Here is a 144179-nt window from a genome sequence, read left to right as displayed (position 1 = left end):
TGGGTGCAACAAACTCGCCTTATCACTTGGGACTCGATAGCTTTAGTTGGGCAATTTGGGGTTATACAACCTGCAGTTCAGACAGCTTTGCTAGGTTACGTGCTGCTTATTTATTATTTGTATTCCAGTAGTGCCTAGCAAGCCTATCTGGAATCAGGGCCCCAATTGTGTGAGGTGGCATCCATATACCAGGTGAAAAACAGAACACAAAGCTGGGGAGAAAGCAAGGATGATCATCTCCAGGTTACAGGGGAATGGAGACACACAGATGAAGTGACTTGCCAAGGGACACACAGGAAGTCTGTGTCAGAGGTGGGACATGAACCCAGATCTCCTGAGACCCGGACCAGTGCCTGAATCACAAGACCATAGCGCAGTAGCTATAGCAGGATCCAACCTTTCCCTTGGTCTGCAGGGGTTCACCCCTGAGATTCTGGTCTGATCCCCTCTCTGAATAACAAAGCTGTCCCAGTGTGCTGTGGCTTTGCCCCCCCAGGAATGACGCTGAGACCCAAAAGTCAGGGTCACAGTGTTCAAAGTAGACGCCTGGCCATCATCAGTGTTCTAGAAAATCATCAGACAGAGCAAAACAACAGGCCTGATCTTCCCCCAGATGTGCCAAAGCTTCGTAATGGCCTAAAGTACAGTGCTTAAAAATGGCCACAAGCTTGCATATCTGATGCTAAATATTCATGGTAAACTGAGAGCCCAGTAAATGCTCCGATTGGCCCAGATGTGGAACCACACTTTAAGTGTTCAGTTCCCGACACTCCTCCCGGCCCATGGTTCTGTATTTGTGACCTGCTTTGCTGATTTTCCAGGCTGACCTTCACCTGCATTGCTTCTCCACTTCCCCAGAGGTGTCTTCAGGCAGGAAAGGAGAAAAATCCCTCTTCAGTGTTTGTGTTCTTTACTCACTTGAGAAAACCCTGAACAGGGAGGCTGGGGGGGAAGAACCCAGAGAATCTCTGGGTAGAGAGGTTTGACACAATGGAGTGTGCAGGATTCACAGGGGACGAACACGGGGCTGGGGGAGGGAAGAGTTGGAGGAGCAGGATGGATACTATGATGAAGAGCAGGCATGTGGGAAGAACCCAGGCATCTGGGAAGAGTCCTGGCAGATGGACAAGATTTTAAAAAAGAAAAAAAAAGAAAGCAAGGCACATGCCAGCCACAGAGCCCCCTCCCCCCCCCAGGGTCTGGTCCCACGTGACACGCCAGCCACAGAGCCCCCCGGGGGTCGAATCCCACCCCACATGCCAGCCCTAGAGCCCCCGGTGGGTCAGGTCTCATGACACATGCCAGCCCCAGAGTCCCGCGGGGGTCAGGTCTCATGCCACATGCCAGCTACAGAGCCCCCTGAGGCAGGTCCCTCACCAAACGCCAGTCACTGAGACCCAGATGGGTCCCTCACCACACAGTTCACATATTCTGGAGCGGAATTACCTTTAATTACATCCTGCTAACTTCTTCCTTTGGGTAACAAACTTCTCTACAAGGGACTAGAGGAAAGATCTTCTCTTTGCTTTCCTTTCCTTTCCCTCTGAGACATATTGTACCTAAGAGGCAGGAGGGGAGAAGACCCCTGCCCCCAGTTTGTGGAGCTTGATTTTTAATTTATTTCCTGTTAACTTTGCCAGTTGGCACCTGCTGTAACCCCCTCCCCTTCGCTGAGCTGGGAATTACTCCTGGGGGGATTTCTCTGACTGAGAGACCAAGCAGCCCCGTGGAAAGGAAAAGCTCCCAGAGCGGATGCGCTTGTATCATTTCAACAATCCCCCAGCAACATGCCTCAAGATTTCTGCTGTATCCCAATGATTATCAGAAGAGGTTCTGCCAACTGCCCTGGTGAACAACAATGAGCTGTTTTCCCAGACATGCGTCCTCCTTGTGCAAGGGCAAGGAAAGCATCCTGTTGTATCCTTCCCTCTGAGGAAGGGAAAAAAGTCACACCCTGGAGCTTAAGCAGTCCCAGCATTCTCAAATGAGTTCAATCCAAATGATTGGGTGCGGTAGAAGGGTCAGGTTCCCAGCTGGTGTAAATCATCATAGAGCCATTGACTTCAGAGGAACGATGTTGATTTATGCCACTTGGGGGGCTGGCTTTACGGATAGTCTATTTACCTGAGAGTAGCGGTTCTTAACGCTTTGAACACTCAGGGACAAGACAGTGGCTACGCTTACACACCGCAAACTCCTGTGATTTGACCACCAGTCTCTTGCTATTTGGGTTTTTTCTGAAAGCCCCAACTCCTGGAGTCAGGTGATTACATGAGACTCGCAGGTTTCATTAAAAAAGAAAAGGAAGTTTCTAGTCCTCGTGGTCAGGAATAAAAGCTTGAAAATATGATCCTTAAACTCAACAACCAGAAGGCAAATAGACAGGACCTGACCTTGGTTATTCTAGAAATTTCATGATTTTTAAGCCAGTCTCCTGATTTGGCAGGGTCTGGCTTAGAAGTTTTGAACTTATGGGGTTGGTGATACTGCAGCCATAGCACTGAGGCTGTTTACACTATAGCTCACATTGGCATAAATCACCCACCTAAATGATACAAGTTACATAAGCACTGGTGTGGACAGGGCTCCAATGCTGCTCTCATCAGCTCTCCGGCCAGGCTGCTCCTTGCATCTTAACTCCACCTCAAAAACATGAATACTTTTGAGAGGTCATGTGACAATCAAAGGATCCCTGAAAGAGTCACTTTCTTCAAACACTGAACAAAGATACTTAGTAGATGCAGCCGATGAAGTGGGCTTTAGCCCACGAAAGCTTATGCCCAAATAAATTTGTTAGTTTCTAAGGTGCCAAAAGTACTCCTCTTTTTTTTTTTTTTTTTTTAGTAGACCAAGGATTTATTAAAACAGGATTATCCCTGCAATGACGGCACTCTCTGCTTTTGTGCAGGGCCTGTGTGCCTAGAATCTTTCCTATCCCCTGGCTTCCTGCTACAGATTTATAAGGCACAGTTCACATATCCTCAATGTACAGAGGGGATCCCAGAGTCATCACACCCAGCCACATCCAGGTGCCAGGAACTAAATGGCAGCCATTTAACCTATTGCATTTGAAAGGAGCATTCGCATTTGAGACAATTGTCTCACCATGTAGTCTGTCCTCTACTTAAAGTGACCAGTGAAAGGGTGCAGGGGGAGGTGAAGTGTTTGCATTCTTGGCTTTTTTATGACCTATAAGAAGGCTGGGAGGGGAGGGGGATAGAGGGAGAGAGAATCAGGCATGTGTTTCAAGATTTCTATTTGCTGCTTCTTAGGCCTGGTCTACACACAAAGTTGTACCATAAAACTAAAGGTGTGATTTTATACTGGTTTAATTAAACCAGTTTTTTTGCGTGCAGACACTTATGTTGGTTGCACCCTGCCTTACAGCAGTCTTATGCATGAAAATTCACAGATGTGGAAGCTAAACCAATATAATCAATTTTAAACCAATATAAGAGACTTCACACCCAAATTTGCAGTGGTTTAACATACCATTTTAAGCTCAACTTCCATGCAGACAAGCCGTTCCAATAGGAATGTGGTCTTTGACTTCCTTTTTCTTTTCTTTTTGTTGAGAGCTGGAGGTCTCTGTGGAGGACTGGAGAACAGTGAGACGCCGGCATGGCAAGAGACTGAAAATGGAGGACTGTGAGTGAAGGAAGGTTTAGACAGACTTGTCCTGTGTAGCACCAACTGCTGCCAAGATTCAGGAGAAAACTCCCTTCAATACTCTGCCTCTGCAATCAGGGCTGAAAAAGAACACGTGCCAGCCCCCCAGAAAACAGGGAAGGCAAGGATAGATGGAAGACTGAACAGACAGAATTGATTGAATAGTGGAAACAGTTTTTCTGAGCTTTGCTGGGAAGTTATTTCCTTTGATGTTTCTTTTTGCTTGGTTTTTCTTGGTTTCTCCCAACATAGGACAAAATGAACAAGAAATGAAACCCCCGAAGATGCTGAATGGCAGATGAAAAGGCGCCCCAGCTTTGCTCAGAGAATGGAAACAAAAGAGGGCCCCTGGGCTCTGTTCAGAGGTGCTGGATGTGGGCCTTTCACATGCGTTTGAATTGTTTAGGGGTTTAGAGAAATGGTCGGGCACCCATCACTGTGCTGCTGGTCACGCGCAGTCGGACTTGGAGAAAGTGAACTCCTGGGCTCAGTCAAAGTAGAAGGAACAGAGTGAAGCCATGTATCATCAGGGCCCTGCAGAAGGAGGCCAAGTGAGTGTAACATTTATTCTTTTTCCATAATGCCAGGGCCCTCCACTGTTTGCACTCAGCGACCCAGAGAGCTATTGCGCCAGTTTCCATTTCAATAGACTCTGCTGCCATCCATCCATTCCTTCAATGACGCTGAAAACCATCTGCCACAGCGCAGGACTGGACAAGCCCTCTCCGCATTATTTACTGAGCATCCTCAGCATGCTCCCTGCATTGTACAAATTGGGGATGGCATTTCCCCCTGCCCTAAACTGATTTTCTAGCAAGGACACACAATGCATTCCAGGTACATTAATACACCCACTGAGCAGAGGAAGGTCACTCTCAAGGCAGTGCCCGCATTCTTGCATTGGCAAATCACACTGCTAGCCACGCAGCAAAGGAAAAAAAGCAGTTTGAACTTTGATCACCTGACAAGGTAATAGGGATTAGGGAGAAAGAAATAAGCAAGACGCGCCAGCGAGAGGAGAACTAGCTGACCAAACATGCAATGGTACACTGCATGATATCCTAGAATATGAGGGTTGGAAGGGCTCAGGAGGCATCTAGTCCACCTGCTGAAAGCAGGACCAATCCCCAAACTAAATCATCCCAGCCCAGGGCTTTGTCAAGCCTGACCTTAAAAATCTTAAGGAAGAAGATTCACCACCTCCCTAGGTAAACCCATTCAGTGTTCATCATCCTCCTAGTGAAACAGTTTTCCTAATGTTCAATATCCTAATATTCATGTGCTACATGTTGCAGGTTAGACAACATGATACAGTGAAAGACTCAAGAGGAAATCTGTTTAGCTTAACAAAGAGAACGTTAAGGGGGGACATGATCCCAGCTAAGTATCTACCCGGAAACCCAGTAATAATGGGCTCTTTGATCTAGCAGAGAAAGGTCTAACACCATCCAATGGCTGGAAGTTGAAGCTAGAAAAATTCAGATCAGGAATAAGGCATACCTTTTAATGGAGAGTGTCAGTAACCACTGGAACAATTTACCAAGGGTCATGGTGAATTCTCCTTCCATGGACAGTTTTTAAATCACGATTGGATGTTTTTCTAAAAGCTCTGCTCCAGGAATATTTGGGGGGAAGTTCCTGGCCTGTATTTTACAGAGGTCCAGACTAGATGATCACAATGTGTCTTTCGGGTGGAACTATGAATCTACATGCTATGGTCATTCTTAAGCTAACTGCTAAGGTCCCCTGAGCCATTGTACATGGATGTATATTTTAAGGTATGATTGAACTGCTAAGTATTTCTCAAGGCTTTAGAAATTCAATATTCAGTGACTCTAATGGTGCTGAAATGATTTCAATCAAATGCTGGCTCAGGAGATAACAAGCTAATGATTGATTCCTATCTTTCAGGTTTCAGAGAGTGCAGCCTGTTAGTCTGTATTCGTAAAAAGAAAAGGAGTACTTGGGCACCGTAGAGACTAACAAATTTATTAGAGCATAAGCTTTCGTGAACTACAGCTCACTTCTCGGATGCATTTGGTGGAAAATACGAGGGGAGATTGATATACACACACAGAGAACATGAAACAAGGGGTTTATGCTACAACACACTGTAAGGAGAGTGATCACTTAAGATAAGCCATCACCAGCAGCGGGGGGGGGGGGGGGGGGGGGGGGGGGAGGAGAAAACCTTTCATGGTGACAAGCAAGGAAGGCTATTTTCTAGCAGTTAACAAGAATATCTGAGGAACAGTGGGGGAGGGGTGGGGGGAAGAAATAAACATGGGGAAATAGAAAGGGTACTTGTGGCACCTTAGAGACCAACAAATTTATTAGAGCATAAGCTTTCGTGAGCTACAGCTCACTTCATCGGATGCATTTGGTGGAAAAAAAAAAAAAACGGGGAAATAGTTTAACTTTGTGTAATGATCATCCATTCCCAGTCTCTATTCAAGCTTAAGTTAATTGTATCCAGTTTGCAAATTAATTCCAATTCAGCAGTCTCTCGTTGGAGTCTGTTTTTGAAGCTTTTTTGTTGAAGGATAGCCACTCTTAGGTCTGTAATCGAGTGACCAGAGAGACTGAAGTGTTCTCCAACTGGTTTTTGAATGTTATAATTCTTGACGTCTGATTTGTGTCCATTCATTCTTTTACATAGAGACTGTCCAGTTTGAACAATGTACATGGCAGAGGGGCATTGCTGGCACATGATGGCATATATCACATTGGTAGATGCGCAGGTGAACGAGCCTCTGATAGTGTGGCTGATGTGATTAGGCCCTATGATGGTGTTCCCTGAATAGATATGTGGACACAGTTGGCAACGGGCTTTGTTGCAAGGATAGGTTCCTGGTTTAGTGGTTCTGTTGTGTGGTGTGTGGTTGCTGGTGAGTATTTGCTTCAGATTGGGGGGCTGTCTGTAAGCAAGGACTGGCCTGTCTCCCAAGATCTGTGAGAGTGATGGGTCGTCCTTCAGGATAGGTTGTAGATGCTTGATGATGCGTTGGAGAGGTTTTAGTTGGGAGCTGAAGGTGATGGCTAGTGGCGTTGTTATTTTCTTTGTTGGGCCTGTCCTGTAGTAGGTGACTTCTGGGTACTCTTCTGGCTCTGTCAATCTGGTTCTTCACTTCAGCAGGTGGGTATTGTAATTGTAGGAATGTATGATAGAGATCTTGTAGGTGTTTGTCTCTGTCTGATGGGTTGGAGCAAATCTTTTCAGAAACACAATAAAGGAATGAAGGAGTGTGTGGGGAAGAATCTTGCACGATACTGTCTTGAAATAGAAACGCTTTAGTTACGTATGAGGACGCAGGGTTCAGATCTCAGCCCTGCTATGAAATAGGTGTGAGCTGGGATGCATGTTGGGTATTGGTGCATGCAAATGACACACTAAGCACTCCCCTCTAGTGCAGAAATTGTAGATCCAGGGTCTGTCATAGTCAACAACTTCTGCACTATCCTTAATCCAGGTGCTGGGCATGTCAGCATGATGCAGCTCCTTGGAATGATAAAGGTGAGAGGAATGGGAGGGAAGTGGAGGCAGGAAATGAACAAGAAGGAGGCACTCACCAAACACTCCACTACAGAACCAAGAGCCAGATTTTTACAAGAGCTCAGCACCCAGAAGCTCCCATTAAAAACAGTGAGCACTTGTAAAAATCCCAGCCTTAACTGCAGGCTCTGACTGGCGGAGAGCAATTCTCTTCCGCCTGCCCCAGTCTGAACAGAAGCACATGCCCTGGTGTGAACTTGCTCTGATCAGAACAAATACTGCAAAAGCAGGAGTGCCGGGAGTGAAGACGAAAGAGGAAAAGAGTCTTACATTCTGACAGATGGATCAACTGGAGAGGCAGCAAAGTCCAATGACTAAGGCACTGCTCTGACACTCGGGAGACCTGGGCTCTATCCCTGGCTCTGTCAGTGACCTGCTGGGTGCTCTTGGGCAAGTCAAGTCCCCGTCCTGTGCCTCAGTTTCCCCTCCCACCCTTTGACTTGCCTATTTAGATTGGGAGCTTTTGGGGGCCGGGACTGCTTTTCCCTAGGTGTTCAGGCAGCACTCAGAATAATGGTGCCCTGATCTGAGTTGGGCACCAACTTAGTCTATACTGGAATATTAATAGCCGCAGTAAATCATTAGCCAGGAACAAAGTGGGACACTGGTTCTTGAAAGCCGACTGGCAGACAGTCTGCAGGTGGAAGCAATGTCTAACTGGTGCAAGCAGCTTATCAAGTTTTACAAGTGGGAAACAGTTGTGTAAGCCACGTGGACACATCCTTTAGATAAAGGTGTTGAGTGCTAGCTTCCGCTTTAGATATCATAGATAGTGAGCCAGAGATTTTAGACACCAGCAACTCTTACTGATTTCAGGTTTCAGTGTAGCAGCCGGGTTAGTCTGTATTTGCAAAAAGGAGTACTTGTGGCACCTTAGACACTAACAACTGTATTTGAGCATAAGCTTTCATGAGCTATAGCTCATGCGCAAATAAATGCGTTAGTCTCTAAGGTGCCACAAGTACTCCTTTTTGCAAATACAGACTAACAACTGTATTTGAGCATAAGCTTTCATGAGCTATAGCTCATGCGCAAATAAATGCGTTAGTCTCTAAGGTGCCACAAGTACTCCTTTTCTTTTTATTGATTTCAGTGTGAGCCATGATTTGCTCAGCACCAGCCTCCATCAAATAGCCAGACTGCATGTTATGGGAGTACAGAGAGCAGTTGCATCTTCGCAGACGGAACTGTTTCAGAATCACTGGGGTAATGTCCCCCATCAGATAGAGAGACAGATCCTTGTGAGGTTCCACCCTTCCCCTGTAAAGAATGGTTTTAAATTGTGATGTGCGTGATGGGTATTTAGCTACGGGGGGGGGGGCGGGTTAACCCTATGTGGAAAATTAAGAGCAAACATTATTGGGGTGACAGAGACCCAGATCCAAATCTTGCAGTCTGATCTCTAGCGTATCGCAAACCCAACATAACTAAGAGACCACATGGCCCTTCAGTTCAGATCTGCGTTATTTACAATTACTTACAATTCAATCAAATCACTTTTAAAGGGTCAGAGGCCTGGAGTGGAATTAGGGAGTTTGTGTGAGAGAGGGAGTATGTTCAGTTTGACTTTTGGCCTGGCAAGCAGTACTGGTCCTGGTCCAGGTCCAGTTTATCTCTGCTTGGATGGGATCTCTTAAGTCCCATTTTTGCCATATATCACTTCCTCACTTGGGCTGGAGCTGCGGGGTGGATGAGGAAGATGGTGGATGGGAAAATGCAGGGTGGGGTGAATGGATGGACAATTAGAAAGGCTACATTTTGCCCCAAGAAAACCTATGAGGACCAGTGATATTCTGTGCTGAAGAGGGAGCTATATGGGAAAACACAGAGAAATGCACAAACATGGGCTTTGCTGTGAAGCTACAAAAAGTCAACATCAGGTCATCCGCTTTCTAGGCGGAGATGCTCCTCTGGTGACTAAATTTAAGTTGGTCAACAACAAAGACCCACAGTCTCATGGTAAGGATCTCACTGAAAGTAACAGCCCAGCTAGGAAGCGGGGGGGGAAGGAGGGGGAAGAAGCCCAGTGAGAGGAGCTACCTGGCAGAGATTTCAGGGCCTTTCAGTCAGAGCTGACAGTCCTGTTTCCTGCTATTGAGATGAATTCCAAAAGCCAACGAATGCACGGACATTCACATAACAGCAGTTTGTTTTTGTTCTCAGGAAGCATTCTGCCTTTGCCAAGGTCAACCGACCTGCCAGGTTTCAGTTAAGGTCTTGGGCAAGGGCCCAAATGTGGCACAGTGCTGCTGACTCCAGTCCTCAAGTCAGCTTGGAGTTATCTCACTAACAAGCTGGTCCCAGTAGCACTTACTCACGCCGGATGTCTTTGTTCTTCTGAGGCTGAAGAAGTGAGGGAGAGGGGAGGGAAGAATATGGGGATAGGTTACCTGTATTTTCCACTGAATGCATCCGATGAAGTGAGCTATAGCTCACGAAAGCTTATGCTCAAATAAATTTGTTACTCTCTAAGGTGTCACAAGTCCTCCTTTTCTTTTTGCGGATAGAGACTAACACGACTGCTACTCTGAAACCCATCAGATAACGGTAGCCTTGGAGGAATTGAAAGGACCATTAATTGGAGACATACATTAGCAGGACACCACTACCAATGCAGTTTTATGTACACTTCCAGTGCATGTGTGTGCGCACACACACACACACACACACACACACACAACTTACTTTCAGAACAAATAACATAGCCACATGGTAAGGGAAGAATTACTTACCATTACCCATTTTTTGTCGCCTTCCTTTTCCATCAGCCTAAAAAAAGGAAAAACATCCCTAACACTAGAATTGCAGAGGTCCGACAATACAATAGAATTCTATCTTAGGCTGTGGGGACAAATCAGTCCCCAGTGTTGTGGTTTATGAGGGCAATGCATCCTTGGATGACATGATTTCTTCAGAGGAGCCATGTTAGTCTGTATCAGCAAAAACAATGGGGAGTCCTTGTGGCACCTTAGAGACTAAGGGTATGTCTACACTACAAAATTAGGTGGAATTTATAGAAGTCAATTTTTTAGAAAGTGATTTTATACAGTCGATTGTGTGTGTCACCACTAAGCGCATTAAGTCAGCAGAGTGCATCCACAGTTCCGAGGCTAGTGTTGACTTTCTGAGTGTTGCACTGTGGGTAGCTATCCCACAGTTCCCACAGTCTCCGCCGCCCATTGGAATTCTGGGTTCAGCTCCCAATGTCTGAAGGGGCAAAAACCTTGTTGCGGTGGTTTTGGGTACATGTCGTCAGTCATCTCTCCCTCCGTGAAAGCAACGGCAGACAATCATTTCACACCTTCTTTCCGTGTGGGCGCCATACTGCTTTCAGACGACGGTGGAGTAGGACTGCTAACTGTCGTCATCAAACGACTGCTTCCGCTGCTACTCTGCTCTCCTGGTGGTCTCGCAGGTCCTCTATATGACCATCATCATCCACCACTACCCTGCTCGGCTGCTCTTGTCCCGCCATACCACGGCAAGCGTTCAGCCCGCTCAGCTGTGGTGTCCTGGCAGCAGACGGGGCAGTAGGCCTGCAAGACTGGTCATCCAACCACCACTTCCCCTGCAACTCTGCTCTCCTGCAGACGCCATATCATGGCAAGCATGGAGCCCACTCAGATCACCACGGTAGTTATGAGCACTGTAAACACCTCACACATTATCATGCGGTATTTGCAGAACCAGAACCTGCAAAAGTAGGCGAGGAGGTGACGGCAGTGTGGTGAAGAAAGTGATGAGGACATGGACACAGATTTCTCTCAAAGCACAAGCCCTGGCAATTTGGCCATCCTGGTGGCAATGGGGCAGGTTCATGCCATGGAACACCAATTCTGGGCCCGGGAAACAAGTACAGACTGGTGGGACCACATAATGTTGCAGGTCTGGGATGATTCCCAGTGGCTGTGAAACTTTTGCATGCATAAGGGTAATTTCATGGAACTTTTTGACTTGCTTTCCCCTGTCCTGAAGCGCAAGAATACCAAGATGAGAGCAGCCCTCACAGTTCACAAGCGAGTGGCGATAGCCCTCTAGAAGCTTGCAATGCCAGACAGCTATCGGTCAGTCGGGAATCAATTTGGAGAGGGCAAGTCTACGGCGGGGACTGCTGTGATCCAAGTAGCCAACGCAATCACAGAGCTGTTGCTATCAAGGGTAGTGACTCTGGGAAATGTGCAGGTTATAGTGGATGGCTTTGCTGCAATGGGATTCCCTAACTGTGGTAGGGTGACAGACAGAATGCATATCCCTATCTTGGGACCAGAGCACCAAGGCAGCCAGTACATAAACCGAAAGGGGTACTTTTCAATGGTGCTGGAAGCACTGGTGGATCACAAGGGATGTTCCACCAACATCAACGTGGGATGACCAGGAAAGGTACATGACGCTTGCATCTTCAGGAACTTGGTCTGTATGAACAATTTCAGGAAGGGACTTACTTTCCAGACCAGAAAATAACCATTGGGGATGTTGAAATGCCCATAGTTATCCTTGGGGACCCAGCCTATCCTTTAATGCCATGGCTCATGAAGCCAAACACAGGCACCCTGGACAGCAGTCAGGAGCTGTTCAACTATAGGCTGAGCAAATGCCGAATGCTGGTAGAATGTGCATTTGGACATTTAAAAGCGCGCTGGCGCAGTTTACTGACTCGGTTAGACCTCAGCAAAACCAATATTCCCATCGTTATTACTGCTTGCTGTGTGCTCCACAATATCTGTGACAGTAAGGGGGAGATGTTTATGGTGGGGTGGGAAGTTGAGGCAAATTGCCTGGATGCTGATTACGTGCAGCCAGACACCAGGGCAATTAGAAGAGCACAGCAGGGCGCGCTGCGCATCAGAGAAGTTTTGAAAACCAGTTTCATGGCTGACCAGGCTACGGTGTGACAGTTCTGTTTGTTTCTCCTTGATGAAAACCCGCCCCCTTGGTTCACTCTATTTCCCTGTAAGCCAACCGTCCTCCCCTCCCCCTTTTGATCACCGCTTGCAGAGGCAATAAAGTCATTGTTGTTTCAAATTCATGCATTCTTTATTTGTCACACAAATAGGGGGATAACTGCCAAGGTAGCCCAGGAGGGAGGAGGGAAGGACAAGACCACACTGCACTTCAAAACTTATTGAATACCAGCCTTCTGTTGCTGGGCAGTCTCTGGGGTGGAGTGGTTGGGTGCCCGGAGGCTCCCCCTTCCTCCCGCATTGGGCATCTGGGTGAGGAGGCTATGGAACTTGGGGAGGACAGTTGATTACACAGCGGCTGCAGTGGCGGTCTGCTCCTGCTGTCTTTCCTGCAGCTCCACCATATGCCGGAGCATATAAGTTTGATCCTCCAGTAGCCTCAGCATTGCATCCTGCCTCTTCTCATCATGCTGCCGCCACCTCTCCTGTTGCTCCAGCCATCCGTTCTCGCGTTCATTTTGTGCTTTCCTGGACTCTGCCATTGTTTGCCTCCACGCATTCTTCTGGGCTCTTTCAGTGCAGGAGGATTGCATGAGCTCAGAGAACATTTCATCGCAAGTGCGTTTTTTTCGCCATCTTATCTGCACTAGCCTCTGGGATGGAGATACTAGTGGCAGCGTTGAAACATTTGCAGCTGTGGGAGGGGAAAAAAGGGAGAGTAAAATTGAAAAAGATACATTGGCCGGGCTGATGTTTTCGGGTTTATGTACAGCACAAACCCAACTAAACCCCCCCCCCCCAATTCTCTGGGATGATCGCTTCACCCCTCCCCACACTGTGTGGTTAACAGCAGGGATGATTTCTTTTCAGCCACAGGCAAACAGCCCAGCAGGAACGGCCACTCTGAATGTCCCTGTTAATAAAATTCCCCTATTTCAGCCAGGTGATGGTGAATGATATCACTCTCCTGAGGAGAACACAGAGAGATAAAGAACGGATGTTGCTTGAATGCCAGCAAACTCCGGGACCACATGCTGCCATGCTTTCTTATGCAATGATTCCAGACTACATGCTACTGGCTTGTCGTGGTAAAGTACCATGGAGGACACAATAAGGCTGCCCTCCACAGAAACCTTTTGCAAAGACTTTGGGAGTACCTCCAGGAAAGCTTCACTGAGATGTCACTGAGATGTCCCTGTTCACTGTTTCTGCTCCATCCCCAGACACGTTAACAGACTTTTCCAGTAGCTGTACTGGCCATGAATGCATCCCGACTCTTCAGGGCAAGTTAATCATTAAACACGCTGGCTTTTAAACCGTGTATTATATTTACAAAGGTACACTCACCAGAGGTGCCTTCTCCACCTTCAAGGTCCAGGGTGGGAGGGTACTGTCTCCAGGGTGATAAACAGTTCCTGGCTGTCGGGGAGAATGGTTTCTCTGCTTGCCTGGTGTGCACTATCATCTTCCTTATCCCCAAAATCCTCATCCCTGTTGCATAAGACTCCCTTGCAGGAGTCCACGTACAGGTGTGGGGTCGTTGTAGGGGCACCCCCTAGAATTGCATGCAGCTCATCATAGAAGTGACATGTCTGGGGCTTTGACCCGGAGCAGGCATTTGCCTCTGTGTTTTCTGGTAGGCTTGCCTGAGCACCTTAAGTTTCACACGGCAGTGCTGCGGGTCCCTGTTATAGCCTCTGTCCTTCATGCCCTTGGAGATTTTTTCAAATATTTTGGCATTTGTCTTTTGGAACGGAGTTCTGATAGCATGGATTTGTCTCCCCATACAGCGATCAGATCCAGTACCTCCCATTCGGACCCTGCTGGAGCTCTTTTGCGATTTTGGGACTCCATGGTCACTTCTGCTGACAAGATCTTACGGTCACCTGTGCTGATCAGCTTGCCACAGTGGCCAAGCAGGAAATGAAATTCAAAAGTTTGCTGGGCTTTTCCTGTCGACCTGGCCAGTGCATCCAAGTTGAGAGTGCTGTCCACAGCGGTCACAATGGAGCACTCTGGGATAGCTCCCGGAGGCCAATACTGTTGAATTGCATCCACACTACCCCAAATTCAATCCGGCAATGTCGATTTCAGCGCTAATCCCCTCGTTGGGGAGGATTATAGAAATCTATTTTAAGAGCCCATTGATCGACAAGAATGGCTTTGTTGTGTGGACGGGTGCAGGGGTAAATCGATCTAATGCTGCTAAATTCAACCTAAACTCGTAGTGTAGACTAGGGCTAACAAATTTATTTTGGCTTTCATGGGCTAAAACCCATCATTTACCCAGTACATTGTATGCATAGATTGTATATTGAGTGCATTTTACAATGCGTTCACTCCAGCATTAATGCTTTGCCTGCACAGATCACCATTGGCTTCAGTTAGCTGAAGGATAACCGTCTTGGAGTTGTTTGCTCTGATAACCACTTACAACATTACAGGAGGATCCATTAATCCACAGAGAATGCTTAGTGGTCTAACTGCAAATTGTATTTAGAAGCAATCGCTAGGACCAGCACTGACACTTTCTGCCTATACAGGAAAAACTTAAATTTAATTTGATGTAATTTGATAAAATTCTCAAAGACCTTACTCCATGGAAACAAACAAAAACTGATGGTCAGTCAAAAAAGAAAAGGAGTACTTGTGGCACCTTAGAGACTAACAAATTTATTAGAGCATAAACTTTTGTGAGCTACAGCTCAATTCATCGGATGCATTCAGTGGAAAATACAGGAGGGAGATTTATATACACAGAGAACATGAAACAATGGGTGTTACCATACACACTGTAACAAGAGTGATCAGGTAAGGTGAACTATTACCAACAGGAGAGTGGGGGGGGTGGAGGGGAACCTTTTTTAGTGATAATCAAGGTGGGCCATTTCCAGCAGTTGACAAGAACATCGGGGGGGGGGGAATAAACGTGGGGAAACAGTTTTACTTTGTGTGATGACTCATCCACTCCCAGTCTTTATTCAAGTTAATTGTATCCAGTTTGCAAATGAATTCCAATTCAGCAGTCTCTCGTTGGAGTCTGTTTTTGAAGCTTTTTTGTTGAAGGATAGCCACTCTTAGGTCTGTGATCGAGTGACCAAAGAGATTGAAGTGTTCTCCAACTGGTTTTTGAATGTTTTAATTCTTGACGTCTGTTTTGTGTCCATTTATTCTTTTAGTAGAGACAGTCCAGTATGGCCAACGTACATGGCAGAGGGGCACTGCTGGCACATGATGGCATATATCACATTGTTAGATGTGCAGGTGATCGAGCCTCTGATAGTGTGGCTGATGTGATTAGGCCCTATGATGGTCAGTCAGAGGCCCTAATTATTATTGCTTAATGACTCCCAGGTATAAATTCCTTACCTCTTTGGAACCCCAGCCCACATGAACTCACCCCACCATACATCCTCAGTAGATATAACTGAGTTCCACGCAGTTTGCTGCATGTGAATTTTTCAAATAGTGCCTGCTCAAAACTACTAAAGATCCCAGGCCACTTAGAAAGAAAAAGTAGAGATTTGTTCCCATGTCCTAGCCAAAATTTCCTCTCCCTTGATTATTACACAGGCTGCTGTGTGCTAGTTGTGTTTCTTCAGCAGTCTGATGTTTAGAGGCGCTGAGTATTCAGTTCCCATTTGAAATCCATCATTTAGGCTACAGTCTAAAATGTGTTACAATTCTTCCTAATGAAAGAATATTCTTCCAGATGTTTCCAAGTGAAATATTATTGCCATGAATAATCCTCAAGATTATTTATTATTTATCCTCTAAAGCTTCATTCCCTTTATTCAGCAGTATTATAAATTAAATTATCATAGGTATTGTCACTAAACAACAAAACCAAATGGCTAACAAATCCTATTAAGCCAGGATGGGTAAGGAATGGTGTCCCTAGCCTCTGTTTGTCAGAGGGTGGAGATGGATGGAGGAGAGAGATCACTTGATCATTACCTGTTAGGTTCACTCCCTCTGGGGCACTTGGCATTGGCCACTGTCGGCAGACAGGATACTGGGATGGATGGACGTTTGGTCTGACCCAGTATGGCCATTCTTATGTTCTTATGTTCAAATGAAACAATGTCTGTTTTTAAGATGAAAAACTTCAAGGACAATGTGGAAGTCATTTTTTTAGATTAGATACATCTTCATACAAGTCAGGCCTCCCAGTGAATAAAACAATTTACATTCCCTAGAATTGTGTAGTATACATTTATTGATAATCATAACAAAGCAGCATTTTCACTCTATAAACACAAAGCAGGCATCTCATGGTGTCAGGTTGGTTTCCTGACATTTACTTTTAGTGCCTTAGGATTTCCACGTTCCTGGGTGTAAATCAATACTCTGGAATTGTGCAAACTTGGGACACATGCAAGAAGCGCTGGTGGAATGTGGAACTTGTAGGAGGGAGTAACAAACTTTTCTGAAGCTCTAGAATGTGCCCATCAGAGCAAAATTTGGAAGGCATGAGATCCTTAAAGGAAAACAGTTTGAATCAGGATGCTACATTAGATATGATATAAATGTATAAGGAACACAAACCCTCATGCTTCAGGGCATAAAACAATCTTTAACTTCCTGGCATTAGGAAAAATCTTCATTTGGAGCACCAGGTATTGACCACTGACAGGACACTGCAGTAGATGAGCATTGGTCTGATCAGGAAGGGCAATTCCTAGGCTTTTGATCAGGGTAAAAGTGTAAAACTCCGACTGAATCCAATTCTGCTCTGGGTTGCAAGGATGGAGGTCTCACTCTCATGGTTTAATGATTATATTTAAAATGAATCTCTGCATAGATCATGTAGCTGTTTACAATTCATACCCCCTGCCCCGCTGAGGGGCACAATACAAGAGCCTGAATAGACAACTACTGTAACCCTGGGCCACCTGACAACTTACCAGGCACACTTAATTAACAAAGTGAAATAGATGGTTGCCACTCTTTTTTTCAATACAGTAGGTGGCCCACGGCAACTGGATGCCTCAACATATAACACTCCATTGGCCAGTCTCCAAGGGCTGAACCTCCACAGCAAAGATGAGTGTGGCAACGGGCTGATTATCACCCGTAGCCCAGCAAGGGCAGGAAGCAAATCAGTTGCATGGGCAGATGTTAAAGTGATGTTCAAGGGAGCAGAGACACATCAGAAGCTTGTTGTTTCTTCTTTTTTCCACCTGCTGCCACAACTTAGTAGCAGATTTGAAACAAGACACTTTGGCTAGAATCATCAGATTGTTTGTTTTTTTTAGTCTGCCCAAACACACTGTGAGTTTCCCCACCTCCACTCCACCAAATACCCTTAAAGGCCACTGTCCCTTTGAAACATACATTTATAAACAAATGGAAGGTGGTGGGCAGAGTTTCGGGTTCTATTCAGTAAGTTTCAGAGTAGCACCGTGTCAGTCTGTATTCGCAAAAAGAAAAGGAGTACTTGTGCACCTTAGAGACTAACAAATTTATTGAGCATAAGCTTCGTGAGCTACAGCTCATCTAAGGCCACAAGTACTCCTTTTCTTTTAATTCAGTAAGTATCGCTCAACGGAGCCGTCCGCCACAGGAACTGAGACAAGCGTTGCAGGAAGTGCGGCTACTCCAACGAGACGCTGCCCCACGTTCTGTGCAGCTGCAAGCCCCACTCCAGAGCCTGACAGCTGCGCCACAACGCCATCTAGAATTGCCTGAGTGAAAGCCATCGCACCGTGCCTGGGGGAGGTCCGCCGTGACTCCACACCATCCCTGGGACGGACAGCCAGTTTGCACCTGACGTGGTAGTCACCGACGAGGAACCAGAAAAAGATCATCCTCATTGACATCACGGTCTCCTTTGAGAACAGGACCCTGGCCTTCCGCGAATCCCAAGCTCGTAAGCTGGAAAAATACGCCCCCCGGCCGACACCCTGAGAACAAAGGGCTACGAGGTGCAGATGGATGCCCTGATTGTCGGAGCCCTGGGCGCTTGGGACCCCTGCAACGAACGTGTGCTGCGGACCTGCGGGATTGGTCACGGTACGCACGGCTCATGCGGCACCTCATGGTCTCGGACACAATCCGATGGTCCAGGGACATCTACATCGAACACATCACACCGGCCACCGACAGTACCAGGAGGTGCGAGCCGGTACAAACATCATCATCAACCATGGGAAAGGACTGAGAGACTTTTTTTTTCCCCCATTGAGACCATATGAACTGGAACCATAAACTCACGGAACATTAAACCCCACCAAATGAGGGTAGATCCATCCTCATCATTGTACCCGCTCATTATATTCCATACCTGAACATAGCCATTATATGGACAACATACCCCATATCTCAATGTCTGTACTTTGACCCATTAAACTTTTACCCCAGTTGGGGAGATTGCAGATTATATATTCCCTACGCCACCTGCTCCTAAACTGACCTTCGCACCCCTTGATAATCTGTACCTTATTCCCTGATAACCAGAAACTTCTATGCCTAAACTCTGTACCGTTTTCTTTTTACTTCAACATTATCTAATAAATTATTAGTACTGCCTGAAGAAGTCTGCATGTCTCTTTGCTGCTATTCAATGCAAAACCCATGTTTTCATACTCTCTGTATGTGTATATAAATCTCCCCACTGTATTTTCCACCAAATGCATCCGATGAAGTGAGCTGTAGCTCACGAAAGCTTATGCTCAAATAAATTTGTTTAGTCTCTAAGGTGCCACGGTACTCCTTTTCTTTTTGCGAATACAGACTAACACGGCTGCTACTCTGAAACCTGTAAAGACAATGTGGCACTTCCTTCTCCGTTTACTGCACCCTATGCATGACTTACCAGTATAAAGCGTGGTGGAATGTTCCCGATCAACGTTGCTTCAAAAAAGTCAGCAGGATGGGAGGTAAAGGCCCAAAATATAGGCAGCAAAGACATTCACTCCAAATTCTCACTATTCCTCTATTATTAAATCCACCATTCTGCTACCAAGAAAATAACCTTCTGACAACAAACTCATGCCAATAACAGGCTTGCACAGTACAACAGCCCGGAACTGCCCATTGATATACCAAAACCAGAGCGCAAATTCCCCCTGCTGGTGCTCACATTCAGTAATGCTGCTGCTACAGTGACTAAGGGCATGTCTACACTACGGGCGCAATAGTGGGCACAGGTACAGCAGTAGTGTCATAGTGTAAATACTTTCTATAGTGATGGAAGGGATATTTCTGTCAATACATGTCATCTACCTTCCCAAGCGGCAATAACTAGGTCAATGGAAGAATTCTTCTGTCACATAGCTCTAGCTAAACAGAGCACTAAGGTTGTCTAACTGTGGTGCTCAGGGTGTGAATTTTTCAAGCCCCAGAGCACAATAGCTATGTTGACCTAACTTTTAAGTGTAGACGTGGCTTAAGAGCTAAATAAAAGGGGGCCATGTTTGTCACACAGATGGTGCAAAACACAGCAGGGAAAGTGGTTTTCTCCAGCAGTGAAACGCAGGGAAATGTAAAAACAAACAACAGAAACTGACCAAGCAAACCAACAAAATGAATTAAGACTATCTATTCAGAGGTGAACAGCTGTTTTCAAAACAAGTGTAAATCCAGAAGCCCTCCATGCCGAATTTACACATTACAGACACACTGTTTTTATTCGCAAAAAGAAAAGGAGTACTTGTTGCACCTTAGAGACTAACAATTTATTTGAGCATAGCTTTCGTGAGCTACAGCTCATCGGATCCGATGAAGTGAGCGTGTAGGTTCACGAAAGCTTATGCTCAATAAATTTGTTAGTCTCTAAGGTGCCACAAGTACTCCTTTCTTTTGCGAATACAGACTAACATGGCTGCTACTCTGAAAACTGTAAGGAGAGTGATCACTTAGATGAGTCATCACCAGCAGGGGGAGGGGGAAGGAGGAAAACCTTTCATGGTGACAAGAAAGGTGGGCCATTTCCAGCAGTTAACAAGAACGTCTGAGGAACAGTGTGGGGTGGGAGGGAGAAATAACATGGGAATAGTTTTACTTTGTGTAATGACTCATGCATGTAGCTCACTTCATCGGACTCGATTACAGACCTGAGGATATGGACTATCCTTCACAAAAAAAACTTCAAAAACAGGACTCCCGCGCGAGTACTTGCTGAATTTGGAATTAATTGGCAAAAACTGGCTACAATTAATAGGCTTTGAATAGAGACTGGTGATTGGTGGAGAGTCATTACACAAAGTAAAATTATTTCACCATGTTTTTATCCCCCCCCACCCCACACCAACCGTTCCCTCAGACATTCTTGTTAACTGCTGGAAATGGCCCACCTGGCTTGTCACCATGAAAGGTTTTCCTCCTCCTCCTCCACCCCCGCCCCGGTAATGAGCTGATGATGGCTCATCTTAAGTGTCACTCTCCTTACACTGTGTATGATAAAACCATTGTTTCATGTTCTCTGTGTGTGTATATAAATCTCCCCACTGTATTTTTCCACCGAACGCATCCGATGAAGTGTGCTGTAGCTCACGAAAGCTTATGCTCAAATAAATTTGTTAGTCTCTAGGTGCCACAAGTACTCCTTTCCTTTTTGCGAATACAGACTAACACAGCTGCTACTCTGAAACTCTCTCTCTCGCTCGCTCTAATGATAAAATTAGGCTAAAGCTATAACTTAAAGTAGTCTCACAGCCTTTTGACCCCAGAACGCTTTCCTCTTTTGATATGTGGAACTGCTGTATTAGCTTCTTGTAAACAAGAATACAGCTGGTTTAAGTAAGCAATGAAGCACTCAAGCACGGTATTCTCCACTGCTCTGATTATGGATTTATTGTGGGCATGTTTTACCAACCAGCAGCCTTTCGAGAGCATGTGAAAGTGACTAACTTCCTTTAGGAATGAGGTGCAGAATTTATTGCATACATGTTATCCTGTTTCCTCTTTTACTGTCTGGCTACTTGTAACCCTTTATCAACAGCAATACTTACATTTATGAGACTGAAAAAGTTCTACATGCATGATTGACATTCCAATTTTTCCATAGAAAAAGGGTACTTTATCAGCCTTTAATAGGAATTGCACTGCTGAGAATGTAGTTTAAACACACATACGGTTCGTTCATTGCAAAAAGTGGATGGAAAATGGTCATATCTAATCAATTACTTATGTGGACTGAGGGTAGCACAAAAACAGTCTGATAAAGTCTGCAAATTATAGATTGACTCTCCAACATGTCTAGTGGCTCAAAGTGGGGAAAACTCCATAGAGTCCTCACTTGTAAAGACCCCTGTAAGAAAGAACTATTTCTCCCCTCCCTGGCTTGTTGATTTGGGCCCAATTCTGCAAGGTGCTCCGTGCCCTCAATTATCCTGACCCTTAGTTGGTATAATTCAGCGCAACTCCACTGACTGTCAGATTCCAAGCTAGAAGGGACCGTATTCTGACCTCCTGCGCAACACAGGCCACAGGACTGTGAGTTACTTTCTGTTTGAACTACAGCATATCTGAGACACGCAAGGTGAGTGTGGTGATATCTTTTACTGGACTAACGTCTGCTGGTGAGAGACAAGCTTTTAAACTTACACAGAATTAAGATAGAAGCTTCTCTCTTTCACCAACAGGAGTAGATCCAAATAAAAAGATATTACCTCATCCACCCTGTCTCTCCACTATCCTGGGACCAACACATCTACAACAATACTGCAAACCATATAACTTTTGAAAGACATCCAATCTTGATTTAAAAGTCGCCAGTGATGGAGAATCCACCACAACCCTGGGTAAACTGTTGCAATGTTAATTGCCTCATTGTTAAAAATTCAAAGGCGTTACACTAGATTTATGCCCCAGCAAAGGATTGGGCCTGTTAAGTTTAATAAAATACAGAGTGTTCAACCCTTCACAAAAGCTGCTCGCATCTCACAGAAGCGGGCCCATTCTTTCTAAGGTAAACCCCAGCACTGCTGTATAATAAAAAAAATGGAACTGAAAGGGAATTCTGGGTATCAGGAAATGCAAATGAACATACCTAGCACCCCATTTGTAACAAGTAGTCTTGATATTTTACATTGGAAAAAGACAGTGCTTAAGAGGAAAAAGCAAAGCTAGCTAGAATGACACTTGACCCCATCAAACCTCCATAGAGCCACCCTTGGGATGTTAATATTCTGTCTGTCGCAGCCTTCTTAGGAATCAGCAGGAATTTTCACCTGATGGCATTTGCCTCTCCCAAGTAAAGATGGGGAGATCTGCATAAGGAGTTGGATCTCCCCCTCCCAGAGTTTTTTCTCTGGCACAAAGATTTTTAAAGAAAGTTTTAAAATGATAGAGGACAGAGGTCAAAGATGACCCACAACCACTTTTGGTCCTATGCAGATATGGAATTATGTAAGAACTGCTGATTTCCTGATTACTTTACCCTTCCTGTGGACAAATTAAAATTACAAAGTAATTTGGTCTTTGTAAATTGCAATATTTCAAACCCATCAGTATTTGCCCAATTCCAAAATGAAGTCTAATGTCCAAGGGTTTGGGTTTGTTCCTCACGGGTCAGAGCCCCATTTGCAGTAAACCAGCAGTTTCACTGTGCTCAATGGACCTAATGCCAATTTGCACCAATTGAGAACTGACCCGACTGTTTAATATCACTCTAGGCTGAAATTTGCCACCCAAGGTCTAAATCCAAGTGTAAAACTTTCTTTCTGTTCAATATAAACCACCAATGACAATTCAACCATTTCTTTCCTATGAGAAAGTGATGACATTTTTGTTTCAAAGGCAGTGGGCCACTCAAACCACCACCAGGTTAATTCTAATTTGCAAATGCTCTCAATTCAGTGTTGCTTTATCATGTCTAAGGTTTTCGGCTTGCTTTCCTCACATGCAGTAATCCCAGCACAAAAGGCCTCAACTCCCCTCTCTCCCCCCGCAGCCCGATGTTTGGTTTTGAAAAGTGAACATGTAAAAAAGTGAAAAAGCACTGGCTGTCCCATCCCTCTCCCCCAATCAGCAGCCAAACTACAAAGGCAGATTGTTCAGGATTTGGAAGAGGGCTTCTTGTTTTTGTTTCCATCAGTGCTGACACCTGACGGGATATTACTGAAAAGCCAGTCCCGGTGGCTATTGCAGTGTTTCCTGATCGCTGCTACATTTAAAAGAATGAACAAAACAAAACAAATTTCTGCATCATAAATCACTGCTAGGATTAACTGCTCTAGTTCTTATTCAGTGACTGGCCCACTCACCCTCCACTTTACATTTACTGAAGAACAGCTCAAGTCTATTTTGAGAAAACTGGTTCCTGCTAAGATTTCACAAGAAGATGTAACAGATCATTGTTCAAAGTCAGAGGTAAGGAATGTCACAGAGGGTGACAAAGGGTCAAGGAAGGATACCCAGGTGCACACTTTGGAGGGTTGTGTTAAGGAAAAATTGCTTGAGACTGGCTCAGGGACTCACAAGGAGAAAACAGTTCTTCAACCCAAGTGAGAAAGCGGATTATTCATTCAATAGGTTTTAAAAACAGGATGAGTGCTCCACAAGGGGTCGGTGCCCTCAGGGAAGCTGCTGAGCAGATCCCTACTGGAAAGCACTGCCACTCGTTTGGGCAATGGTGAAATATTGTTTCAATTGCCACCGGTCGCTCCTTTGCCCATTTTATATTTCTTCAGCAAAATGGAGCAGATCCACACGCACCTTCCCAGTGGAGGAGCCGGAACACTGCCTGCTGAGTACACACCAAATAATACCTGCAAAAGATTCCCCCCACACCTCAGACACACACTTCTCAAATAAGTTTCAGAGTAGCAGCCGTGTTAGTCTGTATTCGCAAAAAGAAAAAAGAAAAAGAAAAAAGCTCACGAAAGCTTGTGCTCTAATAATTTTGTTAGTCTCTAAGGTGCCACAAGTACTCCTTTTCTTTTCTCAAATAAGGTGGATGAACAGGGATCCTAGAAATCCATTTGCCACGGAAAAACGCACAACTGACGTTTTTACAGAGAAGCTTCAGCTTTTACATTTTGTGAAAAAATAAAAACATACACTTTAGCGGAACCTTTGTTATCCAGGTTTCAGAGTAGCAGCCGTGTTAGTCTGTATTTGCAAAAAGAAAAGGAGTACTTGTGGCACCTTAGAGACTAACAAATTTATTTGAGCATAAGCTTTCATGAGCTATGATGAAGTGAGCTGTAGCTCACGAAAGCTTATGCTCAATAAATTTGTTAGTCTCTAAGGTGCCACAAGTACTCCTTTTCTTTGTTATCCAGCTGTCCATCATAACCAAACTGGAGTTGTCAGCCCCGGGTGGCAGAGCTTGGGCTTCAGCGGATCTGCCACCATTCCAATTAGATCAGATAAATGTGGTTCCACTGTATAGAATACAGACATAGATGTATCTGGTATATGCAAGAAATACAAATTGAAATTCTATTCATTTTATTTTATTTTAAGGACTGATGGCACTGGTAGGCTTCGAACTCGCTTACAAATTGTAAATATACCAATAAAACATCGTGTTCAATTGATACCTATAGATATTGTGACTTGGGAAATGAAAAAGTTTTATGTTTCATTTTCATCTCATAAAAAGGTGGATTTAAAAAAAATTTTTTAATAGGAGAATTTTGGGGTTTTTATCACGGAAGACTAGGATCCCTGTTGATCAAGCACCTAGCACAAATCTCAGTGGGCCAAATTCAGAGCTCACTTCCATGCATGTAAGTCCCATGAAGTGAACATGATTGCAATGGGTGTTAGTCAGCGCAGAACCAGACACATGGTCTTTCTTGGCTGCTGAAGTTTCCCTGTACGTAGATGTTCCATCCCCTCAGCTCATAAACCAAGGGCCAGTTTAAAAAGCAGGTCCAGAAATTGGTCTAGTGAACAACATGTAAACAGTACACTTCAACCAGCTCATTACATCAGCCCTATGGACCTTCTCCCCAGGGCAGTCCCTCAGGGGAGTAGGGGGAAGGCGCGCGCACGCACGCACGCACACACACAGAGACAGTTTAATGCTATTCAGCAATGTCACTTCAGAATAAACTATTAGGAATAGTTGGATTGCATACATCTACCCAACCAGTCCTCGTCTGCTGCTGGAGCGGTGCTGCTACCCAAATTGTGATTCCTGAGAAGGTCTCTTGTTTTAACCAGGAGGGGACACATCCCATCAGATAATCCCTGAATCACATCCAAGGCATATGCAGTGGAGTGTTGATAACCTCACTCTCCTCTGGGGCCGCTGCCAGGAGTCTTGTTACAAGATGCTACCTGTGTCCTTAAAGGATAAGCCAGGTGGTTGCTGAAGAAAGGAACTGTTCTCACTTCCTAGAGGATTGGCTGCCTGCAGAAGGGAAGTAAGAAAGGGACTGTCAGCTGAAAGTAGAACTGATTATTGGATGGTCTCTGCCTGTGGGGAACACCTGTTCAACCTGGACACCAGCACAAACAGCACAGCAAAAAATGCACAAAGGAAACTTAAATCACAAATGTTAGAACTTGAAAATGTGGGTTTAGTCTTCACAGGCATTTACACTTTATCTGAGCTTTCACCTATTTGCCAGATATTACTGTCACCATTTCTGGACAATGGGATGCTGTTTTAAGGGCTGGTGTTTCCACAGATAAAATAACCTTTTCCTCGTCTTCTTTTTGTATTACTGTACAGTATCATCCAGTTGTCCCAGCCAAGATCAGGTACAGCACATATATATAGTCAGAAAGCTCCAGTCCCAAGGAATTTACACTCAGAATAACCATGACAGACACAGCGGAAGAAAGGAAGGAAGGATTCTTCTCCTCATTTTACAGAGATGGAGCTGAGAACAGATTAGGTTAAATAGTTTACCCAGAGTGTCTGTGGCAGATCTGGGAACTGAGCACAGATCTCAAATCTCAGTTCAGTGCAAACTGCAAGCCCATGTGTCCTCTCTGTGCAAGCGTGCACAAGAGGGAAACTAGCAAAAGCCCCAAAGCTGTTGGCTTTACTCTGAGGGGGTCTAGTTTTGCTTTATGTTATATCTGCACAGTGCAATCCTAATGACTTCACTACTGATGCAGGATTCAAAATGAGGGTGGAATTTGGCCGAAGGTGTGTAGATACCCCCGTGCTACCTGTGCATACATAAGACATTAAGTCCATGTGCCCTCAGTCACCCCAAAAAAGAAACCTATCTAGTCAAAGGGTATGTCTACACTAGGAACTCAGCTAGGGATAGGAGTCCCAGCTTGTGTATCCACATGCACTAGCTCTCATTGCTAAAAACAGTCGTGTAGCCAGAATGGCACAGGCCAGCCCCCTCAAGTAGGTAGCCACAGCAGGGGTCAGGAGGGTTTGTACTTGAGGTGGCTAGCCAGTGCTGCCACTTGCTGCTGTGCGGACTACTGTGACTACACTGCTATTTTTAGTACACCAGCTCAGTGGGTAAGGAATGGTGTCCCTAGCCTCTGTCAGATGGCAGGAGAGAGATCACTTGATCATTATCTGTTAGGTTCACTCCCTCCAGGGCACTTGGCACTGGCCACTGTAGGTAGACAGGAGACTGGGCTGGATGGACCTTTGGTCTGACCCAGCATGGCCGTTCTTATGTTTTTGTGCATCTCCATGAGCTGGGAATCACACCCCTAGCTCCTAGCATAGACGGAGCCTAAACTGGAATTTGGAATGCATCTGATGAAGTGAGCTGTAGCTCACGAAAGCTTATGCTCAAATAAATTTGTTAGTCTCTAAGGTGCCACAAGTACTCCTTTTCTTTTTTGGAGCCTAAACTGGATTTCTTGAAATGTGTTGCCGTTTTCTATAAAATACTAGTTACATCGTTAACAACAAGCTAGAGACTCCAGTCTGTGGGATTACACTGGCTATATAAACTGTATCGAACAATCATCTTTCGCTCCTCATCATGACCAGTACTTGGCTCTCATAAAATCTATATGTCACCAGAAACTTGCGACAGACAGACAAACAAATCAGCCTGACCCACAGGTGTCTGTTGGGGGGAGCTATAATCCTTCTGAGCGTGCAAAAATGAACAGGCCTAGAGGTCTGAGCAGAGGGCTGGGAATCAGGAACTCCCATGCCCTCATCACAGTTGCCTACTTTCACATGGTAAATAAGCACCCCGATTTTCACAATAAGCCAAAAATCAAGCTAATCCCATTTCAAAACAAGCCAGTCCCTAAGAGCCGCAACACTCTGTGTGACTAGATCCCCCGAGCGTGCAGTCTGGGGCTGTGGTGCGCCTGCTTGCCCCCCCTTGCCCCTGCTTGCCGGGAGCTGATCAAAAAAAGGAGAAGCAACAAGCACCAAGCTACAACAAGCAAACTACAAGCCAAAAACTAGCCAACATGCAACTATCAAGCCAATTAAGTCAAAAACAAGCCTAATTTCGGTGTTTTTTTTTTTCCACACGTTTGGCATAGCTGGCCCTTATCCTTGCTGACTCACACTGTGGGTTTGGTTGCTCATTTAAGAACAGATTTTTAAAGTATTTAGGTGCTTGGGAAAATCCCAGCAGACACTGGCCTGCATCTTCAGACACTTCGGCCCTTAACCTATGTATCTCAATTTTCCCCTCTGTAAAATGGGGACAAAGATGCACACCTGCATCACAACACCCATGTGAGGTGGGGGTGTTAATTCATTAATATCTGCAAAGTGCTTTGCGAATGCAAAATGCTGTACAAATTACAAATATATTGAAAGTAATGTTTATGAAAAACACCTGTCTAAAGCCCCTAGATTGCTTTGAAATCTCAGCCATTACTAACAAGATAATACAGTAAACAGTGAAGAGTCTCCTACTAATAGCAAAGTGAGTGCTAGGGAATCTGTGACTGATGCAAAAAAATCAGGAATAAGCCTAACCTGGAGCCTCTTTCCAACACTCGGGGGAGGGAACTGCCTGTTTATGTGATCAGATGTATCCATTGTGCACATAATTTTAAGATGCACACCCAGGGCAGAAATAATAGATCTACGTCCAGGTGAAGTCTTAAAGTTCAAGTAGCCCAGGAGTCTGGGCTTGTGGATGCACATACTGAGCCTGTAGAGAAACCCAAGTGACTTAAATCTCTGATCACATTCGGTTTTAATGTAATATTGATACAAGCTGCACTGTACACTGTTTCCCTGGAAACGGGACTCCCTTCAAAGCCCCCACTAAGCACTTAGCACAAGACTAAGTGTAGAGAGGACTTTCATCAAACACATGCACCTAGGAGCATGAATTCACGCTCAGCTCCATGCTCCCTGGAGAAGCTGGACATGTGGACAGCATTTCCAGTTGTGTGTGCATGCTGCACTTTTGCCTTTTTCAGCAGCGCTTCCCTTTAAACAGGCAGCGAAACAGGAACCGGGGAAGGATTCTTGGCTATTAACACCATTATCGATCCAGTCAGGACAGTGCTCGTATTACAGGAAACAGCAAGCACTGGCGTCAAAGCTAAAGAGAGGGTGTATGCAGCAGGAATACAATGGGGTCAAGCTAACAGACCTAGCAGCATGATCTAGGGAGGGATGAACATGGGACTCCTCTCCAGAAACTAACTCAGTTCTAATCCTGGCTCTGACTGACTCACCATGTAGAATCCCAGCTCTGTCACCAATTTACTATGTAACCACAGCCAAGTCACTTCACCTCTGGGCCTCAGTTTCCACATCTGTAAAATGCGGTTAATGATACTTATGTACTTGATAGTGGGTGAGGCTTAGGGGCATTGTGAAGCTAATTAATGCTTGTAAAGCACTCCAAGATCTTCAGATAAAGTGCTACAAAAATGCAAATTCTGATGATGATTAGGACATGCTTGTAATAAGTACACAGCTAGCAGGTGCTTTCATATTTATTCATGCTGGCTCCAAAAAAAATTGCCTGCATATAGTTGAGTTTTGGAAAAAATGTCAGGCCTCGTCTTCACTACAAAAGACAGATGTGTTCCTGAGTTAAAATCGTAACAAGGACAAGGCAGTTTGTAGTTTTCACATGAGTTAGCAGGTGGAGACACAGAGAAGGATCCCCCATCTTTAACTCAACCTGTGGACTCGTATGAAAATCACAAAGTGCCTTGTCCTCACTAGGATGCTAACTCGAGTTAAGAACACACCTTTTCTCCGAGTGAAGACACAGCCCTTGGACTCTTTTACAGCTGCTGACAGGCCCTGACTGCTGTGTGAGTATTGGGGAGTCAGCTGAGGCACTTACACATTGAGGAGTCAGAAGGGCTAAGAATATTATAACAGGCTGGAAGCATCTTTCACTTCTACCTTCTTGGCCATCACACCCCTGTTCTAACTCTCCTCCTCTCTTCCAGAGCCTGGGCAAGCAAGTGACACCAGCTTAGACTTCGTTAGGCTCACCCTTGGTAGGCCAAATTCAACGATGATTCACAGATTATAAAGCCAGAAGAGATCATTTAGCTGGCCTCGCAAGTTACACATAAAGTGGGTGCGAGCCAAAGGAAGTCTAAAGGATTAGACCGAAAGTCTAATTTGGGAGCTAGAAGAAGGTTTAAGTGTCACTAACTTAGATTCACCTCTGAAATTGGGCCACCTTCTACACCAAAATCAGGAAGGATGTTAGATCTAAATGCTGACATGAGAGTCTAGAATTATGAGCAGTGTGTTCAGCAGGATAGAATTCTATGGGTATATATCCAGCAGTGGATAAACTACATAGTCATATACTGCTGGAACATTTACAGCACAAAACACCATTTACGGAGACTGCTGTAAAGCTTCCTTCTTTCCTCCCTTAACACAGACAACTTGAAGAGTGAGAGTTTTTCACTTACTCTGCCTGCTTCTTGTAGATGATCCTGAAGAGCTAGGCCGGCTTGTTTGCTGCGGTCCAGACTGTGAGAACTGTGGTGCAATGGTTGGGATCTTTCCCTTTTGAGGGCTGGGACTCTGCCCTTCGGGAGTGCGGGGGACCCTACGTTTGCCAATGAAGGCAGAGGAAAACTCGCTGCTGGAAGAGAGACAGAAAGAGTTAGAATGTTCGTGCTCATGGTTTTACATCAAGGGACAAAACAGGCTGCAGAACATGGGGGAAATCTAACAGCCCTTGGACACCTACAGTCAACCAAATCCCATTGCACAGCCTCACCAACACAGTGTTAGACACATTGGCCAAAGTCTAGGGAGGTCACAGATGGAAATGAACATTGTACCCCCTCAACTGTACCTTACAAAAGACACACCTCATTAAAGGAGCCACATTCCCTTCTAGAAAAAAGAAAAGGAGGACTTGTAGCACCTTAGAGACTAACAAATTTATTTGAGCATAAGCTTTCGTGAGCTACAGCTCACTTCATCGGATGCTGTAGCTCACAAAAGGTTAGGCTCAAATAAATTTGTTAGTCTCTAAGGTGCCACAAGTCCTCCTTTTCTTTTTGAGGATACAGACTAACATGGCTGCTACTCCGAAACATTCCCTTCTGTGGCTCTTACATTCTCCATTGTAAGAACATAAGAATGGCCATACTGGGTCAGACCAAAGGTCCATCTAGCCCAGTATCCTATCTGACAACAGTGGCCAATACCAGGTGCCACAGAGGGAGTGAACCTAACAGGTAATGATCAAGTGATCTCTCTCCTGCCATCCATCTCCACCGTCTGACAAACAGAGGCTAGGGACATCATTCCTTACCCATCCTGGCTAATAGTCATTAATGGACTTAACCTCCATGAATTTATCCAGTTCTCTTTTAAACCCTGTTATAGTCCTAGCCTTCCTAATCTCCTCAGGCAAGGAGTTCCACAGGTTGACTGTGCGCTGAGTGAAGAAGAACTTCCTTTTATTCGTTTTAAATCTGCTGCCCATTAATTTCATTTGGTGATCCCTAGTTCTTATATTATAGGAACAAGTAAATAACTTTTCCTTATTCACTTTCTCCACACCACTCATGATTTTATATACCTCTATCAAAAAGAAAAGGAGTACTTGTGGCATCTTAGAGACTAACAAATTTATTGTAGCTCACGAAAGCTTATGCTCAAATAAATTTGTTATTCTCTAAGGTGCCACAAGTACTCCTTTTCTTTTTGCAGATACAGACTAACACGACTGCTACTCTGAAACGTATACCTCTATTATATCCCCCCTTAGTCTCCTCTTTTCCAAGCTGAAAAGTCCTAGCCTCTTTAATCTCTCCTCATATGGGACCCGTTTCAAACCCCTAATCATTTTAGTTGCCTTTTTCTGAACCTTTTCTAATGCCAGTACATCTTTTTTGAGATGAAGGGACCACATCTGTATGCAGTATTCAAGATGTGGGCGTACAATGGATTTATATAAGGGCATTAAGATATTCTCTGTCTTATTTTCTATCCCCTTTTTAAGGATTCCTAACATCCTGTTTACTTTTTTGACTGCCGCTGCACACTGTGTGGACGTCTTCAGAGAACTATCCACGATGACTCCAAGATCTCTTTCCTGATTAGTTGTAGCTAAATTAGCCCCCATCATATTGTATATATAGTTGGAGTTATTTTTTCAAATGTGCATTACTTTACATTTATCCACATTAAATTTTATTTGATATTTTGTTGCCCAATCACTTAGTTTACTGAGATCTTTTTGAAGTTCTTCACAGTCTGCTTTGGTCTTAACTACCTTGAGCAGTTTAGTATTATCTACTACTTAGATCACAAACACAGAATCAATGAATCTGAGTGCTACAAAACTATTGAAGACCTGAATATATGGCTCTCGCATCAGTTTAAGACTGCACTATTATTTTTTCTTGCTATTATTTTTTCAGGTGTCGATCCTGAAAGGTGTAGAGAGATTTCTCAACTCTCGTTCAGGTTAATGGGATTTGTAAGCACTTGGCGCCTCACAGGTCTCCCTCACATACGTGGATCATGCCAAGCTAAATTCCCTTGTTGTGTAATCCATGCATTTCTTGTTTGTAGCATGAGCCTCTTTAACATCTGCCCTTACTTAAAGCCCCTACCCTATGCTCTAAATTCAGTTTTGTTTAGAGTTTAGTCAGAAGGATGCAAGGATAAAATTTCCTCTCTTAACCCTCGTTCCAGGATCAGTATTCTTGGGAGGGGAATGGGAGATACTAACTAGTGTTGGTGTCAGAGTAGCAGCCGTGTTAGTCTGTATTCGCAAAAAAGAAAAGGAGTACTTGTGGCACCTTAGAGACTAACAAATTTATTTGAGCATAAGCTTTCGTGAGCTACAGCTCACTTCATCGGATGCATGCATAGTGTTGGTGGACACTCTGGAGGCACCTGGCCAGTGACCCAAGCGTTGATCCATGTAGTATTCTTGCTTTTGGATCTATATTCAATTACTCTAGCCAGCCATACTTTTCCTAACCAGGAAAGACCAAACTGAAACAATTTCAGCATGAAAAGGACAATCACCTTTAGGAGGAAAAAAAATTAGAGTCAAGAGAAGAGACCCAAAAAAGTGCCAACCAGCAATAGGTAATTAAAGTGGTAGCCAGAGGGCCTCTTTTGCTTCATCAAAAGAAGTCATTGTGACCGGTAGGAAGAGTGATTAAGAGGATTTGAAAACATCTAATCTTCCACTCTGGATGGAATGCTGCTGGGTCGGCAATGATTAACTGCTGCTTCACCTTTTGCAGAGCTACCTTAGCAAACATTTCTTTTATTTTTTAAATTACATTAATTGTTCAGGATTTTGCTTTTGGAAACACTCGCTGTAAGAGACACAGACTTGCGAATCACTCAGTTAAAAGTCTGCTCTGAACCATCTTTGTAGCAAGATCTCTCTCAGATAGTTGTTTACTTGCCTCTCTTTTATTACCCTTCCTTATCATTTCAAAAGATCATGCAGATGATATCCAGTGTAGGGAAAAGGCATTTACAAAAAGAGGAATCTGATTGGCCAAAACAAAATTCCAAGCCATGGTACTATTACAAAAGATCACAGGGATTTAGAACCAACAAAAGCGATTTAAATGTTTCTGTCCACAAAATAGTTTCACTGTCATCTCCTGTTTGCAATTTTATTACTTGGTTTCAACTTCTTTAGTTTTTGATATTCTAGTGATGTGCTTGTTACAGTTCTCAGATGTAGATAAAATGCTAATGACTACCAAAAACAATCCTTAAACAAGCTTTGCACCATTTGAGCAGAAAGTAAGCTTTCCTATTCCTCAGTCCCACATACTTAATAACAACAGTCTAGATCTAAAATTCTGCATGTTAAAAAGCCATTGCATGGCTATTTAAGAATCTCCCTGAAGATTAGCTATAGGAGCCTAAATAGCTATACTGTAAAAAGCATACTTAGAGACGAAGCAAAACAGAGCAATCAGAATTCATGTCTTTGCAAAGGCACAAGTGCAGGAGGACAGGGAATAAACATGGTACAAAATCTGCCATGTTGAAGGCGAAATACATGGAGCATATGGCAAGTGTTGATAGTAGACCCCTAGGTGACCAATGTACCTCAGCCATGTATCAAATATCCAAAACATAATGAAAACAGAATTGGCCAAAGATCTCCTGTTGTCTAGCATAGCAACTGGCTGCTGTGTGTAAAATAATTAGAGTTTAACTAGAGAGGTGCTGGAGACAAATATGTCATGGGAAAATATTTAGCAGTGCCTCCTCTTTTGTCCTATAACTCCAGAGGTGTTAACTGGCCACTTCACCTTGAACAGTCTCTTACAATGTGTGTTAATTACTTATGCTAAACAATTTGTTCCACCTTGTATTTAGCTGGGTGCCATATGGAAGAGCTCTGTGTAAGCTAGAAAGCTTGTCTCTTTCACCAACAGAAATTGGTCCAATAAAAGATATTACCTTGCCCAACTTGTCTCCGATAGGAGGAGTTATTTATGACAACATGCTGCCATGCACAGAGAGTGTTCATCACCCTTAGCATTACATCAAAACTTAAATCTTTACTGAGAAGAAACAAAACCATTTGCTTTCCCAGTAGCAGGTGGCCTGAAGACAGAGACATAACTGGAGAAGAAAGACTGCATAATACACTTAATGATCAATCAAGTGACGTGATAGGGTTTGAATGTAGAAGATTAATTAGAGCCTTGTTTTCTCCAGAGGAACTACAGTTGAATTTTTAGATAATTTCACTAGATAATTAAAAACATGACATTAGGGAAGTATCCAAACTTTCTCTCTTTTCTGCAGGTGCTGAATGAAGTGCCTGAGATAATAAAATACTACTGCACTTGCTCTTAACCAAATATAAATACAACTTCAGCCAGTCAAAAGCCAGCTTATTTACAAGTGTTCAGTATACTATTAAATAAAGACAGACTTCATTATACATAAATTAGTTTTTGATTGGCTAAAACCACAACAGGCCTGTACTCAGCCAATCAGAATGCCGCAGATCAATAAAAGTACAATGGGAAATTGTCACTCCATCATTTACTAGCTAAAATGATAATTTGTTGCAACGGAAATAAAGTCATTGCAATATATGAACTGTCAGAGTCAGTGGGACTCATTCGTTTCTCAGGTTTCAGAGTAGCAGCCGTGTTAGTCTGTATTCGCAAAAAGAAAAGGAGTACTTGTGGCACCTTAGAGACTAACAAATTTATTTGAGCATAAGCTTCCGTGAGCTACAGCTCACTTCATCGGATGCATTTGGTGGAAAAAACAGAGGGGAGATTTTTTTTCCACCAAATGCATCCGATGAAGTGAGCTGTAGCTCACAGAAGCTTATGCTCAAATAAATTTGTTAGTCTCTAAGGTTCCACAAGTACTCCTTTTCTTTATTCGTTTCTCAGTTTGGTTTAATACCAGTGTAAATTCAGTGACTTCAATGGAGTTATTCCAGATTTACATTGCTGTGAGCGAGAGAGGGATCACGCCCAGGGTCTCTGGCATTGAAACAAAACAAATTCTGCTTCATCTCAGTACACACTTTCCATATATACTTTGCCATATGCGTAGCAGGGAGAAGATTGCTTACAGTGGGCAAAACTAAGGTGGAAGCAACAGTCCATTTGCTCTGTTGTTCACTGTCGGAACTAGTTCATTTAAGTATTTATCCAAAGGAGGAAATGAGACATTGGAACAAAAGGCACGCTTGGCTACTGTAGAAGCAGCATATTGACTTAGCACCTCTGCCGCAGAAAATCCAGTACATTGTTTGCTTTGCAAATGGCTACATTCCAATATCCGTAACTTTAGGCAGATTTTGTACATACAAATCACTGCAAAAATGGGGAAAAAAGAAAAATCGCCTCCTGGGTGAGATTTCACTTCCCTGTCTCCACTTAGAGACTCCTCTAAAACAAGAGCGGTACATCAGTGAAGAGAAGAATACCCCAGTATTACAAGTCATAAGCCACTATACGGAGCTAGAGAGTTATTTCTGGTGACTCAGTAGACCAGGTAAGCCCTATTAGCTTCAACCCAAAAGGATAAAAAGGGGCCAGGTATCCCATAGAGCCAAACGAAGGAAGCTTAGGAAGAGGTTTGCTTTTTTTTTTTTTTCCCCCTGGTTATTTATCAGTAAATGCAAATCCCAGGAAGGGGTTAAGTTTGGACATTAACAAAGAGCATACACATGTGTGTGCGTGTACACATTGTGCTGAGAATGGGGTGGGGATGCTGCCAGTTCACAACTAGCTGCACTCCAGAGTGACTGAGAAAGAGCCAGCTCTGTTTGACATAGGGGAGGAAACAAGGATCCTCTCACATACTTCTGATCTACTGTTCGTGTTTGTAATGTTTGCTCAGTTACCATGGAGATGGGCAATTCAGAAATATAAATAATGCTGCTGCTGCAGGGCAACAGAATCGGACCACTACATGTCCCAGAAGTGCTAACTTGTAGGAAACACATAATTTCTATATCGCAGCATGGGGACAGTACAATTGAGAAATTGGAAATAATAGGGAGATGTATGCAACAGAGAAACAAAAAGCTCTAGCCATGGAGCCCAATTCCCAGAAGGGCGAGTACCCGCAGCTTCAACTGAAGTCCATGGGACCTGAAGGTCCTCAGAACCTCTGAAAGTTGGGTTCAGATAGGCTTGGTATATCCTCTTCCCAACACATCCACACCTGGTCCCATTAAATTAGGCTTGAATAAAAACTGGGAGTGGATGTGTCATTACACAAAGTAAGGTTTCAGAGTAGCAGCCATGTTAGTCTGTATTCGCAAAAAGAAAAGCTGTAGCTCACGAAAGCTTATGCTCAAATAAATTTGTTAGTCTCTAAGGTGCCACAAGTACTCCTTTTCTTTTTACACAAAGTAAAACTATTTTCCCATGTTTATTTCCGCGCCCCCACCCCCACCTTTCCTCACACGTTCTTGTCAACTGCAGGAAATGGCCCACCTGGATCATCACTACAAAAGGTTTGTTTTTTTTCCTCTCCTGCTGGTAATAGCTCACCTTACCTGATCACTCTCATTACAGTGTGTATGGTAACACCCATTGTTTCATGTTCTCTGTATATAAAATCTCCCCACTGTATTTTCCACTGCATGCATCGGACGAAGTGATCTGTAGCTCACAAAAGCTTATGCTCAAATAAATTTGTTAGTCTCTAAGGTGCCACAAGTCCTCCTTTTCTTTTTGCGGATACAGACTAACACAGCTGCTTTTTTATGGCTGACTTAGAACAACGCTTCCTCAGCTCTCGTTCCCTAATGCCCCAACTCTACTTGCGCTACATTGATGACATCTTCATCATCTGGACCCATGGAAAAGAAGCTCTTGAGGAATTCCACCATGATTTCAACAATTTCCATCCCACCATCAACCTCAGCCTGGACCAGTCCACACAAGAGATCCACTTCCTGGACACTACGGTGCTAATAAGCGATGGTCACATAAACACCACCCTATATCGGAAACCTACTGACCGCTATTCCTACCTACATGCCTCTAGCTTTCATCCAGATCATACCACTCGATCCATTGTCTACAGCCAAGCGCTACGATATAACCGCATTTGCTCCAACCCCTCAGACAGAGACAAACACCTACAAGATCTCTATCATGCATTCCTACAACTACAGTACCCACCTGCTGAAGTGAAGAAACAGATTGACAGAGCCAGAAGAGTACCCAGAAGTCACCTACTACAGGACAGGCCCAACAAAGAAAACAACAGAACGCCACTAGCCATCACCTTCAGCCCCCAACTAAAACCCCTCCAACGCATCATCAAGGATCTACAACCTATCCTGAAGGACGAGCCATCGCTCTCTCAGATCTTGGGAGACAGACCAGTCCTTGCTTACAGACAGCCCCCCAATCTGAAGCAAATACTCACCAGCAACCACACACCACACAACAGAACCACTAACCCAGGAACCTATCCTTGCAACAAAGCCCGTTGCCAACTCTGTCCACATATCTATTCAGGGGATACCATCATAGGGCCTAATCACATCAGCCACACTATCAGAGGCTCCTTCACCTGCGCATCTACCAATGTGATATATGCCATCATGTGCCAGCAATGCCCCTCTGCCATGTACATTGGCCAAACTGGACAGTCTCTACGTAAAAGAATGAATGGACACAAATCAGACGTCAAGAATTATAACATTCAAAAACCAGTTGGAGAACACTTCAATCTCTCTGGTCACTCGATCACAGACCTAAGAGTGGCTATACTTCAACAAAAAAGCTTCAAAAACAGACTCCAAGGAGAGACTGCTGAATTGGAATTAATTTGCAAACTGGATACAATTAACTTAGGCTTGAATAGAGACTGGGAATGGATGAGTCATTACACAAAGTAAAACTATTTCCCCATGGTATTTCTCCCTCCCACCCCACCCCCCACTGTTCCTCTGATATTCTTGTTAACTGCTGGAATTAGCCTACCTGCTTGTCACCATGAAAGGTTTTCCTCCTCCCCCCCCCCCCCCCCCCCGCTGTTGGTGATGGCTTATCTTAAGTGATCACTCTCCTTACAGTGTGTATGATAAACCCATTGTTTCATGTTCTCTGTGTGTGTGTATATAAATCTCTCCTCTGTTTTTTCCACCAAATGCATCCGATGAAGTGAGCTGTAGCTCACGAAAGCTTATGCTCTAATAAATTTGTTAGTCTCTAAGGTGCCACAAGTACTCCTTTTCTTTCAGCTGCTACTCTGAAACCTATCCTCATCCACTCCATATTCTCTTTTGTTTCTGAGTCACTGCTTCAAATCCACCCCAAGTCAGCCATCAGCAAAAGTTGTTGCCACCCAATGGTTATTTGAGGGAATCTGAAAAAAAGAGTGGGTCTCGGGGTCCAGTTCCTAGTAGACAAGGATCCTCAACCAACAAAACAGCATCACAATTGCAGTTCCATGACAAACCCTTGTGGATAGGCCAAGCAGTAGCCATCCCTTCCAGTTAGGGATGGAGCACACCGATGGAAGAACTTGCCCTGCTGCTGTCTTCGGCTATCCCTCAATGCAAGGATGGTGTCTGCCAAGGGGGTTCACTGGTGGGTTTTTAAGTGGCTGAGGAGCCCAATTCATGCCCTGCAGATTTTGCCACAGAAGTACTCAATGGATAACTCAAGGACTTGATCCCTGTCATGCTCCCAATGGCCCTGGCTCCTGATCTATATAATAAATGGTTTTTCTGCACAGTAAGTCATCTAAGGAAGGGATCAGGACTTTTTTTTTTTTTTTTTTTTTTTTTTTTTTTGCAGGTGACAGTGTTTAGGCTTATGTGTGATGTTCACTAATGAAATCTGTTTGCTTTAGATTTCTTCTGTTCTGGCCCAGATTTTTAAAAACTGAATAGCTGCCACTGGCAGAGCTAGGAGTATTTTGTTTGGCAAGCATCATCACACCTATGTCACACCACACTACATCATACATCAATTGGCTTCACAATAGTATGGAATTAGCTGGTAACCACCTGGACTACTTCCCTGTTTCCTGACATTCAGCACTTTAAAAATCATACCTGTATGATTGCCCATTAACTTTGTCCTGGACAAAATCAGTGGATCGGGCAGACAGGACTTCAGTAACTTCTGGGACATGTTGATCCATTCTGAGACCCACTGAGAACACCTGGGATGAGTCTGTTTCAATTGCTGTTTGAAAAGAGGTAACGTTTCAAGGCAGAGGTGTCACTTTACAAATTACAAGTAAATGCTGTTAGTCTGTTTGAGTCCCCATCACATATCATGAACCAGGCCAATGGGAAGTCACTGGTGACAAAGAGCAGCCACTCAAAGACCCCACTGTCAGTATCATGTTATGACATTTGCTCATGAGATCAGATTGCCCACCCCCTGCCCAGCACTAGAGTAGAATGTATAAATCAGACTTGTGTATGAAAGGACAAGTCTGCTTCCTGAGAGGGGCACTGAGGACTAAGACATGCGAATCCAACGGGAGTGAGCAGACACTGGTGGCTAAGTTCCCTCACTTAGAAAACATGCCCCTGAAGCATTTCCATTTGGTGGTCTCATAAAAGTGGACTGCTCTCATGTGCTGAAACAAGGACACAGACTGGGACACTTTCAGACAAGCACCAGACCAGATGGAGAGAGCTTGAAGGTTGCAAGCAGGTGTCAGAAGGTCCTGGCCACCCTGTCCTTGCCATATTGCTAAATGGAAGGGTGATGGTCCAAGCTAGATCCTAATTAGATAGGAGTGGGATTCCCACGTGGCTGAAGGTCCAGGTATGGAAGAGCATGAGAGGCTGCTTTAGGTTAAGAAAGTGGGCAAAGGTTTGTTGGGGCAAGGGCAGGCACTTCCTTGTGACTCTGATTTGTGATGCTGGATTACATTGATCCAACTGTTCATCTGAAGCTTTTGTCTCACCCAGCCCTTCACTCCTGGTCAATCCCTGATCATTTTAGAACTCCACTGCATCAAACCCAATGACACCCCCAACTCTGGGCTGTTCAAAATGAAGCTGGAAAATGACCAAAACTAACATGATTAGGTTTCCAGTACACCAAGGGCAAAACTTAACTAACTAAATGCCCTACTGCAGAACAATATTATTGGGTGACAACAAAGCTTCTAGAGGGAGCACAATTTTTATCACACACATGGAAAAGTGTTACAAGGGAAGGGACAGAAGTGTTTTGTACACTAAGATTTATAGGTTGTTGTTTCATGTGATTATTCTACATTCTGAATCCCAAAGATCAGGGGAGAAATGGATGAGCAATCATTTATTTTGCAAGATCTGACACCTGAGGCAAACCACTGGGAACCCTTACGACAACAATACTGGACTAACTGCATGACTATTAAAAAGAACCACGTCTCTGCTACATAAAAAGGAATTACTTTGCCTGCAAAAGTATATTATACTTATAATATATGTATAACACGTTCCCATTTAGTGACCTCCCCTCCTACAAAAAAGAGATGCTGCACCTCATGTAGTCCTCTTGATAAGCTATATATTAAATACAGTCACATGTACACAATTTGGATAGAACCTACTAGTAGATTTTGGTTTAGATGAGACATAGTACTGAGGCTATACTTATCTGTGATGATTAAAGTGTTAATAGCACTTTTTCCAAGGATAGGGGCATTAATTCCATTATCCTTATCAAATTAAAACAATAGCATTTACATTTTGCTCTTCCCTAAATTTCCTGTTGTTTAACATGTCTCTATTAAACTGCTGTATAGCATCACTGGCAAGGAATGGCTGCTGCATTTCCACGCCAGAGGTGGCTGCATTTCAGGGGTGAGATAATATCTAAACACACCGTTTATAAGACACTTTGGGCTCCTTCGGTCTGAACTGTCCCTTAGAAATAGATGGATTATTTCTCAGAAACTGTATCCAATAGAGGGTTTTATCCTACCAGACATTTAAAATCAGAAAATAGCAGCACTTTTAATGTCTGATTTGCTTAATCTCCTTTATGAAGTCTGAATATTTAAAAGATTGGTTTTTCCTCAATATAGGAAAACTGCCAAGTCAGCAGGTTTCCTATTAGCTTATAACTTCTGATGTTCTGAGCCACTGTTTCTGCCCAGCTGATCTCTTCAGAATGTTTTTGTTCTGTTCCTATGTGCTATTGTGAAATCTGAGGCTTGAAGACCATGCCTCTTATTATGGCAGAATATACGGAGTGATCAAATGCATGCCTTGAGCTGGAACTTCATCTGCTCCTATTGTACCCCTTGCCTTGAGTTAAGCCTATTATATCAGCTCCACACATTATGCAAGCAGATTCTTGTCTGTGAAACCTTGGTTACTCTTCTCAAAATCCCTTTCATTTCCTTTTGGAAATTTAAAAAAATATGCCATTTCTTTACTGATTCAAAGCATATTTTTTTTAGCAAAGCAAAGACATCATAGTCTGTGACTTTTTAAATAAATTCTGCACTGCCAGCTGCAAGACACTTTAACTGAGATCCCAGCACATTTTGCTATTAGTCCTTAATTTACACTGTTGAATTTACCCCTGCAAATAGGCTGGTACCCCACTACCCTGGTCAGTAAGCTGCATGCCCTTTCCCTTCTCAAAGGCAGGTCCGGATGAGTTTGTGCTAGCTTTCATTCAAGTTGCAAGGAAAGAATCTCTAGCAGTGCCTTCCATGCTGTTGTTCTCTACACCAAGGCCCTTGAACTGCTGCCCAGCTGAGGGCGGCTCTGGCAACTTGCTAGGGGCCTAAGGGCCACAGATAATTTAAATAATATGGAACAAACATACAGGTGTACCCACAAGGGAGGAAATGAGGGGGATATGCTGCCCTCTCCCCTTCCAAACTTTTTTACTATCCTGTTTATGTCCCTCCCACTCTGCAGCTATAAACTTAATGGGTTCCCATCCTCAATCACATTTTATCATTTCAGAGTAGCTGTGAAGGTAACTGCAGCTGCCTTCCATTAGTGAGGAGACGACAGGTCCCAGGAACAATTCATTTAGGCCCAAGCAAAGGGCTTACCTGAGGACAATAATATTGCCTGCTGGAAACTGTAGACTCTGTGGATTGCAGTTCCATTTGATTCAAGATGGAGCATAGCTTTCTGGGACCTGTACTCTATGGAGCATGGCTTTCTGGGACCTGTACTCTGTAGACCACAGCTTTATCCAGCTCAAGATGCCACACGGCATACTGCATTTTTGGGCCCCTATCTCTTTGGGTTGCTGCTCCACTTGGATCAAGATGGAGTACTGCATGCTGGGGGCTTGTAGACTGCCCCTGCATACCAAAGAATAAGTCAGCGGCAGACTATATTTTAGAACTCCACAGCCCAACCACAAGGCATCCCCTTCTCCAAACGTCCAACCCGGTTAAGGAACAATTAACAGCAGCATTCTCAGAATATCCTTACATGCAGAGGAAATACAAAAGTCAGAAGTGCTGGACCTGCTACCGCTCCGAGTGGGAGGACGACTGTTCTGCATAGACTGGAATTTGCCATCCCTGCCATGTGAAGAAATGGCATCATTTTCTGGCCTAGAGGAGAAATGAGAATGCAGGGTGATAAATACTTACAGCCTAAAAAAGCTGCATGAGAATTACCATATAATTTCCTGGAAAGGTACAGAAGAAACAGTAAAGTGTATTTTATGTTGCAAGCTAGTGCCAGGGGCAACTTCTGTACGACACAAATCAGATGGTGTTAGATATATTTGAAATTAACATTTTTTCCTAGTGTAATAAATAGCTTGGGAAGGAACCCACAACATGCGACAGTTTGGAGAGACAAATACCAGCGGCCCCCTCACCAGAGACAGTGCCAATGAGTCTACCAGGTTCCCCACATTAAGCTTTTTCAGGAGTGTAAAATTTGTTTCTGAATATTATGGGGGTTCCACACGATGCAAGATCAAAACAAAACATAGTATTTTAACTTAACGGCTGTAGAACTAGTTCTCTTAACTTCTTGGATAGGGCTGGTTGTCAGGAGGGAAGACTTGCTGAAAGAGAGAAGAGAGAATAAGATTGCTCGGTAATTCAAGATGGGGTGAGAGGAAGCTGTGAGGGCAGCTTGGGTGGACAAAGCAGGGGGCTGGGAGGGAAGTTACCCTGAGTTGAGAGTTTCATTGAATACTCATGGCAAGATCAGGCTAAGAGACGTCTAGTTAGAAAAGGTCCTTCCCAAGGAGGTGGTTAATAATTAGACCACTAAATCAGTTTCTAAGGGAACAGACAGAGGAATATTAAACAATTTGTCCCTCCTGAGTGATCTCATAAAGTAGGAAGTCTTTAAAAAGAGCTCTCCAGTATTTCCTGACTAAAGCATCCCCTTACAGTGTAGACTGAGGGCTTGTCTACGTGGGGACAATCAGGAAAATTAATCCAAATTAACTAAACGTAAAATTAAGGACGATTGGTTAAACTGTATTAAGTCCCTATATGGACATTCTCTTTCAGAATTAAAGTGGTCTTAACTTGGTTTAGTTTAATTCACTTCCAAAGGCTACTTTAATTCTGAATGGGAGGGTCCATACAAGCGTTTAATGCAGTTTAACTAATCCACTTTTAATTCACACCTTTAGTTAATTGGAGGTAATTTTCCTAAGTGCCCCCCGCTCCCAGCTAAGCTGTAAACTGAATGAAGGCCACTCTAATTCTGAATAAGAGTGTCCATGTTTAATGACAGGTTTCAGAGTAGCAGCCGTGTTAGTCTGTATTCGCAAAAAGAAAAGGAGTACTTGTGGCAGTCTCTAAGGTGCTACAAGTACTCCTTTTCCATGTTTAATGCCATTTAATCCACTTTAAATTTATACTTTTAGTTAATTTTAATTAATTGTCCTGAGTTTTCCCATGTAGAAAAGTCTCAAGGGGTAAATCTTGTCATATTCCACAGCAGTTTGATACAATGCAGTCACTAGTTTACTTAAGTGATTTATAATCAAATAAATATACCTCAAGCCTTTCTCTTCATGTCTGGACTGCTAGGATGTGATCTGTGAGCAAAGCAATAAAACTGAAGGGCATCCTATTAGTTCTTATCCGCTAGTAATCAATTTAATTTGCTAAAATAAGTTAGCTGGGTATAAACTCCATTAGATCTTGTCCTTTTCTTCTGTAAATCCACTTTTCTGGTTATTGCCTTTCTACTCTAGTTGTTTTCTGGCACAGGGAAGTTAGCTATAGAGGGTTTCACTGTAAAATGCAAACCTCTCATGCATGCTATTAACGCCTGCTTTTCTATTTTAAACTTGGTAAAACCAGTGTGAACACTATTAAGTATCAACCATCTGACTAAAATAGTGAAATTTAAATTTCACAGTTTTTAAACCAGCAAAAACCTACAGAAATTATTTGCAGTTTTGCAACATGGGGCAAAGAAACAATCTGCAGAGGCTGCTTTGCCTCCTCATTATTCCAGTGCAGGAATAGGTCCCTCAACTATTGTAGCTGCCTGTACTCAGTGGGTTTCTGAGCAATCAGTCATTTAGTTACATTGTGAGACAGGAGCAGGCTGCAAGGCACAATTCACATTGTGTCACAGTCAGCCCATGGCGTGGATTCTATATCAGGCAGAGAAGCCTGGGAAGCCTTGATGAAAGGAAGGAAGAAAGGAAGAAAGAAAGGAATCAGTTCTGGGGTATTACTTTTGTGGAAGTGAGTAACAGACATGAGTTATTTAACCTCATCTAGGGAACAGCTGTGGCCTCGAGAGGAATGCAGTGGGATGGAGTCAGGAGACCTCAGATCTATTCCCAGCTCTGCCACTGATTTGCTGCATGGCCTTGGGGCAAGTCATTTCACTTTTACATGCTTCATCTTCCCCATCTATAAAATGGGATAGTGAGGGTCAGCCACCTTTGTGGCATTTGAGAGCTACAGTTGAAAAGCACTAAATAAGCATTACATTACAATGACTGTAGACTCCACAGAATGAATCCAGGTTTCTAGCTTCCTGCGGGTAGCAGAAATTACAGGGGAAAGGGAACCCTTGAAGGCATTTGATGGTGTTGGCCAGCAGCAAAGTGGCTTTGGTCTGATGTTCAGCAACATATTCGATAGATTCCATTATTTGGGTCTGTAGCTCTTTTGGGGAAGTGCAAGGAAACCAAGAATAAAAAGATCTGTGTGTTACTGATAGCAGCCCCACGTTATTACTTGGTCACTCCTCTCCTGCCATATGTAGATGGTTTGCTAAGATTTGGGATTTTATGGATATGGAAAAACAGACCATATGCTTTAAAATCTGTACCCCACTTATGTTGTGAAGAGGAACTAGATTCTATAACAACACCTCAACCATTTTCTTCATAAATTTACCAATAATAGTATATAGGCAAAAATAGGACCTTGTAGGCCAAATTCTTCCCCGGGACACCACATACATTTCTCATGTCAGAACTGGGGTCTGCTTGTTTTATATACTATGTTCAATTTTTACATCCTGAAATGGGGAAAGTGTTATGCACTCAACTAGAAACTGATTTTGTCAAGGTTCTTGTTAGTGTCTTTGTAGATATACAATACATGTACAATAAATGTTGTCCTCTACCATTTTCCCCTACTTTCTGCTTTCATATTTTACCTTTGTAACTGCATTTTGTGACAGTTTGTATAAAAGAAAGTATACAAAAGTCATATTATAGTCAAGTATCACATGGATACTACAAAAATAATTTGTATTAAAATGAGGCTTTAGCTCATACCAAAGTGATTTTGACTTTTGGACTTGGTGCAGTACAGATATTGCAAATAGTCTTGTTGCTTATTGAAAAGGCAATTTTCTCACTGGATACTATGCAGTAAACCATTCTCTGTATACAGAAACTCAATGTAAACTTGTCAATCTACTGATATTACTCCCCAAACTTTGTGAGTGTAAAGGCAGCTTTAAAAGAAATGGTCACAACTTGTCTGAAAATGCTACCTATTTTTACAAGTAACACCTAAGATCACTGTAAATTAAATATTTTCTCTGTAATTTTTCTGTTAGTTTACTTTGTACATTTGGCAGCTCTTTGTGTTTAATCAGTTCCACTGTTTGCCCATTCAGAGTCAGTTTCCCTCTTTGTGTGGGTCTTCCACATGTAATGGGAAAGAAAAGCATTTTAAGAAATAGAAAGATGCGCAAGTACAACAAAAAAAAACGGACTGGAGAACTTAAAGGCAGATATAGAACCTGAAACTGAAGATAACTCATTTTTTAAAAATGCCCAGATTTCAACTTGACATTTTTATTTTTAATTTTTAAATAAAATAAAATAAGTAAAAAGATATTTAACTATGTTGTTGATCTAGTGGCTTTTGAGGTACCATATTCCATCCTAATAGGAATGGTTGGTAGTCTCTCAGTTTGAAAAGTGCACACAGAAATGGATATGAGAAATCCTCAAGACAGACTACTCCTCAATCCTGTACCATGGCTACTTGGATTTGGTACAATCCAAGACTGCATGCAACTGAAAGAAGAAAAATTGGTTAAACTTGTTCCTTGTTGTGTGATAGGACAGTGTCAAATCCTCTACCTCCCCCCATAATGGAGATGAAGAGGAGAAATCCCATCTCAAGAATGAACTAGGTAAGACTTATTTTGTTTAACAACAGAAAGCTTGATAAATACCATGTCTTTAGAGTTCAGGAAGTCTCTTATTTCCAATTGCAAAACAATATCCTACCACTGACTTCAGCTACACGTAGAGCTGCAACCAGAAGTCACAGATCTCCCTTTCACAAGATCCCTTTTAGTTATCATTTTAAGTAACTAGCGCATTTATCACATTTGTAATCTTTGTCTGTCTCAATTTCTGCTTTCACTTGAGGGTAGCAATTATCCCTTGAGGAGATTACATTTTCTGGTTTATGAAGTGGAAGATCCACTGGTATGTCAACTGCTGCATGGACCTCACCCACAGAAATAAAATTTTTATTCAAGCTAATGTTAAAAAAATTATATAATACATAGGTTGAGAAAGGAGTGTCTGTACATCTGCGTATAGTGCTTAGATTATTCACAGATACAAAGTTTGTTTTTAAAGTCATACGATACATAGAGTACATAATCAGCAATAACCCATATTTAGGTGAACAGATTTAACAACACAGTTTAGATATCAGAATCTGAATATCGGGATGGAGAATATGGACACATAGGATTTACTGCAAGCTTAAGCCAAATGACTCTGTAAACTTTCATTCCATTATCCCAAGTACATGACTTTGGTCAATGGACCCTTCTTTGACTGCAGTTTTCCCTCCCTTTCTTTTTCAAACATCCATTATTTTAGATAAAAAAAACCTGTAAAGAATGACAATGGCAATGTAGTTTCCAATATGGAGGTTTTATTTTTTGTATATTCAGGTTACATTATTTTGGAGTAAAATTCAAAATTAAGAACAAAAAAATCCAACTTTCTGCCTCCTTTGCCCAGACTTACGTTGGGTATGCAGCTCTGTGATAGCTTGGGGTGACTGGTCTCTGAAGAGGCTCATCTATGCTCTGATGGACACCAGGAAACAGTTTCTTCTTCACTTTTGGTGTATGGGTCATTATCTAATACACAGAAGGAGAAAGAGGAGGAAAGAGAGGGGAAACTGAAGTCATTGGGACCGAGATATGAAGACTATGTGAGCATCAACCTAGATTTGTATCCTAATGTTACTGAACAGGATTTGCCATGCTTTATCGCTTGTCTACACTACAGCTCTTTCTGTTCCGAGCTGGCTCAGTAAGGATGCAAGTTTGCCTTTCCCAAGCCCATCTTATTTCTGCTGGATAGACGTTCCTCAACAAATAGTAAGAGATTGGGGCCGAGTAGGCAGGTACAGAGCTGAGTCTCAGCCAGCGTTATACGTAGTACACAGAAAAAGGTAGCTGTTGTAATTAAACCTCTGGGTGTTATATGTTGATTGAAATGTTGAAATTAAACACCTAGCCAAACAAATTCAGTATTTTAGAATCCCAATGATTGGTACTTACTCCCAAATACTCTGTTGTCAGCAGCTTCTCTCCTGATAGCTCTCCCAGCTGAGGTTGTAACACCTCATCTTTGTCCAGATCAGCCTCCATTGTATGATGGTCCTCCTGTTACAATAATATACCTCTATTATTTGAACTTAGACCCTTGGGCAGCTTTCAGTTCCAGTCTAAGCATTTAACTTTCATTCCGGCAGTCACTTGTGCAATACACATTTAAAACATAAATGACTCTTGCTACTAGGGCTGCACATGTGAACTAATGTGTGTGTGAATTTTTATATGTGTGTGCGCGCATGCGTGTACATACACCCTTGTCCAAGCATTTGATTCAATCGGAAATAAATACAAATAATTCCTCCCAGCAGCTGCATAACCTTAGCAAGGCTGGAGGAAAAAAATTATAGCCCTGACAGGCTGGTCGCCTTGAAATCTCAAATTCCCAAGTATTCTATGCAGGCTCAATAATAAAGAACATGGTGTTAATATTCATTACTTTCTAACGAGAATAGTTCCACTCCATCCTCCAAAGAACATGACAGATGAGCACCACACTAGAACTAAAGGAAAGGCAGTTTTGCTTTTTAAAAAGGCTGCAACAATAAAACATTGTACGGAAAAGTAAATTAATCATTCTAGAAGAGACTACTTACTTTCTGTACTAACTGCAGTTCTTCAAGGATGTGTCCCCCTATTGGTGCTCCACATTAGATGTGCATGTGCCCCAGGTGTCTTTGATCAAAGATTTTTTGGTAGCAGTGCTTATTCTGCCTGTGCGCACACACCAGACCTCCTCCTGTCCCATACTGAGGGTATATAGAGCTGTACAGGCAAAACACCCTCAGTTCCTTCTCTATTGCTAAGACCCGTGAGACGAGACTCAGAAACAGAAAGGAAGGAGAGCATGTAGTGGAACACCCCTAGGAGGACACATCTCAAAGAACTACAGTTACTGTACAAGGTAAGTTTCAGAGTAGCAGCCGTGTTAGTCTGCATTCGCAAAAAGTACAGGAGGACTTGTGGCACCTTAGAGACTAACAAATTTATCTGAGCAGACGCTTTCGTGAGCTATAGCTCACTTCATCGGATGCATTCCACTGAACGTAGCTCACGAAAGCTTATGCTCATATAAATTTGTTAGTCTCTAAGGTGCCACAAGTCCTCCTTTTCTTTTTGTACAAGGTAAGTAACCTCTCCTTCTTCTTCAAGTAGTGTCTCTATGGGTGCTCCACTTCAGATGACTCCTGAGCAGTACTCCTGGAAGGAGAACAGAGCTTCAGAGTTGTATCCAAGACTGAAGATAGGACTGCCATGCCAACAGCAGCATCTGACTTGGAAGTGTGCATCAGGGCACAGTGTTTGGAAAACATATGAACTGATGCCCAAATTGAAGCTTCGCAAATTTCTGCAACTGGTACATTTTTCTACAGTGCCATGGATGTACATTGGGGTCTTGTAAAATGGGCTATTATTCTAGAAGGGGGCTGATCATTAGCAACCTCATAACAAGAAAGAATACTTGTTTGTCTGTAGGCAGTACAGTAGCTAGAGTCTGCCAGATGGTCTTGGCAGGTTCAATTAGAACCTTATTCACTAGCAAGAGCACTTGACCAGAAGTTGTCACGTGCAGAATGTCTAAAAGCTTATGCTGCAACTCTTGAACCGCCTCCAAGGGGATCTGGAGAGTGTTAGCAATCTGCTTCGTAAGTTCTTGAAACTGTTTAAAATCATCAGCATAAGAAGGTGGGGAAGGCATTACAGCCTCATCTCGTGAAGATGAGGAAATACTGGTTTGTGGTGTCAATTCCTTGCCTCTTGCTCCTTGAAAGCAGGCTGAGGTCTCTGTATACCAAATCCCAAACCTTGTTTAGTACGGTTTAATGTTGGGCAATGACAGGGTCATGTTAATACCTTTGAGGCTTTGGGTCCATATCTTCCACCTAAATTAATACAACAGATATCCCTGCCCAGAAATCTGGGAATCTGAGGAGATGTCTTCAGCAGAGTGCAAGGGAGGAGCAGACTGAAGGCGGAAACAATGTTTATCTGTCTCATCCTGAAGGTACCGGAAGACTAGGGGATACTGAGGAAGGGGAAGGTCTCTGTGACCTAGAAGATCGCAGTACTGACAGTCCTTTGGTATCCATTCAGAAAGGAGACTGTGGCTTATCTGAGACAGACAAATCTGTAGAGATTCTAAATTCCTGCCGTACCAGGTGATTGTGTGCTGAAACTGAATGAGGTTCTGCAACAGTCAGCAGCGGTACCAAGGATGCTGTTTGCTTCAGTAATATTTGTCTAGCAGACAGAGATGGTACAGAGGATGGTGCTAGCTTTGGAGGAACTAATTAATATTCTGAGACACCTGCTTATCTACTGGCCATAGCACGGAGAGCTCTGTAAATAGTACCAGCTTCCTTGACGCAAAGTGGTTACTTACTCTCTGTGGTGCAATCTGCTTAGACTGTACTGGAGATGGGTTTGGTACCAAGGCATGCTTGGTACTGTGATTCTTGAAAGAGCCTGAAGTCTTTGACTAAGACTCTAGGTATTGGAGAAGCCTGGAGCCTCAGCAGTACCTTTTCTGGAACACGGGGTCTCTGAAACAGTCTATTTCTACAGTGACTGAGGTCGATGGGGTACTTTGGTCACTCAGTGGCTGATGTACAAGGCAGGCATCTGGGCCTGAATCGAAGGCTGGTCACAAAGAATGATCCATCATGAGAAGCCTAAGTTTAACCTCCCTATTTTTCCTAGCTCTACTCCTGAAGGCCGAGCAGATCTTGCACTTACACAGCATGTGCGTGTCTCCAAGATACGCTGGCAATGGACATTGCTGACTGGCATAGATTAATGGCAGATGAGGCAGTGCTTGAATTCCAGGGATCCCAGAACACCATGCAGACGACAATCCCTGAGGGAGAACCCCTCAGATGGGGGTGGGAGAGGAAAGGATGTCTAATGGAAACAAACTCTTAGTTAACTAGAAGAACTACAAAACTATAAACCAATTTATTAGAGCATAAGCTTTCGTGAGCTACAGCTCACTTCATCGGATGCATTTGGTGGAAAAAACAGAGGGGAGATTGATATACACACACAGAGAACATGAAACAATGGGTTTATCATACACACTGTAAGGAGAGTGATCACTTAAGATAAGCCATCACCAGCAGCAGGGGGGGGAAAGGAGGAAAACCTTTCATGGTGACAAGCAAGGAAGGTTATTTCCAGCAGTTAACAAGAATATCTGAGGAACAGTGCGGGGTTGGGTGGGGTGGGGGGGAGAAATACCATGGGGAAATAGTTTTACTTTGTCTAATGACTCATCCATTCCCAGTCTCTATTCAAGCTTAAGTTAATTGTATCCAGTTTGCAAATTAATTCCAATTCAGCAGTCTCTCGTTGGAGTCTGTTTTTGAAGCTTTTTTGTTGAAGGATAGCCACTCTTAGGTCTGTGATCGAGTGACCAGAGAGATTGAAGTGTTCTCCAACTGGTTTTAGAATGTTATAATTCTTGACGTCTGATTTGTGTCCATTCATTCTTTTACGTAGAGACTGTCCAGTTTGGCCACTGTACATGGCAGAGGGGCATTGCTGGCACATGATGGCATATATCACATTGGTAGATGCACAGGTGAACGAGCCTCTGATAGTGTGGCTGATGTGATTAGGCCCTATGATGGTGTCCCCTGAATAGATATGTGGACACAGTTGGCAACGGGCTTTGTTGCAAGGATAGGTTCCTGGGTTGGTGGTTCTGTTGTGTGGTGTGTGGTTGCTGGTGAGTATTTGCTTCAGATTGGGGGGCTGTCTGTAAGCAAGGACTGGCCTGTCTCCCAAGATCTGTGAGAGTGATGGGTCGTCCTTCAGGATAGGTTGTAGATCCTTGATGATGCGTTGGAGAGGTTTTAGTTGGGGGCTGAAGGTGATGGCCAGAGGCGTTCTGTTATTTTCTTTGTTGGGCCTGTCCTGTAGTAGGTGACTTCTGGGTACTCTTCTGGCTCTGCCAGCAATGCCCCTCTGCCATGTACATTGGTCAAACTGGACAGTCTCCATCATGTGCCAGCAATGCCCCTCTGCCATGTACATTGGTCAAACTGGACAGTCTCTACGTAAAAGAATGAATGGACACAAATCAGAAGTCAAGAATTATAACATTCAAAAACCAGTTGGAGAACACTTCAATCTCTCTGGTCACTCGTTTACAGACCTAAGAATGGCTATCCTTCAACAAAAAAGCTTCAAAAACAGACTCCAACGAGAGACTGCTGAATTGGAATTAATTTGCAAACTGGATACAATTAATTTAGGCTTGAATAGAGACTGGGAATGGATGAGTCATTACACAAAGTAAAACTATTTCCCCATGGTATTTCTCCCTCCCACCCCACCCCCCACTGTTCCTCTGATATTCTTGTTAACTGCTGGAATTAGCCTACCTGCTTGTCACCATGAAAGGTTTTCCTCCTTCCCCCCCCTGCTGTTGGTGATGGCTTATCTTAAGTGATCACTCTCCTTACAGTGTGTATGATAAACCCATTGTTTCATGTTCTCTGTGTGTGTGTATATAAATCTCTCCTCTGTTTTTTCCACCAAATGCATCCGATGAAGTGAGCTATAGCTCACGAAAGTTTATGCTCTAATAAATTTGTTAGTCTCTAATGTGCCACAAGTACTCCTTTTCTTTTTGCGAATACAGACTAACACGGCTGCTACTCTGAAAACTATAAACCCAAAAGGAGCAAACTAAAGTAGACTTAGAACCCAAATGAGCTAAAAGCTAAAGGTTAAGCTTGAAGTGGGAACACTATAAACTCCATCTCAGGCCATAGGGCAGTTGAGAATGAACTGAGGGCAGTCCATAAATCCATAGATCCATAAATCCTCAGTACAGAGCACCAGAAGGTCTAGAGCACATGTGTGGAACAAACAGACCCTGCTACCAAAAACCTCCAATCAGAGGCACATGTGCTTCTGAAGTGGAGTGCCCATAGGGACACTACTTGAAGAAGAACTAGCTACTGTTATGAAACATAAAAAGCCTGATCCAAAACCCATTAAAGTCAATGGTGACTATCTATTGACTACAGTGGGCTTTGGATCATTCCCAAAGAGCATAAAAGGAGAAAAAGGACAGGACAAGCACCTTTACACGAGCATGACATAAAGTGAGGGAGTAGGTTTCAATCAAACTGGGTAATAACTGTCGTGAGATGGCCCCAACAAGAGCACCCTCCTGGGTAGGCTATGGTACAGTAGACATGTCTGCCTCAGTTTTCCCTTTCAGGGGCCCCAGAAATAGTCCGAATGGTCTTCCTGAGTATAAATATATATTATATATTTATAATAATCCACTGGGGGATTTATTTTAGAAGTCCAATGCACATAAACCATAATAAAATAAGTCCCAATACCAAGCCCCGCAATCACAGTCCAGCCAGTACATCAAGTAGAACCCCGGCGTCCCTCATCACACCCCAGCTCTCCAGTCTTCTTCCTTCTCTGGCCCTCTGGCTTCAGCTCTCCAGCTCCAAGAGCCTTCAGCCCTCTCCAGCCTCCTTTTCCATGGTTCTCTGCCTCAGGAAGGACAACTGGCTACCCCTCCCCTGACTTCCTAGCCCTTAGTTCTTTCCAGCCTCCCAGGACCAGCTTTGACTCTTGAAAGTCATCAGGCTAGCCTCTCCACTAACTACCTGGTAATTCTTCCCTCTTTCCAGGGAAGGTCTGCAGACTTAACTCACCAGGTTGTTCTCTCACTGGGTCTCTCTCCTCTCAGATTCTCCCTGGTCCATTATAGCCTCCAGCAGATACTACCATCCCCCTTAAAAGGCCAAATGGGAACAACTGCTCTAGCACAGGGGAGCTGGACCTACTTCATTTAATGGGTCAGCCACTTTATGACACTTTGCTACAAAAATCATCCAAATATCAGATGCTTATGTAATCTCAAAACAGTTTCAGAAAGAATATGTTTTATACGTGTGCGTATGGGAGAAATTTCATGTGGCACATGCTGGCTACAGATACTGCCACCACCCTCAGTAGGCTTTGACTTAATGGAGCTATATAGATTCACAACAGCTAAGGATCTGACCCTATATTTTTCTGCTTGCACCTTTATCTATTTAGCACCTATTAAATATTTTAAACAAAACCATAATCTTTGCTCCGATATGGCTATTTTGTTTCTTACTAGCCCTGCTACCATGGGCATCAGGAGCATGTGAACATGCTTATGTTACAAGCATTAGGTTATAGACATATTGCTTATATGCCTCAAAAATATTCTATGGTTTAAAGGAAAAGCTTTGGAATAAATTATTGTTTCATGCAGGGAATTAAGAAAGCATCTGTTAAATTAATCACCTGGGATGAATTCCAGTTTGCAATCACTAAATAGGAAGTGAGTTTAGTCTTTACTCATTTTTCTTTCTTAATTATATTTCCCCAAAATAATTCCAAAAAAGACCAACACAGTCATTTTTCTCAACAAATTGGAGACATTATTCTTCCTACCCGTTTCTAAAAATGGTTGCATGGCACTGCTAGTATAGAATGGCTGCTGTATTATAAGAACTACATATCAGTGGTAGGCATGAAAAGCTCAAAAGGCTTACCTCTCTCACCAACAGAAATTGGTCCAAAAGACAGTACCTCACACACCCTGTCTCTGTAATACCCTGGGACCAACAAGGCTACAACAACACTACATACGTTAATTTTAATGAAAGATACAGTCCATGTCTAAAACCCCTAAACTGCATTGAAAATATCAACCATAGTCTATAAAGCAATTTTGCAATTATTCTGGATGAAAGCAGCAAGACAAATGTACCATCAGTGGCTTTCCTTTTATTCATCTTCTTTAGTATGCTTACAACATAACAGCTAGACACATGCCAGGAGTTAAACTGGATGATCATAACATCCTTTTTTGCTTTTTCCATTGGCCTGATAACAGTTTTACTTCTAAAAAGCTTTAAAGCTCTTCACAGATTGGCTCTCTTCATCATGTTATCTATCTTAACTAGATATCTAAGGTCCTCCAGTTGAGGCTTCTACTTCATTCTGCACACCAAGTTCTAGGCTCTATTGGAAAGTGGGCATAAGAACATAAGAACGGCCATACTGGATCAGACCAAAGGTCCATCTAGCCCAGTATCCTGCCTTCCAATAGTGGCCAATGCCAGATGGCCAATGCCAGGTGCCCCAGAGGGCATGAACAGAACAGGTAATCATTAAGTGATCCATCCCCTGTCGCCCATTCCCAGCTTCAGGCAAACAGAGGTTAGGGACATCATCTCTGTCCACCCTGGCTAATAACTACTGATGGACCTATCCTCCATGAACTTATCTAGATCTTTTTTTGAACCCTGTTGTAGTCTTGACCTTCACAACATCCTCTGGCAAGGAGTTCCACAGGTTGACTGTGTGTTGTGTGAAAAAATACTCCCTTTTAGTCTCCATTCTAATCTTCAGAATCTCACAACTGCCTGAATATTGCTTAATGTACGAGGTATGTGGATCCAAAACATATCCACATTCTAGTCCCTTGTACGGAGTACATACCTTACCCTAACATCATTCCACTACAACCACAACACCATGATGCCCTGTTTACCACCACACAACAGCTGCAGCAGACCACAGCAGTGAAGGTGTTAATGGCTTGAAGTCTAAGGCTTGGTCTACACTGGAAATTTAGGTTGGTTTAACTACGTGAGTCAGGGATGTGAAAAATCCACACAGCAGCGTACCTAAGTCCCCATGTAGACAGTGCTAGGTAAACTCTTCCATCTACATAGGTAGCATCTACACTGAAATGTATCAGCTGTGCCACTGTAGCACAATCCTGAAGATTAAGCTCTTTTCTTTTGATGTTACTTCTAGCTGAGCTGTATTTTCACACTGAAGGAAACTGATTTTATTGCCAGGTGCCGAGTGACAGGTGGATCAGAAGGTATCCTATAAATGTCTGTTGTCCAGTTATCTAATAAATCTCAAATTTACAAATTAACTTAGAATTAGAGCTAGTATATCATGTATTTATTTTTACACACTGCTTTTAAAGACTGTCCCAACCCAATTAAAACCACATTTAAAAATTAATTATTTAAAAATAAATACTTTAACATCATATCTGCTACTACAGGGCATAACAAATACACTTTTGTGCTGACATGAATATGCTTTGCTGAAATAGGTGATTTACTCTGTTCTTAAAATAATAAGGGGCATATAATCTGTCTCTTAAGCAATAAATCCTGCAGTCTTTACTTCTGTGGGGAGTCCTATTGACTTTAATGGGGGTCCTGATGGGAGGGTGCACTGCAGGAGCAGGCACTAAAGATATATTAAAGGCATAAACTTTTAAATAATGATTTGTGCCTGAATAAGGTGGGAAGTAACATGACATGGTATGCAGTTAAACTGGGTAAATTCACAGTTTGGGTGTGTTGTGAGACCACCTATTAGGTTATCTGGTAAATCTGTACTAATTAAAGAGCGCTGTTGTTTTCAGTAAATGTTCTTTCAAAACATGTACATAAAATGAACCAAATAATTGTATTGCAAGAAAGGCTCTGTGTAAAGATACTTTAAAGATGTGTAGACTTTTCGTATTTTTTTCTTGGAGAATTACAGACTTTTGGATTCCTAAAGCATGCCAATATTCTTTGCTCTCAGCTGGTAGCCAGCTATTGAGTCTGGCAAGTCATAGTTTTAACTCCCAGATGGTGACGGACTTTCAGCTTCTGTTTCCATGGGAAATGGCTGATGGAATTGTTGGAAAAAAAAGGTCTGAACATTTTGAGATCAGCCACCATGTACCTTTTTTCACCCTTGCTTTGCGTCTGGTGAGCCGCTGTCTACTTCCACAGAGAAAAGTAAAAAGTAGGCCAGCACACAAGTAAGACTCCCACTTAACGAAAGGTGCTGGAGACAGCCAAAGCCACCTGTTCTGTTCTCCCAACAGGGACCACAGAATTCAGAAGCCCAGAAGACTCTAACATCTGTTGTACTTACAGTTTGAGGGGAAATGCAAATTAGACTCTTTTGCCTACTATTTTTATTTATTTATATATTTTTTTAAAGTTTCCTTTTCTCAATAGGCAGATGATTTCAGGGAGGATGTACTGGCAAATGAATAACCAAGCTTATTACACTGGAGGCCTGCACAACTGAAAGCTTTTCCAACCATTGAAATGTCCACATTTCACAGTGTCTATAACATTTTATGATGTGTAAGACTGTGATGGAATCCACATCTATAAACACAATGGTGCAATTTACTGTAATTAGAACAGGTTTTATTGCAGTGAAAAAAAATTTTTTTTTAAACCCATCTGTTTTTTTTTCTTTTTTAATAAGAAATGTAATTCCTAAGAGCTGGACAACACCCAGCAGTTTGGTTAAAAGCTTGGAGTTCTATTTGTTTATTTTAAAGAAACACGAGCATCTTTAAGATGCTACAAGAGGCTAAAGCCTATTGTTATTATAGCTTCACAGACATGGGCTGTTAAAAAAGGCCTTTCAGAAAAGCTGCAATACCTGGAAAGCTACTTTAAAAAAAATGATCAGAGACAAGGCTTTGAAACAGATACACAGCTCCAGTTTTTCTGAAAAGCCCAGATATTCCCCCATACTGCAGTAGCAACTACCAACTCTTAGCGGAGTAGTTTAGTCTTAAGTGGTCACTACCATGAGATCTGCTAAAAGCCAACAAAAAATCTGATTATTTAAAATTAAATATAGAAATAGCAAAATATAGAAAGCTAATGGTAATTGGGGGAAATCTTTACATAAACATATTGCTATAATGGAAGGCGATAGGGATGTGCTGAGGAAAAAGGGTGGTGAGCCAAAAAGCCACTTCCCTACAATGCTTTTTTTGGTGTTTGTTTTTTTTAAATAGCCACTAAGTTGTATACATTTGCAACAAGATGGTCACTAGCATATTATAAAACAGGCAGTCTGTGTTAACAAATGCATCGATTTTGTGACAGTTTGTAAAGTTACTTCAACTGGCACTGTTGATTTGAGTGTGTACTAATAGACTTTCTGTGTATAAAACTTTTCCAAACTCTCCCTTAAGTTGGTTTGCCAGGCAGCTCTGTAAAATCAGATATAATCATGGAACTCCATCTCACCATGGAGAACAATTACACTCTGCATTCCATAAATACAAAGGTCTACATCTGTGAGGCAGTGAGTGAACAAATCATTGGTTATTTACAAAAACAATAACCTGCATGAAGTTAGCATATCATTTTGTTGCCATTTATTTTGGCATATATCTTTGATACCAATTTTGTAATCAAGGGACTGGAATAGGCCTCCATTTGTTAACAGAATAAAATTACAGTTATCCAATGGCAATGATCTAGCTAGCTAGGGCCTGGCAGTATGTCAATAAGGCCCTGGAAATAAAGATTTATAACTTACCCTTAACAATTAGCATTTACCTGAAAGTTGACTTGCCTGGAAGCAAGTTTTTAAAAAGTGGTCTTGGGAGTTTTTTTCTTTTATATAACACAAAAATATAGATCTTTATTTGTTTCAAAGATGGAACAGGACATGGAAAATTAACTCCCCTTTTACTCCTGAGAGCGGCCTCGGAAGAAGAGTGCTCAACACTTATGAAGTTCAGGCCACACCATTCTTGAAGTGGTCTTTGCATCAGTATACATCACAACACATCAAAGCCATGTCAAAGTAACCCTCAGAAACAAAAATGCCAGAGACCAAAGGAAGATTTCACCATCTTGTGCTGTCACAGCAGACATAAGGCAATCACTGTCACAGAACCTCACCTCTATCAATAGCTGCTCCCCTAATAAGGGGTTTTATAAACAAATGATGTAGGTAGCAGTGAGAGGTCATAAAGATGAGCTCCTGAAATAGGGTGACCAGATAGCAAGTGTGAAAAATCGAGGTGGAATAGGTGCCTATATAAGAAAAAGCCCCGAATATCAGGACTGTCCCTATAAAATCAGAACATCTGGTCACCCTATCCTGAAATACCCTGAATGTGCCACATCCATTGCTTTGAGGGCAGATTACTGGATATTCATGTACTTAAAGATAACTGGAAATTAAGTAGTTATAGTAATTTCATCCTATAATGAATCAGTTCTTTGCACCACTTAGGGGCTAGATAGCTGAGAGTATTAATTAACATTCTTGCAAATGTAGATTCAAATATGGGGAAGGTCAAAGGTAGAATCAGTTTTCTGGGTTCAATCTAGTTCCCAGTGGACATATGTTCATCACCATTTCATTAATCCATGGTATGGACGTTGGCTACCAGAAACCCAATCGCTTCAGAACTACCCAACCACAGAAAACAACGCTATGCAAAGGCCAGATGCTGTGAGGTGCTGAAGTCAATGGGCTCTGAGGGTGCCCAGTAGCTCACAAGATTGGGACCTTTGCAATGATTTTCTAACTTCACAATGAATCAAATATGGGTAGGGACCATCTTTTTGTTCTGTTTCTATACAGTGCCAAGCACAGTGAGGTCCTGGTCAATGACTAGGTTTCATAGGCAATATGGTAATACAAATAAATAATAATATTATTCGTTATTATTATTAAAAATAAATTATTTTTAAATATACATTCAGCTGTTGTTACCCTGTAGTAAATAGACTATAAAGGGGAGTTTGGTTTGTAGCAAATAAGTTCTTTGCAAGGAATACCCACCTGTTCATTGGTGTCTGTTTTCTCCTTTAAATTCCGTATGATTTAATTATATTGCACTCTACATTTCTTAACACAAAAAATTTGCAAAAAAGTTGGTAATTTTTTCTCATTTAAAAATAAAGAAACAGCTCTGCTAAAATGCTATAGCTATACAATTAAGCACAAGTAGAAAGCAAAAGGAGTATCTTGAAGTGAGCCCAGTATCTGCCTGACTTGAGGGATAACAAAACATCTGTCCCTGGTCCTGGTGAATACAGAACTAAGTGGCGTTCTGCACTTTGAATTTCCTACTTTTTGCTGGTTTGGGTCATATACTTAGGTGTTGTCCATAGCTATTCTCCAGGAATTTTCACAGTACAAAGTGAATTTGTAAAGAAAGGCTAACCACAATTGCTAGCTAGCAATGCCAAGAGCCATTTTAGAACACATTATATATATGTGTGTGTGTGTGTGTGTATGTGTACATATATACATACAAATACACACACACACAGTCTATTGTACTATATAGTATAAGCCTATAAAATATCTTCTAGCTGTCCCTTTAAATTGCTCATGCATGCAGCACTTTTTATGTAATAAGGGTGCTCTATGGAGGAACTCCCCTCTGGCTGTCTACAGTATTTTTCCAGGAAATCTCCTACTGTTGCACTTGCACAGATGTTGCAATGGCAGGCGTGCAAACAGCAAAGCCATTTTTACCACCACACCATTCTATTCTGCTGGTTTGTTTAGGTAATAAAATGGTTAAAAGGCCTACGTGCTGTCTACATTAGGGCTCCCCCTTTTGCTGTGTAGGAGGTTTCCTGAAAAACACTAGCATAGAAAAAGCTTAAATTAGCAGAGATTGAAATGCACAGCTGATTAGTTCTTATCTGCCCAAATAGCAGGCTACCTGCACATTCTGTCCACTATTCTGATTCAACTTTTTAAGGGGAATGATTTTCCAAATCAAGAACCACATTTGTACTTACTGGTTTGCTAATTTTACATTAACAGAGTTAATGAAAAAGATTTTAAAATTTCAAAGTAAGAAAAGAAGTTACACCTTAAACAGCTGATGATGCCTCAAAGAATAAACTGGTAAACATTCAGTTTACATACTTCTGCTGGTGTTTTTGGTCATTTGCTTCCTTTGTTTCTAATTACTAAGGACATCTGCATGAAAACAGGATTTCTGCAGATATAACAGCTCCTCTGCTCATTCCTTACTTTAAATCATAATCCTTTGTTATGTCATCATAGTTTATTGTTGTGATGATTATGATGCCATAAGAAAAGGATTAGGACTTCAAATGAGGAATAAGCAGCAAGAGTAGAGGTCCTCTTTTTATGCAAATATCCTTGGTAATGAAATTTAAAACACACCCCACAGAAGAACAAGCATACAAAATCCATCACAATCAGCACAACTGTTCCTGAATAGAATGTTAATCAGTTTCCCAGGAGATGTCAGCAGGCCTTTACACTTACTTCATCATCTTCATCCTCCTCTTCATCATCAGACTCAACACTATCATCCAATGGCTCTTCTAGAAAGAAACAAAAGAAAAAATATCAGTGTAAGTGACCAAAAGTGAATTAGTGGGTGTCCATCCCATCAGAAACTCTAGCTATTATCCTCCATCCTGAAAAATTTAGCTTGCCAATATTTATTATGCTAGTTCTTTGTACAGCAGCTCTTGAACTTTGTGCTAGTATTTTGAGAACAGCAACATTTTTAGAATCACCAAAAATCATCTCTTAGTTTCCCTGCAGAAGGCAGAAGCAAAAATACTCAGGAATAGTTACTTACTCATGATTATACCCAGCTAGTTAAATCCTCATATTTACAGTATGATGAGGGGATAGCAGGCACACAAAGCAGTAAACAAATAGTTTTTGAATGATATAATTTAAAGATGCCCCCACTAGTAAATAACAAAATGAATGTTATTTTTGGAGAGGCATATTTCACTAGAGCAAACATACACCACGGTGATGAAAACAATCTAAACTCACATGCTCTTCCTGCAGATCTTCACACTCAGAAATGTTGCCCAACAGTCACATATCCCCTTTCAAAATGCCATTTTCACAAACAGAGCAGCAAAACATTTTTCTATATCGACAACACCTTAGCCTAGCAGTTTTCAAACTGTGGGTTGGGACCTCAAAGTGGGTCATGACCCCGTTTTAATGGGATCACCAAGGCTGGCGTTAGGCTTGCTGGGGCCTGGGATGAAGCCTGAGCTTCTCTTCCCAGGGCCAAAACCAACCCCCACCACTAGGGGCCAAAGCTGAAGCCCAAGGGCTTCAGCCCTAGGTGGTGGCGCTCAGGTAACAGGCCCCCCCAGCCTGCCCAGGACAGTGAGGCTCAGGCTTTGGCTTTGCCCCCTCCACCCCGGGGTGGCAGGACTCAGGCAGGCTCAAACTTTGGTCCCTCCTCCTGGGATCGTGTAGTAATTTTCATGGTCAGGGGTCGTGGTGCAATGAAGTTGGAGAACCCCTGCCCTAGTCAAACACTAACTACATGAGAATCTATTTGTTCTTTTCCACATTGTGGCCATGTCTACACTAGAGAGCTTACAGCGGCACCGCTGTAGCCATCCAGCTGCACTGCTGTAAGATCACCCGTGTAGCCTCTCTATGTCGACGGGAGAAAGCTCTCTCATTGACATAATTAAACCACCCCCAAAGAGCAGCGCTGTACTCACTGGCATTCTGTCGGTGTAACTTATGTCGTTCAGGGGGGTGTTTTTTTCACACCCCTGAGCAACATGAGTTATACCAACGAAAGTGCTAGACATAGCCAAAGACAGGAAGATTCATTGCCACCTCTACTCCTTTCCAAAGTACAAGAAGACAACTGAACTAGAATTATTTTTAGTTAGCAGGAGGATGCCTCCTGAATTCACCCTTGTTTGCTATCTTTATTTCTTCTCTCTCCAACCACTTCCCTCCAGCCACAAAGGCCAGAACATAACTTGTCAATTCCACTTCAGGTTTGAATTGGGGTAAGGAGAGGTCACAGACACCAAGAACTTCCTGTCCTTACCGAGCTATGAAGCAAGAGAAGAGCAAGACTGAACCCTGTGCCACCGTACTGTGCTACCAGTTAAATCGCCAGCTTATTCAAGCATTGTAAGTTTGTTTCTGGGAGGACAATGCCCCAACATAACCATCCAACATCATGCTGCACATGGTCAGAAAGCTTTGGAATTTAGGTCCAAATGTTTCTTTTTGAAACACACAGGAAATTTTAAAACACATTGGACACTGAAATCCCATGTTCCCTCTTTGAGCTCCCCCAGTCCATCACCCCGTTGTCATTCTTTGTAAGTTCCCAGTGCCATATAAAAACATGAGCTTTTTTATGGCCTTCATGAAAGATTTACAGCCCAGATAATAGCTGCATCTGTTCCCCTGACCTGAATTGAGTTGCTTGATAATGAATTCAATTTGCCGGATCATCTCGGCGTTTCCTTCCTTGATGAAGCACCGCAGAATTTCTTCCATTCCCTGGATACATTGGAAAACATTGCTAGGTGAGTGTTTCATGCCACTAGCCCAGCACAGGTCATCTCACTGGCTAAAATCATTGTTTTGTTGGGAAAAGAAAATGCATAGTGAAACTGCTATGTACAATTATAAATATTCCATTCTGTCCATCAACTGCCCAGAGATTAAGGAAAACTGCTACCACACTTGAACACTGAAGCCTCCACTACACGCAATAGTCACAAATTTCCACAGGAGCAACTCCTCTGCTTTCTAAACTCAGTACATACTGGTTCATTAAAAACCTCTCTCTGTAAGGCAAAAGTGTGAAAAGATTTATGCAGGCTTCAGAGGAAAGTGGGAGGTGAGGGGGCCTGATGTTCATCCTCTCCTTAAACCCACATCATCTCCTTTTGCAACTGTGGGATCTGTTTTGTGTCTGTAATTTTTTAATGCCATTTAATGTCCAGCTCCGTATGTTGGGTAGCAGCTCACGGATTGGGCAGGGCAAGGCACCTAAATGACAATAATTGTGTCTGCAAATAAATCAGTAGTTAGAAATGCAAGTGGCTCAGCTCCCTCGTACCAACTTTCTTTGTCCTCAGAGACCCTACTCCCTGCTTCTCTCCTCTGTTACTGCACTCATACACGCCAAATGCCCTCCTTGGACTCACACAAACTAGGATAAAAAAGTGTGTTGTTAGAAGGTGTTAGCTAATACTTTCTAACTAAGGCCAGGAAAAATCCACCTCTCTGAGTGATGCAGTTACACCAACCTAACCCTGTGCAAACAGCACAACAACAGGAGAGCTTCTCTAGCTGACATAGCTACCATGCAGATGGGAAAAGCACTCTCATCAGGGTAATAGCATCTTCACTAAAGCATTACAAGAGGTGCAGCTGCACCGGTACAACTGCACCACTGTAGCACTGTACGCGAAGAGAAAACCTAACATTTGAAAAGTCTGTCTTCAACACAAGCTAAACTTGTCAAGTTAAAGCCTCGAGGCAGCCTACGGGTTAACATGATCAGCTTAGCATGTGTTAAAATCTACACCGCCTTGGCTATGTTCACTTTTTCAAACACGTTAGTTGGATCGTGGTAGCTAACATGTTCTAAATAACACCTTTAAATCCTAATTTAGGCAAAACCCTTGAAACCCAAGACCCTGTCCCTTCCTCCTTGGTTGGATATCACAATGGGTAGAAGATTAGCAAGATGCTAACCCCACCTTATATGTGAATACATGGGAGACATCCACACCCATAAATTGTGTGTATTAAGGGGGAGATTTTCAAAGGTACAAAAAGCAGTTGCGTGCCCAACTCTTACTGACTCTGAAAAATCAACCCCAAGTTGTCCTTTAAAATAGATCACCAGTACAGGCTATTCATAGATACTAAGGTCAGTAGGGACCATTCTGATCATCTAGTCCGACCTCCTGCACAACGCAGGCCACAGAATCTCACCCACCCACTCCTACGAAAAACCTCACCTATGTCTGAGCTATTGAAGTCCTCAAATCGTGGTTTAAAGACTTCAAGGAGCAGAGAATCCTCCCTCAAGTGCCCCGGGCCCCATGCTACAGAGGAAGGCGAAAAACCTCCAGGGCCTCTCCAATCTGCCCTGGAGGAAAATTCCTTCCCAACCCCAAATATGGCGATCAGCTAAACCCTGAGCATATGGGCAAGATTCACTATTCCTTAGGAACCTTGCAGATGCAGGAAAGTGGCCTCTCATCCTAATTATTACAAGTATTATTTAATGTGGTATCACCTTCCCCAGCTAATGCTGGAAGGGCTGATAATGAACAGCTATTTTTAATCCAAACATTTAAAAACAGGGTCTTCAGAGATGCCTTTTGAATAGACTTAGTAAGATAAGAATGGCAGGAAAGGAGACATGCTGCCCAGGTTTACATTTAAATTGATTTCACATAATAAAACAGACAATGTGAGCAAGTACAAATTAGACCAGATACAAGCCTCTGGCTGCTGGCTTGCGATGGTGCATTGTTATCTCCTCCAAATGATAGTGACAGCTCTGCAGGAGACCATTCATCACCTCAATTCCTTCATCATCACCGGCTACAGGGATGGCAAATTCCCTCTTTCAGAACATCCAGCAGTTCCATTTTGACTACAATTTCTCACAGACTACTTCGTAATGGATGGAGTGGCTCAGCCTAGACCACACAGCTTTGTAGTAGTCAATAGGAACCAGTGATTCAAACTCAGCCTGGGCATAAGTGGATGCAACTCCACTGACTTCAGTCACATCACAGCGGCTTGCATCAAAGTGGAATTTGGCCCAATATCTTCCCAAAATAACACGACATACTCTGTGACACAGCCCAGACAATAACGGAAAATTTAACATTACCTACAGTTACTATAATGAAATTACTTATGGGGAGGGGTTGCAGAAGTAAAATGAGAACTCCAAATAAGCATTTACAGCATGGTTTGAAGTGTGGGTGTCAGAAATATGACTGACTATGTAGATATGTTACTTCCTTACTCAATCCATTTCTTCCGATTTCTTTTCTCTGTATAATCCGATGTTCCTTACCATTGCTCTGGCTTCTTCTCGTATAGAAGGGATAGCAAGAATGCTGTACAGCGCTCCGTTCACATATGGTTGTATCTGAGAAGGAAGAAAATGTGCCAATGGTCAGTCCACTTTTTAATGATTACAACTCTTGAATTCTATCCAATTGCCAACAGGCGAAGCGTAGGTGGAAAGGAGCCACACACATGGACTCTGATGCCTGCAGCCCACTCACACAAAAGTTTCCCTGCTTAGGATAATGCCACTTGGTGATCACTAAACTTTTAGGAAGGTGATCAGAAGGCCAGCTGGTAATCAGGAGCCTTGTGTGGGGGCCAACTTTAGCTACATGTGGATTCAACGGTTTTCAGCACTCTCTGCATCCCTTAAAGAATATAAGCAAGGTGGCTCATGTAGATTTAGACCAAGAATGCAACAAATATGTGAAGGTCCTAAACACTGTTCCTGGCAAGACTTGCTGGTTCTGTTTACTGTCATGGCGGTATTAGATAGTTTTAAGGAAAAGTAAGCTAAGCTAAAGTCATATATCAAATTTCTTGAGACAAGAGGTGACCTAGATGATCCCAGAGGTCTCTTCTTCAGCCCTACCACCTGATTTTGTTACAAGGATTTTTGTAGGTAGGTCCAGATAGCGCAGGTATATTCAGGAAACTACCTACTATGATCCAAAGTTGCCTCTCATGATGAAGAAGGTTGAGTCCCGCTGTTCTACGCATCTACTTTAAAAATCCATGAGGAATCTCTTTAACACAGGACATTATAACACAGTATAGCTAGATCTCCAAGAGATTTGTGACTACTAGTTTGAGAAAGCTTCAGAAAACTCTCCCGTCATCTAAGGGCCTCATCCTACTGCCATTGACTTCAATGGCAAAACTTCTATTGACTTAAATGGTGCAGGACTGGGCCATAAGTGGACATCACCATGCACTGTACAAACCACCTTCAAATTCACATTGGTCACAAAAACAAGGCTAACAATACAGTCCAACAAAAGACTCCCAAGATGAAGCTTAATTAAAATAAAGTAGTACAGAGGTGCTGAGCCACATTACACCATGGATTTTTATAAAACATGGAAGAAACACACAAGTTGCTCGGGGAAATTGTCTCTACTTTCAGTTTCAATAAGGTAATAAAAATAAAAAGATGTTTAAAATGTAGCTCCCATTGCAGAATGGGATATAAAACTGTGGGCCCAGCCATTGGTGCTCATCTAAGGTTCCAAGACATTTTCCATGAGAGTCAGGGACTGAACCCTGATGTTCTCGCCGAAATCCCCAGTCTGATAAATGACATTCTGCCTCCCCACACTCCCTTTAAAATTCACACTGAAGGCAAATGCTGTATCCACTTTCTCCTGCCCTGAACTGCTGTGCTGTCCTGCTGTGTGCAGTTAACCAGCGATCTCAGTCCATCCCAGAGGTGGATGAAGTAATGATGTATAACAAGGGGCAGTGTATAATAGGATAATGGGATCCTTTGAGATGAAAGGTACTAGATAAAAGTAAGCTGTTATTATTAGCATTCTGCCCCAGGGTTGCATGATGTGGCAGCTGTCATGTAAGTGTTTCCCTGAAAAAGAAAAGGAACTGAGATCATGAAGGCATAAAATGGCAGCCCACACGAAGCAGCAGATGGAGAGATATTTGGAGTGGAACGCTTAGGGCCACCCAGCTATTTTTATAGTATTCTTAAAAAAAAAAAATATTGGTGGAGGTGACTTCTTTGCACCTCATGCTTTGCATATGGTCTGCATCGCAAACAGTTTTGTATCTTGCGACGTAGTAAGGCTTGGAAAGATTTGGTTTTAGATTACTTTAAAATAATCCCAGGAACCTGCAGTCTGGAATGTGAAAACCATACTGCTACCAAACATTCATTTTCAAATTACCAATCATACAGTTGAAGAGAGAGAACAAAATCTTTAGGGAAAAACCCCCACAGCATTCACTGAGCTCAGATGAGTTTACAGGACTGTGAACTTTACTGAAATTCCATGTGATTTATTGCCAGGGTACAATAACAAAGGACCAAGCAAAACACGTTTTTGTTTTTTTTTTTAAATCATCAGCTTTACCTTTCCCTTGCCCAAACAGAGGAATATTTGCTGTACAAGTACCTCATGGTTCTCATGGCCAAGGAGATCAGAGAGAACTTTGAGCACGTGGTTTGCAACTTTCACACACATTTTCTTCCCTGCAAAGGCATAATTTTTTTTTTCAAATACAGAGAAGGAAATTAAAAGAACCAAACTCTTCTTTCTTTCCTAAACATTAATAAAGTGCAATATGCAATGGACGGCTCCCCACTCCTGTAAATTCTGCTCTCAGAATAACTCTACTGAAGTCAATGGAGTTACTCTGGTTTTAGACAGCTACATCTTCTAAAATATTTACTTTCGAAGTCTGAGACACTGATCCCACAACAGTTTAACAAAGACGTTACTTTGATGATGCCAATTGACGGCTATTGTGTACTTGTCTGGGTTTAACTCCACCCCCCCCTTTTTTTTTTTAATTAAAATCTCTTAAGATTGTAAACTCCTTAGGGTCACAAATTGTATCATTATATTATCATGAGGCTCTCTGTGTCGTAAGAGGACTGTTGATCGCTATGGGTCCAATCCTGCAAGGTGAGGATGGGGCCGTATTGCATTATTGAATAGTTCAGTTCTAACTGGCTTTTATAAACAGGCATATTGTTTGCTTTGGCCAGTCAGAAATCAGGTAACTCATACTAGCCCTGTAGCAGACAGACTGTTTTTGCTTGAAACACTCCACCCTATTAGATGATGAACATGCTGGGAAGGGGTTAAATGAGTTTTGTTGACTCAGTGAGGTCAGGTGGGTGGCTCCTTACATCACCCATAAAGGAAAGTGGAAGTGGCTCTCTACAGAGACGACCCAGGTGTAGATAGAGCAGTTCTGAGGGGAACAACCCTAGGTACAGACAAGCCAGGGGAGGACTGAGCTGAACACTAATTTAATTTCTTTGGTAACAATGCCAAACTCTAGCGAGAAGGTGAGTTTTGACTCCTCACAAGGCGTGGATTTTGTTTCAGAGCAGGTTGGAAAAGATACCTGATCAAAAGCACCATTTATGGAGCTCAGAGTCTACAGTGGTGGGGGCAATTTAACACAGATAAATCTTGATAAAAAACAGACATAATGCAAAATCACTTGAAAGACCTCAGTAATATCAGTATGAAAGGTTCAGGGTCAGGGTTTTTCCCCACTCATTTCCCAACAGAAAAATTACATCTGTAACTGTAAGAGACCTGAACTCCTGAGACAAAGATTCATGAGCAAGGCGACAGAATATTCCAGCGTGTAATCTGACAGGCAGTCCGTATCCTTTAGAACATCAACCAGCCAGAAAATGAGCCCGTCATTGATCATAGCTGACTGCAAGGCACGTCTAGGATATAAAACAAATACATTTTACACTGGTTATATGTATTTCAAATAAGAGTGCAGTAAAACTACTTCTCCTATCTCCTACATGTTGGTCCTCCAACAAAGAGTGTAAAATTACACTTTTTGGCACAGGCAGAGAAACTAGAACATTAATAAAATCCAAAGACGTGAAGAGAGACACACCTGTAGGGTGCAAACTTATGGCTACACTAGGGAGCTTGCAGCTGCATCGCTGTAAGCTCTCTAGTGTAGTCGCTGTCAGCCGACGGGAGAGAGCTCTCCTGTTGACTTAATCAAGCCAACCCAACAAGCAGTGGTAGCTATGTCTGTGGGAGAAGATGCAAGGAAAGTTGTTCCCCCCCATGCCCACCTCCAATTTAGCAAATATTATCTTTGCTTAATCCTATTTACTCTTTTCCCTGGAAAGATTCTTGGTTCATTTAACTCTCTTCTCACACAGAGTTACCCTCTATACAATACCACACTGAATATTTTAAGGTTCTGTTAACTATAAGAGTGTCTGTTCCCTGGCAAGGCAAGACATTCATCAGAAATTCAAACCAGGCTGCAGAACTCATTTTACCTGGTGTCTGAGCCTGATTACTACAAGATGCTGTTTCACTGGTGGAAACTTTGCACTGAAGAGCTCATTACCTCCATTTTATCTAATACCCATGGCACTTTAAGCCTAATTCACAGGTCGACCAAAAATAATCTTCAATGAACAAAAAAGATGCATTTCTATTATTATTAAAAGGCCAGGCAATTGATCCAGATAGCCCCTTCCTCCCCCGCTCCCCAAGAAGCTTGCTGCACTCACGGATTGCCAAGTGGGTTTGTGGTATGGACTGGAGCAATATCTGGGGAACATTTGATACAAACAAAAATGTCTTCATAAGGGTTATCTGTAGCAGTCCTTGCACAAGATTAAATACTAGTGTTAATAATAATATATCATTTTAAATTTTCTGCAGCCTATTGCACCATACCATGCTTAATGCCAAAAGAATACTTAATACATTCCCCTGTATTCTTTATAACTGCATTTACAGAAATCTCTTGTTCTCTAAGAATGGCATCTGATTTTTTTTTCTGGCTGGGACTCCAAGCAGTATGGTACAGGCAACAATTTGCCTGATACCATAAAATCTAGAATGAAAGAAAATGTGTTGAGTCTCATCTACCTCCACTCAGCTAGGACCTCTCCCTCACGGTACATGCAAATGGCTTCTCCAGTCAAGCTTTAAATGAGACAAATGTAAAAAAAAACCCAAAAAACCCACAATCTTCACAGGCAAACTTTGAATCTTGATTTAAAAGAGAGACTGTAATTATGCAAGACTGATCCCTTGCTGCTCTCCTGTGAGAAGAGGGGACTTAGACGGAGTGTGACTGACTCAGGAGGGTGTGACATCAGCTACCTTCCTCCAGTCCCAGGAGAAATTCACTGCAGGAGGCACTGGCAGCACATATTCTACGGTAGAGGTGCTCTCACAAAAGCCAAAGGAGAGACAGTGTCTGAATGGATGGCTCCAGACTCAAAGATCGAGGATGAAAACTAGCTAATTCTCTGCAGAGAGAGCAAACCCTGACCCCCCCTTTGCAGATAACTGAATGAGAACGCACAGGTTTTCTTGTCCCCATATAGATTTTTGGGACTTTCAGGATAAGGGAGCTGTCCTGATATATTTCAGAGTAGCAGCCGTGTTAGTCTGTATTCGCAAAAAGAAAAGGAGTACTTGTGGCACCACAGAGACTAACAAATTCATTTGAGCATAAGCTTTCGTGAGCTACAGCTCACTTCATCAGATGCATCCGATGAAGTGAGCTGTAGCTCACGAAAGCTTATGCTCAAATAAATTTGTTAGTCTCTGAGGTGCCACAAGTTCTCCTTTTCTGCCCTGATAAAGTTTCAATGAGGCTGTGCAATTAAAAATACATATTAAAATGCACAGACATTAATGTGCATAAATTCACTTGAGTCTGACAACTGCTAAGAAATCAGACTAATTCTGCCAGCAGAGTAGGGTCCTCCTCCAGTTATCAATGGCACTTCTTTCATCAGCCACAGTAGGTTCTGATGATTGTTGTATGAAAATCAAGTACTCTTCTTTCCTCCCTGAACAGAGCCTGCCTAGTTTGCATTTCCCCTCCTGCTGTCACCACTGCCTGCTGAGCTGTCATCACCTGAGGCTGAATTTCTGCAAAGCCCCCAGAACATTCTGCCGTGTAAGGGAATCCTTGTCTTCAGCTTTCAGCCTTTCCTCCAGCACTCGCAGCAACTTTGGGTTCTGTGAAAGGTAGAGCCGACCTGATCCAAACAGTGAAGAAAGAATAGATAGTGAGATACTAGCCCACGACAGAGAGCCTCCCTCCCGTTTTGCAAAGAAAGATGGCTTGAGCCAACTTTCTCTCTCTAACAAGGCAGTAGAAACCCTCAGTAGAAACTCACAATCTGCACAAAACACATCACTTTTAAGATAGCTTCCACTCATTTGGGGCAATTGTACTAGTTTACCAAGCTAGTACTTTGGCCGTACTAGCCAGACCCCCGCTACCTCTCATTTAACCATGTACTTTCTACTATATTGCTCAGGGCAATCTCACACTTACGTTTTGGATTTCCAAAGGGGCCTAAGAAAGTTAAGTGTCCAGTTCATATTGACTTTTAATGGCAGTTGGGTACCTAGCTCTAATAGGCCCCTTTGAAAATCCCAGTCCGAGAGACTAAGGTTAGGAGCAAAGCTCCATCACAGTTCAGTGTGCAACGGACTGGAGAGCAGTGATACACAGAGGTTGATCAAGGTCGAGAAGAGGAGGGTACAATACCAGTCACAAAAATCTGCTGTATCAATACTAGTACACAGCCCAGTAGCTGGGACACTTTGCAGGACTCTGATCACGGGCCACTTTTTTTGGGTAGTTTTTTAAAATGTGCATTTTCACAACATTAATGATGCAAGATGGGAACGGTTACAGATTCGGTTCTGCAAGATGCACAATTACTGTGGTTGAAGAGCACACTTCAGTGCCCCATGAAGGGACTGAAGACATAATAATTATAACATATAGTGTGGAAATTAGAAAACATACTGTTAACGGCCTACAGAGACCATGGGAGGTGTGGCACATAGGCTGGGGAAGACTGTGCCTTCCCAAAAACAGCCCAGCGTGGCCCCACCCACACTCCTCCCCAAACCCCCTCCGGCTCCTGCTTGCCCTTCCCCCTTGGCCCCAACTCAGGCAGGCTGCTCCTCTTTTGGAAAGCCTGCTGGGGCTAGAGTGGCCAGGACTTGGGGTGGCTGGGGCCACTCAGTGCTGGGGGGCACCCGGGCACTGGGGTCGTGCCACCCAGCGCTTGGGGGAGGGGTGACTAGAGCACTGGGGCTGCCCACCAGCCTGGCACTCAGGGGGACTGCTCGCCGCCCACCCTGTGCTCAAGGGGAGAGCCGCGTTCCACTGGCCCACCTGTCCAGTGCTCGGATGCCAAGAGGATAGGGCAGGCCATGCATCACCGGCCTACCTGGCGCTGGGGCTGGGGGGGGGGGGGGGCTGGCGACCGTGGGAAGGGGGGTTTCTGGTGGGGGAGAGGGGGCGGGTCCTTGGAGGGCAGGGGGGCTGGCCATGGGCTAGCCTCCCGCAGCTGCCGGTTCACTGGCTGCCCATGACAAAGACCACACACTATAAAAGGTGAGGACTGAAATAACAAAAGCTGAAATAAACTGTCAAAGTGGTAAGTGGCAAGCGTACAGACACTGACAATTCTCAACCTTGGAAAAACAGAACAAAGGACAATGAATGCCCAAAAGCAGGATGTATTTAAATTTCCACACACAAGGATAATGAAGTACCTATAATGTGCCAAAGTACATTAAGAGGACAGCCCTTTGCAGTGCATCTCTTACCTTCTGCCAGCGAAGCAAAAGCATTGATAAGCCTCGCCACGTACTGTCGGACCACCTCACTCTTGGAATGTAGCAATATTAGCACATTTCTCTGCAAGAGAAAGCAAACATTTATCAAAATAAATGAAGTGGAAAATTCTAGCACAGGCTTATGAAATGTTTAAAGGCATTATAAATGATGCAGAGCAAATATCAGAATTGTACAAACAAAAGCATATTAACAAGTTGCTAACTTGACTTTAATCTTCCATTGTATGGGTGAAAAAGGTGTGGTAACAAAATAGAACAAGCTTTGATGTGCAGGGTAAAGTCATAATAAAGCAGCACCCTAGAAAAGGAAATTAAGTTAACTAAACTCAAAATTAATAAAGTTAGCGTCTTTGAATAAAACAAATATTCTGTAGGGGGTTTGTTCATTTCTGACTAAGCAATAATGCTACTTGGAATAGGGACATTTGCTGTTTGACAGCTATTAGCATGTTTAGGTGCAAGGGAACCATTTACAAAGTCTGAACAGCAGTGCTTGGCTCACAAAGCACAAATGCAAGTCTCTGTTAACTTTAGTCTCAGTTCTGGCATTTCCTATACATCACTACCCTTTACAGAAAGTTTCAGATATCAAAAATAGAATTTGATTGTTCTGTTTTTGGGTTTTGTTTTTTGGGTTTTTTTTTCCTAATTCTTTGATATTCTCATAAGCAAACTAGGGGAATATGGTCTAGATGACATTACAATAAGGTAGGTGCTGTACTCATTGAGTAGTTATCAGTGGTTTGCTGTTGAACTGGAAGGACATATCAAGTGTGGTCCCGTACAGGTCTGTCCTGGATCTGGTAATATTCAATATTTTCCTTAGTGACTTGGCTGAAGGAATAGAGAGTGTACTCATGAAATTTGTAGATGTTAAGCTCAGAGGGGTTTCAAGCACTTTGGAAGATATGATCAGAATTGAAAATGATCTTGATAAACTGGAGAATTGGTCTGAAATCAGCAAGATGAAATTCAATAAAGACAAGCGCAAAGTAAGAGGTTTAGAAACATGACCTATGAGGTAAGGTTGAAAGAACTGGGCATGCTTAGTCTAGAGATGAGAAGACTGAGGGGAGACACAATGTAAAAGCAAAAATATGTAAAAAGTGGTTATAAAGAGAACAGTGATCAATTATTCTCCATTTCCACCAAGGGTAGGAGAAGAAGTAATCAGCTTAGTTTGCAGAAAGGGAGATGTAGGTTAGATATTAGAAAAATCTTTCTAAATTATAAGGATAGGTAAGTACAGGAACAAATTACCCAGGAAGGTGATGGAATCCTTCTCCTCAGACGTTTTAAAGAACATTAGACAAACACCAGGGATGGTCCAGGTATACTTATCATGCCTGAGCATGGGGGTGGGGCGGACATGGACTAGATCAGTGGTTCTCAACCTTTCCAGACTACTGTACCCCTTTCAGGAGTCTGATTTGTCTTATGTACCCCAAGTTTCACCTCTTTTAAAAACCACTTGCTTACAAAATCAGACATAAAAATACAAAAGTGCTATTACTAAAAAATTGCTTACTTTCTCATTTTTACCATAGAATCATAAAATAAACCAAAAGGTACATACATATTATAGTTACATTTCAGCCTATAATATTATAGAGCAGTATAAAACAAGTCATTATCTGTATGAAATTTTAGTTTGTACTGACTTCGCTAGTGCTTTTTATGCAGCCTGTTGTAAAACTAGGCAAATATCTAGATGAGCCGACGTACCCGCTGGAAGACCTCAGCATACCCCTGGCTGAGAACCACTGGATTAGATGACCTCTTGATATCCCTTCCAACCCTACATTTCTATGATTACTAGGTTACCTGTAGAGGCAACAAATGCATCCTCATGAGGACAACAGGACTTACTTCTTGAAAATTAGACCCACGTCTAAAGAATGAAACCGCTACTCTGGATAAAATTAATTATTATTAATAAATATAAAAGTCATGACTTTGTTAATGACACAGTTGAATTATCAATCACTGAAGACCCCTTCCAATGAATATGCAGGCTACAGCATTCTGCTAAAGAAAAAGTTATAGTAAGTTTTGAATGTACTGAAATGTGCTTTTTAAAAATGTGATTGCAGGTGCTGCATAAAAGGATATATTGTATGAACATCTTAAGAACAAAATCCTAGTTTAATTCTTATTCCGGGTCACACGATAAATGAATTTAGTGTATCCTCTTACAATCCATAATTTACTCAAAAAGATTTATCAAGTGAGTCATTCTCCTGCGACAAGTCATACAAGTGAGAGCCAACTTCCTGTGTTCAGATCCAATCCTGCTCCAACTGAAGTAAGTCAATGGTATCACTGTCAACAATTTCAACTGCCTCAGGGGCAAGCCCTCAATGCATTAATGAACTCCCATGTCTCCACAAGTACTACACGCTCACATGCAGTATAAACCTAAATTAAGAGCTCTAGTAACACAACACAACACAACACAGCACAACACTAACCACAGAGACACGCATCTTGTATTTCAGCAAACTGATCCCACAGCTTTCAGAGTCGTAGCCATGTTAGTCTGTATCAGCAAAAAGAACGAACAGTACTTGTTGCACCATAGAGACTAACAAATTTATTTGGGCATAAGCTTTCGTGGGCTAAAACTCACTTCATCAGATGCATGCAGTGGAAAATACAGTAGGAAGATTTATATATACAGAGAACCTGAAAAAATGGGGGTTGCCATACCAACACTAACAAGACTAATCAATTAAGGTGGGCTATTATCAGCAGGAGAAAAAAAAACTTTTGTAGTGATAATCAGGATGGCCCATTTCAAACAGTTGACAAGAAGGTATAAGTAACACTAGGGGAAAAATTAGCAAGGGGAAATAGTTTTTAGTTTGTGTACTGACACATCCACTTCCAGTCTTTATTCAAACCTAATTTAATGGTGTCCAGTTTGCAAATTAATTCCAGTTCTGCAGTTTCTCGTTGGAGTCTGTTTTTGAAGTTTTTTGTTGAAGAATTGTGACTTTTAGGTCTGTAATTGAGTGTCCAAGGAGCTTGAAGTGTTCTCTGACTGGTTTTTGAATGTTATAAGTCTTGACGTCTGATTTGTGTCCATTTATTCTTTTGCATAGACTATCTGGTTTGGCCAATATACATGGCAGAGGGGCATTGCTGGCACATGATGGCATATATCACATTGGTAGATGCACAGGTGAACGAGCCTCTGATAGTGTGGCTGATGTGATTAGGCCCTATGATGATATTCCCTGAATAGATATGTGGACACAGTTGGCAACGGGCTTTGTTGCAAGGATAGGTTCCTGGGTTAGTGTTTTTGTTGTGTGGTTGCTGGTATTTGCTTCAGGTTGGGGGGCTGTCTGTAAGCGAGGACTGGCCTGTCTCCCAAGATCTGTGAGAGCGAGAGATCGTCCCTAACGATAGGATGTAGATCCTTGATGACGCGCTGGAGAGCCGTCACCTTCAGCCCCCAACTAAAACCTCTCCAGCGCATCATCAAGGATCTACAACCTATCCTGAGGGATGATCCCTCACTCTCAGAGATCTTGGGAGACAGGCCAGTCCTCGCTTACAGACAGCCCCCCAACCTGAAGCAGATCCCACAGAATCACTTATAGAAACTGTTTTAGGGCCTGGTCTATGAGGTGCTTAGCATCTCCTGTGAGTACCATGTGCACCTGACTCCCACTGACCTCAGTGGGAATCAAGGGCACTAAAAGCCTAGCAGAACTGGGCCCTCCTACTGCATAAATGATAAATGTCACATTTTGGCTTATGGAGACCCATTAAGAAGTCATCTCACAACACTGCAATTAGGATGACAAAGGTCAGCTCCCAAAAACGGACAAACCAGCCCTTCCCCCGACAGAGAATCTGTATTAGTGGTCAATGTATTCTGAAATGTATACCTGAACCCAACAGATCATATACAAGTCTATTTAATTATTTGTATGTTGTAATAGACAGAGTTTTCTGATCAGCACATTTAAAAATAAATAGTATCACACACAAAGTAAGAGTAAGATCTACTCTTGCTGACCTGGCTACTGTTGTGGATATCCAGTAGGTCATTGCTGATATAAGCCTGCAGGACGGTGTCTCTCTGCTCACCGGGATGAGACGTCGTCAAGCGCTATAAAAAATGGGAGGATGGGAAATTAATCATTCACATAAATTAATGCTAATGTGAGAGTGTATCTGGGAGAATTAATCCTCCTCTCACATAGAGGATGAATTCAACTTTGAGGTCTGACAGCAAGTGAAATGAGTTTAGCGCTCTCAGCTCAGTGGGCAACCAAAAAACTGTCATTCAGAATCTGACAGCATCTGCACAGGACTCACCTAGTGAGGTAGACAGGGAAGAGACCCACTACTGGGCTCAAGTCATTAGTAAGATAGGGTGTGAAACTTTACACTGCATCTAGCTGGTTTATATGATCATCTTTCTTGCCTGACATTTTGCCCATGTCAGGCTTCCTTTTCAATCCCTCCATTAGCTTCCCCTCCTCCATGGCATGAAGTTAAAAGATTCTTGTTGCCACCTTCAAAGTTTTACTAAAATATGCTTACAGTTTTCCCCGAAAAAGGAAGATTCAAGATTTTGGCAGTCTCTCTCCAATTATTGCCCTATCAAGAGATAGTTTCTTGAACAAAGACACACAACCACTTCTTTGGATTGGTCTACATTACATAGTTAAGTCAATGTAAGGCAGCTTACATCAACCTAATTATGTCAGCGTGTACACTACAATGTGGCTTCTGCGGAAGTAAGTGGCCCACTACACCGACATAACTCCACCTCCATGAGAGGGATAGTGCTTACATCGAAGGAGCTAGGGCAATACAGTGTCTGATTAGACACTAAAAGAAAAGGAGTACCCGTGGCACCTTAGAGACTAACAGATTTATTAGAGCATAAGCTTTCGTGAGCTACAGCTCACTTCATCGGATGCATTCGAATGCATCCGATGAAGTGAGCTGTAGCTCACGAAAGCTTATGATCTAATAAATTTGTTAGTCTCTAAGGTGCCACGGGTACTCCTTTTCTTTTTGCGAATACAGACTAACACGGCTGCTACTCTGAAACCTGATTAGACACTGCATTACTGACATCACCTGTTGGCTGTCAGCCCCAAGTGGAGCCCTGCCCCACTGGCGCTGACACCCTGAGCTGTCAGCAAGGTGCAAGCTCACAGCTAGGACCCCCTGCCACAGCACTGATAGCTCTGGCTTTCAGCACTGGGGAGGGGAGAGGGGGCCAGCTGTGAACCCCAGGGCTGCCCGGGGCCAGCTGTTAGTGTCCCACTTCAATCAGTGGAAGTGCTCCTGGTGAGGATACATACTACCAAAAGAAGGAGCAAGTGTGGACATGAACCACTGCTGTGATTACAGTGGTGGCTATACATCAACTTAATGTAAGTCGACTTAATTCTGTAGTGTAGACATGCCCTCTGAAACAAAAGGACACTTTACCCTCCCTCAGGCATCATTCCAATGAAGGTTCCAAAATCTTCCAGTTGGCCTTCACCACCCAGAAAGGCCACAGATGTAATTCACAAGGCACATCCTACACTTTCCTCAACACCTCCAGAGCCTCAGCAAGTGTCATGGACTGAAACTCAAGCAGAGAAGCCTCTGCATTCTCTCTCCGCCCCCCGCACACCCTATTATGGAGGAAGACAGCTCACTCCAGATGTGAGCGGTCTTGTCTGCAAATTAGATTTTAGCTCCAGCTCTACTGAATGGACCTAGCACAAGATCCTTTTTCACTTGTAGTGAGACCATTTCACTTACCCAGCGCAGAGCCTGCAGTAAGAAAGCTTTAAGACGATCACTCCCACTGATCAGATCTTTCTTCAGCTTTTCATAATCCAAAGAGGGTAACAATGGCACTTCCTGCAGTTTCCTACATGGCAGATAGGAAACCAGACATTTATTAATAATCGCAACAAACTCCTTCAACAGGAGCAGTTGAGGCTACCGAAGTGAGGCAAGTGAAGAGAGCAAATCTGGTTTCAAAAAAGCAACTTGCATGTGTCCTTCCTTTTAAAAGGAAAATAAATCTCAAAATTTTTTGACGTATTTCCTTATCTCGATTACTCACATCAGTTTAGAATACTAGAACTCAAAGGATTTTTAAAACTGGGGTTTTCACCATTTATACAGTTTACTGGGTACATTTTGCTCAGGTTGGACAGTGAAAATTAACTGTTAAATGTAATATGCATTGTCAGCGAGGGTCGCATTCTATTCTCATGCACTAACACAATACTGCTTCTTAGCACAACACTGCAAGGGAATGGTGACTTTTTTAAAAGCTGCTTTCACTAAACTGTTTTTGGTTTAAGTACTAAAATATATGTTTTCTGCTAAAATCACTCCTACTCATATTAGGTTCCCCAAACACTCACCACACTGCCCTACTCCCTTTTCAAACAAATTCTAAATTCTGACAGGTTTCAGAGTAGCAGCCGTGTCAGTCTGTATTCGCAAAAAGAAAAGGAGTACTTGTGGCACCTTAGAGACTAACAAATTTATTAAATAAATTTGTTAGTCTCTAAGGTGCCACAAATACTCCTTTTCTTTTTTCTAAATTCTGAATTTACCATAAAATGACAGAGACCCAGATCCTCAAAGGTATTTAACTTCAATGAAAGTTAGGCATCTAAAACCCTCTGAGGATCGGGGCCATTATCCCTTTAAGACAAAATCATTCAATCACAGAAAAACTTGCCATACAATTATTATTCCTTAAGGGACAAAGTTACTAAATACACTGCAAAATTGGTTCTAGGAACACACAACTAAGTTTACTCGGGGTTTCCTTTCCTCCTGGATTTGTGGGAAGCTAACTACAACAGGACTGTAGTGTCTATAGCAACTAAGGAAAAAACAGCCACTGAATCACAGTTGGTAAAATATTGTGCAGCAAGCCATATTAACAGGGCTAAAAACAGTTTGCTGAGATCAGAATGTTAATGATCCCTTTACATCAAGAATTCACAAAAGGTGCGTGGGCCACATTGCATTCACATACAACAGTTGTTGGTAACTATATACAGAGAGGCAAGTGATTCTCATTAGTAACCAGGTTTCAGAGTAGCAGCCGTGTTAGTCTGTATTCGCAAAAAGAAAAGGAGTACTTGTGGCACCTTAGAGACTAATAAATTTATTAGAACATAAGCTTTCGTGCATCCGATGAAGTGAGCTGTAGCTCACGAAAGCTTATGCTCTAATAAATTTGTTAGTCTCTAAGGTGCCACAAGTCCTCCTTTTCATTAGTAACCAGTTAGGCAGTGCACTTCGGGGTACTGGCTGTCTCCTCCCACATATCTCTTTACAGATAACCAAGAAATGCTCAGCAAGAAACACTTACCCAGGGGCTAAAGATGCTCTTAACATTGTTGATGCCTGGAAAAAAAGAAACACAATATGTTAATCCAAATTTTACATAGGCAGTGCTTATTAATCCGATTCACAATATTCTCGCTCATCAGGGTTGTGAGGTTTGGCATCTACCACTACCACCACCATGGCGTACTTAAACATAACTAAAGCTGGAGGTAAGTGACTGCTTTTACTTCAATGGGAGTTAGATCAGATGCTAGCTCCCCAGTAAAAAGGCCTTTAATTATGCTCCGGATTGACACTTCTCTTATAAGGTGGGTAGAAAGCTGGCTAGATTGTCGGGCTCAACGGGTAGTGATCAATGGCTCCATGTCTAGTTGGCAGCCGGTGTCAAGTGGAGTGCCCCAGGGGTCGGTCCTGGGGCCCGTTTTGTTCAATATCTTCATAAATGATCTGGAGGATGGTGTGGATTGCACTCTCAGCAAATTTGCGGATGATACTAAACTGGGAGGAGTGGTAGATACGCTGGAGGGGAGGGATAGGATACAGAAGGACCTAGACAAATTGGAAGATTGGGCCAAAAGAAATCTAATGAGGTTCAATAAGGATAAGTGCAGGGTCCTGCACTTAGGATGGAAGAATCCAATGCACCGCTACAGACTAGGGACCGAATGGCTCGGCAGCAGTTCTGCGGAAAAGGACCTAGGGGTGACAGTGGACGAGAAGCTGGATATGAGTCAGCAGTGTGCCCTTGTTGCCAAGAAGGCCAATGGCATTTTGGGATGTATAAGTAGGGGCATAGCGAGCAGATCGAGGGACGTGATCGTTCCCCTCTATTCGACACTGGTGAGGCCTCATCTGGAGTACTGTGTCCAGTTTTGGGCCCCACACTACAAGAAGGATGTGGATAAATTGGAAAGAGTACAGCGAAGGGCAACAAAAATGATTTGGGGTCTAGAGCACATGACTTACGAGGAGAGGCTGAGGGAGCTGGGATTGTTTAGTCTGCAGAAGAGAAGAATGAGGGGGGATTTGATAGCTGCTTTCAACTACCTGAAAGGGGGTTTCAAAGAGGATGGCTCTAGACTGTTCTCAATGGTAGCAGATGACAGAACGAGGAGTAATGGTCTCAAGTTGCAATGGGGGAGGTTTAGATTGGATATTAGGAAAAACTTTTTCACTAAGAGGGTGGTGAAACACTGGAATGCGTTACCTAGGGAGGTGGTAGAATCTCCTTCCTTAGAGGTTTTTAAGGTCAGGCTTGACAAAGCCCTGGCTAGGATGATTTAACTGGGACTTGGTCCTGCTTTGAGCAGGGGGTTGGACTAGATGACCTTCTGGGGTCCCTTCCAACCCTGATATTCTATGATTCTATGATTCTTTGCAGACATACCCCAAAAATTACCTGATGAAGATCCAGGCTTTTCAAAAAGAAAACAAGAAGTGGTAACAGGGAGCAAGAAAAACGGGCTTGCAGCCAGTGAGCTATCCTAAGCAGTGAGGACTGGTACTTCATAAGAATCAGCTGGGGTCAGAGAGCCCCTGTTGGAGATGAAGAGCCACTTGGAAGGTCTTCATTGACTCTAATACTTTAAAAATAGCCTTTACGGTTGAAGGGCCTTTTTTCTATATATAGTTTCCAATTCAGATACAAAATAGCTCAGTGGTTTGCGCATTGGCCTGCTAAACCCAGGGTTGTGAGTTCAATCCTTGAGGGGACCATTTAGGGATCTGGGGCAAAAATTGGGGATTGGTCCTGCTGCGAGCAGGGGGTTGGACTAGATGACCTCCTGAGGTCCCTTCCAACCCTGATATTATTATATATATATATGAAAATAACAAATAGAAATTGTATCTAAGGAGCTCTGTCCTATGCTTGCTGTTGTACAACACAGAGGAAGGCATAGTCCCTGCTTCAAGCAATGTCCACAAACATGACTGTCAGCAGAGCACCCCATAGCAGCAAAGCTTGTTTCTGGTCCTGCCTCAACTTAATTCCTTTTAAATCTCGTTGTCTCCCCTCTCAGCAGCCCTTTTTCAGTGATCAGAGACGAGCACCAATCAGTAGACCGACTGGTTAATGTCAGCATTGCATGTAGAATTATTTATCTATTTTAATAAATGGTCTTTGCTAAAGATGACTGTGGGTGGTCCTGGGAAGAAACAGTTCTGGCATAAGAGGGTTCCTTGGTATGTATTCCACTGACGTCACCAGTGTGCAATATTCACAGAATATTCAGTGTCTTCCTTTTATGATGATTACTCCAGCTCACTTTCTAAAAATCTCTCATTACCACTTATGCTTTTAAAATTGGTCTTCTTTTATAACAAGCTCTTTCAAGAGAGACCATATAATCAATGTCTATTGTCCGATTTAAAACTGGGAAATTTAGAAGACAAAAGGCAGGAATCACCACAGAGAATATTGAATGACTATCTCACGTACACTTAGGTTTCACAATGGTCAGAGGTATCCCTTACTAATACAAGGAACATTTCTCTCACAAATGGAATGGGCTTATATTTGCACTGACAATCATTTTATATTATGTTTACATCAATGAAGACTATACACAAGAGCCAATTAATGGTTCTTAGGCCTTAAAATTAACCTGTCTTGACAGCAGCTCTCCCGTGGTGCAGGAATTACTTTTCACAGTGGATCAGGTCTTTCAAATGTGTCATATTATATATAAACATTCATTCCATTTGCCTTTCAGTTATTTTTATTCATTTTCCTTGATGCTTTTGTAAATATTAAAGGTAAGTTTTGTTTAAACAAAGCTTTGCCCTGACCTAAAGCCATTGTCTCCTACCTGAGCTGGCAATGAAATCACAAATCATTTCTAGCACTTTAGGGCTTGTCTACACTTGAAATGCTGCAGCTGCACTGCTCTAGCACTTCAGTGAAGATGCTACCTCTGATGATGGGAGGAATTCTTCTGTCAGTGTAGATAATCCACCTCCCCAAGAGGCATTAGAGAATTCTCCCGTCAACCTAGCACTGTCTACACCCAGGGTTAGGTCGGTCTGGATTTTTCACACCCCTGAGCAACATAGTTATACTGACCTAATTTCCTAGTGTAGATCAGGCCGTAGTCAGCTCCATGACAATAAACTAGCACAACAGTGACTGCACTGCATGTTCAAGCAAAAGGAAAAGCAACATGGGTGAGCTAGAACGGGGAGGGGGATGGGCAAATGACACCGTTGGTAAAGGAAATACATCAGATCACTAGCACGGTATGTGATAGTCTGTACCCTTATGTTCATCCTTTTTACAAGACTAGGATAAATGTTGTACAAAGTATGCCTTGTGAGGTATCATTTGAAAACTCACAATCTGCTGAACATTACTGTCCCGCTAAAATGTGTATGGCAACTTTGTATGTAAAGTTACAAAATTCTACTGTATAAGGCACGTTCTAAGTCTAGGGAAACAGCTTCAGTCCAGTTCCCCAGAAACAAAAGAGTAGCCAACACCTCTGACAGGTGTCAGCATAATTAAATGGACTATCATCTGGTTAAGTGGCCATTCTTTGGCAGGAAAAAGAGTGAGAGTGAAAAATTTACATGTTGGCAAAGAAGTAGCTGGAAGTTCCCGTCTCCCCAGATTTTCTGTCTCCTGAACCCCACCTGGAGATGATTCGCAAAGAAGAGGAAAAGGATAAAAATGAGGAACAGAAGCCTCAAATCTCTCCTCCCTCCCTCTGCCCATGACATCCACATCTGAAGGACAAGGAAAGGAACAATGGACTAGGGGAGGAGTCCTGACTGAAAGGCATCCAGCCAGTAAGATTGCGAAAGAACATGTGGTGAGAGAGACCCTTTTGCTTTATGTTCACTTAGCTTGTTAAGTTAGGTATTAGTTGGCATTTTCCCTTTTAATTTCTTTGTAACCAATTCTGACTTTTATGCCTCATTATTTGTAATTACTTAAAATCTTTCCTTCTGTAGTTATTAAACTTGTTCTATTGTTTTATCTAAATCAGTGCATGTTTGAATTGAAGTGTCTGGAAAACTTCATTTGAGATAACAGGAGTTGTGAATATCATTTTCTATTAATAAAATGACGAACTTTCCGTGAACTTGTATTGTCCAGAAGGAAAGAGCTTGGCAGTACAAGACGCACATGTCTGGGGAAAAGTCTGGGACTGGGAATTTTCTGGCACCACTCTACAATGTAATTAATGGGTGGCTGGCTAAGCACTCATACAGTATAGCTGGGAGTAATTTACATGTTAGAGGCTGTATCAGAGCAGGCAAGGAATGGTTGCTGTCATAGCCTAGCAGTGTAAAAGGCATGCCAGGTTGGAGAATTGAGGGGACACATCTGTTCAGAAGTTCCAACTGTACTCTGGGTAAATCACAGTGTAGAAAACATCTCTATTTCTCCTTGTTGGCCCTTCCAGAAAGGCCTCCTTTCCAGCATTTCTGTTGATATGCTGTGAACGCACAAACTTGACTCACCATGTGTCCCCTGTAACCAAAACAGAGGACCTGCACTAGAGGAAGTTACACATTTTCATCCGCACTATTTATAATGGGATACAGAACTGAGACACCCTGGGAGATTTTAGAAGATTTTTGATTTTTTAATTTTGAGCTACAGAAACTATGGGTTGGGAAAATTCTTGCATGGGGGGAATTCTTAAGGTTAGTCTGATAAAGTGAGACAACTGACAAAGACAGTTCATCGAAAGACCTAACAACTTGGGGTTTTTCCTGAGGCAGTTTGATGGGACCTGGCAAAGTGCTTGCTCTGGACTGGCTCCTGGCCAGCCTAGAGACTCTGCCTCATTCCCAAAGTGGTGCCATGACAGTTGAGGATACTCCCTATCTATATCTGAATGTCAAGGGCAGGACACTCTTGGTGGAGGGCTCTAGATGCTAGAATTCACTTCTCTGACAATGCCAGGCTTTGTTGATCTCTAGGGCCTTCCCTGTAAGGCCACTTTCTTTTTCTTAGGCGTTTGCCTGTGGTATAATTGTAGACAAAGTATACAGTTTATTAAGGGCCAAATTCTGCCATCCTTAACCACGCTGACTATTACCTTACTCCAGGAGTAGTCCCTTGAAATCAGTGGAACTACTCATGGAAGAAGCTATTGCTCAGGGTAAGCAAGCATGGCAGAATCTGCTCTTTAGGGACAGGATTTGGTTTACAATACTAGTTAATGTACTGATGCACATTTTTCCCTTGTACCTGCTCTCAGGGTCAAGTGTGATGGGCTCATTTTATTCATGCAAAAATAAATGCCCACTTCTACATAACTGCTCTGGGGTTAATGCTATATATTCACTTTTACCACTTTCATAGTGATTTTTGCTTTTGAATCTGGCTGCACATAGTTTAAAAGCATCAATGGCAAATAATGGAATCATTCAAGATACCATGAAGAATTTAACCTTGTCACAGACAGTGGATTCCTTGTGTCCAGATATATAATTACTTAGACAAAAGCCAATTTGCAACATTTCAGTGTTGCCTAGTGAAAAGAGCACTAGGGACTCAGGAGACCTGGGTGCTCATCCTGGCTCTGCCACTGGACTGCTGGGTGATCTTGGGCAAGTCACTTCACCTCTCTGTGCTTCTGTTTCCCCATCTGTAAAATGGGGATAATGATACTGGACTTCCTTTGTAAATTGCTTTGAGATCTACTGATGAAAAGTGCTAGGTAAAGGATGGGTACTGCAATAAAATTAAATGAATGCTCTTGGCTGTTAAATAATGCACAAGCTGGAAACAGACAGTATTTGACTCTGCCTGAGAACAACACCGAAATTAGGTTAACATGAGTTAAAATAAATTATAATTTTGCAACAAATATGTTTTATTTTTGGAACTTGTTGGGTCCTATATTTTTAAATAACTTTGAGAACAAGAATAGCAGTAAAACATTGCTAGTAAGCTATTTGATTTCTACAAAAAGCCATTTGAAAACTAGCCAATGCTGTTACTAGGACACTTATGGTTTACAGAGCTATACATTCAGTTTCCATGATGCTTTCAGTTGGCCTTGGACAAGCAACATCGCCCTGGTCTACTCTGGGGAGGGGATCGATCTAAGTTACGCAACTTCAGCTACGTGAATAATGTAGCTGAAGTCGACTTACTTAGATCGACTAACCGCAGTGAAGACCCCACAGTGAGTCGACCGCTGCCGCTCCCCTAGTTGACTCCACCTGGGCCTCTAGCAGCAGTGGATTACAGGAGTTGACAGGAGAGCGCTCGGGGGTTGATTTATCGCATCTAGACTAGATGCGATAATTCAACCCCTGCTGGATCGATCGCTGCCCACCGATCCAGTGAGTAGTGTAGTCATACCCTGATTGAGGCATACTGTATGCCTTTCCATACTGTATGCTGACGGACAGCTGTACATCACCGTGTTCTCAGGCCACAGCTGATTAGGTCTGAAAAGCTCTTAACTGAAATCTTAATACTGTTCTATGTTTTACATTCAATTTTGGAACAACATATTCTGGTATAAGGCTACCACAGTTCGTTTTTTTTTTTGTTTTTTTTGGTTTTTTTTTTTTTTTAAAGTTGTGGCCATCTCTATGAATAAAGACAGACTTTACTGAGAACTCTGCAGTCTTCTTCAATAGGGCTTTATAACCAAAGAAAGAACTGCAGAGCAATCAATCATTTTAGTTATAATATTCCAATTTTAACTCCTGTGTTATTACTCAGAACCCCATAAAAATGCTGTTCCCTTAGCTACAAGGTACTTTGTCCCATGGTAAGCTGGGAGTGGCGGGCACACACACACACCCCTTGCAAAGTTCCTATAAACTAAGCCTGCCAAATCAAATATCCTGTAAATTTCACAATGTTTTTGTTTGTTTGCTTACTTCGATTAATTCTGTTTGGTATTGATCGGAGATGTTCCAGTCTCAGGATATCTGCCTAGTTAGATATGTTTACATAAACTATAAAAACTGGTTTTAGCTCTCTCCCTTTGATATCAGGGTCAAATAGTCCTGAGCTCATCTGGGTCCTATAAAGTCGCCTGTGGGTGTATCTAATTCAGGCATTCACCTACTCGTGATTAAGTTATGTACTTTGAATACGCTCTGGACAGTGGCACAATCCCATTTCCTCCACTGTCACTCCTGAATATAGTAGCCCTGAGAGCAGTACATCTGGGAGAGATCAGCAACATTAGGCACATTGACTGACTGACACAATGAAGCTTCCTTTTCAGGAGGAATGTCACAGAACAAGGGCTCAAGGACTCACAGATAATAAGGCATGTTAGCAATTCCTGTGGGTAAGACTGACGACTGAGATATCTTTCACATCAACCCATCTCTAGCCATAATAAACCCCTTATGGTTCATGAACAGCACATTCTACATACAATAGCATAGCACAACATCCACTATCACAGCGGGAAAAAGAAGAGATCTGAAAGAAACTGATCCCATTAAAAATTTAGTAACAAATAAAATACTCACTGTAATCACGGTTTCCACAAAGCACTTTAAATATGGACTTTCACACTGGGAAAGCATTTAACATTCGATGCCCCTTTCCTTATACATATAAAGTGACATGAGAATTTAGTATAAACCTGGAAAAGGTAACTGGATCTACTTATAGTATGTATGGATCCCAGTGTGGACTGCTTTGCATGAATGCACTCAATGGAACTATAAGGGGTACTGGAGCCTAATTTGCCACTAAGATTTTTGATCCCTTACAGTCTATTGAATCCTCTTTCTTGATTCTTATACTCAAGTTGTAATACTGAACTATTGACAATCACAGTTATTTCTATAGCAACAGAGCAAACTCGGATATCATAAGCACAGGGATTTTAAATGTATCATGGGTCTAGCAGAAGGGGAAACTGGATTCTGGAGGAGCACTGGACTTATTTAAAAACAGATATCAGAAATAATTGTAGGAGAAACAGCAAAAACATCATGCCAAGTATTCTATAAATACGTTGCCCTTCCATTCAAGGATCTCAGAGTATCTTATAATAAACTAAGTCTCATAAAACCCCTGTGATGCTGGTAAGTAAATCCCCACTTTGCAGCTAGGGACACTGAGGTGCAGAGAGGGGAAAACAAAAACTGCCTGACTCACAGTCCCTATAACTTAAATTCTAGATCAGTGGTTTTCAACCTTTTTTCATTTGCGGACACCTAAAAAATTTCAAATGGAGATACAGACTCCTTTGGAAATCTTGGACAGTCTGCAGACTTCTAGGGTCTGCGGACCATAGGTTGAAAACCACTGTTCTAGACAATGTTTCCCCTTAGGCTTTCAAGTTTACCCAGTGTAACATTGCTCTTTAGTTACAATTAGCTAACATTAAAAGGACTCACCAGGCCATTTTAACAGCCATCTACTCACCCTGACACCATGCACCTGATCTTTCTTTGCATGAGACAGGCTCTGATATATTTTAACCTTATGAATAATAGTATTTTCAGGCTGCCAGTTAAATGATTAAGAGGAACATACAGTATATAAATGTATCTGTGATATCATAAGGGTTCATTCTGTACAAAATCCCACACAAAATATGTCTTGCAGCCAGCCAATTTTTCAAACCTACACAGTGAATGGAGAGACCAGATATCTTTAAATAAGGAAATAAAAAACCAATAGCCCAAGCACAGCTCAATCTGGCAGGGTCATAGGCCTATGACTAATGTAGCTGCGTTAGGTCTTGCCAAAGCTGATCCAGTTGCCATATTCAAGTAATTCTGTCACAATGCAAAGCAGCTACAGATGGCAGCCCTTCATTTCAGAAAGAAGCGAAGCATGAATGTGACCAGGGTTGAATAGAAAAAAAAAATATGTTTAAAGGGAAATCAATGTTTATAAAAGAAAACAGGCACGTCATGTGAGAGCCAAATGCAAATACTGTAGCTCTGCATCCATCCAACTGGCTCATCTATATTATTTTATGTAGTAAGCATACAGCTGAAAGTCAGATTCTAATCTCATTTACTAGAGTGAAAAGCCAGTGTAAAACTTGCAGGTTCTCTAAGTTTACAGAGGTGTAAAGGAGGTCAGAAATAAAAACGTAGGTGCCTGGTAAAGATGTAAATTACAAGATCAAAGTTCAGGCTAATTCAGAGGTGGGCAAACTACAGCCCGCGGGCCACATCCAGCCCTCAGGACCATCCTGCCCGGCCTTTGAGCTCCCAGCTGGGGAGGCTAGCCCCTGGCCCCTCCCCTGCTGTCCCCCTTCCCCTATAGCCTCAGCACGCCACGCCACCAGCGCGGGAGGGAGCTGCACTGCAGGGGCAGGGGAGAGCAGGAAGGGAGGCTCACTTGCAGCCTCAGGGGAGCAGGCAGGTGGTGCGGGTGACGGGAGTGCGGCGAATGCAGGCAGAGGACTCAGGAGGAGCACTGGGTGGCAGCGCAGCCAGCCGGAGAGAAGTGGCACTTTGAAGGGGAAACCGTCTCTCTGGCTGCACCTTCTCCTCCTGAGTCCTCCGTCCATGCTCGCAGGGCTGCATTCTGAAAGGGGCTTTAGAGGTGGGATCCCAGGGGGGCAGTTAGGGGCAGGGGATCCCAGGAGGGGGTGGTCAGGGGACAAGGAGTAGCGGGGGTTGGATGGGTCAGAGGTTCTGAGAGGGGGCAGTCAGGGGGTGAGAAGTGGGAGGGGGCGGATAGGGTTAGGATTTGGGGAGGCATAGCCTTCCCTACCCGGCCCTCCATACAGTTTTGGAACCCCAATGTGGCCCTCAGGCCAAAGTTTGCCCATCTCTGGGCTAATTTGTACAGCTCACTAGCACCCCGAAATATAAACAATATACCTACAGTTTGGATGCTGAACTTGTTCATTATTCACAATATGCTGGTGCCAACTAAAAAGTCAGATTCAACCTGTAATGGGCCAGATTCTGAGCCTGGGTAAATCACATAGCTCCACTGAAGTAACTGGAACTAGGCCAATTTACATGATCTGAAGATCTGGCCCATGGTCAGTTCCTATAATACTACAGATATTTTCATGTATTTGGTCTTATGCAAATTTCTCTTTTCTCATACAAAATACATCCTCTAAAATAGATCGCTTATAAATGAATCAAAGTGCAGTGCAGATTATCATGGTGCATTAGTGTGATCCCACTAAAAGGCAGCCTCAGGTACCAGCATATTAGAATGTATACAACACATGAGTAAAGAATTGAAATATTGTGTGGTAACAGTGAGAGAGAAAAAAAGAACCAGCCCTATGACCTTAAAAAATGCCGTCTAGCTGGAGGACAATAATGCTTTGTAGATGGATTTGAAAATAAGTTGATTCTTTTTTAATTTGCATCTTTCCATCTATTTTAAACTAAGATCATCAGCATAAAAAGCAATATGTGTTTCTCCAAGGGTCCTTTCACTCCTGTTAATTCCTCACCTGAAATCAATCCTTGTTAAAATCTCACTGCAGATCTCACTGGCTGCTGCAGAAGTGAGTGGAATGTCAAACATCAAGTGAAGATCATGATAAACAACCATTCAAAGGATCAGCAGAAATTAGTTGCTTAATGGAGATAATCTTTTAGTACAGGTGGGCCTGGCTTCTACTCAGTGGGTGAAGATCAAAGGAGGTAAACCAACGTTACACTTTGCCCCGTGCATTCAGGGATACTTTGGGGCAGTTTCCTAAAACAATAAGTTATCTACTAAAGGTGGGTTCTACAGGTTTCACTGTATTTTCAGAGGAGGAATACGTAAAAAAAGCAAATGGAGGAGAAAAAAAATCATGTTTTATGCAAACATTCTTAGTAAAGACAGGAGTAGTGCAGGGGGAAAATACACACAATTTTCTAAACAGAACATTGCTTGACATTTTAAAAGGAGGTGTCAGTAGCTCTTTATGGTTTGATTTTGTACTAGATTGTTTAGCAGACTAATATCCTTTCTCTACAAAGAATGCACTGTCTCTGGGCAATATCAGATGCTTACGGTGAATGTTGTCAGAATACGAATGCCCATCTGGGGTGCAGAAGGCACAATCAGCACTCCCTGAACTATTTTGTTTTTGTTTTTTTAAACAAAAATGATGTGGTATTTGATCATGTTTAGAGTACCAGATCTCAACTGGTGATAAAAAAAAAAAAAATACAAGTAGCTCTTCTGGGGAAAAGAATGTGAATCTCTGAATGCATCCGATAAAATGAGCTGTAGCTCACGAAAGCTTATGCTCAAATAAATTTGTTAGTCTCTAAGGTGCCACAAGTAGTCCTTTTCTTTTTTGCAAATCTCTGCCATGTTATCTTAATTAGTTTATTGACTTACTTAACAGGGTGTTGCGGGGATTCACTAACGTTTGCACTGAACTTTGAAGATGCAATGTGTTATTCAAGTGCTAAGTATTAAGGCTCACAGATCAAACAAACTTCTCCTACACTTTAATACAGCTCTTACCGGAAGGTAGCTTCTTTATAATGTAGCAGCTCTTGAGTTGAGGTGCTTTGTGTCAAATGCCTTACACAGAATGAGTTCCATTGGAATGTATATCTTGCTCTCCATGCAAGGATTCCCCAAACCCTTATACAGGTTTAAAAAAAATAACTGTAGTGTCCGTAACAGTCAGTGACTCGGTATGAATGAAAATAGAGCAAGTGAAATTATCAAACACAGAGCAAGAAGAGAAATACAAAATGTGACAGGCTGCAGCAGGCAATGTGAAAGATATAAAGAAGATATAGAAACTTACATATCTGTCATCACAAGGGCTCAGAGAGTAATATCCCTTTATGGACAAACAGGCACACATTAAAATAAAGAAGATTAAAAAAATAAGTTAACAGAAATAACTCACAGAGAAAACAAGTAAAAAACCCCCAAACAAATCAAATTAGTTGAAGACTACAGACTGTTGAGTTTGAAGAGCATAATGCAAATTCCTCCTCCTTCTCTAAATCTGCAATAAAATTATTAGTACCTATGGCTGTGGAACTGAGAACAGGGGTAGGCCTCTCGCTACCATTTGCATTGTTAGGCTTGCTACAGACACACCTGGTCTACACACACTTTTTGTGCAGGTATAATTAGTTTGATTATGGATGTGATTTTTTTAACCAATATATTTTTGTACCAATGAAACCCCTAATGTGGATGCAGTCACACTGGTATAAAAGTGCCTTCTGCCAATATTTCTTCCTGTACAGGAATAGCTATACGGGTATTAACACCTTCACACTGGTATAACTGCATTCGTACTAGGGGGATTGTATTGCTGTAGCTATACTTAGAGCAAGAGATACCAGTGAGCCTACTCGTGACTGGATGACACCACAATGCTTTCACTTGCACTGCTTGGGACTTCTCACAAGTGCAGAGTGACAACTGTGAGAAATAATACAGGGGGTGGGAGGGGCGGGATTAGTCTATAAGCAATTTCCTACTAAAGGCAGCTTCAGAGTTGAACTGAGGTGAGTTCCCAGAGGTAAAAGTCAGAGCATAGATATACACAAACTGGAATCAAACTAACTAAAGGTATGTCTACACTTACAGAGTTTTTGTGCTGTAAGTTTTACCGGTGATAGGGAACCGGTGAAAGAAAAGCGCTGGTTTGTGTACTCACTTAATTCCTCAGGCATCAGAGAGTGTTTACACTAGCAGCACTTCCATCGCTGATGGAAGCAGCGCTGTAGGGCAGCTATCCCACAAGTTTTTTTAAAACCCCCTGCTGTCTGGCTGCTTTCCCCACCACATCTACAAGCAAAGGGAAAGGGAGTTTCAAACTTCCAGGGGCTTACAGGGGGAGGGGCGGATGTCCATTTACCTGGCGTCAGAGCAGCGGAGATGCTTGCCAGAATGATCACTTTTGGAACTGTGGGATATCTTCCAGAGGTCAAAAGGTGTTTACACAGGTAGATTTCAGAGTAGCAGCCATGTTAGTCAGTATTCGCAAAAAGAAAAGGAGTACTTGTGGCACCTTAGAGACTAACAAATTTATTAGAGCATAAGCTTTCGTGAGCTACAGCTCACTTCATCGGATGCATCCGATGAAGTGAGCTGTAGCTCACGAAAGCTTATGCTCTAATAAATTTGTTAGTCTCTAAGGTGCCACAAGTACTCCTTTTCTTTTTACACAGGTAGAACGTGTCTTCACTTTCGCAACAGCGCAAAAAGAACAGTGGAAAGAAGTCTGCACCTCTCGTGAAGGTGGTTTTCTTTTTGCAGTGAAACTTCTGAGTTTCACTGTAAAAAGTCATTAACAAGTGTAGACGCTCCCATGGTTTTAGCACAAAAAAGGGACATTTTGCGCTTTAAATGGCAAGTATAGACATAGCCTAAATTAGTTGCAATTCCAACCTTCAGGGCATGTCTACATTTACTGGTAGATCGGCACTGCTGCAATCGATGCAGCGAATGTCCATTTAGCAGGTCTGGTGAAGACACGCTTAATTGATGGGAGAACACTCTCCCATCCATTTGTGTACTCCACCTCCCTGAGAAGCATAAGGGAGGTCTCCTGTCGACACAGCACAGTGTAGCCACCACGGTAAGTGGATCTAACTACGTCAACTTCAGTTACGTTATTCACATAACTTAAGTTGCATAAGTGAGATCAATTTACTGAGGTAGTGTAGACCAGCCCTAAGCTATTTCAGTACAAATCTGCTTGTGCTCATTTCAAATTAAGAGTGTCCTTTTTCAATTTAAACTTAAGTTGTTTTTAAATTTAAATAGGACATTCTGAATCCAAAATAAGAGTGTTCACAGACAGACTGGCACCAATATAACTAATGATACAAAATGCAACCACTTGGTTTATTTTGGTTTTAGTTTGTGTGTAGAGGAGCCCTCGGTATTTAGTTACTCCTGCCTTAGGGTAACCAGATGTCCCGATTTTATAGAGACAGTCTGGATATTCAGGGCTTTGTCTTTTATAGGACCTAGTACTTCTCAGCCCCTGTCCCCACTTTTCACACTTGCTGTCTTGTCACCCTAACCGCCTTTGCAGACAAATAAGTACATAGGAAAATGCTACAATCTGCAAGTCCCTCATTTAAGTAGCATCCATACTGTACTATTCCTTCAATTTAAGTAAGGAGACAGGAATTTTGCTACTCTCCATCAGGATTGGGATTTGGGAAATAGAATTTGTTGCGTTTGCCTGTGAAACCAATACTAGACCATTTGAGGGAGGAGAGAGGGGAATAAAATGTAGGAGTCCATGTTTCCTCTTCCCTCCATAATTAAGAGATTTTATTCAAACATGAAACATCTCCCCTATCCTCAGCGCAGAGGGTAGTTACACAGGAAATGCACACCATACTCTGCATCATCAGCTGGAAAGCATAACCTGTCCTTGTTTAGAATATAGAGCAGTTTTGTTTCTGCATTATCCAAGATCACATATGAGCATTTTTTTCTGCACAGGAGTGGAGAAGACAGGAAAAGGTCTATTTTGTCCTGGGACAAGTCTAAAGAAGGCTATTAGTTGACATAATAGGTGTTTTTATTTTTAAATTAGCAGCCCTGTTAGTCTGTATTCGCAAAAAGTAAAGGAATACTTGTGGCACCTTAGAGACAAACAAATTTATTTGAGCATAAGCTTTCGTGAGCTACAGCTCACTTCATGAGATGCATCCGATAAAGTGTAGCTCACGAAAGCTTATGCTCAAATAAATTTGTTTGTCTCGAAGGTGCCACAAGTATTCCTTTTCTTTTTGTTTTTAAAATGACAGAAGTACACCCGCAGAAAATTTAATGAGTACATTCTGGAAAGCTAAAAACAAGAATTCTTCTATTGTACCGCCTGGGTTTGCTCCAGTAACCTGCTGTAGAGAGCATTTTACAAACAAGAAAAGAACACTCGCTAAAAAGTAGTTAATGGCACATTTACATGAGCAAGGAAGGTGTGCTTATTAAGGAAAGGAAACAGTGGAAAACCACAAGAAAAGGGAACATACTATGCTAGGTTACACAGTAAAGAAAACAAACAAAACCCAAAATCCCAGAGGGTCAAGACAATAAAATGACCTATACGCAGTTATTTAATAAGCACATTAAGCAAAAGCTGACGTCTGACAAGAGTGTCAACATAAAAAACCCCAAAGGTTTTTCCTCACAGACCTTTATGAGCTATGATAAAGGATATCTACCATTTGCCAAATGGACAAGTATAACATAAGTGGAATTATGGTTTAGTCCCCAAAAAGGTAAACAGAACACAAGGGAACAGCAAATAGCCAATGGCAGAGAAAGAATGTAATAAGCTTTTAGTAAATAAAAGATGAAGGACTTTACAATTTAATATAGATTCAACATGTGCTGTCAACTATTTGGATTCTTAGTCATAATGCAATCCCATTAAAAGGGCAATAACTGAGACACACCCAGGACTCTAGATACAACAGGCTCCATCAAGGAAGTAATTTCTCTTCACCTTTATACTTAGAAGTTTCACTGACTGAGTATTTTGTATTTCATTGTTAATATTTTGTATTTTAGGTGCCTCATTGGCTTCTATGGGTTTGTGTTTCAGCATTAACATATTTTAAAATATGACCTGAAAAAGAAAAAAACAACAATAAGGGCTAAATGCTCCAAACTGCCATGATAAAGTCCCTGTCTAGAATAAGATAAAAGGAGGTTTTAAAAAAAGTTTTCAGTTTTGTCTAGACAAGGATAAAAGGAATATTGTAAGCATGCATTAGCTAACAAGTGCTAAAGGAGCTGGAGGTGACAGACATATCTGTTTCAGAGTAGCAGCCGTGTTAGTCTGTATTCGCAAAAAGAAAAGGAGTACTTGTGGCACCTTAAAGACTAACAAATTTATTTGAGCATAAGCTTTCGTGAGCTACAGCTCACTTCATCGTATGCATTTGGTGGAAAAAACAGAGGGGAGATCTGTGTAGCTCGAATTGAATTGGCACGTTACAAAGAGCAAGAACCTTACAAACAGTGGCACAGGCTAGTCAGCTGAGTACTTACCTAGAATCTTGGCCAGGGTTGTACTCAGGGCAGCTAGTCTGTACTGCCATGTCATAGCTACACTACTACTTTTAGTGCACCAACTTGACCAAAACTAGCACCAATGCATCTATCTAAAATGGAAATTACACTCCAGCTACAGTGTAGACATATCTTAAGGTCTTTTGAAAGTTGAGGCTTCTCCCTCAGCCTCGTCTTCACATGGAAAAAAATTGGATTAAAAAAAATTTTTTTACAATGTATTTACTAGCATGTGGCAAATAACGTGATTAAATCCTCAAGACAAAGCTATTACAATTCTAACTCAGGGTAGCTGGTCAATATAAATGCTAGGCTTCTCCTAGTTTTGTTGCATGAATTGCCTTGATTTTTAAGGGTATTTTTATTTTCAAATAACTGGAAGAATATTTTTCATCAGACTAACCTAGGATTGAAACAGAAGATAACCAGTGGTCTAAAATACAGTCAAGTGGGCTAAAATTTAGAGGCCAATCCTGCAGAGACTTAAGTATGAGAGTAATTTACTCATGCATAATCTTATTTGAGACTACTCATGCTTGAATCTTTGCAGGACTGGGTCCTTAGTGTGCAAATTAAAATACAGTCTGCATTTATAATTAAACATTTTAGTTAGAGACCTTAGTTTTCTTCTGCCAAATAACTGTTGAGGGGACTATGGTCTGAAAAGCTTTAAAAACAAATGTATTTAAACTTGTAAAATTATTCCTTCAACTGAGAAAATGTTTTAAAGTGTTCATGAGGCTGACACCTTGAACGTCAAGTTTCAATCCAAAACAAATATTTACATCTGAATTATAAAGGATTAATATGCATTTATTATGCAAAGGCTATCAATCTCACAAACAGGAAGCATACTCCATACTGCAATATTGAAAGTAGTACAGGGGCAACGAGTTTTATGCAGCTGAAGACCATGAGCTTGATCCTGCAAGATGCTAAGCACACTGGCTCCAACCTAGCAAAACCCTTCAGCATATACCTAACTTTAAGCACGTCAATAGTCCTAATAAAGTTAAAGGGGCTATTCATGTGCTTAAAGTTAAGCATGTGCTTAGGAGCTGTGCTGGACTAGGTCAGAGTGTTCACCACTTTGAAGGATCAAGCCCCACATTGCCAAGTAGCCAGAAGCCTGTTAGCCATACCTAGCTTGCATTAAACAGATATGACTTCAGAGATGGCGACCAGGGGTACATCTACATTGCAATAAAAAAAAAAACAACAAAAAAACCGACACTGATTCTCAGAGCCTGGGTCATTTTACTTAGGCTCACGGGGCTCAGGCTAAAAACTGCAGAGTAGACGTTCAAGCATGGGCTGGAACCCCCACGCCCTTGCAAAGCTTCAGACCCCAGGCTCCATCCCAAGCCCAAATGTCTACACCGCAAGTTTTAGCCCCACAGCCCAAGTAAGTTGAACTGAGCCAACCATGGCTGTGCTTAGGGTCTTTATTGCAGTGTAGATATACCCTACCAGTCCTAGTCCATTATTCACGGTGTACTTTAGTATCGATGAAAGACAGTTGTTACCCAGGGAACACCTAACGCCCCCGTTTGATCCACGCTCTATATTAAAAAGATGAGAGCCTTATTATGGAACTCTCTGGGCAGCATTTGGCAGACAGGTCACAGCACAACCAGCCCTGGGGCGGGACTATATATTTTGAAGTCAAATACATTATTTTTAAACTTACCCACCAGCTTACTGAACTTCAGAAAGTTAGGAATTTGATCATCTCTTTAAATGCTTCAGATCCATTATTGCTTTTTCAGAACTGCCAGTGCTGCTGCTTTGACTTCCCATTCTCAGATCCAGACCCCTTCATCCACAGCATTGCCCTGGCCTAAGTCTTATGTTTGTCGAGACATCCATGCCTGAATCCTGGAAGTCAGTCCAGTGGGAACATCTAGCTTTTAGGTTTACTCTTCTGCTTTGAACTCCTTTCAGTGATGGAAGGATAGGCTTCTAACCACACTAGGATACATTAAGATGTGTATTCTTGTGTGATAACAGTACACTCAACAAGCTGACGCACTCTGCCTTTGATTAAAATTATATGACCAACCAGAGATCTCAGAATTTTGTATTCCACCACAACACTTTCCCAACCCATAAAATGACTCATTTAAAAATATCATTTTGCCTCTATATAACTCCATGGTATGCCCACCATACTTGAATACTTGTGCAGATGTGGTCACCCCATCTCAAAAAAGATACAGTGAAATTGGAAAAGGTTCAGAAAAGGGCAACAAAAATGATGAGGGGGATGGAACAGCTTCCCTATAAGGAGAGATTAATAAGACTGGGACTTTTCAGCTTGGAAAAGAGATGGCTAAGGGGAGATATGATTGAGGTCTATACAATCATGACTGTTGTAGAGAAAGTAGATAAGGAAGTGTTGTTTACTACTTCTCAGAACACAAGAACTAGGGGTCACCAAATGAAATTAATAGGCAACAAACAAAAGGAAGTATTTCTTTACACAACGCACAGTCAACCTGTGGAACTCTTTGCCAGAGGACGTTGTGAAGGCCAAGACCATAAAAGGGTTAAAAAAAGAACGAGATAAATTCATGGAGGATAGGTCTATCAATGGCTATTAGCCAGGATGGGCAGGGATGGTATCCCTAGCCTCTGTTTGCCAGAAGCTGGGAATGAGCGACAGGGAATGGATCACTTGATGATTACTTGTTCTGTTCATTTCCTCTGGGACACCTGGCACTGGCCACTGTTGGAAGACAGGATACTGGGCTAGATGGACCCTTGGTCTGACCCAGTAGGGCCATTCTTACATTCTTATGTCCAAACTGAGAACAACACTCAATGAGCAGGGAACAAAATAGAACAAACAAAGGAAATCCTTTTTTAAGAATGTACTCCAAGGTATACAGCCTTATTTCTTTTGTACAACAGAGAACTGTTGTCTACAGCATTAAGACTCAATTCTGCTCTGACACTTGAGTTCATTCAGGCATGCTGTGTGGAGTAACTTATTTGACAAAAACACAAGGCACTGCAGTGTATTTGAGGGCAGGACTGAGCCCTTTGTGACAAAGGAGAGGTCAGAGAGAGCTTTATAAGTGGGGAGACAGTTACTGATGCTTTGTCTACATTTTCAGTTAGTGCATCCCAGTGGGGATGTAAATTCTAGTCAGCATCAGCGTATCATGCATTAACTGGCCCATGTGGACCTTGCTGGTGTGAACTATCTGTTCCCTAGTGCCTGTTAACAGAGTACCCAGAACTACATTTACACACACTAGCATGCCACGCCACCAGCAGGGACCACACTGGGTGCGTCAGCACATGGCACACTGATGTGGACTACAACTGACACCCCAGAGGTGTGCACTAACACACCATGTAGAAAAGACCCTAGAGTAGCTGGAGAGACCATATTTTGGTCTCTTTGACTGGTTTAAAGTAAACAGTGAAGTGACCTTCCAACACATACCCAGCACAGATGTTACAGGTTCAGATTCCGATGGCTGATTCTGACCTATGTCACTTGGGACACAGTGCCTCCAGCTTTACTCCAAAGCTTATGTGAAAAGCTGAAACCACTTAAGGACAGATAAAACATGTAGTTGCATAATAACCAGTTATTTGGAAATTTTGAAAGAAAGAGTGATAGGCTACTATAGTAGCCTTTGTTTCATGTTCTCTGTGTATATAAAATCTCCCCACTATATTTTCCACTGTATGCATCCGATGAAGTGAGCTGTAGCTCACGAAAACTTATGCTCTAATAAATTTGTTAGTCTCTAAGGTGCCGCAAGTACTCCTTTTCTTTTCACAGCAGCCTTGTGAGTAATCTGCACTGCCATGCTGGAGACCTGGATTTGATTTCTAGTCCTAGTCTCTTCTGCTTTCTGGGTCAGCAAAGATTGGGAGTGCTGCAGCATATCATAGAGATGGACAAGGAAGAAGTCCCTGATTTTGTGAAATGCCAAGTTATTTCAGCTTTATCTAAGGAAGTAGGCTGGGCAGGTTTTCATTTTTTGACATTACTATTCTTGTTTGAGTTTCTAACTATTCAGAAGGACGAAAGGACTGAGTCAGAGGAGCTGCTTGCTATGTGGTTAAGATCTTCCTGGCAGACTCTAGTTAACCCTGTCCCCAAACCTTGGCTGACAATATGATTAGATCCCACCCACACTACAAATTTTAATCCTCTTGTAATCAGGCCACGTGACAAATGTGTTGTAACTGGCTCTCTTATAGCTGTGGTCATAGTCACAGTTCAGGAACTAGAGAGTGAGGAGCAGAGCAGGAGGAAAGTAGTGGGATCCACCAGAGATACAGTGTTTTCACTGTGGAGAACACACGGAATAAAAAAATATTGTAACAAACAAAAACAACATCTGTACAGTAGCATTCCAAGTGTCCATACTGTCCTCGGGCATCATGGTGTCAAAACCAGGGTTTAAATCATCTAAAGAATGGACAGAGAAAGGAATCATTTGCCTTTCAGGTTGGGTCTATGCTAGTCTTGTATGGCAAGTTATCCACTGTTGCACTGCTGTTCGTGGATCTGTGCCAATAGCAGTAACAAGGGAGCACAAGTGTAGAAAAGACACCTGCATTTTATAACTGTCATCTAACCCAGCTCAGAGTATGTCCACAATGACAGGATAGTAAATATTTGCCTGTTCACGTTAGCACTCCTCACTGTTGATACCACTAAATGAGCTGCACCAGTGAAACTATGACAGTGGAAGATTTTTTTTTGAAAAAGGCTAGTGGAGGCACAACGTTTTATATTGTAAGTCAGAGAAAGCAATCCTGACCACTGTGGTACACTGAAGCAAGGGCATCTAATTGAGCATGGTGATCTGTGAGGTGTACTCCATTCTCCTACATAAAAACGGGTATGGAACATGTAAACAATCCTCTCCTCTTTGTACAACCAACTAATCTATATATTGTCATTATAAAGATCAGCTGGAATGGCAAATGAAACAGATCAGCAAAAATTCTTGCTTCTTTTTGTTGTTCCTTTTACATATCACAAACTATCACTATACCGTGAGGAAGGCTTGGTGCGGTCATGGGCAAAAAAATGGGAAAAGTCATCATTTTAGTTTATGAAAGAAAGTCATGGCACACAATATTTTAATTAATATTAAAGTTGTCACAAGGAACGAGAAAATTCAAGTACATAAAACAAATGTACAGTTAAAGTTTAAAGCCATTCAATAATATTTACACGATAATTAAATACCTCACACTTCAGTGTCTTAGATATTTAGAGAGCCAACATTTCAATGGGAGGTACATGCCTAACCTTCTTCGGTGCTTTTATAAATTCCACTAGGCGCCTATCTGCATCTTTAGGTGCCTAAATACCTCTGCAAATCTAGCCCCGACTCATCATAGAGAGGGACAGAATGGGAAAACAGCACTGTAGCTCCAGTGCAGCCATCTGACAGAGTATGACTGAGAGAATGAGTTGGGAAAGAACCATCAGGCCTTCCAGCGAGTCCATCGACAGGAGCTAAGGTATTTACCGATACGACCTGGATGCAGGCCTACAATGGAACTAAATGAGACAAAGTATGTCTGTAGATGCTTAACAGCAATGTGGTTCATCATGTATTATAAGATAAAGATGCCTCAGAAGCCTATATATGAGGCTGCAATTCCATCTCATGGAAATGGCAATATAACCATGGTCATCAGAAGCCCAAGATATAATCATAACCTTATGTAAGCTTGGTGTACATTACTCCTTACATTTTACACATAGGGTCATGATCTTATGACCCTGGTGCAATATACGTAGGCTTGACAGAATCTGATTTTTTTAAAGAATTCAATGGATAATTTTGATATATATTTTTAAGCAATTTTTTAAATCATTTTAATTAAATAATTGTCTGACCCACCCCATAAATTTAATGACAATAGACACTGAGATTTAAAAAGTTAAAGCTTTATAACCAGAACACAAACTGTCAACATCACATGTCAAAATACACAAAGTAAATATCCATAAATTGAACTCTACTAAGTTCTCAAGCAGCATTTTTCTTATTTTGTCCATCTGCATATTTCTGTCATTGATGGAAATATTTTTCATTGGTGTGTATGTATGGCAAAATCGATATTTACCAGTGAACATCTAATCCTTCCAAGCCTAAATATACAGCTTAATGAGTATTCTATTTTAAAATGGCTACAGAGATAAGAGCAAATTGATTGTACTTACAGTTCCAGGCCTTGTGAAGTCAATACTATGTGCTATACTTTGTCTCATCTGATTGCTAAACAAACGAACACAGACACTTTGAAGATATTCTGGTGTGATCTAAAATAAAGAAAGAAACCAAGCACATGGAATTACATAACATTTCCATTTGACTTCAGCCAGGTACTTGTACAAGAAGTCAATGTTTCCCAACCTATCAGTGGGTCACAGGAAAGTTCTAGATGGGTCTTGCGCCCGGTGTGGAGGTGAGACTCTGCATGCGGAGGAGAGGGTGGGAAGGGGGAACAAACCCACCCCATAATCACCCTGCAACAGTGGCTTTTCTCCCCTGGTGCTGAGCCTGATTCTGGGTTTTGTGACCTGGCACATGGAGTTGCAGCCCACCCAGGTTTGTCCCAGCCGCCATTCAAGAAGGGGGATGGACAGGACAAACTTGAATGGTGCTGCGACCCTTTGCGCCAAATTGCAGCACCACTCACTCAACTTTGGACTCGCTGCCCCTCCATGACGGCAAACCTGAATGGCACTGTGACTCTGTGACCAGGTCACAATGCCCAGAGCAGAGAGCTGAGCCCAGCTACATGGGATTGGAGCTGTCTCTGCAAGGTTAGGTTCACTCTCCACTCTTCAACCCTACCCTGGGGCTTCCTCTCTGCACTAGGCTGGGATTAGGGCTGCAGTACCAAGGTGGCCAGTGTGGATGGCTGATGCAGGAGGCAGCAAAGGATACTGGCCTATGAATTTGGGGCCTCCTGACTATTTGGATCCTGGTGCGGGGAAGGGGGTGTCACTAAAAAAAAAAAAAAAAAAAAAAAAGACAAAATGGAGTTGGTGGGTCACCTTAGTAAAATGTTTTGGGAAACCACTGCAGTAAGTAGTTTTACAAGGAAATGCCGAAAATGAAAATTCATCACATTAAAGTCTATATACAAGTTTTCTTTTGTTAAAAGGGAAGTTAAACCAAGAATAAATACTAAAATGGCAATATTGCTGAGAATTATGAGGTAACACCTCACCATAACCCTGCCTAAACAAATGGTAGAGCTCAAAGCCTCCACAGACAGCTATCCAGGAGAGAGAGTAAGCGCATGTCACGTAGGTATACACTTTAATGCTTCATTTCATACAATTCTAATGTTGTTTACAGTGAGCTTTAGGGTTTTGTGAAAATAAAATCACAGCAGCTCTGCCTCCCAGGGAAATGGCCATATGCTTCCTGGATATCGGAGGATTTGAGGGTTGGGATGTTCACACTTCATTCCCCCTTGCTGAGTATAGGGGCTCCTGGATGGGGATCTACCTGCCTCAAAGCAGCTGAAAGCTCTTCAGTAGCTGAGAAGCCTATTCTTTCCTATCCAGGGAACCCCAATTCGTGATATCTCTTGGACCCCCCCCCGCCCCCCCAACAGCAGCAGTAGCAAGGTTCCTGAAGCCCTCAAAGTGTAAAACATTCTTTTAAATAGTCCAGTTTGGGGCCACAACTTTTTTTTTTTTCTTTACAAAGTGATGGGCAGGGATACACCAATACTTTCAATCAGAACTAATATACTTCCAACATGATTCTATTCAAAGTTCAAAACCACCTTAAAAAGAAAAGGAGTACTTGTGGCACCTTAAAGACTAACAAATTTATTTGATCATAAGCCTTCGTGAGCCACAAATCACTTCATCGGATGCATTTAGTGGAAAATACAGTGGGGAGATTTATATACATAGAGAACATGAAACAATGGGTGTTACCATACACACTGTAACCAGAGCGATCACTTAAGGTGAAAAGAAAAGGAGTACTTGTTGCACCTTAGAGACTAACAAATTTATTTGAGCATAAGCTTTCGTGAGCTACAGCTCACTTCATCGGATGCATCCGATGAAGTGAGCTGTAGCTCACGAAAGCTTATGCTCAAATAAATTTGTTAGTCTCTAAGGTGCAACAAGTACTCCTTTTCTTTTTGCAAATACAGACTAACACGGCTGATACTCTGAAACCTGTCACTTAAGGTGAGCTATTACTAGCAGGAGAGCAGGGGGGAAAAAACCTTTTGTAGTGATAATCAAGGTGGGCCATTTCCAGCAGTTGACAAGAACGTGTGAGGAACAGTGGGGGGAGTGTGGGGGAATAAACATGGGGAAATAGTTTTACTTTGCGTAATGACTTATCCATTCCCAGTCTCTATTCAAGCCAAAGTTAATTGTATCCAGTTTGCAAATTAATTCCAATTCAGCAGTCTCTCGTTGGAGTCTGTTTTTGAAGTTTTTTTTGTTGAAGAATTGCCACTTTCAGGTCTGTAATCGAGTGACCAAAGAGACTGAAGTGTTCTCCGACTGGTTTTTGAATGTTATAATTCTTGATGTCCGATTTGTGTCCATTTATTCTTTTACGTAGAGACTGTCCAGTTTGACCAATGTACATGGCAGAGGGGCACTGCTGGCACATGATGGCATACATCACATTGGTAGATGTGCAGGTGAACGAGCCTCTGATAGTGTGGATGATGCGATTAGGCCCTATGATGTGTCCCAAAACCACCTTGAAGTCAGAGCCAGGGTAGAAACATTGATCTACAACTCAGGAGCACCACCAGCTGGACACATTTGGGAAGGATCAGATGATGCACTTTACTGAGCTTTGAGTGCAAAGGAAAACAAAAGTCAAAATAATAGCTCCTTAGCCTGGCGTTCCTGACCCAGCTCTATGTAAAAACACAGGGAATATCACTTTGGACAGCACTGCACCAAGTTAGGGAATGGGAGCAATGAATGACTAGACGTTTACTCCCAACTATTTTCAAAGCTAGTGTGAGCAGGCACCTTTCCCATCCTGTTCTAAAGCAAAGTCCACACGCTGTGGCAGATTATAAATTCCTTTCATGGTGCTGCTTTCACTGTGCTTCATCAGGAGAAAACATCCCTAAACTCAGAGTCACCACAGCACCGGATTAACTCTCTTGTGGGCCCGGGCTATTAGATTTTGTGGGGCTCCTGTATACAAGTCTTTTTCCTAATTTAAAACAAAATGATCACAATAATGACACTAAGGCTCTTAACGCTATACTAAACTTGTCTTTTGATTAACAAAGCCAGTTTGTGGTTATATTTCAATCTTAAAACATGTAGAATATAGTTAAATTAATTCAAAATAGCCTATTTCTTACCTTAGAACAGCTGTTATATGAGTTTCTTTCTGGGAGGGAGTTTGGGTACAGAAGGAGGCTCCAGGCTGGGGCAGAGTGTTGGGGTGAAGGAGAGGGTGAGGAGTGTGGGCTCTGGGAGGGAGTTTGGGTGCAGGAGGGGATTCTGACCTGGGGCAGGGGTTTAGGGTGCCAGAGGGGGTGCAATGTGCAGGCTCCATCCAGGAGGCACTTACGACAGGCTCCGTGAGCCCCTGGGGGGAAGCATGTCTCCAAGCGCTGCCTGCACCACAAGCGCCACCCCAGCAGCTCCCATTGGCTAGTTCCTGGCCAATGGGAGCTGCAGGGATGGTACTGGGGGGCAGGGGCAGCGCATGGAGCCACCTCCCTACCAGGGCCGCAAAGACGTGCCAGCAGCCGGCCGCTTCCGGGAGTGGTGTGGGGCCGTGGCTGGCAGGCAGCCTGCCTGAGCCCTGCTGCGCCACTGGACTTTTAGGGGCCTGGAGATCGCGATCGACTGGCAGAAGCTCCAGGATCAACCAGTTGATTGCGATCAATGGGTTGGTGACCTCTGAATTGTACATAATTATGGATTTATTTTCGCAGAGGCCACCCTTAGCCTGAGACCCTGGGCTGCAGCCCCTAAAACCCCTGCATTAATCCAGCCCTGGTCACCAGCCACAAGATGTTCACCCTAGTGTAGGGGGATCCTTCAGTGGCACAGAGCAAGTGTAGTGACTCCAACCTCCGCTCTCCTACAGCCAGCAATCCATGGTTACCTTAACAGCCCTTGGAAGCTACTGGTAGCCAGCATAATTAAGAAAAACCTTCAGGCTGTTCCAAGTTATACTGGAAGACTAGACCAGCACAGAGTCAGGCCTTGTCTATACTACATAATTAAGTCGACCTAAGTTTGGTGGCTGTATGTCTACCTCAGTCATTACTACAGTGGTTCATGTCCACATAATGCCCCTTCTGTTGGTGGTGTGCATCCTTTCCAGAAGCACTTCTACCAACTTAACTTTGTAGGGTACTGTGGGGCTCTGACAGCCATGAGCCCCACACATGGCTGACAGGCAACAGGCAATGTAAGTAAAGTAGTGTCTAAACAGACACTGCCTCACTCTAATTACATTGACCTAAGTGCTACGCCTCTCACGGAGGTGGAGTTATTAGGTTGGGGTAGTGGGCGAGTTACATCAGTGGGAGCAACACTGTAGCGCAGACGCTTACAGAGTTAGGTCGAGGTAAGCTGCTTTAGATTGACCTAACTTTGTAGTATAGATCAGGCCTTAGGCCAGGCTTAAAGACAGAGACAGACTTTCAAGGACATCTTTGCAATGCCTCCACCCAAAGTTGGGCTGTAGATTCCTGAGTTCCAGATAGTGATCTGAGCCTCTTCGCACAAAGACAACTCCCCTTCTTTGTGGGAATTTTTCTTTACTAACTAAGTTAACATAACACAAAGTTCAGCTTGGGGGATGGAGGGCAAACACCCTTTACCAGCCAGATCCTGGGTTAGCCGGGAGACTGGTATAAACTAGAAACGCTCAGGGGGTGTCTCTAATTTAAAGCAGCCTCCCAAGGGTTGTCATGTGCTGTACCATAGTCCATAATCTCCATACCACTGTGCGCTATGGAGATTTCCCCCTTCCTACCCTTATACCAGAGCCCACGAGGGGAGCTGCATAGAAACAATTATGCTTGCAGTATACTGGTCCCGAGCTGGGGTAATTCTAGTCCAGCCCTTTGTGGCGCCTTTATCCTACCAAAGCAGCATGCAGGGACGAAGGGAGAATCTCTCCCCAAGATTTCCGTTTGTCTATTAAATGCATGCTGTACTTACAGAACCACTGAGCTACCGTTAATCTTAACTTGCACTTCAGGCAGATTCTACTTCCATTTCCTAAAGCAGAACCAAAAAAATGATTCTACTTCCATTTCCTAAAGCAGAACGTACACACTTGGGGCTCATCTTACCATCTTGCCATTGACTGTGGCCTCGAGGGAATCCACCAGCTCAGCAGTGACCCCGATGAGATTGTGATAGTCTACCTGGATTTTATTAAACCGTTTAAGGTAGGTCATGCTCCTGCGCTCAGCCTCCACTAGCTGCTGATGAAGCTGCTGCAACATTTCTATGAAGAGGTTAAAAAATAAAACAACTTATTCTTCTGATCAAAAAAGGCAGAAACACAGTTTTATTGTTTTGCAGGACAACAACTTTGCCTGCTGCCATAGAATTTTTTTAGTCCCAAGATGGAGTTAGAACAAATTCACTTGTAGCTGTGGGCAATTCCCTCTTGTTCTATCCATTCAATGAAACTACAATCACAATTACTTCTACAGTTACAAGTTCTGTCTTCACAAATAAGGCATTGTAATGCCCTGGAAGCATCAGGCCAGAGGATGCTGCTTAAAATAGAGGCGAAGAGAGAGGGAACCCGTTTCTATGTAAAACCTCCAAATAGTCAGAAAGGAAAGGAAATTCAGAACAAAATGCATGACAAAGTACAGCACAAACTTGATTCACTGAACTCTGGTTATCAAAAAATCACAGGACTAGAAGGAATATCGAGAGTTTCATCTAGTCCAATCCCCTGCACTCAGGGCAGTACTCCTTCCTAGGCAGTCATTTCCCATTTTGTATGTGTGCAACTGATTACTCCATTTTGGAAGAAACACTTTGCATTTTTCCTTATTGAATTTCATCCTATTTAATTCAGACCATTTCTCCAGTTTGTCCAGTTCATTTCGGATTTTAATCCTATGCTCCACAGCACTTGCAACACCTCCCAGCTTGGTTTCGTCTGCAAATTTATAAGTGTACTCTCTATGCCATTATCGAAATTGTTGATGAAGATATTGACCCAGAACTGATCCCTACAAGACCCCACTCATTATGCCCTTCCAGCAGACTGTGAACCACTGATAACTACTCTCTGGGAACGGTTTTCCAACCAGTTTTGCACCTACCTTATAGTAGCTCTATCTAGGTTGCATTTCCCTAGTTTGTTTTGAGGTCATGCGAGAGTGTCAAAAGCTTTACTAAAGTCAAGATATAATATGTCTACCACTTCACCCCATCTGCAAGGCTTGTTACCCTGCCAAAGAAAGCTATCAGGTTGGTTTGACATGATTTGTTCTTAAATCTATGTTTACTTATCACCTTATCTTCTAGATGTTTGCAAACTGATTGCTTAATTATTTGCTCCATTATCTTTGTGGGTACAGAAGTTAAGCTGACTGGTCTGTAATTCCCCAGGTAGTCCTTATTTCCCTTTTTATAGATGGGCACTATATTTGCCCTTTTCCAGTTGTCTGGAATCTCTGTTTGGATTGTTTTATAATTTGCATCTGCGTGCTGCGCTCTCCAATCCCATGGCACAGTGAAGAGGCTTCCAGCTGGCTTCAACTACCATGGTCCCATTGCATCCAGCCAGCATCTGGTCCATGCAGCCAGGGTTCAAGAATTCAGAGCAGAGGCAGACTCAAAATACAGTTTAATCCCAAAGGATGTGACCCTTTGTTAGCTTGAGAAGCACTGGTCTAAGCTTGAAGTATCTGATATGGGGACCAGCAATTTTTTTTCCCAATGTGCGCACAAACTTGCAGCTGATGGCTCGCGGACCGGTACCGGTCTGCGGACCACCACTTTGAGTAGCATTGGCTTAGACTACAATGTGTAATTCAAGTTACTTGAAACAACAAGAGGTAAAACATTTTCTAACAGAAGGGTTATTCTGAAGTTGGAGCTGTCACTTCAAAGACAAAACCAGCAAGATGTGAAGGAGGACCCTTAATTGCTAACTCATGGAGAGCCATGGTGCTTTGGCAGTAACATGAATTAACTAAGCATTTCCTGTAGTAAAATTTGTGATGACTATTTTTGTAAATACAGATGTGCAATGCTTCTTCTCTGTCCTAAATCACTATGCATTTTAGACTTAAAGAAAAAATTAATTGTACAAACTATAATTTTAAAAGCCCTCTCAAGATATCTAGCCATCCTTCTACATTACAACATTCATGGAATTTTACCAATTCCCCAAGAATTCCCTGCATCTTCTGCCTTAGAATCCCCTGGGGGGGGCAATTTCACCATGTACTTTGGCAGATAATTCTTCTGTCTAATGGACTTGGCAATTAGCAGAATTTGCAATTACAGTAGAACCTCAGAGTTATGAACACCTTGGGAATGGAGGTTGTTTGTAACTCTGATATGTTTGTAACTCTGAACAAAATGTTATGGTTGTTCTTTCAAAAGTTTACAACTAGACATTGACATAGTAAAGTTTCATAGCGGTATTATGCAGAAGAAAAATGATGCTTTTAACCATCTTAATTAAAATGAAACAAGCACAGAAAAAATTTCCTTACGTTGTCAAATCTTTTTTTAAACTTTCCCTTTCTTTTTTTTAGTAGTTTACATTTAACACAGTACTGTACTGTATTTGCTTTTTTTTTTTTTTTTTGGTCTCTGCTGATGCTTGATTGCATACTTCCAGTTCCAAATGAGCTGTGTGGTAGACCAGTCAGTTCGTAACTCTGGTGTTCATAATTCTGAGGTTCAACTGTATATTGTACCCATATTGACCACAGAAAATAATTCCACTTTTTCTTTTATTTACACTCCTTCTATAACAAAAGGGATAATAAGGTACATTAATGGGTTATATTTCTGTTACATTTTGTTCTTTCACATCCCATTGCTTTTGGGGTAAACAGAACACCAATACAAACTAAACAACAATGTTATTTTAAATTTTAGTTTTCAAGCCTAATCCCTAGATCCCTGCTCTCAAAGAACAGCAGCAATCTGTATCACATTACTGACTACCAATAATGGCATAAACATACAAACAGAAGATGGGAATTTGAAATTGCATGGCATAGTGGACAGGGACACGAGCCAACAAAAGCTATAAAATCTGCTGGCGGGCCACGAGACAGTTTGCTTACATTGACCATTAGCAGGCACGACCGCCCGCAGCTCCCAGTGGCTGCGGTTCACCGTTGCCCACCAATGGGAGCTGCGGGAAACGGCGGACAGCACGTTCCTGCAGCCCGTGCCACTTCCCGCAGCTCCCATTGGCTGGGAACAGCGAACCATGGCCACTGGAAGCTGCGGGTGGCGGTGCCTGTGGACAATCAATGTAAACACTGTCTTGCGGCCCACCAGTGGATTATCCTGACAGACCACAGGTTGCCCACCACTGCTATAAAGGGAAGCAGAGGAACTCTATAATTATTGCTGATGTTTTTATTAGCTAGAATGTATGTTTTAAAGTAGCTAGACATTCAGCCATCTTTGCTCCTATAGTATGAAGATGGCATCTGACTTATCTGTAAAACAAGACTGAATACTTACTGTGGAACTAGCTGGTGAAAAATTTCCAAGGATCAACTTTACTACAGCACATTTAAGAGAACTAGGACTTCTTTTATCAGATGTCAAAGTTTTATGGAGTGGCAGGAATGCATTCAATCCCTCCCCCAGTATGAAACAATGCAGCTTTAAATGAACGCTTGGGAAAAAGCACACACAAGTGCTTAAAACACAAGACCAGGAGTCAGAAGAACTAGATCCTATTCCCTACTTGATAAGAGACTTGTTCTGTGATCTTGAGTAAATAACTTTGCCGCCTTTTGCCTCAGTTTCCCACTTTGTAAAATGGGATAATACCACCCTCCCTCACAGGGGTGTTGTGAACGTGAACTGTTGTTTCTAAAGTGCTTTGAGATCCTCATTCGGAGGGTGGTACATACCTACACTACATATCCCAAGCACAAATTCTTAGGAAGTTCAGAACACTACAGTTACTGTGACACCTGATCTAAGTACCTTCGAAGCCATCCTTTGTAGCCCCAGACCAGTTAAATTTTGAGGTGTTATGGGCCAGTTGTGAACAAAACTATCAGATCATTGTATAGTAAATTATTTTCTGACAAAACTATTTCACCAAACATAAACTACATTAAACTGTCCAGAAGGACAATACTAAAACTGAACTACTCCATAAAACTTTCACTATCAATGAAAAAAAATACAAGTCACTATGTAATCTTTTTTAAAAAGTCATTCAAAAACTTTTTGATATACACAGATAATGATGAAAAAGAAGTGGAGCATGCACCGAAGCTGCATTCTCTTACTTCTAAGCTGTGTTTTCTGTAATTTGTGAATAAAAGGACAATTATAGTATGCTCACAGTTCTCTTTCCCCTCTCCCCAAAGAATTGCCTCTTTCTGAAAGTCACTTATAATGAATCCTGCAGATGCAGAAGGCTGCAATTTGTGACTGCATCTTTGCATCCAACTGCAAGTCAAGCCATTTCAGGGATTTTTTTCTAGAGTAGATAGCCAGAAACTCAGTGGGAACCAACAACAGCTGATCTTTGAGCAAATCATAGATCAAATATATATCTGGCAAAATAAAGAATCATAGAATTGGAAGGGACCTCAAGAGGTCATCTAGTTCAATCCCCTGCACTCATGGCAAGACTAATTATCTAGACCATTCCTGACAGGTGTTTGTCTAACCTGTTCTTTAAAATCTCCAATGATGGAGATTCCACATCTCCCTAGGCAATTTATTCCAGTGCTTAACCACCCTGACAGTTAGGAAGTTTTTCCTAATATCCAACCTAAATCTCCCTTGCTGCAATTTAAGCCCATTGCTTCTTGTCCTATCCTCAAAGGTTAAGAAAAACAATTTTTCTTCCTCCTCCTTGTAACAACCTTTTACATACTTGAAAACTTATGTCCCTGCTCAGTCCTCTCTTTTCCAGACTAAACAAACCCAACTTTTTCAATCTTCCCTCAGAGGTCATGTTTTCTAGACCTTTAATCATTTTTGTCGCTCTTCTACGGACTCTCTCCAATTAGTCCACTCCTTCCTGAAATGTGCTGCCCAGAACTGGACCCAATACTCCAGCTGAGGCCTAATCAGAGGGGAGTAGAGCAGAAGAATTACTTCTCGTGTCTGGGTTACAACACTCCTGCTAACACATCCCAGAATGATGTTCGCTTTTTTTTTTTTTTTTTTTTTTTTTTTTTTTTTACACACAACAGCATTACACTGTTGACTCATATTTAGCTTGTGGTCTACTATGACCCCCAGATCCCTTTCTGCAGTACTCCTTCCTAGGCAGTCATTGCCCATTTTGTATGTGTGCAGCTGATTGTTCCTTCTTAAGTGGAGTACTTTGCGTTTGTCCTTATTGAATTTCATCCTATTTACTTCAGACCACTTCTTCAGTTTGTCCAGGTCATTTTGGATTTTAATCCTATCCTCCAAAGCACTTGCAACCCCTCCTAGCTCAGTATCATCTGCAAACTTTATAAGTATACGCTGTATGTCATTATCAAAATAATTGATGAAGATATTGACCCAGAACTGATCCCTGCAAGACCCCACACGTTATGCCCTTCCAGCATGATTGTGAACCACTGATGATTACTCTCTGGGAACGGTTTTCCAACCAGTTTTGCACCCACCTTATAGTAGCTCCGTCTAGGTTGCATTTCCCTAGTTTATTTATGATAAGGTCATGCGGGACAATAGCAAAAGCTTTACTAAAGTCAAAATATACCACTCAACTGCTTCCCCCATCCACAATGCTTGTTACCCAGTCAAAGAAAGCTATCAGGTTGGTTTGACATGATTTGTTTTTGACAAATCCGTGCTGACTGTTACTTATCACCTTATTATCTTCTAGATGTTTTCAAACTGATTGCTTAATTATTTGCTCCATTATCTTTCCAGGTACAGAAGTTAAGTTGACTGGTCTGTAATCCCCTGGGTTGTCCTTATTTCCCTTTTTATAGATGGGCACTATATTTGCCCTTTTCCAGTCTTCTGGAATCTCTCCCGTCTTCCATGACTTCTCAAAGATAATTGCTAATGGCTCAGATATCTCCTCAGTCAGCTCGAGTATTCTAGGATGCATTTCATCAGGCCCTGGTGACTTGAAGACATCTAATTTGTCCAAGTAATTTTAACTTGTTCTTTCCTTATTTTAGCCTCTTCTGATCCGACATCATTTTCACTGGTATTCATTACATTAGACATCCAATCACCACCAACCTTCTGGGTGAAAACCGAAACAAGGAAGTCATTAAACACTTCTACCATTTCCACATTTTCTGTTATTATTCACCCCACTCCCCACATTGAGTAATGGGCCTAACCTGTCCTTAGTCTTCCTCATGCTTCAGATGTATTTGTAGAATATTGTCTTGTTAGACTTTAGGTCTCTAGCTGGTTTGATCTCGTTCTGTGCCTTGACCTTTCTAATTTTGTCCCTACATACTTGTGTTATTTGTTCATATTCATCCTTTGTAATTTGACCTAATTTCCACTTCTTGTAGGACTCTTTTTTTGATTTTTAGATAATTGAAGATCTCCTGGTTAAGCCAGGGTGGCCTCTTGCCATACTTCCTGTCTTTTCTATGCAGTAGGATGGTTTACTCTTGTGCCCTTAATAATGTCTCTCTGAAAAACTGCCAACTGTCTTCTATTGTTTTTTCCCTTAGACTTGCTTCCCATGGGGTGATACCTGCCAACTCCTTGAGTTTGCTAAAATCTGCCTTCTTGAAATCCATTGTCTTTATTTTGCCGTTTTCCCTCCTACCATTCCTTAGAACCATGAACTCTATTATTTCAGAATCACTTTCACCCAAACTGCCTTCCACTTTCAAATTCTCAACCAGTTCCTCCCTATTTGTCAAAATCAAATCTAGAACAGCCTCTCCCCTGATAGCTGTCTCCACCTTCTGAAATAAAAAATTTTCTCCAATACATTCCAAGAACTTATTGGATAATCCGTGCCCTGCTGTGTTATTTTCCCAGCAGATGTCTGGGTAGTTAAAAACTTTGAAATGGACAAAATTACAGCTCCTGACAACAAGGTAAGCAAACTTACTGAAGGAATCTAATTACACAATTGCCTAAACTATAAAATATTCATAGAATCACAAAAATTTAGGGCTGGAAGGGCCCTCGAGAAGCCATCAAGTCCAGCCCCCACACGTTGAGGCAGGACAAAAAAAAACCTAGACCATCCTGGACAGGTGTGTTTGTCCACCCTATTCTTAACCTCCAATGATGAAGATTCCTATTTAAGACCATTTCCACTGGACGTATCCAAAGATGGATGTTCACATAGAGAAAACTTTGCAACATATTACTCATGAAACATATATCCACTCATTGTTCATTTGCTTTTCGTAAGTTTGATGGGGAACATTTACAGTGATGAGAATAATTCTTGGAACTATGGTCAGCAGGAAAAACTACACACCCAAATGCCTGTACATCCTACTGAACGTATTTAAGCATCTCAATATTTAAGAATTCTTTCCACACATGCAGACCACACGATGCTACAGAAATTTTATTTTATACACTTTGCACTGTGCTGCTTTGTACTACCCGTAGATCTCATTTTTTAGGAATTAACCATTGTCATTTGCTGAAAGGTTTACTAGCTTTCAAACTAGGAACCTGGATATCTTGGTAGCCTTCCAAGTTCAGTTGTTTTTGTTTTTCATTTGTCAAACTAAATCTCCATTTCAGAAAGCCCCACATAGCCTTCACATCACAGAATAAAACACAATACATCACAAGAAAAATCTATGCTATGAGATTATAAAAATGGATTCATGGGTGAACCTTGCCACTGTTTTTGTCATCAGGAAATACAAAAGAAAGCTGCTGGTCAACCTCCAAAGTTGCTATTTCCTCGATTCTCCTTTAAGTACCCAGGATACAAGCAAAGCCTGGGGGCCATAGATGCTGACTTTTCGTTTTCCCTGGGGGTGCTCCACCCCTCCTCTGTCCTGAGGCCCCACCCCCATGCCACCCCTTCCCCAAAGGCCCCGACTGTTCCTGCCCCTACTCTGCTCCACCTTTTTCTGTTCCCACTCCATCCCCTCCCCAAGGCCCCCACCCATTCGCTGCTCTATGCCCCACTTAAGCCGCTGATCAGCTCTTTGGAGGCATCGTTGAACAGCTGTTTGGCGGCACCCCCGATTAGCTGATCGGGGTGCCGCCAAACAGCTGTGTCTGGTGGGTGCTGAGCACCCACTGTTTTTTTCGGTGGTGCTTCAGCCCTGGAGCACCTATAGAGTCAGTGCCTATTCCTGGGGCTTTGCTTGTACAGCACCAGCATTTTGTAGTTCTTCAGATCTGCCTAATCAAAAAAAAAACCTACAGGGGAAGTTGTAAGGTAAGCACACCACCCAGACAGCTTTTAAAATCATACAGGTAAAAAAAGTCTTGTGGCAATCAGGTGAGGAGCCAGAGCATCTAGCAGGTTAATCAGGAAAGGTAAACACTCTAAACTCTCCTGCACATCCTCCAGAGCATTTACACCATCTCGTCTAACCTCAAAGGCTTCAGCATGTCAGAGACTAATGACCGGCAACGATTTACAAAAGGCTGTGTTCAGAACTCTTTGCCATGCTACATTTCATTCACGTGTTCCTTATTAATTTTGTTTTCATTTCTACTTCATTGATAAAGCAAACACTCACTCACGTCTCCAACAGTGAGCCTGTACTATGGATCTCACTGTGAGTCTTCTGCAGGAGATTTTGGAAGCACATCACAAAGCTCACACCTCAGACCCAATTCCCTTTAGATGAGGCAGGCCTCAAAACAATCTTTTTTAAAGTCTAAACAGACCTAAATTTTGAGGAATAAAACAGAGCTACGTATTAAGGCCTGAAACTGCCATCAGAGCTACACAGGCACACCCATGCAGACTCATGGCCGAAGTCAGGAGAACAAATTAATATTTCAGAAAGGAGTAATTTCCTCAGTACTCTCACTTTTGGAAAAAGTACAAGCTAGAAAGATGCCTCTATTACTTAATAAAATCAAATGCAACATAGAACACAAAATAATGAAGCAAATGACAGAAACGTACAACATTAGAAGACAAACCTCATTTGTTTTAATAAACCAAAATTAGCAGAGTACAAAAAATAAATCCTCAGAATAAAATAAACCAACATAATATAAGAGAACATAGGGAAAATGTTCAGATGCAACTAAGTGATTTAGAAGCCTAAGTTCCATTTTCTGAAGTGACTTAAGCAGTCAAGTACTTAGGTCCCACTGACATTCAGGGAAACCTAGGCTCCACTCCCTTAGGGTACGTCTGCACTGCACCTGGGAGTGAGCCTCCCAACCCGGGTCCACAGACTTGTGCTAGCAGAGCTTACACTAATGCACTAAAAGTAGCTGTGTAGAGGCTGATTTTGTGAGGCACTGTATCTCAAAATAGCACCCCAAAACCCCCATATTCACTGCTATTACGATATGTTTTGTACAAAGTATGCCTTGTGAGGTATCATTTGGAAAGTTATAATCGGTTGAGCATCATTGTTCTGTCAAAATGTTATGTATCATTAGGGGATTTTGCTACATGTTTGTTACTGAAACATGTTAAAAGTCTGGGAAACACCCAGAGACTAGCTCTTCAGTAGCACTCTAGGAGTGACCAACACCCAGCCAGGTGTCAGAGTACCATCACCAGCCATTCACCAGCAGGGGAGTTGAAAACATGAGATTTACAATTCACACACAAGACAGCTGCTGGAACACGTACACCATAGAGCTGCCTAAACCTCAGGATACAGCAAGGATCTTTCCAGAACCTGGAGGAGAGTATAAATAAGGGACAACAACATCACCGTGTCACCTCTTCTCCCTCACGTACACTGAATGCAATAAGATCTTTTGGAAGATAAAAACATTTGAAGTGGGGGGAGTGGTTTCCAGTTAGCACAGACTGCTGTAAGTTTTTGCATAAGAGAAACTATCCACTTCAAATTTGACTTAGCTTGATAAAGTTTAGGAATTAGATTGGGATTTTATCTTTTATTTAGGGCTGTCAAGCAATTAAAAAAATTAATCGGGATTAATCGCACAGTTAAACAATAATAGAATACCATTTATTTTAATATTTTTGGATGTTTTCTACATTTTAAAATATATTGATTTCAATTACAACACAGAATACAAAGTGTACAGTGCTCACTTTATTTTTGATTACAAACACTTGCACTGTAAAAAAAGAAACTAATTCACCACATTGAAGTACTGTAGTGCAATCTCTATCATGGAAGTTGAACTTACAAATGTAGAATTATGTAAAAAAGAATAACTGCACTTAACAATAAAACTATGTAAAACTGTAGAGCCTACAAGTCCACTCAGTCCTACTTCTTGCTCAGCCAGTCACTCAGACAAACAAGCATTCAGTGTTGGGAGAGGACAGGGGAGGGGGAAAGTAAGCAATGACTTGTGCAGGAGAAGGTTCTGGGAGGACAGGGGTAACGATGCGGGCAGGGGAGCAAGCAATGACTTGGCGCAAGAGGAGGGTGAGGGAGGTGTCTTGCTGCTGCTTCTGGAAGGGTGGTTTATAGTACTGGGCTCGTCAGGCTCTCCTCCTTTTACTGAGCTAGGTGGGCTCCCTTCAGCTAAGTGAGTCCTTCTTTGCAAGGGAGGGTGGATTTTACCTCGGGGACTCATCATACAGCAGGGGAGGAGAGGCTGGTACAGGGAGGCTGAGCTCACCAGGCCCATGTTCTCTATGGGGTACCTCCGGAGCAAATGGCTGGTTAAGGGGAATGGGGCACAACGCAGGGGGGTTGGTCCCAGGAGTGAGGGGCCAGCTGGAAACAATAGGGCCCAGGCTGGCTAGGGTGCCAATATGTCCCGTTTTGGCCAGGACAGTCCCCATTTCCATAAGGAGGTTTTAGTACATAAGGAGGTTTTAGTACCATTATACAAGGCACAGGTGAGACCTCACCTAGAATACTGTGTGCAGTTCTGGTCTCCCATGTTTAAAAAGGATGAATTCAAACTGGAGCAGGTACAGAGAAGGGCTACTAGGATGATCCGAGGAATGGAAAACTTGTCTTATGAAAGGAGACTTAAGGAGCTTGGCTTGTTTAGCCTAACTAAAAGAAGGTTGAGGGGAGATATGATTGCTCTCTATAAATATATCAGAGGGATAAATACAGGAGAGGGAGAGGAATTATTTCAGCTCAGCACCAATGTGGACACAAGAACAAATGGGTATAAACTGGCCACCAGGAAGTTTAGACTTGAAATCAGACGAAGGTTTTAAACCATCAGAGGAGTGAAGTTTTGGAATAGCCTTCCAAGGGAAGCAGTGGGGGCAAAAGATCTATCTGGTTTTAAGATTCTACTCGATAAGTTTATGGAGGAGATGATATGATGGGATAACGGGATTTTGGTAAGTAATTGATCTTTAAATATTCAGGGTAAATAGGACTAATCCCCTGAGATGGGATATTAGATGGATGGGATCTGAGTTACCCAGGAAAGAATTTTCTGTAGTATCTGGCTGGTGAATCTTGCTCAGGGTTTAGCTGATCGCCATATTTGGGGTCGGGAAGGAATTTTCCTCCAGGGCAGATTGGAGAGGCCCTGGAGGTTTTTCGCCTTCCTCTGTAGCATGGGGCATGGTTGACTTGAGGGAGGCTTCTCTGCTCCTTGAAGTCTTTGAACCATGATTTAAGGACTTCATAGCTTAGACATAGGTGAGGTTTTTCATAGGAGTGGGTGGGTGAGATTCTGTGGCCTGCGCTGTGCAGGAGGTCGGACTAGATGATCAGAATGGTCCCTTCTGACCTTAGTATCTATGAATCATTTCCAGCTCTCTCCCTGCTGTCCCTACTTCTTTGCCAAACCTGGTTATCTGTCCTGGCTGCAAGGCAGAGCAGAGAGACGTGGCTGCCCAGGGATCAGCTAAAGGCAGCACTGCCCAGCAGCAGGAAAGTGGAGAAAGTGGAGCTGGCTTCAGAGCTGACCACGGGCAGTGCAGACCTTGAGACAGTGGGGTGGGGGGAAGAGGATCAGCCTCAGCTTAGGGGGTGTGGAGCTCGGGGCAGGGAGGCTCGGGCGAGCCCCAGCCATCCTCTTTTTACTTTAAAAACGCCAGGATGAGAACCTGACCAGACAGGTTCTCCAGAGCAGCTCATGCTCCCCTCCCGCCCAGAGGGTCTGCGATTAACACACATTAAAAAAATTAATACATTAATCGTGCTGTGCGTTAATCGCACACGTTAACGGCAGTTAATTTGACAGCCCTAATTTTATTTCTTTTTGTAATCAATTCTGAATTTCTATGCCTATACCACTTAAGTCTCTTAAAACCTATCTTTCTATAGTTAATAAACTTATTTCAGTGTTTTACCTAAGCCAGTGCATTTTTGGTTGAAGTTTGGGGAGTCTACTGGGGTTATAAAGGCTGGTGCATATCTGTACCCTTTGATGGCATGAGAAACTAATGAGCTTACTCTGACCTAGGGGGTCTTGAGCAGTGTCAGGTGCACATTTTTGGGGTGCAAGGCTGGGACTAGGGATATATGAGTGTCGCCCTATATGTAATTCAAGAATGGCTTGGCATAGCACTCTGGAATATGTCCAGGGATGACCTGTGTGCTAGAGGCTGGGGTGAGTGAGCAGAGTGGCCACTCACACAGCAAAGCAGGAGATAGGGCACACCCGACTGGAGAGTTAAGGGTGCACAACCATCCAACAGTCCAGACTGTACCCCGGGCAGGTCATAGCTTTGACGCTGTAATTTGACCTGGATCTTAGACTCTTAAGACCACCTCCTCCTTGAGAGGACCTTGAGAGCCCAAACTCCAGCCTGAGCCACAATGTCTACACAGTTATCTGTAGCACACTAGCACAAACCCTGGTAAACCAAGTCTGTTAACCCAGGCTTGCTCCCCGATGCAATGTAGACATACACTCGGATGCTTTTGAACATTTATAAACAAAATATGACAAGAAAATTAATCCAAAATTAACACATTTTTATCAGGGTTAAACCAATTGCTTCAATATTAGGAATCTAAAGGAAAAAACCTGAAGGGGAATTAAAGACAATAAAACTCATTGTTTCTCTGCAAACCCCTGCAACTTCCAGAATAATTGACTTAAGATTTGAGAGCAGAGGATCTATATATATACAGCTATAAACACATATTGGAGAGGAATTCTAGGAAAATTGTATCTAATCAGGATTGCAACATTTGCTTAAATATGCACCTTTTACCAAATCCTCCATATGATCTGTTTTTAAGTACAAATGTCACTAAAAAAAAGCTGGAAATACAACCTCTGCCATTAGGCCCTTTGGCAAACTGCCAATGGAATGTCCCACTAACTTCAATGCAGTCCTTCCAATAAGAAGTTGTAGGACTGGGGCCTTAATTTTAAGCCATTTTTTGCCCAATTTCATTAGCTTTCCTCTCACCCAAGGCCTATCCTCCTCTCAGAGTTACAGCTGCTGGTAGTATAAGCCTTTCCTAGCAAATCTGATCATTTACCTTTGCTGCACTGTCCATTCTCCTTCTGTTGTAAGAGAGAGAGTAGTTCAGGAAAACATATCTCCATTTAAGGGGTATTCAGGATAGGGACATAGACCAATGAACTGATCAGTATGGCACAATCTATTAAGTCCAGTGTCCATACTGCTTTTGGCATTACTGCCTAATGCTTTGGGGAAAAAGAAAAACCCCACAAAGCACCAAGCCCTGATGTGTAATGTTGCACAGAAACACGCGAGAGCCTCTTTTCTTATTCCCGCAGACATCATTTTATGCTCTGAAGCATGAGCTTTGATAACCCTAATCTTAGCATGCAGACACCAGGAAAAGGCTTGAAACTCTCGTTATGAAACAAAAACTGTATCAAATATGAGTCGATGACATAAGTTGTGCAACTGTTTTATAGAAAGAAATGTTTCCTACCAAAGAAACTCATAGGACTAAGTCATGAGTCAGCCTATGCACCCATGCAGAGGAAGAAGCAAGCATAAGATGCCCACTTACTCCTCTGTGTGGGCTTGCCACTTGAAGAGTCATAACATGGAAAGGAGAGCAGTGATCACAGCTCTCCATCCAGCCAAGCAGGCAGAGAGTGAAGGGGCATTACCAGAACAGAAGGGGTACTACCTCCATGCCCCCACTACAAGGGCCAGTGGAGCCACGTTGGTGTGCTGGGGGAAAGGAAGCTGTACTAGGAAAAGGGATGGTGCAACTCGTGTCCATTGAAACTATGATTTGTAGAGTCAGAATTTGGTCCCTGTTTTGTTCCTGGGGCTACGCAAATAGGTGCTGCCCCTTACGAAAGGCTAAGAGGTACCAGTCTAGCCATGAGTGAGCTGTGCTGAGCAAAAATAGGGCCAGTAATCTTGTCAGACCTCTGTTACTATGCAGATTAGGCCTCCCACTGCGGCTTAAATGACATGGTTAGAGAAATGATGGATGCTTTTTTAAATAAAATAAAGCACGTAGCACAATTTGTTTAGTAAAATAATTATCTCTGGGACTCCTGAAAGCTCTGAAAAAATTCCACTGAAGTGGGCTTCTGAGAAAGACCGAGGTTTTAGTGGTTGCCCAGAGAGAGGTCATGTCAGAATTGTGCCTCAGACAATGATATACTATCCACATTATATTAAATAATGATGATCTGGTAAACAAGCAGGTCAGTAGATACCTAATATTTATACTGCTGTCCTAACATTTGGTACAACTTTTTTTAAAATGACTTTTCTGAATGTGATGTGTCAACATTTCCCAGGGTAAGTAATACAACTTAGTAACATTACGGTGATTACACAGCAAACAAGCAGCATGCTGCTTCAATAAAATTACTATAAAAAGGGCAGTCTAATTTAATGATCTTTAAAACATTTTTCAAAAGGATACATATAAAGTGAGAAGCCTTGGGGCATGACTGGCTTTGAGAGTCAGAGACAGGAACTTTTCCAACTTCATCTTTAACTCCGGCATCCAAGAATCCTTGAAAAGAAAAAAACAAAAAATTACAGCTGGAGTCATAGCAACTTCCAGCAGCAAGCAACACAGCCAGCACTGCAGTGAAAAATTGTACCTCAAATATTATGAAAGCTAGCCTGCTTGAAGAGTGGCTCATACGCATGCAAGAGAATGACAAGTCAACTCAACAATAATCCTAAACATTTCATTTATAATATTTTATTAAGTCATATATAATATTTTATTTCAATTTTAAAATAGCTACACAAAAATAGGCATACTGAATGTGCATGGAACACAAGGCATTAAGTTGCAAAAATGAAAACAAATCAGGCCAAAAAATTAAAGCCAAATGAGAAAAGTTCATTTGTAATGGAACATAATAATGAACCCCTGCTAATTCTTCAGCTTTAATGAACAAAGCTATAGAAATCATTGTATTAATTTTTCATAGTTAACTCAATCTGGAATTTAAGTTTATGTTTTGTCATTAGACTATCATAGGCCATGGCCTTATGTCAGTGAATCAGAATACAACATTTCTATAAGAGGTTTGGATTCCAGGAACTTGTAAGAAAAATGGACTAATCCTTGAATCTGCTGTTTGGAATGCAGTTTTCTTTCTAACTATCTGACAGATACATCTTCCCCTAAACACCAGAAAACACCGTGAATCGGGGGAAAAAAAACAGTCTTTGCTCTTAAAAATTCCATACCAACTATCCATTTCCTCAGTCATCACCCTCCATCCAATCTGGTTTTTGCTTGCTGAAAAGGTACCTAACAGGCGAACAGTTGATATTTTTCAACAAGCAGCAAAAACTTCCTGAATTTTGCTGTTCTATGTGTTCAGAGCTGCTCTTACATCTCAAGTTTCCCTGGGTTTCACCAGGTTGGAAATGATACAGGATTCACATTTGCCAGGTTTGCGAGTCTGAACTCAAGACAATGATGCACCATTGAATACTATACAGTATTGCCAGGTATACTATATGTGCTTACATACCTTTCGCCCTATCACATTTCAATATATCTCACACCTGAGGCAACATGCGGGGGTGCATGCAGGGTCACATGCCCCCCCAGATTGCTGTGAGCACCAAGCTGCCCTTGCAGGGCTCAGGGTGAACTGACCCTGTTGCCCCACAAGAAGTCCATGGCCGGGCGCTGTATGAAATGCCACGGAGGCCCAATGCACCCCCTTCAGCTTCTGGCCCTTTACCGCAGCTCAGTGGACCTCTCCGAAGCTTGCTCTGCTCAGCCTGCTGCGGGGAGGAGGGCTTTGTTCTTCTCACACTACACCCCGCTAGGTTCCAGCTTGCTCGGCTCCTCTCCCCGGCAGCCAGACCCAGGTAGGAAGCAGAGGGAGCGGGACAGAGCCATTTCTGCCAGGTGAGGGTGGCCACTCCAGGTTACTGCTTCTGTGCAGCATGCAAGAGCCCAGCTGGGAAGGCGGTGGCAGGGGCTGGAGGGTGGTCATTGGAGATAGCATCGGGAACAGGTTCCCTGTGTTCAGCCAGAGTAGGGGCATTGCTCATTCTCCTCCCCCTGCTGAGGTGCCCGTGAGGGCGTGAAAGCTCCGGGGAAAAAATTTATTGCTGCGAGTTCCCCGCCCAGGGCCCAGTCTGGCCCAGCAACACATGCTCCCCACTCTTGCGGCCCCAGCCCCCAAAAGCCAGCGGAATTGGCTGCCCTGGCTCAGGGAAGTGAGGCTGGAAGGTTCCTGTACCCAGAGGCAATGCACTGGGCATTCACATGCCCCCCCCCAACCTTTGAATTGGGCCCCCCTGCTCTTAACACTTGCATGTCGCCTCTGCGAGCACTTTAGACAATACATTTAGTCCTTTTCTAGAACAATAGGATTCTGTTTAAAAAAAAATCTGGTCTCTATCATTAACAATACTTAGTGACTCTTTTTTGTTTTTGTTTGTTTTAACTTTGGAATTGAGCAACTGACTTGTTTTCAAGGAGGCATGTGAATTGTATGATTCCACAGAAGCTGTGAGTGACTAAGCATTAAGATCTTGGACACAGAGATCCTGGAGATAAATGAAATATTTCTCCTAGAATAGCATGCAAAAAGGCTGCTGAACAGAATTCAGAAAGTAATCAGATCCCACCTCTGAAACCAACTAGCCCTTTGCCTTTTCTCATTATTTGCAAGTCCAAAAGGAAGCGGCAGAATGTTCCTTTTCTGGTTTCAATCTGACTTACCAGCGGATAGCAAGTTGCCAAATACATGCAGTCTGACCAAGGGTTAACCTAGCACCACTAGCGTCATCTAGACATCCTTTCCTAACCATCAAGCTGGGCAGGTACCTGGAAGTGGGTTTACATATAGGCCGTTCCCCCCCCCCCACTATTAAGTCAATGGGGTAATTGCTGTAAAAGCTCCAAACTAAAAGAGATGCAGAAAGATCAAATCTATCTATGAAGTTTAACCTTAATCTCATTCTTATTTTCTTCCCACCTTGCCTCTGCAGTGACAGAAGATGTAAATTCTGAAACAGCCATACAAGGGCAAAGGCCAAATATGTCTAGCTGACAAAGCACTCTCAGGAACAACATGGGTATGACAAAGCTGTTAAACATAGCTATAGAGTCTCAATTTTTTGGAAAGGAAGTTCCATGTAATGCTGCTACAAAAGTCATAGGAAATGTTGGATGGATATGTTGGGGGACAGTTGCATTCTCATCATTTACTGGAGGGAGGACTACTTATGAAATAGAGTTTTCCCTCTTCTCCCCATTAACTAAGGAGGCTTGGGTTCGTTTCTCAAAATGTATTTCCAACAGGCTCCTTACACATAAGCCATGTCTACACTACCATTTATAAGGAATCTGGTGGCACCTTAAAGACGAACAGATTTATTTGAGCATAAGCTTTCGTGAGTAAAAACCTCACTTCTTCAGATGCATGGCATAGAAGTGAGGTTTTTACCCACAAAAGCTTATGCTCAAATAAATCTGTCAGTCTTTAAGGTGCCACCGGACTCCTTGTTGTTTTTGTGGATACCGACTAACACTGCTACCCCCCCCCCCGATACTTGACTACCGCTTATGTCGCTCAGGGGTCTGAAAAACAAACAAAAACAAAAAAAAAAAAACCATACCCCTGAGCAACATAAGTTTAGCCAGCATAAGTGGTAGTGTGCACAGTGCTACGATGGCGGGAGAGCTTCTCCTGCCAACACAGCTACTGCCGCTCGTTGTTTTAGGAGGTCTACAGGAGAGTTCTCTCCCATCGGCATAGAGCAGCTACACAAGCTATCTTACAGCAGCGCAGCTGTATCAGTGTGCTACTGTAAGCTCACTAGTGTAGACAATGCCTTAGTTATCAGGCTTTTCACTGAGCTTTGGGACCCAGAAACAGTGGGTTTTGTTGAGCAGCAACGCAAAAGCAGTATGAAACATAGATCAGTATTGCCACATTGTTCCCCACAGGTATCTGCATTTCAGAGGCAAGTGGGACAGTGATCCTATTTATGAACACACTATCTGTAAAACACTTTGGGATCATTCAGTACACAAGCGTATGCAAGTGACTGGAAAACATTACTATGTTATTAACAGCACTTATACTGCATCTCACCACAAATATTCTTTTTATGATTTACAATTTCAGCAGAAGGAAAAAATAAAAAGCATTACCATACTAAACAGTACTCAGCATCCATCCACCCTGTGAGAAAAATCATTATTAACAAAATCCGTGCAAAACAAATATTTACCTGAAAGAGTTCTTTAAATGATGGATGGACCATGGGGTTGGGAACAAAAGGCAAAGCATAGAAGGGGAGAAATTCTGTGGTCTGGCTCAGTGCAGCCCCTTTCGTCTCCAGATATGTTTTAAAGTGAGAAATCCTTTCATCAAAGTCAGCTTTGTCCTAGGAAACAAAGAAACAGGCATCATTATTTAGAAGACAACTTCTGTGGGTGTTTAATGGGGCTGGCAGCTGCAAGTGAAGACTTAAATTCAACATCAAGCACTAATTCTCCATCCCACAATACCTGCTGAGCAAGTACTGCTAAGTGCTTCTCAGTGGCCAGCCCAGGGAACAGCACTCATTCTAGCTAGTCAGAGAGCATTTCACCTGGTCACTTATCCAAAAGGAAAAGGCAGAAGGGTTCTTCCATGTTAGGACAACGGAGCCAAGAGAAATAAGGGAGGGCCACTTGCTTTATAAGCAAAACAGTCTTGAGCACTTGGAGCAGATTTCTGCAGGTCAAGTGCCATATCCGCATTCAGCAAGTGGAGAGGAAGTCACTACTTGATTTTAAATAGGTTAAATAAGCCATCTCTTGTATCTCTGGCAAGCATAGTATAGCGAAAGCCACACAGGAACAAAATCAATGGGTCAAAAAATCATCCTCAATATCACATGGAATATATTTTGCTGGTAGATATTTATTTCATAAACTTCTTTAAAAAGAAGCATTGTGCTAAACCTAGAAGAGATAACTGTTGATTAAAAAAAAAAAATCATTTTTACTAACAATCATTCTCACTTAAGCCACTAACCACCACATTAGTTACTGACAGAATTTTTAAAATATAATTTACTTTTCATGGACTTCTCTCAGATTGATTGGACAATTAAAAATAAAAAAAATAAAAAAAGACTACTCAGTTTCATCTGCTGGCTGCTTGTACCGTTGCACTAGTGCATTGTTTAGAATAGATCATACACAGTGCTTGAGACTATTTGGGGATGTCTACACTATAAACAAACACCCATGGCGGATCCATGTCAGCCGACTCAGGTACATGGGGCTTGAATTACGGGGCTGTTTTATTGCGGTCCCAGAGTCCAGGCTCCAGCCAAAGCCCGAGTCAGCTGACACGGGCTGCTTTGGGTGTTCAATTGCAGTGTGAACATACTCTTTGCTTTTTATACATTTTTTCCAGATGAATATATTTTAAATTCTTGGGAACATCTCTATTAGAATTAAGCATTTTTTAAACACTTACATTTTGGATCAAATTTTACCTGACAGCGTCCCTTTTTGTTGCCAGTCATAATAAAGCAGAGAAGAAACAAGAGAGAATGCAAAGGCTCACACAGTGGGACATTTATTCTAGCAGATACCAATTCTCACCTATTAAACACTGTGGACAGCTTTGTTAACACTAGGTGGCCCATTTAAACTGACTTTTCACAATTTGATGTGCTACTTTTCTATTGTGTAGTTACTATACATTTCCCTGAAGCTAGTCCCGTTATAAAGTATCATTACTAGGGTCCAAAATAAATTAATTCTACTATATTATGGTGAGGTACTACATAATTAAGGTTACAAATCATGTTTACAATACAAAACTGGATTTTGGACCACAATCTAAAAGCTGCAGAAAAGGTCATCTGAACCCAAAACAACAGAAATGGTAAATAAGGCTAAAAAAAGACTTTCACCAAAAAAAAACTGAGGTGTCAATCAATCTTGAAATATGGAAGTTTGAAATAATGAGGTGTTTTTTCCTGTTTGGTAGATTCTGCTCATTAATTTGGTGGTCATATCTTATTTGCCTTGTAGGTTACTGAATGTCCACTGGAATAAAATAAACTCCCATGAATTCAAGGGCAAGATTTTAAAGGTAGACCTCCCTTTGAACTCTTTGGAACTTGACAGTACTCAGTACCTTATAGGATCAGGTTCAAATGAATAATTTCATCTCCACACTTCACTAGCTCAAGGGTCTGCTTTCAGGATAAACTCAGATATAGGCTGCTGTTGAAGGAATGGATTTGCCTGGGGATACCTAAAGACCAATCCATTCTAATCCATTTTGTTTTGGCAAACACCAAGATTGGAGAAGATACACACAAAAATCAAAATAAGTCCAAACTGAAAAGCAAACCTACAGGCTTGCCCACGGAGTGCTTCAAGAGGTAGATGGCAAAGTGGATATGAAGATAAAATTCCAGCTTCTGGGCAAGAGGCTCATTGTCTCGGAGTGAAGAGGAAATATGCTCCTCCCAAAGTTCAAAGAAAACTTTCTGCTCTCCATCTTCAAATGCTGTAAGCAGATCCTTCTGCAAAAAGAGAGGTCATTCAACCCCACATATAGATGGGCAACATTTCCAAAAGTACCTGACTTAGGAGCTTAAGTTCCATTTAAATCCACTTAAATCTCTTAGCTGTTTTTCAAAATTTTACACAAAGCCTCTCACAATTCACCAATTATAGACTAATTACATTAACCATATTTCAACCTATATCAACATTTGGATATTTTAGCTCCACATGCAGCTTCTTCTCCTAACTCTCCATGCCACCCGGCAGCAACTACTGCTCTTCCCTGCCCACCAGCCAGCATGAATTAGATATAATTCAGTGCTGTGTCAGCGCTCTAGAGATCACCAAGGAATCAATGCCTGCATGGCAGACACAAAACCCACTTCAACAGCTTCTGATCTTGTGACGTCAGCCAATGCAAGTGTGTCTGCATCTTATTAAACTTGCCTCCTCCTCAGATATGGCTCTTTTCATTAAATTTTCTTTTTTGGTAGCTTCTCCTTCAGGGGTTTGTTTTTCTTAACATCAGCCTCTCTCGTCACTTCTATAGAAGTGATCCACAAATGTATATGTCCCTGGACTTTCTCTCTGACTCTCCTTTTCCCCCAGCTATCTTCATGTCTTCACTATCAGCTACTGGCTGTATGGTAACTACCCACTATGAAATATTTCTAAAGTATTGAGCAGGGGTAGGGAACCTATGGCATGCGTGCCAAAGGCAGCACACAAGCTGATTTTCAGTGGCACTCACACTGCCCGGGTCCTGGCCACCAGTCCGGGGGGCTCTGCATTTTAATTTAATTTTAACAATCTTATTTACTTTACATACAACAATAGTTTACTTATATATTATAGACTTATAGAAAAAGACCTTCTAAAAATGTTAAAATGTATTACTAGCATGTGAAACCTTAAATTAGAGTGAATAAATGAATGAATGAAGGAAGAAGACTTGGCACACCACTTCTGAAAAGACAGGAGTACTTGTGGCACCTTAGAGACTAACACATTTATTCGAGCATAAGCTTTCGTGGGCTACAGCCCACTTCATTGGATGCATAGAATGGAACATATAATAAGAAGATATGTATATACATACATACAGAGAACATGAAAAGGTGGAAGTAGCCATATCAACTGTAAGAGGCTAATTAATTAAGATGAGCTAAGGTGCCACAAGTCCTATTCTTTTTGTGGATACAGACTAACACGATTGCTACTCTGAAACCTGTCACTTCTGAAAGGTTGCTGACCCCTGTACTGGAGTCCTCTGTTTTTCATGTACACTCACCTTACCTTAGACCCCCTACCCTACTACAGTTAGAAACCTTGGGAGTCATCCTAGATTCCAAAATTTCCCGTATTTCTCTGCTCTCCCTGATGAATAAATTTGTCTATCCCCACCTCTAGAACACAACTTAGCTAGAATTCACCCTTACCATCTCCCAGTCTCTGAAAAATAATCCACATTCATGGTTCGATTACTCCTCATCACAATTAATTAAATTTATGGTCTTCTTAAATCCCTATTTACCAAACCTCAGAGAGTTCAGAACACTGCAAGCCTCTCTATTGTTCTAGAAAACTGTCATAACAACCTCTTTCCTCCATCACCTTCACTGGTTTCCCAGCCATCTCCAGATCCAATTAAAAAATGCCCTCCTGGTTTTCAAAATTATTTATTAACTTCCTTCATTCAACCTCTTGGCCTTCACATTATCCTACACCTCCAATCACTCACTGCTTCTTCTTCATCTCCTTTCCACAACCCTCCATAGTTGGGAGGCCTTGACATTACTTTCGTTGTCCTATCTCACTCAAAAAAATAATAATAATCACACCTTAAAATCTCTCTAAGATGGATATGAAACTCTGCCCAACTTTCACTCACTCATCATTTATCCTTCCCCTTTCCTTCTCTAACTATGATTAGTGTGCAAGAAAATAATATGGGAGGTACAGGAAGAAACATTAGATCCAGACTTATCAGTTCATCCATGTTTTCATAATAATGAGGTAGAGTCCCAGGAGCAGAGGGAGTAGATAATTCCTGGGTATATTTTAATAAGTTAACATGATGGATGAATGTATTTTGTTTTGTAAAGTGTGCCTATCCTATATTCTAGAGCACATTTACAGATAATTTTATCCAGAAACATTTAGAACATTTCAAAATATTAATAACATCCTCCTAACCATTAGGAATAACAACTTTGCAATAACCCACTCCTACCCTCCTCAACAACTTGAGACATAACATGACCATCAAGGCCTGAAGCCAGACCATAGTGTCTCATGATTTTGGGTGCCTCAACTTTGGGCATCCTATTTGACTCGTCTTAAAGATGCCTGGTTTTATGAAGGTGGGAGTTCAATAGCGGAGCACAGAAAAAAAGCAGATGTTTTGATTCGCTGGCAATTCCGAAAACACAGGAAAGAATTTCAATGTTGGTCAAACCAAAACCAAACATTTTCCAAATCTTGAAACGAATTAAATTAAATTAAATTACAAGAGAATTTTGGAACAAAAAGTAATTTTGAACTGAAAAAAACCTAAATGTTTTGATTTTTTCAGAATTTTTTTTTTTAAACCCCAAAATAATTTGACAAAATTGACAGGAATTCATGAAACATTTAGGTGTCGCTGACTCATTATTTGCCGAACAAAAGTTTTGTATGAAAAGTTTCACCCAGCTCTAATGAAAATCAGACCCTTCCAATGAGCGTCAATCTGGAAAACCAAAAACTGAGCCACCCAAATTCATGAGTCGCGTTTGAAAATTTAGACCTTGAATTCTGTAGGACTCTGGTTCCTCATGGGGTGAATTTGAGTTGAGATCTTTCACTGAAAATACCTGCTATCAGCCTACTCCTGTTTAAACCAAAAGTTAGCTTAAGCATTTCAGATTATTTCAACTGATGTAATAGTACAGTGGCTCTACCTGTTCTGATCATTAGCTAGTCAAACCAAATATAAAAAATTTGTTACCTGGATAATCAAAGCCTTTGAATCTCCCAAGGAACCACCTGCTGTTTTAGGTAATGGCTTCCCTTTTATTTTACATTCCTTTGTAAACATTTTCACTGTGTCTTCAAACTCTGCAAAGTCTAAATACTAAAGACACAAGAACACACATAGATAACAAATTCTAAGCTTTTTAATGTTTAAAACAGTGACCAATGAATAGGCAAACTTATTTAAAGGTTTGCTACAAAGCTTTACTATTGTCAGTTGATTTTTTTAAATCAAGAAAAGCAACTAATTACCAGTAATGCAACAGTTTTTTTAACCTTGGTTGAACAGATAGATAATTACAAGAAAGTTATGTGACTAACACTTTCTGAAGGTATCATCATCTACAGGTAATTGGACCTCTAGCTTCAGGAGAATCAGACAAACGTTGTGGCTGAATTTTAAAAGATCTGATAATTTTACCATCACTAATAATATCTTAACTTAAGCAAACCACATTCTTCAGGCCAAGCTACAAAAGATCCAGAAAGATTTCTCCCTCCTCCATCCAAAATGTACAAAACTAGATCACATTACAGGGGGAGAGATTTGCCTGCCTCTGAAGTATTAGCCAGTGTTAGAGGCAGGATGCAAATTTGGGTGGACCAACAATCTGGTGCTTCCAATTATGGAAAAATTCTGTGTTTGGCTTTACCATTTCATGAGAAATTCATAAAGTACAAATATAGGCTAAAAACTATTGGTATGAAAGTGTAAAGAGAGAGAAACGAAATCACAAGAGCGGAGCCTCTGTCACCAGAGTAAGGAGAAAAGATATGTCAATTACGTGACAAAGCAAGTTATATGTACTGTTTGTGGCATAGTCCTAAACAGGTGGCTGTACCACAGCAAAGCCTTAACTTAAAACTAATTTAAAAGAGAAAATTCTTATCTGTGTTATTGATACCAAGAAGATTAAAATTTAAATAATGTTGATGTTTCACCATTCATGCCGTTTTCTTTTTTTTTTACATTTTGAATATACCCCAAACCTATAAAGAGTTACACATGTTATTCAACTTCATACACTGCGAATAGTCCCACTGAAGACAACGGCACTAATCACAGTGCATAATGTTAAGTATATATTTTAATTCTTTGTAGACAATAACAGGGGACTGGTACATTTCACTTTCTAATTCTCAGGTACTAGTATATTTGGTCTGTGAGTCTAACACCACAGCGAAGGATTAAACAAATGTTTTCAATGTTTATTTTAAAAATTTCATTAACACAATTCTATTTATATTATGTTTTGCAAATCCTTTTTAAAATGAAACCTTTTGGGTCCAAAGTTAGTTGATAGTGTTCCTTTAACTTAGGTCCTGATTTTGCCATGAGCTCCATGCAAGCAGTGAGTGCCCCATCAGTGGAACTCCATGCAGCTGCAAGCATCTACTCACATAGAGTAATGGCAGGATCAATGCCTAACAGTTACAAATTTGCCCCTTCCTCCATCCCTAAATGCAGGCACCAAATGATTTCCTCTTTTCTGTTCCATAGTAAACATCTACCTCTTTCACCAGCCCAAGTAACTCGGCTTCATAAGCTAGGACCTCTCCCATCATTAAAGGTTACTGCTGAGTCTCGCTGAAGAAAGACCTGCAAGTCATCAAAACACATTGAATTATTAACACCACTGGTTATCTATCATTCACACATTATCTATCAGAGTGTTTCCCAAACAGTGGGTCCCGGCCCAGTGGGTCACCAGAAGGTTCTAGATGGGTTACAAGCCCAATGCAGAGGGGAGGCCCCAGGAAAGGGGGTTTGTGGAGAAAGCGCCCATCCCCCCAATCATCAGGAAGCAGAGGCTCCTGTCTCCTGGAGCTTGGCCTGGCTCCCCACTCCAGGCATTGAGACCTGGTACACAGGGTTGCATCGACACTGATTTGGCTCAGCCACACCTAAGCGTCACTGAAACCCTGTATGCCAGGTCCTAAAGCCAGGAGCAAGGAGCTGAGCCTAGCTTCATGGAACAGAAACTGCCACCATGGGCTGAGTGTCTGAGCGCAGGACAGGCTTGCTCTCCAACCAACCAATCCACCCACCACCACCCCGCAGCCTCCTTTCTGGACCAGGCCATGATTAGGCTTGTGGTAATGGGTTGAAGGATGATGCTGTGGCAGGGGTGCTGGAACAATTTTTATAGTGGGGGTGCTGAGAGCCATTGAACCAAACTATAAATCCTGTGCATAATGGAAACCACTTCAAGCCAGGGAAACCCCCACCCTGCACTGCAACCACTTGAAGTGGCAACACCCCCTGCACCCCTAGTTCCAGCATCTATGTGCTTTGGGTGACCTGTCAGTGCCCCATTGGCAAGGCAAGGCAAGGAGGAGGCAGCAGATGGGAAGGAAAAGGATGCTGGCCTATGATTTTCACCCCCAGCCCTGCCATGAATTTGGACACTGGGTGGGTCGCATAAAAAGACAAAGTCCAGTTGGTGGGTCACCTTAGTAAAAAGTTTGGGAACACTGGTCCATCTTATTTCCAGTAATGCTCCAAAAAGGAATTCTGTAAATATATCTTCTTGGTGCTCCACATTTCAGCCCCAATCCTGCAAAGAACAAGCTAGCCCGTCTCCTTGGAGACCCACTGACTCCAATGGAGAGTCTCACAAATGCAGGGAGATGCCTGGCCAGCATTTTAGCAGATTGGGGGGCCTAAATCTCCATTAAAGACCTTCATACGAAATTAGATCAGCTTACATCAGCAGAGCAGGTTCAACTGCATAACTGGAAACTAGCAGGTGCTAGTAAATCAACATCACCATCGATAAATGACGGCATAAGAACACAGGTGGCGGTTTTGTCAACGGCACAGTAGCGAGAATCTTTACTGGTTCCTGTTGTAATGTAAATGTAAATGTTCATGTGCACAGGGAAAGGCACAGATGCCGTAGCCGGCTGGTCATGGAAGAGTAAAGCCAGATTTGATATTCTAGGCTGGCTTGGCTTGTGGTCACCTGCGGCCAGGGACATTGTGGTGCCCCTGCTGGTGCTGATGAGCTACAAAGCAGAATACGAGCTAGACCCACCTACCCCTCAGCCTGGCCATTATTAGTCACCCCCTTTCCCACAGGCAGGGCCGCAGAGCTAGAGCCTGGGAAGAGACCGGACGGAGGAGCGGGTGCAGATTAGAACCGGCAGCTCCTGCCCTGCCACTGTGCAGGGGGGAGAAGCCCCATTCCTGCTGCACCCCCAGTTTGGCTAAGGGCTGGGCCTGAACCTTCCCGGGGCGGGAAGGAAGGGGACCCCCCCACCTTGGGTAGGGAACCCCTCACCACCAAGGCTGGCGGGGGAAACCCCATCACAGCCAGACCCTCATCCCCGGAAAGGGGGGGGGGGGGGGGCCGGGCCTCCCATTAATCCCGCCCAGGATGGGTGGGGGAAGCCCCCTCCCCAAGGGCTGGTGCGGGGAGCCCGCCCAGGGCGGGGAGTCCCCGGGTGGGGGAGGAGAGCGTCCCCCCCCCCATGCCCTGTAGGCGGGGAGGTCTCGCTACCCGGGCGCCGGAGCCTCCTACCTGCTCCGCTTCGGGTCCGACCAGGCCGCTCCCCGGCCCGCTGCGGCGTTGCCTGGCGACAGCGGCTTCCCCTCCCGTGCGGAGGCCGGGCTCACGTGATACCGCGCAGCCAATCCGGAGGTAGGGGGCGTTGGCCGGGATCATGTGACAGAGAGGGGCGCGGGCGGGAGGGGGCTGGACGCCTGTGGCCGGGGAGGCCCCGCCCCGCGCAGCTCCCCCTAGCCGAGGGGGGCGGGGGAGCGCCGGGCCGGGCGGCGCCTGTCGCAGCGGGCGTACAGCGCCTAGCACGGCTGAGGCGGGGGTTCAGAGGCGCCCGGCGCTGGCCGTGTGCGCAGCCCCGCCCTCAGAGCTCACTGACTGGACAACTCCGGGGGACAGCTGAGGAGAGGGGAAGGGACTTGCCCCAGGCTACACAGCTGGCCGGCTGGGAAGAGAAGAGGGGGGGGGGTTTCACCCCCAGTTCGGTGCCCCTCCCCTCCCCCTGGTGCTGCGGGCCCAGTGCTTCTGAAACTCGAGCCATTCGGAAACAGCCCTTTCCCCTTACCCCGCATGGTAAGCAAGAGCCCCCCCTTGCACAGATAGGGAAACTGAGGCAGAGAGGGAGCAAAGGGCTGGGAGCAGGGTCAATTCTGAGAATGGAACCAGGTGCTTCCCCTGACTCCATCACATTCTCACCCCTGCCAGCACCGTGACATTTTTAGCTATTTTATGAATCTCCAACTTTGAACGTGGGCGCCTAACTCAGGGCTAGTCTACACTGGCAGCTCTTTAACGGGGGTGGTCGTGACAGAGAGCTCTCCCCATACTCTAAACAAAGCACCTCCACCAGGGGCGTAGCTCCCAGGCTGGTGCACTGTCTACACGGGCGCGTTACAGCGCAGAAACTTGCGCTCCGCTCGGGGGGGTGTTTTCTCACCACCCCCCCCCCCCCGAGCGAGAAAGTTGCAGTGCTGTAAATTGCCAGCGTAGACAAGCCCTTTTAAGTATACACAGTGATTACAGACTCACTTCACATTTGCTGCTCTCCAACCTCTGAAACCACCAGAGCTGCAGGCCTGAATGACATCTTTATGTTTGCTCCAGAGCTTTCTGATATCCTATACAGCAATGCTCCATGTGGAATTCATGCTTTGCATTAACTAAGAAGGCTCCGGCACAGACAGGTTTTTTTGAATACAAGTTATTTTCCCACATTAACATTATCTGCTACCATAAAAATTAATGTTGGGGTTTTTTTTGCTGACCCTCTGTAATGAGACTGTTCCTTTAATTCTGTCTCTAACATTACATGAAATTTAATTGGGGGTTGGAATTAGTTTTTTAGAAAAATCTATAATATGGCACATGTCTGTAACCCCTTGCTTTTGGACCTTTCCAGTTAAAATCTGCAAACTGCATACACAGCTTTCTCTGTTTTCTAATGCATATGCCTTGCAGATACAGCTTTTAATTACACAGACAGTTTATAAAATATAATAAACTTCATAACATATACATGTATAACATCTGCCACTGAGTAATATGCTATTGGTGCCAAACAGCTGGAAACCATAAAAGTCATTTATATAGTATAAATAGGGCAAGAACTCCCTGCCTTGTTCACTGTATACCTTACAAGTTGCATTTTAGAAAGCTATAGAAAATAAGTTGGATGATATTTTATTATTTGAGAAATAGCATGTGAATATGCAGTTAGAATCTCAGAGCATACACACAACATGCAGCATGAAGGGTTGTGCATGCAACCTTAATATTGCACATTCAAAAAAAAATCAGAAAAAGCCACTGTTAAAGTTCTGTTAATGTAGCTCACAGTGGATTGTTTGGGAATAAGACATTACGCTATCTCAAACTAATGGGCCAGATACCACTGGTATGCTCTGTCCTGTTCAGAGAGGCCTGTCTCACTGCATGCACACTTGCTTTCTGTACAGCCTGGCTCATTGAGAGTGCTTGAGACACACAGAGTCACTGACTCCTAGCCTAGCACTGATTCCCTGGCCTCGCTTCCTTTAAAATGCTAGTAAAAATGGCTCCAGAACTGAACCTAAAGTTTTACGCATGCCCAAAATGCAAGTTTCAAATACTAACAACTATGCAAAATTCAAAACCTACTTTCATGGGAAATCTCAAGGGTACTTTTCCTCAATAAGAGCTATTTCCCGTCCAGCCTTCAGCTTGCTAGCCTTAAGCTATTCAAAACAGTAAGAGGACTTTTAATTAATGATCTATGTGTATTCTTTTCTTCTCATTTTTGATCAGACATCACACAAACAGGAGAAAAAAAAATCACACTTGAGCAGACACCAGATCTAAAAATATCAGCTGATAGGTGAAATGTATGGAAAGTTAGGAGCAACCAGAGACTGGGTTATAATAGACCCACACAACATTCAGGATAGCTATTGCTAACATTCCAGCAACAGCATACCAGGATCGCTATACCACCATTAAAAAGCCACCATCTCTGCAATGGAAAGAAACTGGAGCAAGGAATTGGGGCAAATCCCCTCTCTTAGGGAAAAGGCCACAGGATGTTTAACAACCACATAGCGTAGTCAAGACCTTGTCTGAATAAACCCGGAATGAATCAGTGCAAGGAAGGGATCACTTAACTGGGTTCCAGTTCAACTAAGGTCAAGAGTCATGGAGTTCTCAGGTATAAAGCTATTGTGACTAGAATCTGTGCCACCAAACTCCTATAGGCATCACTTGATCCAGGTCCCACAAAGAATTTTCAGGTATTTATAGATAAGTTTGACATGTCTTGAAATGACTACCAGTATCTCAGTGACGGATCAAGCTATTGGGAACACTCCAAGGATATGGACAACTAGGACAGTTGTGCGCAAGAGCTGGTGCCAAGGGTGGTGTGATCAACTAAGAATTAATACAGCTTACAGTTTTTTGTAATACACTTTGTCTTTGCAAAGCAGTCAGCTGCCCCTTCACTGGGGTTTTAAATAGACAAAAGATAACTGTGGTGATGGGTGGCAATATAAAACTCTGTGGTAGATTGTCAGTGGAAAACTCCGCCAGCCAGCACTGCAATACTGTGAACTATTATATATATCCTGTGTATCAGCTGCTAGAGAAAATGGCACATTTACTAGGTAAACTCATCATCACTTCGCTGTTAACATCTCACTTTAAAAGTATAAATACATATTGGGAACTTTTCTGCTGTTAGAACCTGTGGGATTAATGGATATAAATTCCATTATGGCAGATGGGCACATTAGAAAATCCCCAACGTATGGGTGGAATAACCATATCAAAAATTACTGCACAATAATCACATTTGACAACCATTTTCAGTCAAGGGGACTGAGTAATGGAATGAACTTCCAGGGGAAATTAGATAAACCTGGAGTCTGATCTTCTCTAGGAAATGCTGCAAAATCCTCCTCTTTTTAAAAAAAAAGCCTCTTCACCATAGAAAGAATGAGACTCACAACACTGACACCCCCATCTTCCCCAAATCCTCCCCCTCATAACAAAACAAATAACCTAAAACAAATCAACAGCCAACCCAAAAATATACCTCCAGCACAGATTTTATACGAGAGAGAGAAACCAGAAATTACATGAAGTCCCCCTAGAAATTTCACTATTGCTATTGATTTTACATGGAAGGCCCTCAGATACTGTAGTGATAGACAGCAGAATAAAATCTTTGGATAGAATCTAGGAGGTACCCAAGGCTGGAACAGTAGGGATTGCTATGGGTCAGGAGGGAGGTGCATTGGCAGAGTTCAGTGAAGGGACCTGGAACAGATTAGCTGGGGATGTTGCGAGTCAGGCAGCGCGGCTGGGGAAGGAGGGAGGACTGGAATAGCACAATATTCTGCAGGTCAATATTAAAATACAGTCACAAAGATGTGGAGACAACTTGCCCAGTGTCGGCCTTCACCATTCCTTCCTCAAGCTAGTGCTAGTGCCTCACCTTTACGAGCAACAACTTCACTCACCGTAGCACTCAGCCACCTTTTTATGGCTGTTTTAACAGCTATCTCTTGTGTAAATACTGTGTGCTTTTTAATATCCCTGAATTTATTCAGAGTTCAGAAATTCCAGAAACTAGAAGCATCTGCCTCTCCTGGCAAATCCGCAAAAGGCTGAAAGGATTGTTGATACTTGTGGGTTATACTGCTGTGTTGCTGTTCAAAGCTAAAATTACTGTAGGTCCCCTTCTGTTTATTCTAAAAGCAGATGCTTCCTGCTGTAAACAGAGAAATCTCTATAACCCTCTGGCTTTTTGGAGCATGTTGAAACCATGGAGTTTCTTTTACATTGATAATATTTGCACAGCCTTTAAAGAAAAGGAGTGCACTTTTGGGTGCATTGAGGAAACTGTCTACCTGATGTGCTAAATACCATGACTTGGGGAAACTAAATTCATATCAGAGAGAAAAGACAGAAGGCAGATAATGTGTTGAGATGGTGTTTGCTCTGTTGCTGTTGTCTTTTTGAACCTACTAAATGCATTTTTGAAGGAAACTAAAAATGTAATGAAGTCAGCCATCTATAGGACTCAAAGGAAAAAGATGCGTAGTCAGCTACAGAAGGGGGGTGTTCTTTGCAAAGTGACCTCATATTTTTCAGCACCTGCCATATAATCTCCTGTACTCTGGAATGTTGCAGGTGTTGAAGCTGCATTAGTTTGTGGTATGCTACACAGCATATAAAAGGAATAAAGGTTTGCTTTGATAGTGTATTGTGTGATTTCTTCAGCCCCCTCCATGCCCAAACAATCTCCGTGCTCAATCTGTTTATTGAAGTATACACAAGTCATACACAAATCTATAGTTCAAAGCCAGAGAACATGAAATCACTTGGTTAGACAAAGGCAGAAAACGGCCCATAAATAAAAGTCCTGCAAGTTCCTTCCCTGCCCAAATATGTAAGAAGAAATCAAAGTAACTGAGCAAAAACCAGAGATGACACTTCCAACTTACTGAACTGCTTATAGTGATAACACATAGCACTTCTATAGTACATTTAATTAGGAGCCCAAACTGCCAACAGCAGGAGCCTCTGCTCTTAGCCCTAGGCGGTCGACAGCGGAAAGTCACAGAAAAGTAATAATGGATCTTACTGCTTCAACTAATAAGGTCCCCTGCGATTTTCCATGGCTTGTCCGCAACTCAGTTGCAATTTTTTGACAATCATCCCACGATTCAAGTAGGGCCTTACTCATGAGTCAGTGCCAGAATGCAGATAAGAAGCCAGGTTTCTTGACAGCCAGAGTACTGTTCTAACCACTAGACTCCACTGCCTTAATCAAATTGGTCAATTAATCCTAAACATTTCACACAATGCTGTGGAATATTTTGGATGAAAAATATAATTCTACACCCCACACTTAAAACACACACCTGGGCCCAGACATAATGGAGGTTGAGTGGGTACTTCTGGGGGAATTCTGGACCACTGCGCAATGCAGAATTGGTGCAGAATTAATGTTCTGCACAGAATTTCCTTTTCCCGCCCTGCAGAACTGCTGCCCGCCAATAGGGGCTGCTGGACCTGGCAGAGCCCAGCTCTCCAGCCCACAAATAGAACACACTGCTGTGGGGAGGGAGGCAGAAGCTGGAGGGTTCCCAGCAGCTGCAGTTCCCAGCATGCAGGAAACGCTGTACAAGCCCAGGACTCTGCATCAGGCTGTTTATCATCCCTCTGCGTCCATGGGGGAGAAGGGGGTGGGTGTCTGGGCCGGGAGTGCCCAACAACTGGGCTCTGGGAGGGAGAGAGTATGGTGTCTGGGTCTGGGACAGGATGAGGCTGTCTGGGCTGGGGGGCACCCCACAGCTAGGCTCTGGGAGGAGCGGGTGTGGGTGTCTGGACCGGGGGGTTGCCACGGCTGAGCTCTAGGTGGGAGGGAGTGGGGTGTCTGGCCCTCCGGCTGGGCTCTGGGGGGAAAGGGGAAGAGAAACAAAAACTGGGTTGTCATAGGGATTTCTTTAACTCTCTACTGGGGGAATTTTTTTGTTGTCTGTAATGTTACAGACATAGTTGCTAACAGGTATTTTGAAATAAATTACCTAAATACAGTAACTCCTTTCTTAATGTTGTAGTTATGTTCCTGAAAAATGTGACTTTAAGCAAACAATGTTAAGCAAATCCAATTGCCCCATAAGAATTAATGTAAATAGGGGGGTTAGGTTCCTGGGAAAAAATTTTCACCAGGCAAAAGACATTATATACATATACAGTATAAGTTTTAAATTATTTTAAACAAACAATTTAATAGTGTACTCACCAATGATGATTGTGAAGCATGGTTGAGGCAGGGTCACAGCGAGGTCAGGGTGCGGGGCTTGCCCCACTCTGCCCACCTGGCGCTCCTTCCTGGGAGTGGGGTCGGGGGCTTGACCACTCCCCAGCTGGAATGCCAGGCAGGCGAAACAGGGTAAGCCCCCACACCCAGACCCCACTCCCCGGCTGGAACGCCAGGCGGGCAGAACGGGGCAAGCCAAACAACCTTATAACGGAACATTGCATGACTTTAAATGAGTATGTTCTCTAATAGATCAGCAACCTAATAATGAAACAATGTTAACTGGAACGACTTTAAGTAAGGAGTTACTGTAATTGAAACTGGTGTGATTATACTGTGTTATTTTGACAAATAAAACATGCATAATTTTGTAGAATTTTAAAATATTGTGCACAGAATTTTTAATTTTTTGGTGCAGAATTCTCCTAAGAATAAGATTGAGCTAGAGCTAGAAACATCATGACATTCACGTGCACACATACACACACACACATAATATTTTGTTACCAATAGACTGTACTAATCCCACATAATTGTAAAAAATATGGCTAAAACTATCATACACCACCCCAAAACATTTTTTATCTATGGCTCACCTATTTCATGTTTGTGGGAATGCCCCATTCTGTATAATTTCTGGGTCTGGTTTGAAATCTATAATATAGAAACGACAGGTACTTCAATAATGATCACTCTAGCTCTGTCATTCTTGGGTAGCTGCAAAGATAACAGCTTCAGTGGATGCAAAATTAATGGTAACAACACTATTCTCATTGGTAGCAAAAAAAGGTTATCCTAAATTTGTGACTGTCTAAACAATGCAAAACTTGAATTAATTATTTTAAGCTTTTTAAACTCACTTCCTATTTCAGGAGGCTGGATGGTTTTAAGGTTAGAGCAGTGTGAAACCCAGGAGAACAATTCCTGGCTTTCCACAGACCCACTGTGACCGTGGGCAGTCTCTCTCTCTGTGGCTCAGTTCCCCATCTTTAAAATGGAAAGAACTCTTTCTCTCAGGTTGTCTATTTAGACTGAACTCTTTGGGGAAAGGACTGTATCTTCTTCTGTGTCTGTACAGCACCAAGGACAATGGGAATTGGGGCCTCTGTGTGCTACGGTAATACAAATTATAACAATAAAAGGAGGACAATGATACATTTTATGCAACGTGGTTCATTTATTCAGACCATCTCAACCTTGCGGGCTGGACTGGCTTATTTCACAGACCCAACTCCATCCAGCTTCGAACTCTGTGCAACCATTTCCTCCCACCTATCCCAAAGTGATACCCCACCGGCTGAAAGTTATTTCAGTAATAAAATTGTTAAACAGTTCTGATACTATAAAGACTTTTAGCCTGTGGGGAAAACGACAGTTCTGAGCCTGGAACAGATCCATTGGACTAATCATGACCCTGGCTTCCCTGTAACAGTTGTCTCCATTAAGATACAAGGAGAGCTGGGAGTTTCACTGTGAGCTTAGCCCCTTTTCTCAATTGCAAAGGTCTAGAGCAGTGCTTCTCAAGCTATCTGATGTGTGGGACCGGCATTTTTTTTTTCCAACGTGCACACAGACCGGCAGCCGATGGCTCACGGACCGACACCAGTCCGCGGACCACTGGTCTAGAGCACTCACTCCCTAAGCAGAGCCTGTTATCAGATCTGATGCACATGAGTTTTGGGGATGGGCAAGCCCAGCATCCGTAAGTAACACTTTCTGCCATCTCCAGTTGGCTAGCAGACTCAGTTTCTCTCCTGGTTTTGGTTGTACACATGTTCATCATGTCCTCTCCGGACTTACAGCAATGCTAAGCCATACACCTGGGCCTTAGGAAATTCCAACTTGTCCAGAACGCTGGTGCTCATCTCAGCAACACGGACCAACTTTGTTCCTTTGGCCAGTGGAATTCTCCACCATCAAGGTGAAGCTCATTTGAGCAGGGGACCGAGCTTTCTCAGGGGCCAGTCCCAATGGAACAAACCTCCCCAAGCACTAAGGACCGGCACAAATTTCCCCACTTTCCACTGCCAGTGCCAGGCATGCTGCTTCAACCAGCCTTCTCTGAGGTAAACACAAAGTAGCAGGTAGATGTTAAAAAGATCCCTACTAAAACTACACAACACACCCAGTTCTCTCCCTGGGGAGAAGATGAATGAGAGAATGAACCATGTGACAGATGTTCTTCCCACACTTACTGCCCCACTGGAAGGTGCTCAGTATAAAAACATGAATAGAAATGCAACATAAAAACTGGCCCCCTCTTTCCTTTCTCATTCCCTGCGTCGATCCAAACATATGTCGGACGTGCCAAACTGGGGAGAGTCTGCAGAAACAGGGAGCTGCAGTTCGTCCAGAGGGAGTGGGAATCCGTGAGTAATGGGCGCTGCGTCTCTTATATAAACTGTAGGAGGGTTTCGTACCATGGCCTACAGCCGGCGCAGGGCTGGGAGCGTGCTGCCAGGCAAACCACAGGCTGCTACAAAGCAAATTGCCATACTGTGAGGCTGAAGGTTAGTGGTCGGGGGGGGGAGGGAATTAGGGAATGAGGGTTAGCTGTCAGGACAGAGAAGAGGAGGAAAAGATGTTCACATGGCTGGCAGAGACAGGGCCTTGCAGAGGAAGGCGATGTATTTGCTTTAGCCATCATTATATTCCCCTGTGCTTTTTCACTCCCTGCTAGTACACAGTGTTTATGATGAAAATACCCCAGGTTACTATGTCCCCATAAAAGTGGATTCAGGCCTCCCAGGGAGGACCCTGGCTTGGATTTTAGCCATAGCAAATGGGCTTCATACTGGGTAGTGTGGCCTAGTGGACAGAACACTGGATGGGGCCTCAGAAGACCTGGGTTCTCTTCCTAGTTCTGCTGCTGGGTGACTC

The 144179-nt window shown here is 42.6% G+C and overlaps 1 protein-coding gene across 14 annotated transcripts; it reads right to left on the bottom strand.

Moving 5' to 3' along the window:
• Positions 1-24509: 24509 nt before the first annotated feature.
• On the bottom strand, positions 24510-135156 carry ARMC9 (armadillo repeat containing 9). Of its 14 annotated transcripts, XM_038416120.2 has the most exons (27): positions 135020-135156; positions 134205-134341; positions 133008-133095; positions 131470-131595; positions 128327-128497; positions 126194-126349; positions 122394-122486; positions 121011-121035; positions 107610-107767; positions 102499-102597; positions 92035-92070; positions 80373-80407; positions 78791-78902; positions 77037-77129; positions 72977-73067; positions 71259-71382; positions 68933-69072; positions 67775-67851; positions 65653-65727; positions 63011-63101; positions 61074-61132; positions 47898-48002; positions 47356-47471; positions 42336-42460; positions 38976-39108; positions 29881-30056; positions 24510-25432 (listed from the first exon to the last, which is right to left on the bottom strand). In XM_038416120.2, the coding sequence occupies exons 3-27, from the start codon at positions 133059-133061 to the stop codon at positions 25410-25412; spliced, it is 2493 nt and encodes an 830-aa protein (XP_038272048.1). In that variant the 5' UTR covers positions 133062-133095; positions 134205-134341; positions 135020-135156; the 3' UTR covers positions 24510-25409. The 14 variants fall into 14 exon arrangements, with proteins under 14 accessions (XP_038272048.1, XP_043348111.1, XP_043348113.1 ...); XM_043492176.1 differs by lacking the exon at positions 92035-92070 and having other exon boundaries at positions 133949-134341; XM_043492178.1 differs by lacking the exon at positions 92035-92070 and having other exon boundaries at positions 29881-30053; positions 133949-134341.
• Between the last annotated feature and the right edge of the window lie 9023 nt (positions 135157-144179).

This window comes from Dermochelys coriacea, chromosome 9 (genome assembly GCF_009764565.3).
Source record: "Dermochelys coriacea isolate rDerCor1 chromosome 9, rDerCor1.pri.v4, whole genome shotgun sequence".
NCBI classification, from domain to species: Eukaryota; Metazoa; Chordata; order Testudines; family Dermochelyidae; genus Dermochelys; species Dermochelys coriacea.
This window is presented reverse-complemented; position numbering and strand designations above follow the sequence as displayed.

Coding starts and splice junctions, on each gene's coding strand:
- ARMC9 (XM_038416120.2), bottom strand. CDS start 133,061: ATGATGGGAGAGGTCCTAGCTTATGAAGCCGAGTTACTTGGGCTGGTG. Junction 92,071..102,498: donor ACTTCACAAGGCCTGGAACT/GTAAGTACAATC, acceptor TTGTCCATAAAG/GGATATTACTCTCTGAGCCC. Junction 25,433..29,880: donor ATCTACAAGAAGCAGGCAGA/GTAAGTGAAAAA, acceptor TCCCTTCTGCAG/GCAGCCAATCCTCTAGGAAG.